At 51.9% G+C, this 136,902-nt stretch overlaps 4 protein-coding genes across 8 annotated transcripts; 1 reads left to right on the top strand and 3 right to left on the bottom strand.

Moving 5' to 3' along the window:
• Positions 1-8,383: 8,383 nt before the first annotated feature.
• RCAN3 (regulator of calcineurin 3) lies at positions 8,384-41,762 on the bottom strand. Its single transcript, XM_075908948.2, has 5 exons — positions 41,587-41,762; positions 33,075-33,319; positions 15,270-15,443; positions 14,435-14,606; positions 8,384-13,207 (listed from the first exon to the last, which is right to left on the bottom strand). Exons 2-5 carry the CDS (start codon positions 33,267-33,269, stop codon positions 12,999-13,001), a joined length of 750 nt encoding a protein of 249 aa, XP_075765063.1. The 5' UTR covers positions 33,270-33,319; positions 41,587-41,762; the 3' UTR covers positions 8,384-12,998.
• Positions 41,763-49,374: 7,612 nt separating this feature from the next.
• Positions 49,375-66,392, bottom strand: NIPAL3 (NIPA like domain containing 3). 2 transcript variants are annotated; one of them, XM_025188377.3, is made up of 12 exons: positions 66,131-66,392; positions 64,639-65,009; positions 62,279-62,347; positions 62,016-62,187; positions 61,867-61,926; positions 59,798-59,919; positions 59,237-59,333; positions 56,626-56,761; positions 55,771-55,859; positions 53,842-53,905; positions 51,673-51,767; positions 49,375-50,023 (listed from the first exon to the last, which is right to left on the bottom strand). In XM_025188377.3, the coding sequence occupies exons 2-12, from the start codon at positions 64,735-64,737 to the stop codon at positions 49,824-49,826; spliced, it is 1,203 nt and encodes a 400-aa protein (XP_025044162.1). In that variant the 5' UTR covers positions 64,738-65,009; positions 66,131-66,392; the 3' UTR covers positions 49,375-49,823. The 2 variants fall into 2 exon arrangements, with proteins under 2 accessions (XP_025044162.1, XP_006130539.1); XM_006130477.5 differs by having other exon boundaries at positions 49,377-50,023; positions 59,798-59,943; positions 66,131-66,391.
• A 6,121-nt stretch (positions 66,393-72,513) lies between these two features.
• Positions 72,514-93,179, top strand: STPG1 (sperm tail PG-rich repeat containing 1). 2 transcript variants are annotated; one of them, XM_014577185.4, is made up of 8 exons: positions 72,514-72,652; positions 73,709-73,812; positions 79,618-79,719; positions 80,710-80,883; positions 84,494-84,605; positions 85,314-85,479; positions 87,543-87,733; positions 92,597-93,179. In XM_014577185.4, the coding sequence occupies exons 1-8, from the start codon at positions 72,571-72,573 to the stop codon at positions 92,671-92,673; spliced, it is 1,008 nt and encodes a 335-aa protein (XP_014432671.1). In that variant the 5' UTR covers positions 72,514-72,570; the 3' UTR covers positions 92,674-93,179. The 2 variants fall into 2 exon arrangements, with proteins under 2 accessions (XP_014432671.1, XP_089629601.1); XM_089773475.1 differs by lacking the exon at positions 92,597-93,179 and adding an exon at positions 90,889-91,383.
• A 3,762-nt stretch (positions 93,180-96,941) lies between these two features.
• On the bottom strand, positions 96,942-134,834 carry GRHL3 (grainyhead like transcription factor 3). 3 transcript variants are annotated; one of them, XM_075908608.2, is made up of 17 exons: positions 134,468-134,830; positions 133,898-133,983; positions 121,207-121,393; positions 120,232-120,293; positions 117,925-118,261; positions 116,653-116,732; positions 115,481-115,637; positions 113,324-113,435; positions 112,538-112,632; positions 110,981-111,139; positions 110,059-110,134; positions 108,020-108,153; positions 106,891-106,928; positions 106,196-106,284; positions 105,843-105,928; positions 104,403-104,467; positions 96,944-98,382 (listed from the first exon to the last, which is right to left on the bottom strand). In XM_075908608.2, the coding sequence occupies exons 2-17, from the start codon at positions 133,912-133,914 to the stop codon at positions 98,268-98,270; spliced, it is 1,809 nt and encodes a 602-aa protein (XP_075764723.1). In that variant the 5' UTR covers positions 133,915-133,983; positions 134,468-134,830; the 3' UTR covers positions 96,944-98,267. The 3 variants fall into 3 exon arrangements, with proteins under 3 accessions (XP_075764727.1, XP_075764723.1, XP_075764722.1); XM_075908607.2 differs by lacking the exon at positions 134,468-134,830 and having other exon boundaries at positions 133,898-134,052; XM_075908612.2 differs by lacking the exons at positions 120,232-120,293; positions 121,207-121,393 and having other exon boundaries at positions 96,942-98,382; positions 134,468-134,834.
• Between the last annotated feature and the right edge of the window lie 2,068 nt (positions 134,835-136,902).

The raw sequence follows: 136,902 nt of genomic DNA, 5'->3' as shown, positions 1-136,902 counted from the left end.
CGGTTTACAAAGTCACCTCTTTTCCCAGTCTGGCAAGGGAGTTACTGTAAGTATCCGGCTTTATTCAGATTTAGTGCTGAGTAGGAAGCTCACTGTAACACTTTATCAAATGTAACCGGGGAACAAAACATGGAAGGTTTTACACTGGAGACAAAGGATTCCAGAGGGAATTGGAACTTCAAAACAGTCGTTTGCCACTTTTTTTTTTTTGGCAGAAGTTTAAAGATTCACCGTTGAAACATCCCATCTACTATATATTTTAGAGCACTTGCCCGTTTGATCAAGAACTCCTCCAAAACGGTAAGAGCGAGGACCGTCAAATTCACTATACAGCTGCTTAAAGCAATGTAAGGATTTGGTTGTACCAGAAAAATGGGATGCCTGGAATGGGGTTGCTGCCCATAAACCCAAACAGAAAAGAGACAATCACCAAAGCAAGGACACTCATCAAAATTGACATAACTGAGTGAAGGTTAAAAAAGATTGAACCAAGATGAGCCAGAAAAATAGGATGAACCTGGAACAGGATTGTCTCCACTTTCAACACTGCAAGTGTCGTTTTAACACGAGTCGGACCAGGTGTTAAAACCCTAAAATACAAATGGCCTTGAAGGGCCAAAATCCCAGTAATATGTATGCAAGCTCTTGACCACAGTTTCTGTTAAGAATCTTTCACATATGCCCAAACTTCATGGGCCTGGCCTGAGGCCTAGCTAACAATGAACAAAACATGGCTATCAGGGGAACAGAGATAAGCAAAGATGGGCCTTGTTTGTACCCTTGTTAGGGTTTTAACGAGTGCTGTGATGTGCCCAGTGTGGGTACTCCGGGCACTCCAAGCCAGGACTGCTTTGCAAGCGGGGCACCCCTGAGAACTGTCTGTCCGGGGTGGGGGTCGGGACCCTTTAAGCACAGCCCTCAGCTAGCCTGAGACAGCAGCTCCATGCTCTAAGTCCTCCTCTGATGCCCTGCCAGCACTGCTTCTGGCCATCCTTAACCCTGCTTCAGGGTCCACTTAATGTGGACATGCTAGTTCGAATTAGCAAAACACTAATTCGAACTAGTTTTTTAGTCTGGATCCGTTAGTTCGAATTAGCTTAGTTCGAATTAGCGCTGTAGTGTAGACGTACCCATAGAGCCTAACGGCAAAGTGCCACTCTGCCAGTGCTGTGTGTAATAAACCCTTGTGTTTGACTCTACACCCTGTCAAACTTCGGTTCCTTCAGGCCTCACTTCCACTAAGATTAAAACACACGTTAAAAGATGCATTTTTAACCTGGGATGACCTGGGCTACTGAACACAGATTATTGTTTAAAAAAGGAAAAGCCCCTTCACGTCCATCTGCAATATGGAGACGGCAACCCTGGCCTGCCTCACAGGGCTGCTAGTGAACAGGCTCGACGTCCGCAGAGCACTGAGAGATTCTTAGATGAATGTGCTGAGTAATGTGAACACTCGGAAACAAACCTGGACTAGCGCCCTCGGTGCAGCTACATTCCAGCGGCGTACGGACACCGGTCTACACAGCGAGGTACGGAGCATAATGCAGCAGAGAGCCTGAGAGCTAGTGGGCATCCCCTGCACGCTCAGGACATCCCTGCAGGGTCTCCCCCACCTTCACTGCTGTAACTAGCTCTGTAGCCTCTCTCCCTGCTGTGTCCCCTGCCACAGCTGTTGCCACTGCAATGACAGGCACCAGCAGCAGAGATTTGTTGTAGTCTTTTCCTACTGCCACAGCCTTTCACTCAGCGTGCGATGAGCATGGACACAGCTGGCCTTTCACTCAGCGTGTGATAGGAGTGGACACAGCCGGCCTTTCACTCAGCGTGCGATGAGCATGGACACAGCTGGCCTTTCACTCAGCGGCCGATAGGAGTGGACACAGCCGGCCTTTCACTCAGCGTGCGATAGGAGTGGACACAGCCGGCCTTTCACTCAGCGTGCGATAGGAGTGGACACAGCCGGCCTTTCACTCAGCGTGCGATAGGAGTGGACACAGCCGGCCTTTCACTCAGCGTGCGATAGGAGTGGACACAGCCGGCCTTTCACTCAGCGTGCGATAGGAGTGGACACAGCCGGCCTTTCACTCAGCGTGCGATAGGAGTGGACACAGCCGGCCTTTCACTCAGCGTGCGATAGGAGTGGACACAGCCGGCCTTTCACTCAGCGTGCGATAGGAGTGGACACAGCCGGCCTTTCACTCAGCGTGCGATAGGAGTGGACACAGCCGGCCTTTCACTCAGCGTGCGATAGGAGTGGACACAGCCGGCCTTTCACTCAGCGTGCGATAGGAGTGGACACAGCCGGCCTTTCACTCAGCGTGTGATAGGCGTGGACACAGCCGGCCTTTCACTCAGCGTGCGATAGGCGTGGACACAGCCGGCCTTTCACTCAGCGTGCGATAGGAGTGGACACAGCCGGCCTTTCACTCAGCGTGCGATAGGAGTGGACACAGCCGGCCTTTCACTGCGTTCAGCTATTCATAACCTATGCACTGCCATACATGTCGACAAAACCTCAGACTAATGCTCTGCCATTAGCTAATTGCAAAGCAGCCTACAGCACAGGAGAGGAAGGAAAACCATTTGGTCCTGCTGGAACAGAGCAGGTGAGTAGCTGTTTAAGAGTCCAACCCTATAAAGTCCTAGCGGCTCCTCAACTCCCTTGAATTCAATGTTCCTGCAAGCGTAGTTGCGGGTGCTCAGCTCCCCTCCAGTACTGGCCGGGAGAAGCGTAGAACAATATGCCGCAGGTGCTATGAAAACCCACGTAGGAGCAGAGTCACAGGCAGCGAGGTGTCCAGCTCTTGTCCAGATTAGCAAAGGCAAGTTTTTCTGCAAGTTCCCCAAAGGAGCGGGAGCTGTTTGCTTAGGTCCTTTCTACAACGACCTTCCTCCCCCTCCACACACAGGCGCACTAAACTCTCAAATGTATTTCTTTCAAAGTACTACCTGATCCCAGCAACAAAACCCAAATAAGCAGAAAAGAGTGAAAGACAACGTGTCTCCCCACCAGTGCACAGAGCCACTACCCCATTTAGAAGGTTTATGGAATAATTTATTCCCAGAGAAGGAAGGAATAAGTGGGAACATTTTATGCTTCAGGCCTTTTTGGAAGAGACTGCTCAGTGACAAGAAAGAAACTGAACACTAGCAGCAGCAACAGGCTTGTGAAGGCAGAATCCATGTTTAGAAGTTCTTAAAACAAACCGGCGCTTGGTGTTCCTTGAAGTCTCTCTTCCCAGGCCATATCCTTTGTTAACCTGGACAGACCTGGGTAAATATTTGTCAGTTATCTGTGAGGGAGACAATTCCTCGGGGGCATGGCTAGTTTTCTCACAGCACTGACATATGAAAAGACTGCACCCTTGGTGGTTCACTGCAGATCTACTCATTCCAAAAAACACCCATTTAAGTATGTTAGTATTGGCGTGAGTTGAGAGAGAAAATGAAGATCAAAAAGCAGGGGGCAGATTGGTACTCATTAATTAACTCTAGTTAATGTTTTGGTTCAGGACGTCTGCATTTCACTAAGCTACAAGGGAGGCAGCATGAGCTAGAGGCAATAGAATGGGACTAGAGGCAGAGACTTGAGTTCTGTTTCTCGCTCTGCTGCTGACCAGCTATGTGAACACGAATATGTCCCTTTCTTGCTTTGTGCATGTCACCCCTGGTCCATCAATGTTGATATTTTCAGAGGAGCCTGAATTTCCAGACACCCAACCCCCTTCAGTTCCTCTAACAAATGCATCTTCAGACTGTAAAATCTTTGGGGCCAGGATTTGTCTCCATCTGGTTATGCAGTAGCTAGCACAACAGGGCCCTTTGCAAAGCAAACCATGCTGACATTCACGTGGGCAAAAGGAATGCAATTTCTATAGAATTTAAAATAATAAACAAATTATTTCAATGTCCATTCACAACGGTTTACAGGCTTTTTCTGCTGGCTAATTTAATGCGGAAACGCTGCCTTACTTTCCAGTCTTTCCTTGACCCACTAAATAGTTAAATTAAGGCGGCAGCATGATCTAGTGGTTAGAACACATGGCAGTGCAAAATGGTTTCCAAAAGGGAATGGAATGCAGAATTCAGTCTCTCAGTACACTAACAGGGAGACATGTCTAGCTTGGTGTGTGTGGGAGGAGGGTGTGGGCTCAAATTCTGTTACAGGCTAATGTTACACTGCCCATTCTTCTCTGGAGCGATGTTGGTGCTGTGTTGATCCCAGGAGGGTGAAGCAGAATCTTTCACTGGGACAACTTCTGTTGGCAGAAGGAACAAACTTTTGCACTTGACAGAGCTCTTCCTCCTGCCTGGGGGAGATCAGGAACTCAGCATGTGCAAGCTAAAGACAAAATGGAATAGGCACAAGGCGTTTGCATTTATCTTGGACCACTTAAAATGAAGTGGGCAATGAATGCCTCTGCAGTTTTAGGACCAAGAAAGTTGTTAACTGCCCGCTTCATTTTAAGTGGTCTCCTATAACATACGTAAACTACTTATGCTTAAACATTTTGTCCATCTTGTATTTAGCATGGACATTTGTACATTCCTTAGATCGGAGGAAGAGCTCTCGGAAGCTTAAAAGCTTGTCACTTCCTCCAACAGAAGTTGGTGCAATAAAAAATTGACCCACCCATGTTGCCTCTCACGTGGACAGTTCTAGTAGTAACCACCATATTTTCCCAACCCGCCCTCCTGTCTGTGGACGATTACATTTTCATAATGGTTCCATCACAATTTATAAGCTGTAAACAAGTGACATTCTCAACGTGCTTTGCGGAGTGTGTAGTAACGCCTAGCTTTTATACCGAAATGTTACCGGGAGGTCTCAAAGTGCTTTTTTTTTCAGTGCCCACCCCATACGGAACCCAAACACTCCAGCGTCCTGGGGGTGTCTTTGGGGGAGATTTTCACGGACAATTTGTTATTTAACTGTACTATTGTAGCACTTCAGAGCCGACTGGAATCGGACCTGTGAATGAAGCACTGCACACTTGTTCAGTCACAAACCGCTTAATCTAAATGAGGTGCCACACTCCCAGTGAAAGTCAATGGGAGTTAGGAGCTTAGATGCCTTTTGTGCCTTTGACAGGCTTTTAACTGGTCACCTGAAGAGCCACAACAATAAAACATGTAACTCGAACTTTGCCTGGAGACGGATTCTTACCAGGACATCCCTGCAGGACCCTCCCAGTCCCTGGTTCCTCCTTCAGCGTCTGGAGCTGCCTCTGCTTAGCCTATCCTGACGGGGCCTTAGGAACATCACCCTGTTACAATAGCTAACCTGACATTTTACATCCTGGTTCTCAGTCTCCATTGAGATCCTCCCAGTCCTGATCTCACCCTTCCACGCAGCCACAGGAGAGCTGTTCCTGTTCCATGATTTTAACAGTACACTCAAAAGTGAGGCTGTTCCTTGAGGATGCTCTCCTCCCGCCCCCACTAGTAACAGGGCAGCATTCTCCCAGGTGTAGGACCTACTGTTATTCAGACTGACTGTCTCCTCGTCCATTGCGCCAATCTTTCCAGCTCCCTTTGCAGTTCACTTCCATCCTTTATGGTAGTTACCGCTCCAGATTTTGATGTTGCCCACAAAGCTGATCATGGATGAATTTACACTAAGGCTAGGTCTACACTGGCATGATTTTCTGAAAATGTTTTGAACGAAACATTTTTCTGTTAAAAGCATTTCCGCAAAAGCACGCCTAGATTGGCAGGATGCTTTTCCGCAAAAGCACTTTTTGCAGAAAAGCGTCCGTGGCCAATCTAGACGCGGTTTTCCGCAAAAAAGCCCCGATCGCCATTTTCGCGATCGGGGCTTTTTTGCGGAAAACAGTACTGTGCTGTTTACATTGGCCCTTTTGCGCAAAAGTCTTTCGGAAAAAGACTTTTGCTCAAACAGGAGCAGCATAGTATTTCCGGAAAAGCACTGACAATCTTACATGAGATCGTCAGTGCTTTTCCAGAAATTCAAGCGGCCAGTGTAGACAGCTGGCAAGTTTTTCCGCAAAAGCAGATGATTTTGTGGAAAAACTTGCCAGTCTAGACACAGCCTAAGTGTCTGAAAAAGGCAGACACAAAACCAGGTCAGCAAAACGTGTCTGTTCTGAAGTTAGTTGGTGAGAAAAAGCTCTGGAAAGTAGTCTCGGACTGTCAAGACTAACTATTCTAATACAAGAATAATTTTTTATTAGGAATTATTCAACAATCCCAATGTGAACAATGAAGGTGAAGTGCACAATTTTAATTGCCATATGTCTGCAATTCATTTGGCTTTGCTTGCTGTGAACATAGTAAACATGAAACCTAGGTCACACCTGTCGACTTTGACAGACTCGTTTCCTGGCTGCACTCTCACATTATGTGATGAGGGGCCGCGCTGAGTTCATAGAACCTTAGGACTGGAAGAGCGGCGCGGAGTCCTGTGGCACCTTATAGACTAACAGAAGTGCTGGAGCATACGCTTTCGTGGGCAAAGACCCACTTCGTCAGATTGGGGCTTATGCTCCAACACTTCGGTTAGTCTCTAAGATGCCACAGGACTCCTCGCCGCTTTTGCAGATTCAGACTAACACAGCTGCCTCTCGGACACTAGCACTGGAAGGGACCTCGAGAGGTCATGGAGTCCAGCCCCCTGCCCTCACGGCAGGACCCAGCACCATTATCCCTTTACGTGGCAGACTAAATCTCTTTTTGCTCTTGCGGCAAAGACCAGCCTAGTGGGATTTATTTGGCACCTTTTCTCAGCCCGCAAATGGAAGTCGGCACTGGGGGCATGAGTGGAGGTGGTGGTGGGGATCAAAGTTTTTATTTTCTAGTTTTTTCTGCACTAACAGCAGCAAGATTCCTCATGCCCCAAACTGGCCCAGCATGGAGGAACGTGCTGGTTTAGCCCTCATGAGAAAGACTGCTCAGGGGAAAGGTTTGCTCAATTTTCCACACATTCTTATCCTTGACCCCAAACCAAAGTCGTTACAGACGCCTCCCAGCCTCGGTCCACAAGCTTGTGCCGGCAGGGCTCGCTGTTAGTGCTGCGTCAATGCCATTTGGATGTTAAGAGTGTAAGAATGGACGTAGTGGTCAGGCCAATGGTCCATCTAGCCCAGTATCAGTCTTCCAACCATGTTTCATTTATCAAATTGTTCTAAACCCTCCCTTAAAAGCACCTCCACCTGGAACAGTTTCTCAGATTTGTCACCCTAAAAGAATGGCTCAAGCTGCAAGACGTCACAGTTGGGGCTCAGAAGCCTGGGATAGGGGGAGAGAGAGTACAGCCCTGGGAGAGGGGCAATTTTGCAAACAGGCAGCTTGAAGGCATTTAGAGATTTATGGATCAAAACCAACATTTTAATTCTAACTCAGCAGCCAATGTGTAGACCCTGGTGCACTGGCTTTGAGTGCATGGCGGGCTACTTCACACAAGCTGCTTCTGCCTAGAATTTTCACCAGCCCCTCACAATCTTTTCCTCCTAGGGTTAAAAAATAGGACATTTCCCATCCAATATCTCCCTCCTCACAGACCTCATAAGACAACAGTTTCCATCCCCCTTAAGAACAAAGACAATAACTCCCAGTTCTCCGTTCTCCTTGGAGTATCTCACATGCACCAAATGAGGGATGGCACCCGGCACCCACCCACCCCAGTTCTGATGTTACATGCTTTGGCTAAAGGGCATGGGCTAGCACAAAGACCAGAGGAAAGCCCACTGGCATCTCTCCTATCGACACACCTTCCTACATGACACCATCATCCCACTCCCTCAGCACGCGCCTGTGCCAGAGACAATCAGACCCAATCCCCTTTGCCACTTTAACTCAGCTGCTCAGTTAATAACCTCTCTGTCCCCTGCAATCTGAGAGCTGTTCTCTCTAACAGCGAGATCCGTGCATGTTTATTTGAGACATTAAAGGGCATCTATCCAACTTCTAGGTGCCTCTCCCATATATTAAAAGTTGACTGTCTCCACACACCATTCCAAATCTAAAGGGCAGTACTGTATCATATTTATATGGCCCACGTAACGTAGCATCTGAGCCCCATGTGAGTTTGAATGGATTTATCCTCGACATCCCTGTGAGGTGCTCTGATCCCTCTTTTACAGACAAGTCTATGGAAGGCTAAGTGCCATGCTCACGGTCATGCATGACCATTCAGGGACATCAACCCAGGTCTTTCACATTATAACTTAGTGCACGAACCACTGGACTGTCCTTCCTCTCTCAACAGCTAAAGCAGAGGTCAGCCATTCCCATTTGAACAGTCCAGGAGAGGCACCTATTTGGAACCACAATACTGAAACAGTAACATCAACCCCAGGGTAGTATGGCATGGGGAATGTCGACATCACACAGGCACACGGTAGAAAGAAGTCTCCTTCAGTGAGTTTAAAAAACAAAAATAAACGAATTTTATTTCTTAGTTTTGAAAAACAAAAAACTTACTAGGAATCACAAACGTTTCAAAAAACCCCAAACCACACATTCTGCTTTGCCATCTTTACAGAACATTGTAGACTTCGTTGTCAGAGCAACATAGCATGGTCATATTTAGCCAGTGTATGTGGACCACAGCTTGGATTGTCACATCAAATACAATACGGAGTGCATCTTATTGTAGTTTGTTTTGAGAACACAGACACACCACTCATCAACATGTGGACAAAAATGGCAACGTACACCTAAAATATAGGACACACGAGGCAAAAACTGCATCTAGGAAAAGTTGACCGTACTTTCAATTCATGAAGAATGTTATTGAATTAAATGGTCACACACTGACATGAAAGTGATGGAAGATTTAGGCAAAGACCAACCAGTACAGAAATCACGAGTGCAAGAAAAACATATGTCTAGAGAACAAAGTTCATATGATCAACAGCTGGAATTTACTTCAATACTTCCTGGAACTATAGCACTTCACACAAAGCAGCAGCAAGAGAATGAAGTAGGACAACAAAGATCAACTGTTCTAAACTGGTGTATTCTTCTTGCTTCTCAAATTAATCCTTTGTGTAATTTTTAGGTCTTAAAAGTAGTTGATTCATAAAAATTAATAGATCCAATCTCTTTGAAGTCTAGATCTGTTCAAAGTCAACATTTTAAACAGTGACAGACACAGAACCCTCCCATAAAAATGTCCATTACACAGAAGACATTACGAAGTCCAGGAGTTAGACAGGATATAGTGAGTTTCTTTGTAAAAGGATGCACATATTAGAAGTCATGCAAGTAGACTTTGTGATGACAACTGGCCGGCAGAATACATAAACAGTCACAAAAACCTTGTTTTTAGACACACAAAAGTGCTCTGATATACAAGTTTCCACACTTAAACCATTGCAATTTTCTTGTGTGTGAATATGTATTTGAGTTGTTCCGTTCCCAATCTGAGAAAAGAATTCAGCACATGTAAAATGAACTGCTGCTGCCAGGGAACTGAGTGGTGAGAAAGTGAAACCCATTTTAGTGATTAAATAAAGCAAAATATGGGCTGAAGGAAAGACCGGGAAGGTGAAATGAAAACTTCTATTGGATAAAGGGGAAACTGACATTGTTTACTCAATCTTCCCTGTGCCTCAGCTCTTCCATCCGTAAAATGGGAATAATGTTACTTTCCTACCTCACCAGGGGTGTTAGAGGGATAACATCCATTACTGAGTGTAAGATGCTCAGAAACAATGAAGAAGAAAACCATAAATACCAAGGCAGAGGACAGATGGACACTGTGAAACCTCATATGGACTCATACTTCCTACCTTGTGGTTAGATGATTTAAAAAAAGCACCATTTTGGGTGAGCTTGCTAATTGTGTAGCCTCAGTCCAATGCAAATGGGAGAACAGGTTAGTAAATACTGTCTGTCTATTCCTTTTGCATTGCCTCTTACAAATCATATGCGGTCTGTTTTAATTCCAAAGAGTATTCACAAATGGAGTCCCTTGAGGGAGTGAGAAAGAGCCTTCATTCGTTAAATGATTTACACAGGTTGCAATAGTTACTATTATCTGAGCCAGGGGACATATGAATGATCCAAACTGGGAAAAACTACAGCTCTTCTCAGCTCTTCAGTGAACCTTTCGCACAGCACTGCAGCACCAGCAATTAGCTTCAGTGCTTTCTAGTATTGTTTTTGTAATAGTTTGGAAAACTCCTTACATTTACAATCTGATCATTCAGTAGATGGTCCAGATGCTCAGCTAATGCCATAGCTCCACTGTCCTCAACCAAGCTGTGCTGAGTCTCTCATCTACCTGGTGTTCTCCAACCACGGTTCATTCGGAGAGACAGTGTTATCTCTGCAGCTAAGCAGTCAGTCTAGAGTAAGCCAATAGTCAACTGACAAGGACACTCTCCACATTTGCCTCACACCAGAGCCCGGGGGGCCCCAACCTAGTACACTTTGTGTACTGCAGCCCTATGGTGAGATAGAGGGGAGGGAGTGGAGCACTAGTGTGGGCTCCCCAATGCTGGGGGGAGGGGGCACGACCCTTGGGAGCCAGATTCAGGAAGCCAGGGGCTGCATCGAGCCCCCAGGCCTTAGGTTCCCCACCCATACCCTAGACACTGACAAGTCATTCAATTTGAAAGCTTACAGATTTGCTATGATCCCTAGCTTCCAAAAATGACAAATTACATATTCCATGTAGGGCCAAGTTTGATACAATTCATGCAAAACAGTGAATGGCACTATATTATTTTTATTCCATGTCTTTTTGTACACCATGGACCTTTTATGCTGGAATGCAAGTCATACATTGCACACAAGCAACTTCACAATAGCATTACTGACCTGATGATTTGCCTTATAAGACGGAATTCCTTCCACTTCACAACAATATTTGCTAGGGGGTAAATAAACAACCAACAAAAACATAACATTACAGAAAATTCCAAACTGATTCTGGTATTTTAAAATGCACAAGCCCCTCCTGATAACACAGGTTTGCAACTGGAAGTGGGGAATAGAGAAAAAGAGAATCTAGACTTTGAATGGCTTGATAAGAATACAAGAATGCCATACTGGGTCAGACCAAAGGTCCATCTAGCTCAGTATCCTGTCTGACGACAGTGGCCAATGCCAGATGCCTCAGAGGAAGTGAACAGAACAGGTAATCATCGCGTGATCCTTCTCCTATCATCCATTTCCAGCCTCTGATAAACAGAGATTAGGGACACTATTCCTACCCATCCTGGTGAATAGCCATTGGTGGACCTAACCTCCATGAATTTATCTAGTTCTTTTTTGAATCCTGTTTAAGTCCTGGTCTTCACAACATCCTCTGGCAAGGAGTTCCACAGGTTGACTGTGCGCTGCATGAAGAAAAACTTGGTTTTGTTTTAAACCTGATACCTATTAATTTCACTTGGTGACCCCCCCTAGTTCTTATATTATAATAAAGAGTTACATTAATGTCGTGCTAATACACACAAAACACATAAAAGGAAAGATTATTCTTGTTTCTCCCCTTTATAGGCATACCATTCCTGTCTCCAAAATGAGGACCTGCCTGCAGGATCCCATTTTGCAACTTTAAGTTGATGGCAGGAAAGAATTAATAGTTCACACAATATTGAGGTCTACCATGCCTGTTTGAAGTTATTTCCATTAATGCATTCTCTTGCTGTCAATCAAGTCAAATGTTTTGAGAATTCAATAAACACTTTATACATAATTTAAAAAAACAGTATCATGATGTGGGTAAAGGCCAATATCAGAGAGATTTATGTACAGAATCAAATATGAATCTAAACAGCCTAGTTTGTTCCCAAAGAATTTTTAAACTATTTTTATAGAAAAAAATCTGTGTAGGCTAAAAAAGGTTGCTTATAAAATAGCATAAAACCATAGGAGCATGTGCCACTATACTGAGGCATATTTCCTCCTTCTAAAACACTTAACACAGAACTTCACAAAACCATAGATGTATGTTTCAAAAGGTGCTTCCTATTTCAAAAGTTGCAGATGTGCCATCAAAACATACAGGGTGCCATGAAAAATACCATGTTTTTAATCAGAATACTACGCAAGAGTGCAACCTTAATAAGAACAGAGTGGAGACGGATTTAACCATCCTAGCAACATACTGTCTTTAAAAAAAGGAAGCAAACTGTAAAAGTTTAGGAGCAAAAGTTAAAAACTAACCCTGGACCTCTCATCCCCTAACATCACAATCAGACTTTCTGGTACAGAGGAACATTACAGTATTGTCCGAGAGGGCTGGAGGCTTAACATTCTATAGCTGAAACCATGTTTCACTCAACATACTATAAATCCGTTTTATTTTAATCAATTGTCAAAGCGAACAATTGTACTTATCAGTGTAAGACCACCACCCAACAGCAGTATAAGAGCTTTTGGGGGCAAACTCCATCTGCCTCCAAGTGCTCTATGGTTTCCCCTCTTTGTTTTTTCTAATTGCAGTTCTGTCAACTACAACTTATTTAATTCAGCACATGTATTTGTGCCTCATGTCAAATCATAAAGGTACCTTTAAAATAAAAAGCATTTGGCATTTCTGAGAAAACTAACTGGAACACTTTCACAAATGGGCCAATTTGTGGCGGAATTTTAGTGCATACTGTATTACACTTATATTTAAAATATTACAAGCTTTCGTACCAGTACAAAAAAAATACCATATTTGACCCTTATATAATAAACTATTTTTGTAACCAATATTGTAGATGGTATCAATAAGATACTGTTTTAGCATTTGGTACATCACGCTTTACAATATTAAGAAAATGTAACATATCTTCAAATAAATAACCTCTCCTGTTTTGCCATTATTTTCAATCTGGTGGATTTGCTATATTTCAGGTGTGGGGTGTTAGTGCTTAAAAATTCAAGTGCTGTTTAGAATATTGGCACCTAAGAACTTGAACATGAGAGACAATTACAAGGTCTCCTGCTACCATATATAATGCAGCAAAGACGATATCAATACATGTATTAATTTAATATCCCCAAATAGATAGTTTATAGTGTCACAAGACTTAACAGTGCATGGTACCCCCTATTTCCAGTGCACAATCAAATGGTTTAGATTCATTTAGTATTGTCGAAGGAGGCTCTGGGCGCCTCGTCTGTAGAATTTTCTGTTTGGGATTTTTAATTTCATCCTCCTCCTCTGTTTCACTTTCACAAATGTGAACAACTACGCTAGGAGTAGACTCCGTTCCCGCATGAAGCTCGTATTTCTCTCCTATAGAGCACAACACAAAGAAAAAGCAAGTTAAGAAGTTTGACAATTAAAGTCAAAGTAATCAACCTGTAAAAGCATACTACAAGAAATAAAAAGAATTCAGTGACTTTATTTCAAAACATGTTTCCATTATTATTCACAGTAAATGATGTACTAAAATTAAAAAAAAACAAAAACCCAAGGAGTCCAGTGGCACCTTAAAGACTAACAGATTTATTTGGGCACAAGCTTTTGTGGGCAAAGACCCATGAAAGCTCATGCCCAAATAAATCTGTTAGACTTTAAGGTGCCACAAGACTCCTTGGTTTTGCAGACACAGACTAACACGGTTACCCCTCTGACAAAAATCTAAAGAGGCTATTAATTCCTTTTTATCTTTAGTTTAGTCCATTTTCATTCATGATTTGACTGGTGCTGCTTATGTGTTCTGAAATTACACTGCCACCATATTTAGTAAATTGTGCTCTCTGCATACTAAATACTTAGCGACATTTTGGAGGGAAAAATGGAAACAAATTTACATGCAACATTAAAGGGTTTATAGCTATTTCTTAATGGGCATACAAAACTGAAGCAGTATCATTTACAGTATGCAGTTCTACCACACCTTTCATCAGAGGATCTAAAAAGGGCTTTGCAAACATTAAGGTTCATTTTCTCCACTCCCCAAAGTAAGTCATGTTATTACATTATGCATATTACAAATGAACAAATGGAGATAGCGGAAGGGAAAAGGATTTTTGACTGAAGTTACACTTCAAGTCAATAGCAAAGCACATAACTGGAGTTTCTGTTGTCAGGGAAAAGAAACAGCAAAATTCCCAGAAAGGTCAATTAAAAGGCTTGACAGTTAAATTTCATGGTGGCCATGTCTAAATATGGCACCGACTGGCACCCTAGAAAACAGCTACAGTAGATAACTAACTTACTAAATTGCTCTTCTCATTCAACTAAGTATACAATGAGATTTCAGTGGCAAAATTAAGTCAATATGTATCTCTAGCTGAAGAGCATCCAATCCAGCACATTGCTCAGCACTGATGCTCCCTCAATCAATTAAGAAATTGGCAGAAAAAGCATTGAACCATTTTGTCCCTACAAGTAGCCAGGCAGGAGTAACCAGGAGATCTGTGTCCACACTCCACTTTTTTCCTAGAGAGGTGAAGAAAGCTACTGAGCAGGCATTTCTAAAACTGACCAGCAACAAAAGCAAGAGAACATTTTTACCTGGACCCAATTTGGAAACAGCACAGAGTAAGTCATAGTTTATTCCAGGAGTTGCATCTTCACTCTGCTTCCACCCAACTGGTGGAGATGCAGGAGGCGATATCAGGAACTGTTTGACAGGCTCTGGGGGAAGGAGGTAGGACTTATCTCCTACTTCACTGGACACCTGGACCTGCAGAAACACCACCACCCAAACAGAATCACAGAAGTTAGACTAGAGAGGATCTAGTAGGGATAGAAGGAAGAGGTATTGCTCTCTTCCAATATAGGACTGCTCTTCACAACACTATTCTAGTGTTTTATTCAGCCTCACTTTAAACATCACAAGCAACAAAATTTGTAACATTTCCTCGGAAAAAACTATTCCGTATGAAGATTCCTCTCATTCCTCATAGCATTAGTAAAAATTTTGTGACCAAATATTTCCTGCCCCTCACCCCCAATTTCTTCCAACTGTTTCTAGTTATTTATTTTGTTAGATGCTGGCAGTGACCTTGGTACCATATAGAACACATGTTGAGGCAGTAATCCAACCAAATCTGTACACGGACCCAGTATCTTTGGAGAGGCGATTCTGGATTGCACTTAAGAAAAGGAGTGCATTTAGCTTGTGGACCAGGGAAGAGCTTTGTCACTCAAGAGTGACCCTTATGGCCAATTACAGAGCTGCATAATCTGCATGTGGAAAAAGAGTCCCTAGTGTGTAGATTCACTGAAGTGGAGAAAGGATGCATGTGTGTGTGGTCAGAATCCTGTCAGGAAGAGAGCCCATAAATACATACAGAATGGAGAGGAGATAAGGGTACATTTAGAGCATCTATATATTGCATCATACCTGTGCAAAATAGAGCTTCAGCTTTTTCCCACTAATGTCTGTCTCGTGCAATTCTATCCGTGCTCTTGCTGCTGCCTCTGGGTTGCTGAAATTTATCCTGACTCTTCTAAAGCTTTTGAACAACTGGAATGTAACTTGGTTATCATATATCGTGAAAAGTGCTTCAAATCTTTCCTAAAGGCGAAATAAAAAGATAAGTCAGCCACAAATTGAAGATTTTTATTTAGTGAAAATATACTTTTCTTTGACTTTTTCCACTCAGATTGAGTTGCTTCAACTACATTACTTCTTTAGAACCTGAATGTTCTTTAGTTCACTCATCCCCTTGTTTTTAAAAGTTTAGAATAGACCTGCTCAGTAACTGTATTAGACATCTCTTCTATTAGAAGCTTGTAAGAGAAAGTAACCAATCTAAAACTCCTGTCTATTCTATTTCCATTTTTAAAGTACAGTAATGTGGACACATGTAAACAAAGCCCTACAGATCTCAATGTATAGAGTGCCATCTAGTGACAGCTCAACAAAGAAATTTCCACTCTGATGTGCCTTTAACCTATGGGTCCTGAAAACACCATGAGATAGAGAATAGAAAAAATACCATAATGCAACTATATAAATCAGGGGTGGGCAATAATTTTTGATGGGGGCCACTCCAAAACTTTGGTAAGTGGTCAAGGAGTGCACTTTTCTGTGGAGGGGCTGTGGGGTGTGGGATGGAGGCTGGGTGAAGAAGGGAAGCTCAGGGTAGAGGACTGGGGTGCAGGAGCAGGAGTTTGGGTGAAGGAGGGAGTTGTGATCAGTGTTCTCTCTAAAGTGAGTGCTTGGGCAGCCACCCAGGAGATTTTAAAATGCCATCCACCCGATTAGCAGAACGCCCACCGCTGACAACAGCCGGCAGCAGGTGTTTCTACTGGCAGTGCACATCTGCACATGCCTCAGTACGCATAACATTTATTCCACACATGAATGGAAAAAATTAGAGGGAACACTGGTTGTGACCTGGGGCAGGAGTTTGGGGTGCAGGGTCTGATGGGGGTATGGGTGCAGGAGAGGATTCCAGCCTGGGGGAGGGATATAGGAGGGAAGCAGGGTCTGGAGAGGGGGAGTTGTGACCTGGGGCAGGAGGGAGGTGGATACAAAGGATTTGGGTTGTGACCTGGAGCAGGGGATTGGGGTTCAGGATCCAGGAGGCAATATGGGTACAGGAGAGGATTCTGACCTGGGGAAAAATTTAGGAGGGGGTTCAGGATCTGGGAGGGAGTTGGAGATGGGAGGGGTGGGGTGCCAGAGGCAGGCTCTGGCCAGGAGGTGCTTACCTAAGCAACTCCCGGTCAGCAGCACACTCAAGCAGGGTTCCCCCCCCACTCTCGCAGCAGCCCCAGACTGCTGGCTGGCTATGAATGTGGCTCTCAGCACTGCTGGAAGGGAGAGGCTTTCCACCCTGTCCCTGCCCCCAGCAAAATCTCAAAGCTCCTATTGGCTGGAAACTGGTTTCCAGTCAGTAAGAGTTGAGAGATTTTTGCTGGGGGTGGGAGGAGTGCATTGAAGCCTCTCTTTCCCCGCACCACAGAGCGCCACAGGAGGAAGCTAGCCGCATGGATTGGTGCTGCTCTCTGATGCAAGGGTGGGCGCAAGCCGGATCAAAATGCTTGGTGGGTCAGATCTGGCTCGCGGGCTGTATCTTGCCCACTCCTGATATAAATCCACAGTCTACCCTCACCTTGAATCATGCATATAGTTCTAGTCATCTCGATGTCTTAGAATTGGAGAAGTTACACAGAAGATCAACAGAAATGAGAAGGAGTATGGGATTATTTTCATATAAAATTAAAAAGACTGGGACTTTTTAGCTTGGAAAAGAAATGATTAAGGGAGATATGATCAGAGGTCTATAAAATGACAAATGATGTGGAAAACGTGAACTTGCAAGTATTATTTACTTCTTTACAACACGTGAACCAGGAATCACCCAATGAAACGGTAGCAAGTTTATCACAACTTCACATAAAGCACCTGTGGAACTCATTGCCAGAGGATGTTGTGAAGGCCAAAACACAACAGGGTTCAAAAAGAATTGGAAAAGTTCATGGTCAGGGAGGCAACCCAATGCTCTAGGTGTCCCTGGCCTCTTAACTGCCAGAAGCTGGGAGTGGATGACAGGGGATGGATCTCTGTGACCACCTGTTTTGTTCATTCTCTCTGAAGCACCTGGACTAACCACTGTTAGAAGACAGGATACTGGGGTTAGATGGACCACTGGCCTGACCCAGTATGGCCATTCGTATCATTTTATGGCACTACATAAGTCAGTTCTGTCTGAATTCTTCTGCCTTCTATTATTAAATGCAGCCCTCAAGATTAATTTCTTCCATTTATAGCAAAGAAAAAACAACAATCCAGAAAAGGAGTTTGTTATTGACAATCCTTTCTGTAAATGTATGTTTCATGTATTTGTCATTAAAAAGATTAAATAAAATAGTTCACTATATAGCTGACTACACATACACTGTAGTCAGTAAGTTTCATGTTTTGAGTAGGGATGTAATAGTGTAGTTGATTAACCGATAAGCAAAAGCTTGTAGGTTAATGCTATAGACACACACATTCCCCCTCTCTCCCCCACAAGTACATTTTTTATCAGGATGGCCAGCAACCTGGCTCAGTGCTGGCTTGCGATGGGTCAGGGACCTACCTCTGCATTTAAAGTGTATTAGGAGGCAGGCTAGCAAGCAGCCCAGCTCAGTTCTGGGTCATGCTGGGTCCAGGAGCGCAGACCCCTCCACCCCGGACAGGGTCTGCTGTCACCCCGTGCTACTGCCTCTTTTTATCAGACGCAGCAGCATGGGGTGACAGGCAGATGGTCCACGAGGGGAGCTGGTTTTTAAACTGGTTCCCCTCACAGTAAGGATATTAAAGACTAGTTGACTAGTCGATTCCCCCCCTTGCTGCCTATCAGATAAAGGCAGCAACGGGGGGGGGGGGGGAGAAGAAGGGGTACTTCAACGGGCAGTGCTGCATTGCGTTTCAAAGCTGCAGCGCCGCACTGCCCTTTTGAAATGCCACCTCAGCTGATCCCTGTACCCTATGTGCATTTACATGCCAATGAAGGCTGTAATGCTGTAAACACCTTATAGAATGATTTCATGTGGCAGCCAATTATCCAAGTGTCATTAGATAGAGAGCTAGCATGTCTCCCATACATTAACCTCATGTGCTCAGGTAAAGCTAGTTGAGTATTTTCAAAGAAAGAGCAAAACTGTGGCGACAAATCACCTTCTTGGAGACATGAATGAAACAAAGCCAACATCTCATGGTGCATGTTTTCAATACTCTCCACATAAAGAAGGAATGATAGGATATTGCCAGCGCTAAGGAGGAAGAACTCAAGCAGTGTAGGTGGCTTGTTTAAGAAAGTATTCCTACTTCACTTTTGTTTTTTATTGTTAGTTTTACTAACTTGCTGAACCACTGACGTCTTTACAGAGATGGATCTGTATGTATGTTTTTTTGTTTTTCTTTAGTTTTTGAGATGAATGCAGGGAAGAAAACATTTACAAGATGCTCTACCAAATACAGGAATATTTTAAAATTACTCTTTTTAAAAAGATTCACAACAGTGTCTCTTTACATAAGCTTTCGACACATGGATGACAATGTATTTCTGTCCACCGATGACTCAAATATATTTGGGCCTAATTTGATTCATTTTTAGAAGTAGTTTAGTGCGAATATATAGGACTGGAAGTTAATTTTTCCAGTGACCTATGCAGACCTAGCAATAATCCACACACTAGCTAAACTAAAGAGACGCAGGTAACACTGCGTATAATATTAACGGCTAATGAAGAAGAAGTTACTCACCCCTGTGCGGTAACAATGGTTCTCAGAGATGTGTCCCACTCAGGTCTCAGTGCAGCCTCACGCCAGTGATCAGAGATTTTTGCCAAACAGTGCCTCCCACACCGCACCTGCGCACTTGCCATCTTGCGCTGCTGTTGTCTGTTAGGTCCGTGTGCAGTGCGGGCTCCCTCTGTTCCTTTTCTACCTGAAATCCGATAAAGGACTCCAAGTAGAGGGAAAGAAAGGACAGTAGTGGAGCACCCACAGGGACACATATCTCAAAATACCATTTGTTTTGGTCTTCACCAAGAATTATGATGATGAAGGAATGCCTAATATAGTGAACGCTAGCAGGAAGGGGATAGGTTTAAAAGATAAAATAAAAAAAGAACTAGTTAAAAATCACTTTAAAAAGTGAGATGTCTGCAAGTCACCTGGGCCTGATGAAATGCATCCTAGAATACTCAAGGAGCTGATAGAGGCGGTATCTGAGCCTTAAACTATCATCTTTGAAAAATCATGGAAGTCGGGAGAGATTCCAGAAGACTGGAAAAGGGCAAATATAGTGCCCATCTATAAAAAGGGAAATAAGAACAATCCAGGAAACTACAGACCAGTCAGTTTAAGTTCTGTGCCAGGAAAGATAATGGAGCAAGTAATTAAGGAATTCATCTGCAAATACCTGGAAGATAATAAGGTAATAGGGAACAGCCAGCATGGATTTGTAAAGAACAAATCATGTCAAACTAATCTGATAGTTTTCTTTGATAGGATAACGAGTCTTGTGGATAGGGGAGAAGCGGTGGACATGGCATACCTAGACTTTAGTAAGACATTTGATATGGTCTCGCATGATATTCTTATCAATAAACTAGGCAAATACAACTTAAATGGGGCTACTATAAGGTGGGTGCATAACTGGCTGGATAACTGTTCTCAGAGAGTAGTTATAAATGGTTCACAATCCTGCTGGAAGGGCAGAACAAGTGGGGTTTGTTTTGGGACCGGTTCTGTACAGTGTCTTCATCAACGAAAGTAAGCTTATTAAGTTTGCAGATGATACAAAGCTGAGAAGGGTTGCGACTGCTTTTGAGGATAGCATCATAATTCAAAATGATCTGGACAAACTGGAGAAATGATCTGAGGTAAATAGGATGAAGTTTAATAAGGACAAATGCAAAATACTCCACTTAGGAAGGAACAATCAGTCTCTCAGATACAGAATGGGAAAAGACTGTCTAGGAAGGAGTCCTGCAGAAAGGGATCTAGGGGTCAGAGTGGATCACAAGCTAAATATGAGTCAACAGTGTGATGCTGTTGCAAAAAAAGCAAACATGATTCTGGGCTGCATTAACAGGAGTGTTGTGAGCAAGACACGAGAAGTCATTCTTCCGCTCTACTCTGCACTGATGAGGCCTCAGTTGGAATACTGTGTCCAGTTTTGGGCACCACATTTCAAGAAAGATGTGGAGAAATTGGAGAAGGTCCAGAGAAGAGCAACAAAAATGATCAAAGGTCTAAAGAACATGAGCTATGAAGGAAGACTGAAAGAATTGGGATTGTTTAGTTTGGAAAGAAGACTGAGAGGGGACAAGATAGCGATTTTCAGGTATCTAAAAGGGTGTCACGAGGAGGGAGAAAAATTGTTCTCCTTAACCTCTGAGGATAGAACAAGAAGCAATGGGCTTAAACTGCAGCAAGGGAGGTTTAGGTTGGACATTAGGAAAATCTTTCTAACTGTCAGGGTGGTTAAACACAGGAATAAGTTGCCTAGGGAGGTTGTGGAATCTCCATCTCTGGAGATATTTAAGAGCAGGTTAGACAGACATATCAGGAATGGTCTAGTGGTACTGGGTCCTGCCATGAGGGCAGGGGACTGGACTTGATGACCTCTCGAGGTCTCATCCAGTTCTAGTGTTCTATAATTCTACTGCACAGGGTGAGTAACTACTTCATCTCCCTCGAGTGGTGTCACTGTGGGTGCTCTACTCAGATGACTAAGTAGCAATACCTGCCATACGGTGGTGGGTATGTGAAGAAGCAAGGACCACATCTGCTAGAGTGGAGGTAGGTATGGGTCCTTCCTGTAGGGCATAACATTGTGCGAAAGTGTGATGGGAAGACTACGTCTCTGCTCTACAAATGTCCGCTAGTGGCACATTATGTAGGAAAGCCGTTGATGTGGCCATCGCACATGTGGAGTGCGCCCTTATAATCTGTGGTGGCTGTTTTCCACAAAGCTGGTAGACCATGTATATGCAGCTTGCAATCCATTTGGAAATTCGTTGCGCTGAGACTGCTGTTCCCTTATGGACCAAAACATGAAGAGTCTGTCTGCTTTTCTTGTCTCTTCAGTTCTAAGTAGAATGCGAGTGCTCATCTCAGATCTAGTGTGTGCAAGTTGGATTTTCTCAAAGAGATGTAAGGTTTAGAAAAATATGTGGGTAAGTATATGGGTTCATTTAGGTGGAAGCCCAATATAACTTTGGGGAGGAACTTGGGATGAGGCCCGAGCGTGACCCTTATTCTTAGTAAAGGTAGTGTACGGTGGGGTCAGCCATGAGGGCTACAATTTTGCCCACTCATCTTGCAGATGTTATTGCCATTATGAAAGCGACTTTCATGGATATGTATTGTGGTGGGGCCATGGCTAGTGGTTCAAAGGGTGGCCTGGTGAGCGTGTCAAGAATGAGATTTAGGTCCCAAGGTGGAACTGGGGACATAAGTTTGGATGTGGCGTAGAGGCTGGTGTATTGGTGACGGGAGTAGTGGGGACAATACGGATGCCATGGCTCCCAGAAAGGCCACTGAGGTTGAAGGTGTTGTGGTGGATACAGCCATGACTGGTTAAGCCATGGACGTTGTGGGGGTTGTTGAAAGGGATAGTTTCGGGTAGAGTGCAATGAAGCCACTGATCCTGTTGGAGATGAGTGACCAGATGAGAATCTACTCCCCTGCTTGCTGCCATGTTCAGTTTGCGGTGGTGTAGGAGAGTGAAAAGTTTTATCCACAGTTTGTCTGTACAGGCTAGCATGAGGTAAAGTTGGGGAGCATGGTGAACATACTCCCTGCACTGGTGGAGGTGGTGTGCCTGACTGTGGGGCTTTTTGTAAATGGTGCATGTTGCTAGCTGCTTTCTTATGTTCTGGTGCTGGAATGCACTTTAATTCAGTATGTCTGCGACTGGCTTGTTCAATTGGCCTTGGGATACCTGTGGGTGCCGGTGGCATGTCTGGTTTTGTTGGCACTGGTGGATTAGCTGCACCAGTAGGTGCAGAGCGTTGCAGTTCCAACTCAGTTCTCCTGGCTGAGGTCAATTTGTGCTTCTCCACGGTGCCAGAAGTTGACGACGCCAGGGAATGGGCAGCTTGGGACGTAGCAGGCAGTGATCATGCCGGGGAAGCTCATGATGCTTGCGAGCTTCTATGCAGTGATAAGCTAGCCCTGTCATGAGGTGCCGGTTGCACCTGTATCTCCTGGGACTTATCCCCCGATGGTTGGAGGGATTTCTGCCAGAGAAGATTCTTCAGCCGCATTTTGCAGTCTTTCCTCGCTCTGGCAGTCATGTAAGAGAATGCGGGCACTTTTATGCTACGTGACTTTCACCCAGGCATTTAATACAGGATGCGTGACCATCCGAAACCAGCACTGAATCCCGACACAAATCACATTTCTTAGAGCCAAAGGAAAAACTGTGGCGGCAGGCTGTTTTTTTAAACTGAAGAGATAGGTGAAACTTCTTATACACTGACTACACTTCACTACTGCTGAACCAACTGTGCTGTTTCTTTATTTCCTGTCAGAAAGGAGAGCACTGCTGTGACTCCGTCTTCAGCTGAGGATGGTAGAAAAGAAACAGAAGGAGGCTTGCACTGCGCGCACACCTGACAGACAACAACAGCGTGAGATGGCAAGTGTGCATGAGTGGGAGGCACTGCTAGGCAAAAATCTCCGATCAATGACACGAGGATGCACCAAGACCTCAGTGGATCACCCACAGAGACACCACTCGAAGGAGAACTAGGTATTCTGCAGGGGAAAAACAAAAAACAACAACAACAACAACAAAAAGAAAGCTCTGCAACTGAAAATAAGCATTTGACAAATTTAACAGCCAGCATCTTTCTACGGCACCACAGGAATTCGATTATAGCATGCTGACCAAGCAACAGCTATTATATAATGTCCCCTTCCCTATTCAAGTACAGATCTATAAGCGGCTTTAAAAGTTATCTCCATATCTGATTTATGATTCATTTCCAGTTTACCTCCACCCTCGATTTCCAGTTGCTCCTGTAGTACAGATGATTTTTTAGCAGTTGTTTAAAACTAATAATAAAACAGAACTCCAGAAGAGTTAAACTTAAAAGAGAGTAAACTAAATTAAAACAGAAAAGGACAAAAGGGGCTATGATTTCCTCTCACACTGGGTACTTCCTTGGTTAGCCTCTGTTCCAGGGTCCTAACAACCTCTCATTACACATGCCCTTGTTAGGATCAGTGAGGCACAGAAGTAAAATCATGACTGGTATGGAAAAAGTGAATAAGGAAAAGTTATTGACTTATTCCCACAATATAAGAACTAGGGGTCACCAAAAGAAATCAATAGGCAGCAGGTTTAAAACAAATAGAAGGACATTTTTCTTCACTCAGCGCACAGTCAACCAGTGGAACCCCTTGCCAGAGGATGTGGTGAAGGCTAGAACTTTAACAGGGTTCAAAAAAAGAACTTGATAGATTCATGGAGGTTAGGTCCATCAATGGCTATTAGCCAGGATGGGTAGGGATGTTTCTCTGTTTCTCTGGAGGCGGGTGATAGGGGAGGGATCAAGTGAGGGTTACCTGTTGTGATCCCTCCCTCTGGGGCATCTGGCATTGGCCACTGTCGTCAGACAGGATACTGGGCTAGAAGGACCTTTGGTCTGACCCAGTATGGCCATTCTTATGTTCTAAGAACTAGTGTGTGAATGCTTGAGGATATGCACTGCCAAAAATAGAAACTTACTTCCTTTGTAAACTCACTCTTTTGAGCCTTTAGCTCCAAAGCTGCTAGTATTAGAATCAAGAAACTCCAAGGTTGATAGCTGTGATATATTGTAATTAGAAAAGAGCAAGTAAAACGGGACTGCAAAGTGGCTTAGAGATAAGAAATTGAGACTATTGGTAAAAGAAAAATGTCAAGAACGGAGAGATGCAAACTAGTTTACTGTTATGCTCCTTCTGGTTGACCATGTATTTAAATGGCATTGAAAATAGCACAATTTCATGAGTTGTGATATATTTTCAGATGGTGTCAAATTAACATGCAGAGGCAACAAATACTATGGAACACAGCAAATAAATCTGAAATGATAGGAGCAGATCAGGCTAATAGGATAAAGTTCATGCAGCTAGTGGAGATTAGATAATGGGGACTGTAGTGAACAAAAATCATCAGATTGTAGGTGTTCAACAATGAAGGCCACAAGGCAGGTCCATGTAGCTATTGCAATATCTGCAGGAAACAAAGCACACTGCATAAGGAGGAATAACTGCAAAAGGAATAACTACCTGTAGAATGCAAAACGAGTTCCATACAGAATATAAACCAGAGTATACCAGTTAACACACTAGCTGCAGCTGCACAAGGCAATGGTTAAAGACAAATATGTTCTGTCAACAAGGGACAAAGAACATAATTACAAAGCACTGAAAGACCACAGCATACAATGGATAATGCAAAAAAGAAAAAAGGACAGCAGTCAGCATCCAAAATGTCTAGATTTTCTAAAAATATGGCATACTGGCTATCACTGACAGGGCACCAATTAAAGCTTATATATGATTTCACCTCTCCACACACACGCACCCCTCCCTATCCCCCACTGGAAGTGAAATCCCTACTCCCTGAAATTGCTATTTTATAGATTCCTATTTGGCAGAAGAGAACTTGGCCTACTAGTATATTTTGCAGGGATATACACGTTGTTCTGTGAATTATTTAATTGGGTTTATATCTAGCTGATGTATTCTGGGCAGTTCATCTTGAGCATAAGCTTCTCTTTTCGTAATTCCTTACATTTATTCTCCTTAGCTTACAGAGACCAGTCCATTTCAAATCAAGTCTTACCTCAATCATCTGGTATAATAATGTTTCCAGAAAGTTTTTAAAAATTGCTTTTAACAGACATTTTCCTAACAGGAAAAAATGTGGCAAAGAGAGAGCCAATGATGAGGGCCTCTGCAATGAAGGGCAATGAAGAAAAAGATCTCCAAGACTCTAAGATCAGAAATGTGTTTAAACACTTAACTGCAAAGAAAATTCTGGCATCGATTCCATGATCAGTGTGGACAGGATTTCTTTGAATCCGAAAACGATATTAAACCTGTATTATAAAACTGCATTCTAGATTATGGAGACTAGAGAGATGATAGCAGAGCCTCCTCCCTGGTTAAGGAAGCCACACTAGAATTCTGTTGGCAACAAACATATTTAAATGTGGTTTTCAGTATGATCTGTTAACAAGCAGGAAAGACTGATAAAACTGATGGACAGCTACCAATAAGTTATTTGTGGGGCAGTTATGAAATTATGAATACACGTTAAGAAGGAAACAAGCCTTAAAGCCACTAAGGTATATTAGCAATATTTCACTTTTATATTTAGTATCATTTGTATTACATAGGTCAGAAGATTAGAATACACTTTCCCATTCAAAGGCTCTTAAACACAGGCCATCTGTGGTTTTATCTGAATTGCAGTATAAGAGGAGAGATTATTAAGAGTTGATATTTCTAGAGTACTATAACTAGAAGCCTTTGCATGAGTCCTTATTCCTTGAAGCTCTTTTTCGGGATTTGCAAATTCTTATCCCATGGGCCAACACAGCTTACTACTACACATATTAAGAGCTGTCAAAACCACCAATGAAGCATTTTTGACAAGAGCATCCTTACTGAAGAGCGAGATACTTATTAAAATGGGCACTCTAGGCAGTCAGGTCTAAAATTAGATGTAGATTACCAGCCTTGTTTTTATCTAGGGGTCATGGGCATGCATAGAAAAGTGAGTGCATACACTGCATTGATGTCCTGTTGTACACTGTCCACCTCCATTGTGGGAATAGGAGGCTGAATCCCAACTCCAATGTCTAATATGCAGTACATGCTTGTTATTTAAGTTGTCCTACAGCAGGATACTGAAATACCGAGATTCCCTGGAAACAGGAATGAACACTTTACATTTATGAGGCAGATAAACTGAGCTCTATGCTGTTTGCTGTGTAGGTCTTTTCCCTAGGGCTGTGTCTAGACTGGCAAGATTTTGCGCAAAAGCAGTTGCTTTTGCAAAAAATCTTGCCGCCTGTCTACACTGGCCGTGAGTATTTGCGCAAGAACACTGACTTTGTACTGTACAAAATCAGTGGTTCTTGCACAAATACTCTGACGCTCCCCCTCACGGATAAGCCCTCTTGCACAAGTATTCTTGTACAAGAGGGCCAGTGTAGACAGCAAGTTGATTTCTTGCGCAAGAAAGCCCGATGGCTAAAATGGCCATCGGAGCTTTCTTACGCAAGAGAGCATCTATACTGGCACGGATGCTTTTGCGCAAAGGCACATGCCAGTATAGACGCTCTCTTGCGCAAATACTTTTAACGGAAAAACTTTTCCGTTAAAAGTATTTGCGGAAAATCATGCCAGTCTAGACGCAGCCTAGAGGTCTTGTCTGCCCCATGTGGACACAAGAAATCCCGAGACACTTAAGATCAGGAACTTGCCCCTTGTTTTGATTTCTCCCACTGCTGGGCAATGCCCAGCTGTTACCTTCAATCCCAGAGATAGCAGCATTTCTGTGGCATGTATGTTTATAAATTGCTTTGGAATGAACAGCAATACATATAGGCTGTGTCTATACTGGGCCACTTATTCCGCTTTTCCGGAATAAGCTGCGAGCTGTCTACACTGGCCCCTTGAATTTCCGGAAAAGCAGTGACGATTTACTGTAAGAAATCAGCTGCTTTTCGGGAAAAACTATGCTGCTCCCGCTCGGGCAAAAGTCCTTTTTCTGGAAAACTGTTCCGGAAAAGGGCCAGTGTAGACAGCACAGTAGTCTTTTCCGGAAAAAAGCCCCGATCTCGAAAATGACGATCGGGGTTTTTTCCGGAAAAACACGTCTACATTGGCCACAGACGCTTTTCCGGAAAAGCAGCCTGCCAGTGTAGACGCTCTTTTTCCGGAAATACTTATAACGGAAAACTATTCCGTTTTAAGCATTTCCGGAAATGCATGCCAGTGTAGATGTAGCCATAAAGTTTAAGGCTGGCGGAAATTTTTTTCATCAAAACCATTCTTTGATAGCAAACAGGGATTTTAATTAAACATTTTTCATTAAAATTATCTTCTTAATGTAGAAATTTTTTATTTTTTCAACAGAAAAAAATGTAAAAGCCCAAAAGATTTGAATTGTGGACCAAAAACAAACTATTTCAGCTGAATACTGAAATATTTCAATTTGGATAGGATGCCATGCTCTCTCACAGGCATATTATTTGGTTGCCTCATGTTCCCTTTCTTCTCTGCGAGCAAGCCTTCTTAGTCAGACAATCTCCCATGATGCACCAGGGTCACTGGACCAAAGCAGGCATGTAAAAGTGTAGTCAATTAACCGATAAGCAAAAGCTTATCGGTTAATGCTATAGACACACACATTCCTCTTCCACCCTCCACTTGCCAGTACATTTTTTAGCAGCCTGCCCGGCTCAGTTCCGGCTCATGCCAGATCCGGGAGCTCAGACCACCCCCTATAGAGGGGCTGCTGCCACCCCGCACCGCTGTCTCTTTATCAGAGGCAGCAGCACAGGGTGACAGCACAGGTCCACAAGGGGAGCTGGGTTTTAAACTGGATCCCCTCGCAGACCGGCTCCCACCTGGCACCCTGTGCTCTGATACAATGGCAGCATCACGGAGTGGCAGGGGGCTTCTCGGGAGTGGGGCTGGAGTGCACTGGTTGCTGGCCCTGCCCGCAGCGACAATAGAATACTCGACCAACCGATAAGAATTCATGAGGTTACTCGACTATTCAATTAACCAATATTTAACAGCCCTAGACCAAAGCCCACGATGCACTGGCTTCCCGCAACACAGAGGATAGCATGATGCATCACGGAAGATGTCATTTGACCAGAGAGCCTAGCTCAGGGGTGTCCAAACTTTTTTCAAAGAGGGCCAGATTTGATGAAGTGAACATGCGTGAGGGCCGACCATTTTGCCTGACATTCTTTGAACCATTAAAATTAAATGCAAATTAACTATTTTATGCAAAGTTTATTGCAAACGGCAAACGACATAACACCAACTATACATGTTGTGTCCAAATATATTTATAACTGATTTAGACCAACTGACATTAACTGAGATTTTACAATGTATTCATCTCAATTGAAAAAAAAACTTGCCTACACTAATGTGAAGGGTGAAACTGAGATCTGGACTGCAGTACATAGGCTAGGTCTGGTTCAAAGGCAGTCCCTGATCTCAGCAGCTGCGGAGTCCGTCCCTGCACTCTCAGCCCCAAGGTAGAGGGCTTGCAGGGTCAGAGGCGGGCGGAGAGCGCAGGGCACGCTGGCCTCACGGCGGCCCGGGGGCAGGGCGAACCCGTAGCCAAGCGGGGGAGCGGGGCTGCGGACGTGCCCTACACGGAGGACTTTAGGACCGCAGCGGCCGCCATGGACGGCGGTGGCGCGGCCGGAAGCGGCGCCAGTCAGAGGAGCGCCGGGGAGCCAGGGGAGAGGGAGGAAGCGGGGGCTGTCCCTGCACTCTCAGCCCCAAAGCGGAGTGCAGGGGCAGGGTTTGGGACCGCCGCGGCGGCGGCGGCCCGAAGCGGCGCGCTGAGCGCGCCAGTTAAAAAAAGCACCGGGGAGCCGGGAGAAGTGGGGGGCCGTATTAAATCCGACCGCGGGCCGCATTTGGCCCGCGGGCCGGACTTTGGACATGCCTGGCCTAGCTTATAGAGAATGGGAGCAGGAGGCATGTGAACTACAATTCCCATGAAATACCATAACAATACTGCAGAACCCCCTTTATGGAACCCTCCATTATTTGGCTCTCCTTATTGACTGAAAAACCAGTGTGCGGAGGTTCAGAAGCAGGTGATCTCTCCTGTGGCAGAGAGATAGCGAGGCAGCCATTCTCCAGATTATCCAATAACTGGATAATCCAATCTGGCCCCAGTCCCAATTAAATCAGATAAATGGAGTTCTGCTGTATTTCCAAATCAAACTACTTTGGGTTTTGGCCAAATTATTTCAGTTTTCAATTTTATGTGGAAAAATTGAAATTTTCTATGGAAAAAAAAAAGCTTTTATCTGACCAGCTCTAACAAAGGTTATTACCCAAAAACCAGAGCCCTTCATTGTGACTTTCATAAGCAGTTACAGAACCAAACCATATCAGCAAGAAAAGTAGCCTTGTTATCCACCCATATTCACAGGAGCCAGGAATATCTACATTCTAATCCTGCTTTAAGATTGGCTTGCTGTGTGGTTTTGAGCTACTTACCCTCTGTAACTCAATTTCCCTATCTAAATATGGGGGTAATATTGACTACTTATATCTCAGGGGTATGATGACATTTTTGTCTGGCATTCTGGAAATATTAAGTCATATATAACTCTTATCTGTAAAACTCGATTATCTAAATACCTTTGAAGCACTGACATTTTTGGATAATTAATTGTTTTAGACAAGTCAAATTTGTTTCAATATGAATTTCTGATTTGGGATACGACAGGATTGCTTCTCTCTAGAGTAGAGACAGTAAAGGGAAACTAGCACTTATCTGGCATATAACGAGCATGCAGTAGATGGGAAGGAAAGTGTTAGATAAAAACTGTGTATGAAACAGGCGGTTTAAAGAAAATATTTAATTTCTTCTGAGGTTTCTTTCAAACAAAAACAGGTAAAATTGATCTTCAGCCTACAGAACTTAAACAGGCCAGTGCTCCAGAGTTTGGCAAACACGTATGTTTTGGCAGCAATTTTAACTAAGGATGTTAAATATCAATTAATTGAATAATTAAGAAACATCATGAATTCTTATTCAATAGTCCCCGGGGGCAGGGCCGGCAGCCAGTGCAATCTGGCTCCACTCCTGAGGAGCCCCCTGTAACTCCGTGCTGCTGCCTCTGATACAAAGGCAGTAGCACAGGTGCCAGGTGTGAGCTGGTCTGTGAGGGGAGCCAGTTAAAAAACAGCTTCCCCCGCAGACTGGCTGCCTGGCACCCTGTGCTGCTGCCTTGGACACAGGTGTGGCATCAGCCCCTGTCCAGGGGCAGGGTGTCCTGAGCTCCAGGACCAGGCATGAGCTGGAACTGAGCTGGGCTGCCCACCCACTTACCTCCTAATACACTTTAAATTCAGAACTGCAGCAGGGGTAGGTCCTGGACCTGTCGCAAGCCAGGACTAGGACAGGTGGCTAGCAGGCCTGCTAAAAAAATTACTGGGGCGGGGGAGAAGGAGGCATGTAGTCTATAGCATTCACCTATAAGCTTTTGCTCATTGGTAAATCGACTACACCATTACATCCCTAATTTTAACATGGGTCACAAAGTCAGAATTTGAAGATCTCAAATCCAGCCATGCACAAAACTGTCCAAAAATACATCTGCCTCCCTCAAAAAGAGTCTACTTGTCTGCTGTTTGTCATGGTGATGGAAAAAATAATGATTTTTTTTTTTACTCTTCTGTGCCCCCTCCCAATACAAACCACCTTGTCATGGAGAAGCAGGTGAGTAGAATTTTTCAAAGCTGCCCTAATCGAATATGCTAATACTTAAGTGGCATTATAAATCATGGGCCAGATGCTGCAATCCTTACTCTGTAAGGCAGGGATGGAAACCTCTGGCCTGTGGGCCAGATGTAGCCGTCAGCTTACCTGATCAGGCATGTGAGGTTCAGGCCTCCCCTCTCCCTCCGCAGTGGGGAGCCAGCGCTGGCACTCTAGCCATGTTGGGGGAAATGGGGTGCCGAAGTTCAACACTCTACCGCATGGCTGGAGAGCCAGAACCAGCTCCCCATTGCTCGGGAAGGAGCCCTGAGCCTCGCTGGCCAGATCAATGCAAACAGCAGGCACATCTGGCCCACAGGCTCTGCCTGGTGGGGGAGGAGGTGGCTCTGCACTGAAACAGCAGTGCAGGGAAGATCTGCCCCCAGCGCTGACTTGTTGGCTCCCTCACTGTTGCTGCCACTGGCTGGGAATCCGGCAGCGTGAAGCCATCTGTGCCCTGCCTTCCACCCCGGAAGCTGCATCAGGTAGGTGCTCCCATTCCCTGCCCCCTCATGTACTCTTTCTCCCTCCCAGCCCAGGCCCCGCCCCACACGCTACCTCCTGCCCAGTCCCACCCTAGTCTACTCCTGCAATCTACCACCCACCCAGACCCTGCATCCCCTGCCAGCGCCCCAGCAGCTCTCTCTCACACACACTGAACCCTTCATTTTTTACCCCATCCCAGAGTCTTGGAGACCCCACAGAATCTGCTAACCCCAGACCCACCTCCTTCCCTCTCCCCACAGGGCTGATGCCTGAGTTGCATGTACCTAAGCAAGGGGAGTATCTTTTTTCTTTTTGTTTATCAGTTGGGGTCATGTCCATGGGGGATTTCCCCCAACTTTTCCTTTTCACTTGTGTGCAACCCTCAAGTAATTTTTTTTATGGTCAGTGGCTCCAATCCCAAAAAAAGTTTCCCACCCCTGCTGTAAAGGAAAGAATATCAGCATTACTGGCTGTTGTTCAAGCTGTTGCTCCAGCAATCCCTCACCTCAGGAAATGGAAACTACAAAGATCTCTAGGGAGAGCTGTCAGCATGACATTCTTAGTGCTGGGGTCCTAGAGCGTGAAACACCTGCTGGATGACAATAAGGGGGCTTAGTCTGCCCAGCTTCAGAGTCCAGTGCAAAGCCTGCATTTTGACAGAAGTTTCCTTGTAATGACAGAGAAGGGAAGATAAAGGAAGGGGAAGAAAAAGGAGGATAAGGGGAAGAAAAGATGGTCAAGTTTAAGCCAAACCCTAGGATGGCAAGAATGGAATTTAATTTGATTATCTTTATAATAATGTTTTGCAACTATGGCAATTAGCAGCCTATAAATATCTTTGGAAGGGTTTAAATAGCGTTGTTTGTTGCGATTAATAGTTTATGAATCCAGTTCACTGCCAATGCCTTTAGGAGCCTGATTTAAATTGAAGAATGCCACCTAGTATTACTGATTTACAGACCAATTTTTCCTAGCTGATACCACTCCTTCGCCCAGGTAGCATGTAGAATTTTAGACACCTCTATTACATAAAAGACTTACATTTCAGCCATAGCTTGCTTTCTAGAACTCATGTCGTAGAAGTTTCTTTCCAATGATAACCATTAGAGGCAAAAGATAACTATGGGCGTAACCAAATAAAAAATAAGATAATGGTCCAGAGAAGCCTTGTTTGGACTAGAAATTTCAAAACACTTTAAATTGTTATTTCTTATTCATTAGGTCTGATAAAGTATACCGTGAAATAAATATTAGTCTTATAACTAGTCTCAAGATCATCCCATGAAAACTCATGATACTAGATATATATTTTTGTTAGCCTCTAAGGTGCCACAGGACTACTCATTGTTTTTATAATCTTTTAATGGGTATGCCTGTCCTGGAAACAAAGTGCTTCCTGGACCATAAAAGTAATGTAGGAGAGAAGCATGCAGATGGGCTATGAAAAGTACTACAGCCATACTACCAAACTGATATGCTAGAAAGATTTTATATAACTAGCTGTTTTATAGTAGCAGAATGCAATTTGACTTTATTGGCAAGCAACACTGAAGTCAATTTGAACGTATAAGCAAATCTAGCTATTTTTTCACCCACTAGAGTAAATAACACTAAAAATCTAGACAAAATATGCTACAATTGCACCAATTTAGATCACCATACACTGCATATCCCACCTTTTCTTCTTGCACCTCAAACACTGCTTCTGGCACACTGCAAGCAAAGAGTGAGGTAGGCAAATCACTTAAATCCATCATCTCTTCTAAATCATCTTCATTTTCTCCAAAGATCATCTCTTCTTCCTCTTCTTGGTCACTGCTGTAAAGATCTGTCTGGCTGTCACTCCAAGACTTCATAGTGTCTCTGTGCATTGTCCATCCAAAACAACTCTTTTTTATGTGCCAGAGCTTCTATCAGGAATCTGTTAAGAAAGAAAATCAGAGGATTACAAGTACTGAATTTCCAGTAAATCAGATTCTCTTGCTACAATTATTCTTTGAGCTGAAACATTTTACACGGGAAAAGAGAAATCAGTGTCAAGGCTGCAATAACTTGCTGTACAGATCCACTTTATCTCATTCCTATAAACCTAAGACCCAACTGTTTGAGCTGTGAAAAGAAAGGTAAGGAACCTTCCATTCTCAACAATATAAACCATTTTTTTCAGAGTAATAGAAAATTAAAGTGTTTGGAAACTGTTCTACAAGCTTTCCTCAAGCCATAACACTTTGCATTTAGAAAGCAATTATGGCAAAGCATTTTGTAACCAAGCTTCACCCAGTCAGTTCAAGCTGTGCCATCTCCTCCTTTTACAGATGAAAAAATATGTACACCATAAAGCTAAGTGCCTTGCCCCAGGTTCTTCCAACTCAGTGGCAGAACCAGCAACAAACTCCAATGTTCCTGAATCCAAGCCCCCTTTTCTGATCACTACATCAACAATGTCTTCCACACCAGACAGTGTATGAATAGAAAAGAATCAGTCTAAGTTGTATGGGTAGCCTTTACTGCGCTATACAAGCGATCACAATAAATGTGAGATGGAAATAAAACACAATGAAAACAAGATGTCACACAGGTTACAAAACCAAAGAATATGAACTATTTTTGCATCAACTGCTGCATTTTATATAACACATTTTGTCAATTCTTGCTAAAACATAGGAGCACTTGTGAGAAAGAAGAAGTTATCACATTACTATACAGCAATGTGGAATCTCTAGAAGGGCTACCCGCCTGCACTACATTTGGATATTTGTTTGGCGATGGGGGAAAAGGGGTAAATTGTGCAGAATACTGGAAAACACTGGCACTCAATGTATTTATTTACCATCTGCAGTTGTTTGTTTTGAATATTTAAATTGCTTAACTAGCATATTGCTTTGAAGCAACCAGATAAAACTGCCATTAACTGTAACCCTGATGTGTTTACGGGGGGGGGGGGGGGGGGATTTCAATCCATGCTCACTCGTGTATCTATTTAAAACAACCATAATTGAGAACAACTAGATACCCTTATAAAAAAATTCTGGAAATGAAGAAAAAATGACTTGATACTCCCAGTTTCTGATCCATGCATTTATACAGTGCTGGGGCATTGCAGTACTGATGCTTCATCTTCATTTGATCATCACACTTGTACATTCACAAGGACATTTTTCAAACGTACATGGATGTTGGCACTGCAGTTTCCATCCAATGACCAGGGCTGTCCCAAGGGGGAGGTCACAGGGCCTTGGGCAACCCTCCCTCTCAGTGCTCCAGGTGCAGGACCCTGGGCAACCCTCCCTCCCCCCACACCACTGACACTGCCCCTCCCTCCATTCCACTCCACCCCTTGTTCAAGCTCGGCCCTAAGTTCGCGGCTATCCTGCCCCAAGCAATGAAGACTGAAAACCTGTTTTGTGAATACCAGACAGAGATATGACAGTCACGTAAGTTGCTCTTAATGAGGTGCCCCCTGCATTAAGTATGCTGGCCTATATCCACCCCCTTCCCAGTCCCCATAACACAATCAATAAAGGTATCATTTTTGAGAAATCATACATTTTTATTTAGGGAACCCAGGAAGCAGATGCAGAAAAATTCAGGGCATGGGCTCTGAGGCGGGTAGTGGGAGGAAGGGCAAGTGATGTATTATAATCCCCCTATTCGGCAATCACAGGTGTCAGAAGGAAAGCCTTCTGGTTCCAGGAGACATCACTGGAAGTTGAGTGGACGGCTGCCTTTGACACCCCCACACTTTCACATTCTAGGGCTCCTGAAACTTGATTAGAAGGGCAAGTGGTTCAGTATGGGGTGGAGGCGGACTCTATGCCCCATACGCTTCTCCTGTGCCTCTACCAGGCCCATCAGAAGATCTGTTTGCTACCCCACAAGCCTTAAGATCTCCTCCTGGGTTGGGTCCTTGAATGTTCTCCTCTCCCTCCATTAGCATCTCCTGCAGCATTGTTCTCCTCCACACATTTAATTGCTCTTTGCTGATGGAGGTGGATTGCTTTTGCTCATTAAATAGGTCACCCTGATTATGTTTTTTTCAACTTCAGACCTGTGCTAACCAAAGGGGGAGGAGCCAGAGGAGTGGGCAACAGACTCACTGTTGCACCCTCTAAAACATAAAAAGTGATGGGCAGACTTTACAGGAGACACATGGAAGAACGCAGGAAATGCCAAGGGCAAGCATTAGAGAAGATACATTGTAGAGCACAGAAGCTACTCTCTTACCATTTAGAAAGTCTGTCCAACACAATAGGCACATGTTAGTGCAGGGTCAAAGTTATGTTTTTAAGCACCTATTAGCCAGCAAGTACCACACACAGATCTTAAGGGAGCATCTGGACTCAGATTGGTGGAGGCATGGCAAGGAACAGGTTGGGGCTCTTACTCTTTTGCTTCTGCTTAGTAAGCACGTACAACACAACAGCTGCAAATTGCAGCTATCATACCTAGCAAGTGTCTGCATTTGCAAAAGAGGGGCCATGGTCGTAAGGGGCTATGGTGAGGTGAGGAGGCTGGTTATAGTGGGAATGGCTCATGCAGTCACTCTGTGTTCTGCACACACACACACCCCACTTGCCTGGAGAGTGTAACTTTCCCTTCCCCCAGAAGCCTGGCAGGGGAGCTGGATGTGGAGGCAGGGGCTCACGTGGTCAGCAAGCCAGGCTTTGCTGGTGATGAGCAAATGGAGGTGAACTGCCATGGTATCAGTTACAGAGCTTCCCCTGCTTCATTTAGACTGATGTGTGCATTATCAGTTTTCTCCGAATCACACAGAACGATAGGGAGCGGATGCTGACTGAATGTGGCCAGACACCTGGACCTTGTGCTTTGTGCTGCAAATAATCCAGACAACTCACTGCTACCTTGGCGCAAAAGTTACTGTGATCCTAGACTAAACCTAAATTAGTCTAGTGTAATTTACATATATAATAAATATCTTAACATGGACACAAGGACTCATTTGTAAATATTTTCATGTAAGATCATCATTTAGCATAGGGGTGGGTAACCTTTTTTGGGTTGGGAGCTGCTGACCCACAGAAAAATCAGTCAGGGGCCATTCACAAGTGAAAACCAAAAACTAAAAACAACCCCCCCACCACACAACCTGATGTGGCTACTGACTGAGGAGAAAGGCACTTCCCACATTCCACTAGCAGATTTTGTGTGCTCCAGCCCCGCAGTGGGGTAGGGGGTGGGGGGCTGAAGTGCCAGCACAGGCTTGTCAATGCTGAAGGGGGAGCCCTAAGTCTTGGGGGCCGTATCCAAGCAGATCCAGGGGCCGCATCTGGACACCGGGCCTGAGGTTCCCTATGCCTGATTCAGCACGAACATCTTCAAACACTCCACTATGAGGCAGACCATCATCCCTCTTGCAGATGGGGGAAAAAACCCACCAAACACATGAGTTGACCAAGGCCAATACTGCTCTGAATAGAGTGAGATTAGAGCCTGGAGTTCCTGATTAGTAGATGAGCACTCAACCTTCTACAACTACATAATAATCACATTACCCCATTCACAGCATAAACACCCTTAAACATGAGGAAAATGCTGACTTTTGCTGAACAGCAATTTAATTGAATAGTCGTGTAATCACAAGAAATCTTAGCTTAAACTATTTTCTATTTTTAAAAAAGAACACATCCCCTAATTCTAGTTATTAAATAACAAATCTATAACTCTGTTAATTTTGATAGGATCGTTATTATTTGAAAACTTGCCAAAAATATCAGTTCCCAAAAACCATAGCTGACATTGCAACCACCATTGAACTTGATGAATGGCTAATCACAGATTCATGCAATGCTCCACTAAAATTAGAGTGGGATAGCCAAATAAAGTAACTGATGTACATTTTTCCTTTCTTTCTTCTCCTACTCACCCCTCCTTTTCTGCTTTACATTTCAAACTCTGGGCCCCTTGCTTCATATTTGTCATCTGAAGAAGTAGGTTGTACCCATGATACTATTTATATATTTTTGTTAGTCTCTAAGATACTACAGGACTATTGTTGTTTTTTAAGTTTTCTGATGTACATATGTCATTTTAAAAGACCATATACATGTATTGTACAGTAGCTTTTTCAGAGACTAGTCAAGACAGGAAAGAAAAGCACTGTGTCATGAGTAGACTGAGCACTCTACTGGGACCATCAAATCTCTAATTCAGGCCCTGACCCTCATTCACTGAGAGACCTTGGGCAAATACCAACCTCTTTATCTCTATTTTTAATGTGCTCACCACTGTGATGCACAAACTCTCTGCCCCAGTTTCTCTTCTATAAAAAGGGAATTCTCTTACCTGTGATGGGTTAGGCACTTTATTTTTAGTTTTTAATGATTTCACCAAGTTCTTGGTTTTATAAAAGTTGTTATTTTGTTTTAACCAATTTTCACCCAAATTCTGGTCCACTCAAGTACGTGAAAATATTGCTTGTTACAAAAATCCTATCCATTAGGTCAAGAGTGGGGAAGCTTTTTTGGGTCGGGGGCTGTTGACCCACAGAAAAATCAGCTGGGGGCCACACACAAGTGAGACACTAAAACAAACCCTCATTGACATGGCCCCTGCCTGAGAAGGAAAAAGAAACTCCCCACATCCCCCTCACAACCAGAGCCTAGTGGGGCTCTGGCTAGTAGATTTTGTATGCTCCTCTCCTGCAATAGGTGCAGGCTCCCCTATGCTGAAGGGGGAGCTGTGAGCATCGGGGGCCAGATCCAGGAAAGCTGAGGGGCCGCATCCAGTTCCCAGGCCTGAGGTTCCACACCCCTGCATTAGGTAGACATGTTTATGTTAAATTATCTTTCATGTAAAGGAAAGACTGTATATTAAAGGAGGGCAGTATAACCCTGAAAATGACTGAAATGCATAACCAGAGATCAGAATTCAATTGTCTAGTTAGGCATCCCAAACATAATACAGTAAAAGTTCTGCTATCCAGCACTCAATTAACTAGAAAGCTCATTTAACTGGCATTTCTGGTATCTCCAAATACGAATCTTCAATCTAGTAACTGAGACTAGTATACTACCCAGCAATCTACTTCGGTGCAAAAGAGGCAGAAGACAAGCAAGCAAGCTGCAATCAGGGGTTTATTCAAAAAAGCAGCCTTTGGGATGTCTCATAGGCTCATTACAAATTCAACCCGATCTCTATACCGTCTAGGTCTACAATGATAACTGATGTTGATGATGAGCCTGAGGGACTGCAAAATCCTGAAGTGCCTTCTCAATTATCAAAGAAAGATTAAATGTTGGTGTTAAGTATGTTTGTAGTGATCTGGTTGTATGCCATGTGCTGTTATATGTACTGTCATAAGATAACCTACTGTAAAGAAAACTTTCCACACCTAAATGCTTCAAGAAACCAACCACTCTGAAATGCAGTACTACTGTGGGTTTGGTGTGTACCTGTATTAGGGATGTAGAATCCTAGTTAAACAGGATCCCGCTCCTGCCCCCTACACTGGCCTGCTGCTGCTGCCACCTCCCCCTCTCTCCTGCAGCAGGAGTCAGCATCTCAGCATGTGGGGAAGCCAGTTTCTGCTCCCAGTCCCCTTGTGTGCGGGAGTGGGAGGGAAGAGGGGAGAGGAGAGATGGGGCCAGCTCCCGACCCTCAGGGGGCTGGAGCAGCCTTCCGCAGGTGCAGGCAGGCGGCCTGGTAAGCAGCACTGTTAGCCAGTTACCCATTCACATCCCTAACCTGTATACTATTTTATACTTCATTAATTTTATTGTATTCTAATTCTTTGAAAATTGGTGTTCCATTGGTAAACATGTAATTCTCAGTTAACTAAAATATTCTTCCATTCTCCCAACATGCCAGATAACATGCATCCTCCTCTAATGTATGTTATTTGAATTCTCTGTCAAATTTTTAGATGTTTAAGTGATCTAATATACTAGGACTGCATTGATTCTGTGAACCAAAGCAGGAACCTTAGTCACTCAGTTGATCTGATCTCTTATTAATTCCTTTATTCCAACGAGCAATAATACGATCTGGTTAGCACACTTAGATACCAAGATAGTAGGCAGTTTTAGAAATACTGAACGCATATTTTAAAAAGTTGTATGCAGCATCATAAGGCCTCGTCAACAATGAGGATTTTTGGAATTCTTCCCCTATTGCTCAAGTATCAGAGAAATAACAGGAGCACCAGTGACAATATACGACCAATGCTTTTAACATTACTTTTTCTAGACCTGCTCTGAGCATTGGTAGGTGACAGAAGTAAAGAACACCAGCAGGTGATTACATTAGTATCTCCGTTGCCCTACCATTGCTAGCACAGTAGTCAGAAATTTTCCAACAGTCTTTAGTGATGACAAGTTCAAAACATGTATGTCATATCTGCTCCTAAAGTGTATAGTTTAAAAGCGAAATCCTGTCAACTCAAACATGCTTAACTTTACCTTCCTGAGTAAATAACCCCATATAAGTCAATGTTTGCAAGATCAGCAATGAAGTTTAGAAATAACATGTCCTGACAAAAATGGGGAAATGAAGGAACTAAGAATCAACTAAATGGTTAAATATGCTGCTTTGGTTCTTAGACCACAAGAGTATTTATGACCATTTTGAAAACATACAGAAACACAGGAAGCCAAACAATACACCTTAAAAAACAGAGCATACTGCACATGCAATGCCTAACCACTCTATGACTGCTGGTGCTAAGTTGTGTTATTTTACAGTGTACTGAAATAGAGGGGAAAATGTAACCCTAAAATAAAATGCCTATTTTTATGTCTCACATCATCCATTCTAGCTGCAAAGAGGAGCAAGTTGCTGCGCTGACAAAGCACAGTGCAGAAACTGCTCTGAATATGTTGCTCTGAAGCAAGAGCTTCTACACCCAAAAAAGCGATGATTATTTTAGTACTGTCACCAGGCAGGTTATTTGAGACTTTTAAATTCTCCACACGCACTCCTGCCCGGGGGTACCGGGGGGAGGGGCCGGGCTGGGGGGGCACTGCCCGGGAGTACCGGGGGGAGGGGCACTGCCCGGGGGTACCGGGGGGAAGGGCCGGATGGGGGGGCACTGCCCGAGGGTACGGGCACTGCCCGTGGAGGTACCGGGGGGAGGGGCCGGTTGGGGGGGGAACTGCCCGGGGGTACGGGGGGAGGGGCACTGCCCGGGGGTACCGGGGGGACGGGCCGGTTGGGGGGGGGCACTGCCCGGGAGTACCGGGGGAAGGGGCCGGTTGGGGGGGCACTGCCCGGGGTACGGGGGGAGGGGCACTGCCCGGGGAGGTACCGGGGGGAGAGGCCGGTTGGGGGGGGCACTGCCCGGGGGGTACGGGGGGAGGGGCACTGCCCGGGGGTACCGGGGGGAGGGGCCGGTTGGGGGGCACTGCCCGGGGGTACCGGGGGGAGGGGCCGGTTGGGGGGGGCACTGCCCGGGGGTACGGGGGAGGGGCCGGTTGGGGGGGCACTGCCCGGGGGTACCGGGGGGAGGGGCCGGTTGGGGGGGCACTGCCCGGGGGTACGGGGGGAGGGGCCGGTTGGGGGGGGCACTGCCCGGGGGTACCGGGGGGAGGGGCCGGTTGGGGGGCACTGCCCGGGGGTACGGGGGGAGGGGCCGGTTGGGGAGGCACTGCCCGGGGTACGGGGGGAGGGGCCGGTTGGGGGGGCACTGCCCGGGGGTACGGGGGGAGGGGCCGGTGCCCGGGGGTACGGGGGGAGGGGCACTGCCCGGGGGTACGGGGGAGGGGCCGGTTGGGGGGGCACTGCCCGGGGGTACGGGGGGAGGGGCCGGTTGGGGGGGCACTGCCCGGGGGTACGGGGGGAGGGGCCGGTTGGGGGGGCACTGCCCGGGGGTACCGGGGGGAGGGGCCGGTTGGGGGGGCACTGCCCGGGGGTACCGGGGGGAGGGGCCGGTTGGGGGGGCACTGCCCGGGGGTACCGGGGGGAGGGGCCGGTTGGGGGGCACTGCCCGGGGGTACGGGGGGAGGGGCCGGTTGGGGGGGCACTGCCCGGGGGTACCGGGGGGAGGGGCCGGTTGGGGGGGCACTGCCCGGGGGTACCGGGGGGAGGGGCCGGTTGGGGGGGCACTGCCCGGGGGTACCGGGGGGCAAGCGGCCCCTCCCCCCCGTCTGGCCGGGGCCCCGCGCCGCCTGGGGGGGCTGCGAGAGGCGCCGCGGGGGGGCCTGGGCCTGAGGGGGCGGGGCTCTCGCGACTCACCGTCCCCGCCCGGGTCCCGCGGGCCGGCGCCCCTCGCAGGCGGGCGGTGGCTGAGCGAAGCGCCCCCCCGGCCAGGCGCGCGCACTGTCACTCTCCCGGGGGACGCGCAAGCGCGCGCGCTCCCGTCCCCGCCTCGCAAGGGACCGGGGGGGAGTGACCCGGATGGAAAGGGAGCGAGCGCGGAGCAGCTCCTGCGCATGCGCCGGCCCCGGCCCGGCCCGCTGCCGATCGATTGTCGCCTGACTGCGCGGAGGGGAAGCCCCGCCCCCTGGGCGTCCTCGCGGGGCTAAAATCGGGAGGGGCCATTGCGTGGGGAGTATATCTGGGGGGAGGGGCCTGGGGGGAGGGGTGGAGGTTGGGGCGGGGGGGGGGTTGCCTGGGGGGAGGGGTGGGGGGGTTGCTGGGGGAGGGGTGGGGTGGGGGGGGGGTTGCCTGGGGGGGGGGGGAGGGGTTAGGTTGGGCGGGGGGGGGGGGGTTGCCTGGGGGGAGGGGTTAGGTTGGAGGCGTTGCCTGGGGGCATTGCGGGGGAGTGGGGGAGGAGCTGGACACCTAGTGGTTAGATCAGAGCCCTGCCTAGACTGATGGATGAAGCTGGGACAAGCTGAAGTTGCAGCAGCTCCCTCCCTCCCTCCCTCCCAGGACTGGGGGTGCGCAGGGTGAGCCTGGGCCAGCGCTAACACTGTTACTCGTAAAGACGGGATACCCTGAGCTAGAAAACTCTTATAAATGACTTGAAAATGCTCGTTGCAGTTAGTGCAGCCTTTGGGGCGCTCACAAGGTGTGTACAATCACGGGAGACTTCTCGACCCCTTACCATTGTGTCTGTGTAAACACCCTCCCCTCATATTGTGTTCATATTCATACAGTTTCTGTCTCCTATCCTGCTGATCCATTCTCTCTTTGCCCCAAGTTTTTCTATTTTGTTTTTTTTTTAATAGTACTATAGAGACTTACATTAAAAACAGCTCACATGTACATACATTGTTGGAAGGCCAGTTCTCTCCCTGTAGGGACTTAATTTATATATCAGAAACTTCCTTCTCCCATTCATTCTTTTTAAAATTACGATACAAATTGCAAGAAGCGGAGACTACTACAAAAGTCTTGAAAATTTCTAAAAAGTAGTGCTTTTTTGTAACAAAATCAAATTTTCCTTTGTTGCATGTGTAACAGTTAACCTAACTTTTAGTTGGAAATTGACAAAACTAAGAGAATTTTATCAAATGGGGCCCCACAATGTTTATATAACATGCTAGCATTGCATTAATTATGAATGTTAATCCACACTAGCACAGCTAAAAGATCAAAATAAAATTTTTACATATTCTAGGTAGGGATTGGGAACAAATGGCAGAATAAGAGATGGACCTGTAGGAATCCATATTCCTTCTATCACAAAGTAAAAACAATTCATCCAGTGATGAGATTCTTTGCCTAACCCATGGCTACCCAAACTTTTTTATATATTTGCATAAGATTAAGTTTATATCCAAATCAAGTGCATCCAAACATTTGCCTGTACTTGTATCTTCCATGAGAAGCAAATAAAAATTGCTGTTTGATTTCACCAGTGCTCAAAACCTTTTGTTGATCATTTTCGTCCTCACACTGCAGCTATGGGGAAAGGTCTGCTGCAGACCAGGATTTAATTTCATGGTCTGAATTACCCTGGTTTAAATGTTTTCTATTAAAGTTTACCTGTGACTAAGGGCAGAAAAGAATGTTAGTCTGATCTCTCCTATTAGCTTTCCCATTTATGTCTTTTCAAAGAAAGGCTCTTTGTGATAGCAAGAAGGGAGATAAGCAAAGCATTCTCAGAAAGGCATTCTTAATTTCACTTCTGTAGGCAAGGAATTCTGCCATTTAAATGCTGCATCAACAGAATCAATATGCAGTTATCCTTTATTATTGTTGTGTTTATGGTTGTGATCAAATGCAGTATCAATGTATGTGATGCTTCTCTCTAAGGGCCAATAATATATTTCCCCTTTATATAGGGACTGTAATAAATCTAATAGTTCTTTCCCATCTCTATCACCTGATCCTGCAGGGACAGATTTACATAGATCCTTTGATCCTAAAACACGGATTGACCATCTCTATAAAACAGTTTCATCCAGTGACGAAATGCAGCCACTTCAGAAGGTAATGCAGTAATCATTTATCAATGTACTACAGCAAAATTCTACTGAACAATGGAAGATTCTGTTTCCAGTTGAAACTGGGGGAAATGTGGCCAGTGCCCCTGTACTGTGTTTTAATATTTCACTTTCATACTTTATATTGTATGTAGGAACAACTATCAAAAGCCTTTTCAATACCTGGACATATGGCTTCTAGTGCTTTTTACACTTAAGTGTATGCTCTTAAATAAGTGTAGTCTCAGAGTTATCTTTTGCTTCTCTCTCTGGAATATCGTCCCCATATGGTCTGTATGAATTAGGTTTGCAAGCATTCAACTGAGATGTATTTCCAGTATTCTAACATTAGCTCTATTTCACTAGAGGCAGTGATAGAAAATGCTGATACATTTTCGAATCCCTCTGGACTCAAGAGCAAAAACGAGATATTACACAAAGAAGGCATTTCCAGTGCTTTCAATCATCACAGCAGGGTAACCAAAGAGTGCCAATTCCTTAATCCCAGTAATGCCAACCCCAAGCACTCAAAAAAATCACGAGATTTCTTGTGTCAAGAACCAGAAGTAGAAAAGAACTCTTACGATGCACCTGAGTCACATTTTCAAGCTTTTTTTCTGAAAGCATGAGAGCTAGATATTTTAAAAATGTAAACTAACTTTCTTACATAATTACATGAATCCAGGGGATGGGGCTTTCCTGCTAAATATTCCAGCCAGTACCAAATATTGTGAGTCTTGGCAACACTGCAATTCCCAACCTCGTCCCATTGCTACGGATGTCCCAATAAGTCTCCCATCCAAAAGCAGATTTTGTTCTGTTTGAAAGTACATTGCTTAGAATGCCCCATTGTCATGACTTCTCTTGTAATAGGAGCATAACAATTATGACAGATTTTCTCTACTAATAACACAGAGTTCCAAAGATTTTATCAGAAACTTTTATTAAGTCTCATTTTGAAGAGCTCACTGAAGGATAATTAAATAAACATGCAACACTGCTTATGAAAAATTAAGTTATTATAGTTCATGATATAAAGCTGTTTATTTACATGTTTTAAGGTGAACAAAACTTTCATAGGCAAATCATTTTGTATAGTAGCCAACATCAGGCCTGTATTCCACAATATAAAGTTATATGTGAGAGTCATTTAGAATATATTTAAGCACCTGGTACATTGAAAAGCCATGCAGTTTCTACTGTGGAGAGAATAAATTTCCATCTCACATTCTGTAAAGCTTCTTTTAATTCTAAGAGTAAAGGAAGGCATAAAGGAATAAGTAGAGTAGCAGTATTCCCATACTCTGCCATTTCAGTAAGAGTGGGAACAATCCAATGGTTTGTGTGCACTTTAGGGGCTTGATTCTGAGAAACTGTGCATATATAATGACTATAATGGATATAGTCAGTGGGTTCCGAAAGTGTTTGCTACATCTCAGAATCAAGCCCCAAATAAACAAGCTGAGACACAAATATACTGCATGAACTAGAACAGACGATTTTAGACGTTACAAGGAGGATTTGGATATGTAGAAGGTAAAAGTGAGATGGAGACATATTCCTTTTAAATTAGAATAGGTTAATGATAAATACTTACTGCAACCTGAATTATAATCTATGGCATTTCAGCCCTAAGAGTATTTTGTATGGAAAGTATAAACTGAAATAAAAACCAGTCCACAGGACCTACCCTTTAAGCATGCTCTAGGCTGGTAAGTGGGTGGGAAAAGTGTAGTTTGATGCCTCACTGTGCCCTGTAAATGCTGGGGCTGGAAGACTACTTAAACAGAGAGCAGGGTTTTTGCACAATGCATGTGGCTTCTGGGGAGAACCATGAGCTCCTACTTGGTTAGCAAGGATGGGAGCTGCACCGCAGCATCGAGGAATAAAATGGGAAAGGAGTGGGGAAGATAGGAACATCAAGGGAGGCGATTTGAGGACATTTTAAATATCAAGCATTGAACATGTACAGTAAGTACTAATAAAGTACAATCTATTGGCCATGTTGTGTGGTAGTAGGACCAACGTAAAAAGGTCACTGGTGAAGGTGCTGCTGCTCCTATGTTAGTGTGTTTGGTCACAAATCTGCTTACATAGAGCATCCAATGGTGCCTTAACATGGCATATTGAAGCAGTCCAAGATATTATTTTTAATATCAATTATATACACACACACACACAGAACACCTTTGCTAGAACCATGTTAGAAAGTTTTAAAAGTGAATTTTATTGAAAGCAAATCCTATAACTATAATGCCCACTAACCCTTGAAATAAGGCTGAACTGCTTAACATTTCTTTGGGGCAAGACGTATTGCCTGTGCTGCGTACTCTCTATATTAGTAAAAAGATCAGAGCTATGGAAAAGTCTAAAAGCCCCCGGGAGCTGGCCAGGGAAGGATTTCCTCAGTGCGCAATCTGTAGAAGACAGCCATATGTTGTGCCAAGAGAGTTGGGGGCAGGAGGGGTCTGTCAGGGCCTGGGTGCAGCATTGTAGAGATCTATGGAAAGCTACCATAACTATTATGCCCAGGGACAGCACAAAAGGTGTCTGTTACCACAGCCCCTTTCCTTTGGGCTGAGAGTTCTGTGCCTCTCAGAGGCTTGGTAGAGAATCTCTTCCATGATATTAGGGATAAACACAAACTTACTAAAGAGCCTAAATATTCACTGTTCAGGAATCCTGCATTTTTAAAAATACCAGAGGCAGCTAATGAAACCACAGAGGCAGCTACGCAATAATATTTGTGAAGCACAAAGGGTTGCAGCCTATGGCAGGATCAATAACCCAAACCCTGAAGGCAATTGGTGGCTGAGTTACATTATTATTGTATCAGAGGGGTAGCTGTGTTAGTCTGAATCTGCAAAAGCGGCGAGGAGTCCTGTGGCACCTTATAGACAAACTGAAGTGTAGGAGCATAAGCTTTCGTGGGCACAGACCCACTTCGTCACATGCATCTGACGAAGTGGGTCTTTGCCCACGAAAGCTTATGCTCCTACACTTCAGTTAGTCTATAAGGTGCCACAGGACTCCTCGCCGCTTTTGCATTATTATTGTAGGATCAAGTACTAGTTTATGTCTATTTACTGCAGAAGACTCCAAGATATAGTGACAGTTTTAGAATGCTAAACACTGAATTTGCATGCAGTTGTGGTTTAGTGCAGATCTGTACTGAAGTAATATGTTTTTGTGGTTTTATAGCCACAAGGTCAAAATGCCTACTGCCTCAGCGATTATATGAGAAGCGAGCATTCTTTCTTCGTTCCATACACCTCCCTTTTACCATTCTGCATTGTATCTTTTAATGAATAAAAACCACACATACATCTACAGTTGACTACAGGATTGAAAGCCAGTGGCACTAAATCAATGTCATAGGGAAATCCAGTAAGTTTATTGTTCTGGCAATACTAGTCCATTAACTTTTGTTATCTTGCTTAAGTGCAAAAAGCATGATGGGCAAAAGGCAGATTGTTCTCTTGAATGTACAGTATGCCATTGATAAGCTTTGAACGGTTGGAGGTGCCAAGATAGTGAAGCAGTTTTTGTGTAAAGTCAGAGTTCAGAAAATAGCCATTCACCCTTTGAGATCTTTTATACTTTTTAAAGCTGATAACAAGGTACCAAAGCAGTGTTAAGTATTTATAGCCAACTATACAAAGCAAACTTTGTACGCAGAAGGAACAATTCTGTTCTCACATACAATATATTTCATCCAAATCAGTGGAATTCTTGTGGATTTTTGCCAGGGTTGCCAATGGTATTGATTCCATTCAGTACGGAAAGTTGGCAACCCTAATTTTGGCTGGTGAGAGCAGAATTTCCCATTATAAATAAGCACTAATTCACTTTTGCAAATCCTAGGTCCTCTCAAACCAGTTTGTGTAGGAGTAACCTTGTGCAGTGCACAGAAAGCAATTGTTATTAACTTCAAAAAAGTTTGTTTGTTTGTTCAGTCACACTGCCATGAAGATAATGCATTTCAGCCTGAGCAGACTTAAAATTCCATTCTTTAGCAAGACAGGTATAGTTAGGAAGGGGACCAAAAAAGAAAGCCAAAGTGCAACTGTCTGAAAAGTAGATTTAACTTACATGCAGATTAAGCATTATACTCTTAAAACAGATATTTTGACCATGTCTCTTTAATCTGACAAAATTCCTCCCTATCTGCTTCTAACCTCTTTTTAGCTGATAGCAAGTTAAATATATTTCCCTTTTATCATGAATGCCCACTGCTGAGTTATTGTACTTTGCTCACAAGTGATGAGCTATGTATGTTCATTTATTTCTGTTGGATTGCTCATGAGTAATCTGCTGCTGCCTTTTTACTTTTGAAGAAAACAAAACCTTACAAACACTGAGCCTGATATTTTCAAATCTGCCCAAAGGATTTGGACACCATCAAGCATTCAAATCTTTAAGGCAACTTTGAAAAAAAAAATCTCAGTTTGAATCTTTTTTTCAGGAAACAAAAGTGAATTTAGACCTTACAAAGAAATACAAGAAAACCAAGAAGTTGGAAAATCTAAAGTTGTGACCATCATCCTAAATACACTGGTGCTACAAAAAACATTTAACATGCACATCTCACTCAACATATGGAGAGAGAGGAGCTGTTACTGAGAAATGCAACACATTTGTGGTCTGAAAAAAGGGGGATCAGTTAATTTACTTCCTTATTCCAGTGTTTTATACCATTTCTAAAACACAGTACTGGTCAACATTTTTTTTACTTTAGTTCAGTGACATTTTAATGCCATGTTAAAGAAGTGTTAATGAGGTAATCAACACATCAGGATCCAACTTTTTAAAATTCCTTCATAATTGATACATGGTAAACCAAATTTTGTCCCGAAGTCCTGTTGACTTCATGTAGAATAGTGATAGAAATGTAGCCGTGTTAGTCTGGTGTAGCTGAAACAAAATACAGGACTATGTAGCACTTTAAAGACTAACAAGATGGTTTATTAGATGATGAGCTTTCGTGGGCCAGACCCACTTCCTCAGATCAAATAGTGGAAGAAAATAGTCACAACCATATAAACCAAAGGATACAATTTAAAAAAATGAACACATATGAAAAGGACAAATCACATTTCAGAACAGAAGGGAGATGGGGGGGGTGGGGGGGGGGAGGAAGGTGAATACCAGTGAGTTAATGATATTAGAGGTGGGGAAGGGTAGATGTCTGTGAGTTAATAGTATTAGAGGTGATAATTGGGGAAGCTATCTTTGTAATGGCTAAGATAGTTGGAGTCTTTGTTAAGTCCCCTGCGGAGAGTGTCGAATTTTAGCATGAATGCCAGTTCAGAGGATTCCCTTTCAAGTGCAGATTTGAATGTCTTCTGAAGTAGGATGCAGGTTAACTATTCATGCTAAAATTCGACACTCTCCGCAGGGGACTTAACAAAGACTCCAACTATCTTAGCCATTACAAAGATAGCTTCCCCAATTATCACCTCTAATACTATTAACTCACAGACATCTACCTCTAATATCATTAACTCACTAGCATTCACCTTCCTTCCCCCCCCCCCCCCCGTATCCCCCTTCTGTTCTGAAATGTGATTTGTCCTTTTCATATGTGTTCATTTTTTAAAATTGTATCCTTTGGTTTATATGGTTGTGACTATTTTCTTCCACTATTTGATCTGAGGAAGTGGGTCTGGCCCACGAAAGCTCATCATCTAATAAACCATCTTGTTAATCTTTAAAGTGCTACATAGTCCTGTATTCTGTTGACTTCAGTTTGTGTTGTACCTACTGTTGGCAGAGCTGAAAAGCGGCTTAGTTACTGTACTTCACAGTGCCAGCTGTGTGGTCAATATCAGATGGCCACAATACTGCCTGTCATTGCATGTTCACAATTAGCAACCTTAAAAGAAGGACCATGATTTACTGCTAACTTAGAACAAATGCTTCCAAGTTCACAACTCCACGGAGTCCTTTCTTCAAATAACCAGTCTTGAAAAGTAAGTTTGAGACTAATTTTAAACCCTACTGAGTTCAGCTTTAACATATTTATATTTTAATGGATCTAAAACCCAAAGCAATAAACACCAGATGCTTGTTGCCTTAAGTCAGCTTCTTAAAAAACACTCACTCCTTTTTACTGTGCTCCAGCACACGGTAAGGCAGCGCAGAAACTCCTTTGGAGCCATGCTCCTCCTGCACGATTGGCAGCGTGGCTGGCGTGTAGATCTCTGCCAGGTTATCATTGTTCTCCAGGGCACCATAGGAAAAGGAAGCTTTGAGCTCAGGCTGAACTGCAATTCCTTTGTCATGCACAGTCTGCATGCCTGCAGCGGGGGAGGAAAGACAGGGATTAAAAGGATAGGAACAGAATCCTTCACTGCAGAAAGGGATCCAGGGGTCAGAGTGGAGCACAAGCTAAATACGAGTCAACAGTGTGACGCTGCTGCAAAAAAGCAAATATCATTCTAGGATGCATTAGTGGGATTATTGTAAGCAAGACACAAATAATAATTCTTCTGCTCTATTCTGCACTGGTTAGGCTTCAGTTGGAGTATTGGGTCCAGTTCTGGGCACCACATTTCAAGAAAGATTTAGAGAAGGTCCAGAGAAGAGCAACAAAAACGATGAAAGGTCTAGAACACATGGCCTCTGAGGGAAGACTGAAAGAACTAAGTTTGTTTAGTCTGGAAAAGAGAAGACTGAGAGGGGACATAATAGCTTTCAAATACCTAAAAGGGTGTTCGAAGGAGAAGTGAGGGGGAAAACCATTCTCCTTAACTTCTGAGGACAGGACAAGAACAATGGGCTTAAATTGCAGCAAGGGAACTTTAGGTTGGACATTAGGAAAAACTTCCTGCCTGTCAGGGTGGTTAAACACTGGAATAAACTGCATAGGGAGGTTGTGGAATCTCCATCATTGGAGATTTTTAAGAACAGGTTAGTCAGACATTTGTCAGGGATGGTCGAGATGATGCTTGGTCCTGCCACGAGTGCAGGGGACTGGACTTTGATGACCTCTTGAAGTCCCTTCAAGTGCTTCTTCCTGTGCCCTGTTATTAACAAATTATACAATTTGAGGGCTAGCAATTTGCCCTGTCAGTTGTATGTGTGTAATCAGAAAGACATAAATAACCATGGAAAAATCAGTGGCTAACCTCCGTAGGGGCAGGGTGTGGCCGTCAGCTCTTATTCATTTAAACGCCATTTAGTCACAATTCCCTGCGTGCCCGCCCCAACATATTTTCAATGTTTTGAGTTTGTGGAGCACCTTTCACGAGACAGGCATTGAGAGCTTGGCGCAATTAATATTCAAGACCTACGAATTGATTACTTCACCCTGGGACACAGAATTCTGTCCATTTGTCACTGTACATGTTGTCTTAGTGGCCTGATTTTTCAGCGGTATGAAGCACTCAACTCCCCGTGTGGTTAGCAGGAGTTTAGCGTACACGACATTGCTACTTACCCTCTCTGCTTCACCCACGTGAGGGCAGAACGTCTCCCTACGTGGCATTTGTAAAGTGATTTATAGATTCAAAGGTCTAGTTTTTATTAAGATTGCTTCAGCTTCTAGGCCCAATTTTTACTGACAGTAAGGCCAGGTCACACCCCATTGGCATGGGTCTACTCCCTCTTTGAGGTCCCTTTACCAACTGAAACAGTGTAAAGCATCCTTAGTGGAAATGAGAACCAGGCCCTGTGTTTCTTTTGAAAATATTGTGACACCAGAACCACATTCATCATAACCTCACAGTTATCATTTGCACTGCTGAGCTAGCAAAGAGAGAGAAGCAACCCACCACGAAGAGAAAAGGTTGTGGGCGCAGAAACAGTTTAATAAAAAATAGACAAAAATACCACAACAGGTTGAACAAATATTAAAATAAAATGGAGAGAGAAAACACAAAACTTTTTATTCTGATAATTGATGTTTAAGAGGCAGGATGGCAAAATATCAGATTTTTCCTGTTACCTGGCATGGCGTCCATTGAGATGTAAGGTTCAAATGATATGGATTTCTTCTTGTTTCTTGTGATTAAGAAGACACCTAAAAATGCAATGAGGCACCTGAGAGAGAAGAGGAGAAAACAGCTAATTAAGTGAGCGGAGGGGAAAAACCCACAATCAACACAGCAAGGCTGTTGCTTTTCTGAACATCCATCCTGCACCGGCAGAACAGAAGACAGATCTGGAAGAGACAGAAGCTGCAGAGCAGAGTCACAGCCACACTCACCAGGCAGCAGATTCTCTTAGTTGAATAATGACTGTGTTCACAGTCGAGATCCATGCTGTGTGCAATTAGTGATCAGAGCGAGCGAACCTTTCCCTGGGCAAAATGCTCCGTTTTTAATTTGCACTTACAGGAAGCTCTGAAGTCTTCACAAATTACAGGGGAATGGTAACAGACCAAAGTTTGATTCGCTCTTACTAAATAGCAAGATTCAACAGTATGACCTTTTAGACATTTCTGTAGGTAAATGTACTGACAGTTGTCAGCGCTATTTTCCACAGAGTGCTAATGAGAAGAGACAAGGTTAATTAGTACTTTCAGTGGGTTAGTGTTTTGTATTCATTTGTGAGATCGCTTTAAGCAGGGGACCACAGTGAGAGAGCTGCTTTAAACATAAATGCATTGCAACGAGACTCGGTACTGAGATATCTAACTAGTTGCAGGCTATTTTAGTCAATTTCACAGTCAGAGGATTTTAAAAATAGTAAATTTCATTATTTCAGCCCATTTAAATCTGAAATTTTACAGTATTGTAATTGTAGGGGTCTTGACCCAAAAGGGGTTGTGTGTGAGGTCGCAAGATTATTGGGGGAAGGGCTACAGCATTGCTACCCTTACTTCTGCAGGGCTATTGGCAGTGGTGGTGCCTTCAGACCTGGGCAGCTGAAGAGCAGTGGCTGCGGGCTGGGACCCCAGCTCTGGAAGCAGAGCTACCAGCAGCAGCAGCAGCACACACGTGAAGGATGGCCTGGTGAGCTATGGCCACCCTTATTTCTGCACTGCTGCCTGCAGAGCTGGGACCTGTCAGCAGCTGCCACTCTCAGGGTGCCACGGCTGAAAACAGTAATGCACAAGTAAGGGTGACATGGGCATGGTATTGCCACCCTTACTTCTGCACGGCTGCAGGCAGGTCGCTGCCTTCAGAGCTGGGTGCCTGGCCAGTATGACAACCACAGCTCTCCATCTGCCCAGCTCTGAAGGCAGTGCCAAAACCAGGGTGGCAACACCAGTTCCGTCCTAAGATAACTTAGTGATTCCCTGCAACTCCCTTTTGGGTCAGGACCCCCAATTTGAGAAATGCTGGTCTCCCCCATAAAATCGGTCTAGTCTAGAGAAAAAGCACACAAAAGGTCAGTTTCACCAGATGACACCATATTTCATGATCCATGATGAGATAGATTTTTTTATTTTATATGAGCTTTAACAATCTTGTCCGCACTGCATGAGTATCTATGCAGTACTTGATTGGATTCCCAAAACCCTGTCCCCAGTACAACATAGGTTCAGATAAAACGTGGGATGGATTCTCTGAGAATGATCAATTATTTGTTTGTTCTAGTCCTGCTTGGAAATCAGTAAGGTACAAAGATGTTCCTCTTCTAAATGTTAAAGGGGATGAAGTTAACTGGTATCAAGATTCATGCTTCAGGGTATAAGCTGATCTCCATTTCGGGTGAGGAAGACGTATCCCCACTTGGCATAGCTGTTGCACAATTCTGTGCACAATGAAGCTTTTAAACCCTTCCGGAAACACCAATCTTTGGCCAATTTCAGAGACAAGATATGGACATCATGGTCTATTTTACATTCTAACAGGACAGTTTTCAAAGAGAATGTATGCTATTGTACACATCAGTGGAGGCTAGCAGACAAAGCAGTAGTATGATGAGTCCCAGGTATGTCTCAATAAAATAATTCATGCCACGGAGGACAATAAACTCTCCTTCTCTCTCCTTTCCTGCCCCCACTTTTTATGTTTAGCCATATAGACAAATAATTTCAATTTGCTAATATGGTAAGGGGGGAAGCAGAGTCTCATCAGCTGTAAATCTGCAAAGTTCCATTCCCTTCAGTAGCATCATGCCAATTTATACCAGCAGAGGATCTGACCTGATAATTTTAAAAACATACCCTAGTGCAAACATGCATATGTGGAGAACATCTTCACCGGTGAAGTCCAAGTAGAAGGTTGCTCCTAAGACAAGAGTAGCATGAACAGACTTTAGCTTATATTAGCTTCCCTCCCCACTGAGCAAGTATAGTTACATCTTAAATCAACGCTCCCCAGTAATCCAATCATTTGTAGAAAAAAAAATAATGATACACACCAAAATTGAAAATTAGGCTCTTTGTTTTTATTTCCGCCTCCAAAGAAGCCCTTAAAAAGGGGGAGAGGCCAAAAGGAATGCCTGCTCTACACTTAAAAGTTGTGCTAGAGTAACTGTTTTGGTAAAATACCCCATCCCTAACCAACCTCATTTCACCAGCACCCTGGTGTGGCTGCAGTTTTACTGTTGTAAAGGGGCCTTATGCAGATATAGCCTGTTCTCCTTCCTGTATGGGAACAGTATCAGAGGGGTCACCATGTTAGTCTGAATCTGCAGAAGCGGCGAGGAGTCCGGTGGCACCTTAGAGACACACTGAAGTGTTGGAGCATCAGCTTTCCTGGGCAAAGACCCACTTCGTCACATGCATCTGACGAGGTGGGTCTTTGCTCACGAAAGCTTATGCTCCAACACTTCGGTTAGTCTCTAAGGTGCCACAGGACTCCTCGCCGCTTCTGTATGGGAACAGGTGCACTGGTACACATGCCTTTGGACATCAGCATAACTATCTGCACTAGGGGAGCTATATCACCAGTATCATTAAATAACACAATTGTTATGTTTACTCAGGTTCTGCACTCCCACAAGAAAAGCCGTAACTAGGCCGTTTATTCATCGGGGGTAAATCTTTCCCTTATTGGAGGCACGACGCTCCTTGTGAAGTTTCCTTTGGACAAGTTCTATTCTAGGATGGAACATACTGAGCCTGCGTTTGCCACAGCCAACGACTGACTGTATGAACTGCCATCAAACACACTTCACAGCCACCTCTGAGGCTGCTGTGCCCGCGATTAGGAGGAAGCTGTAACTCGTTAGCATGAAGAGCAGAACCATGTAAGTCACACCGAGCCCAGCCTTGAATGGCAAGAGAGGTTGAGCGTCTTTAATTGCGACAGGAAGTCACTTCCCATCCTGCCAAGTGACCTCTGCTCCCACAGATACCAACAGGAGTCGAGGGGACAGAGCACCATTCAGGACCGGGCTCAAAATATCCTGGGTCCTAGTTTACAAGGGCATCAAAGCCATTGCAAAGACTGGGGCCCCGTCTACACGGGAGAGTTTAACCAGCTACACAGGAATAACATTCAGCGTTACACAAGTATAATCCACTTCTTTGGACCCCAGCATAAAAGTGGCTTTTTCATGTTAGCTTAATTCCCTTCCCATCTGACAAACATTCAACCATTCAAGTCAATTAAAAAAAGGGCCATTCTTGGACTAAAAACGCCCACACAGAGCTACAGCTGCATAGCTCTATGGGAATCCATTTATACCTTAGGTTATGCTGATACAACTTTCCCATATAGACAAGGCCTGAAACAGGAATATACACAGCCTGTGAGGATGGGAGCTGCAGCATCCTCAATACACTGTGAACAAGGGAAGAAAACAAAAGCACTTCTCAATAGCATCAGCCCCCTCTACAAAGTGCTGGTGGGAGGTCACAAAGAGCAGCGGGGTTTTAGCCAGGGACCTATGCTACACATCTAACAAGCATTCCGGTCACAAGACACCCACTGGTCTTATACTTTCGGACAGAGGAGTAATCCAGCCTCAGACATAAGCACCAAACCAGCTGTCACATCTTGAGAGAGTTTTATCAACAGCCTAGTGGGAGAATTCACACACAGAATGAAGCCATCTTCCGCAGCTAGAAATCAGGAGTTTTCTCCACAGTCTTTTGCTCTTATTTTAAAAGAACAACAAACCTGTTAACCTTGCACAAGTGTGTTACCTGCTGTAATTGCTGTTGCTGTGGAGAGGATGTAGCCGATGCTAGCAATCTGAGATGAGTCGTACAGCTGCGAGGCTTGAGTTAAAAACCTGCAATACAATGGCAAACAATGCAAGTTGGGTTTTTAAGCACATTTTGAGAATTCTTCTATTGAAAATTGCTTCTGGAGGAGATCTCTCTCTCCCAGTTTGAAGACTCCTCTCAAAAAAACGCTCTCGAGATAAAGATTCTAGATTCTCTTCTTCCATACACTTTCAGTGGAGTCGCTCCTTATTTACTGCTATTCAAGAGGAGAGTCAGACCCAAAGGGAAATCCTGGACCACTGAAACCAGTGAGAGTTTTAGGATGGATGTCAATGGAGCCAGATGTCACCCCAGAGTTTTAAGAAGTTCATATCCATGCTGCTAATACCAAGCTAAGGGAGGGCTAATAACTCTTCTCTCTGTAGGGCAGGGGTGGGGAACCTTTTCCTGTCTCTGGCCACTGACCCACCCAAAAAACAAACAAAAAAATCAGTCGCAGGCCACTCACCCACTGGGGAGGTACATGGAGGCTCAGGGGTTTCCTCCCGCAGTGGGGCGAGCAGGCACTCGCCGCTCCAGCCCCCCAGGAGAACGTGAGGGCATTACGCTTTCAGAGAAATGACCGCTCTTCTATTAGTAATTACAACCTGGTGCCTTTCTTTATGCGGTGTTTACACAGCAAAGAGATGAAGAACTTCCCTCTGTCGGGACCGGCACCCCCATGACCAATGTAATCACCTATTGCTCATGTGGGTTGATTTCTAAACAGTTAAACAACATTACACTGCACAGCTGCCGGCTCCAGTGGGGAAAGAGACCACAGCGACTTACGTTGCTTGAAAGGCGGCTGTGGCAACCATGCAGACCAACATGATATAGAATATAGGGTAGCCAAGTTGGAGGCGTCCTTGTATCGAGACAACAATCATGCCTGCTACAGCCTTCACGGTCACTGCAGTCATAGACCCTGTGAATATTTAGCAAAGCTCGGTCGCACCAGAAGAGCACATGTCCCGGGCGAGTCCCCAGAAGTGCCAGCACCAGGTGGCTGCTAACAGAGCAAAAGGTGACGAGAGCCTGAGCCTTCTTTTAGCAAAGGTCAGAATGGGAAGCACAATGCCTGACTTTCAGTCCCAGTTCTGCCACTGGTTCACCATGTGACTTTGGGTGAGTCACTTAACCGCTGCATGTGGCCGCTTCCCCACCTGCAGAACACAGGTATTTACCCAATCTCCATTAATGTTTAACAGCGCCTTTGGATCAAGCAAAGGGACTCGACGCTCTTACAGCCCTTACTTCTGTGGGTGAACCAACTTTGCTACTAAAATGGAGGAACTTTCTAAACTCAGGAATTAGATGGGGAAGAGCCAGTGTCTTCCCCATTTCTGCAAGCACAAGTCAAGGCAGTTCAGAAGGAAGGTGGTCGCTCTAGCCAGGGCTGGTTGTCTGGTTAGACTCCCAGAGCAATCCAGTACCTGTCAGCTCCTTCAGCTGGAGACCATAGTGCTGGCTGCTACCTGTACGGTAAAGCTGCAGAGAGAACTGCACGCACTGAATGCTGCTCTCAAAGCTCTGGATCACAGAGCTAGTTACAAACCAAGTGGAAGCTTCAACTCCAAATTCTCGAGCACGTCAGTTTGCGTCTCTGTCTTTCTATTATTTGGGTCACTTGGTGTTTCTTAAGCCGACAGCTCAACAGGAAGGAAAATGCAAAGGGTGAAATCCTGGCCTCACGGAAGTCAATGGCAAGAATCCATTTACATCCATGGAGTCAGGATTTGCCCCCTCTGCAAGGCTGCGCATGAATCGGCTCGCCTAGTCCCGAACGTTTGGCTTCTTGAGGCTCCAAGACAACTGCCGTGAAAGTGTCGCAGGTTTTCCTCTAAAACTATAATGGCTCATGCAACAGTCACAGGAACCGTCTTCCATCCTTCTCTAGCAGCTCACAGCCGCACATCTCCAGCATCAGCTTCTCCAACATCCAGGCCTCCCATTTTACAGACAGGGAATTTTTCTGGCTCTGATACTGACTCCCTGTGTGACCTGGACTAAGGCATTTGAACTCTCTGGGTCTCCATATCCCTAGCTACAAATTTTAGCCACAAGCAGGGCCGGATTATGACATTTTGAGACCCTGAGCCATGTCAAGTTTAAGAGACTCTGTAGCCAAAAAAATGTGTATTACTCTAACAGAAAAGACAATGAAAATGGAAACAATCAAGTTTTCAATTTGCACAGACACCAGTACGTAGGCGAGGATGGAACTTAAAAACAATCATGGTTTTTTGTATTTAGAGGCCACTTATAATCAGAGGCCCTAAGATGTAACTTACGTCGTTTGGGCCACAAAGTCACCCTTATGCCACAGCTGAAGTCATGAGACACTGCACTGGGTTCTGCTCCCAGCACGTTGCCACGAGCAGCAAAATCTGACTTCCCTCTCTCTGGGTGACTGGCTCCTGACGAGGGATGTGACTGTGCAGCCACGGCAGCCTCGTCAGTCAACCCTCACGGTTACACACAGGCTCCCGGTACGTGCAGGCAGCCGGCTTTTCTGCCCCCACCCCTCCTGCACATGCAACCACCAACATTTTCGGCAGCTACACGTTAATTAATTACACACGTGAACATCTCTGACCCGTGGGGAGTGGTCCTGATGGTCTAAGACAGGGGTGGGCAATAATTTTGGAAGTGGCCCCAGGCCACCCCAGAAAGGGCAGGGCCTCTAGCAGAAGGGGCGGGGCCAGGACACTTCCATGCTTCCCCACCCACTGACCCTGATTGGTCTGGGGGTGGGGGGTCTTTGCCCCCTCCCTCCCGGACAGAACCACAAGCTGGCGGCTCCCTCTAGGTGCCTGTGCCCCTGGCACTGGGAGGAGACTTCACGTGCTCCCCCCCTGCTGCCCCCAGCTCAATCAGGGCCTGGGGAGGGGGAGCACGTGAGTCTCACTCCCTGCCCCCACCCTGCAAGGGAGCCTCATCCTTAGAGTCAACCGGGAGGACGGGAGGAGACTTTGCGCATTCCCCTCCCCCCCAGGCCAATCAGGGCTTGGGGGCTAGGGGAGCACGAGAAGTCTCCTCCTGCCCCCAGGAGAACATGGTGCTTCTAAGCGCTGCGCACTCCTTGCAGGGCGGGGGCAGGGCAGGAGGAGACTTTGCACGCTTCCCCCCCAGGCCCCAATTGGCCTGGGGGCGGGGGAGCCTCCGCGGGCCGGATCAACTTGCTTGGTGGGCCGGATCCGGCCCCAGAGGCCCTTTTGCCCACCCCGCTCTAGCAGGTCTTGTCCAGTTACTAGAGCAAGATGCAGGCTTCATTTGCTTTTCACCAGCAGTTCTGGAGTTAATGGTTTGGTGTCACCAGCCACAGTAACACCGCAGGGGCACTTCACCCTTGCGGTAGAATACGCCAGACAGACTAGTCTAAGCATGCACTTGAACTTACCCAGCAACGCTACGAGCAGAAGAATAACGACTATGTAATTTGCATTTTTCCTCTTGTAAAAATAAAGCAGCAGGCAGAAGAGAATGATTTCCAGCAGCTAGGAGAAAAAGCAGAAATAAGTGAGGGATGGGCCGGAGAACCCTTTCTCTTGTGGTGTACGTGGCTTTGACACTCATGCTGGCAACGGTAAAACTCCTGAGTTCTCAACGGCAGATCTCAAAGCTTTACAAAGGAGAGGCAGGAAGCGGCGTGGGCCGGGCCGCTGGTTCCCGCGACTCCCCTTGGCTGCAAACGGCGAAACGGAGCCAATAGGAGCCACGAGGCTCCGTGGCTGCGGCGCCGGTAAGTCAACAAACCGGCGCGGCCAGTTAGCAGGTTTCTCAAAGTGGTTTCGTGCACCACGCTGAGAAAGGCTGCACTAGAGAACTGCAATGCTGCCTTCCGACCTTGGAGTCTACGAAAATACAGCAAGTAGCCATGGGCACCCATTGTAAGTGAAAGCCCCAACCGGGTCCATTTCAGAGAGCATGGATCCATCCCACATTTGACAGGCCACCTTACCATATATAAAAGGAATGGCCAGCTGACCAAATGCTTAGTGATATTGTCTCCTGTCATCATCTCATGACTATTGGGTCCGAATGTAACCAGCAGGTAAGTCCCAACGATTGCCAAACCACAGCCTAGGAAGCACAAAACATAGCGTCCTTTGGCCAGCCAAGGACGAGAGAGACAACATGTTAGTGGGTTAGTCCAGATGCCTGGGTTACACACTGCACATGCACAGTGTTCATTACAGCCACAGAGCGTTTGCTCCTGGAAATGGTTCATTCCTCCTCCCGCCATGCCCCACATTCAAATATTAGAAAAACCAAGCACCGGTTCTGCTGGGAGCTGAGAACCAAGAGTTAACTCCAGGGAAAAGACTTCGAAACAAAGAGGCGAGAGCGAGCGCTGGGCTCTGGGCCTGGCAATGCCCCTGAACCTCGCAGTGTTCATTCTGTCAGCCTTGCACACCTATGTCCCTCCACTGAACCCAAGACTGGGCTTGCCACAGACTGACCACTTCCAGCAGGGTCCTGAATTAGGTTTAATCCCCTTTGGAGTCCATCACCCTAAAGAGGCAAAGCTGTGTTATTCTGGAATTGTCGGCAGCTTCTCTAGGAGCCGACCGCGCTCTCTGGGCGGTCTGAGGAGCTTCAAAGGGATTTTGGAACAATTCATCCAAGGTGGATTTCCTACAAAAGGCCAGGAGTCAGGGGGATGCGAGTGACCCACGTCAAATCCACCTTGTTGAAACTGCGCCTGGGGAAGGAAAATCCACTGTCCATTAACTACCCGGTCCTGCAAACTCCAGATCAAAGACCCCTGCGCTGTAGGAAAGGGTGGGCTGGCCACACTGTGAGCATGCTCGGCCGGAGCTGAAGCTGTGATGAACTTGGAATTGCAAGGAAACCCCTTGGGTGGAGTGCAGAAGGGCTGCTCCAGCCAGAGCCCATGTTAGGGGCGGGGTGATCTCCGGTAGACTCACAGCATCCGAATAGGTTTTCAGAGGTTTTCTCGGTTATGCTCGGAATGAACCAGGCTTGCTCAGAAAATCCGTGTGGTCCCTTCTACTGTGGGTGGCCAAACTGCCGGCCACCTCGGAAGAGAAAGCAGCAGGCCTGCCTGGGCAGCCCGTCTCTGCTAGGAACAGCAGAGAGACACGGGTCTCCACCCGAGGCAGGCGATGGCCAGGGGAGCTGGAAACCGGAGAGCGGGAGCCCTTGCTGGACCAGACCAGGGGGAAGCAGAGGTGCAGTGAATCTGAACTGAGACAGTATTTAAGGCAGGGTCTCCAGCTCCCAGCCCACGGCCATCCCCAGCTGGAGTGACTGCTCAATCAGCGGGGTGGGGAGGGCCTGTCCATTGCCAGCCCCCAAACCCCACTGCTTCCTGCCACTGCCCTGTCCTTACCCCTCATGGGACCCCGTCCCCCAGGACATGGCTTCGGGGCACAGCAACAGTGGTCACCCCCCTGCCCAGCACTCCCCCAGTGTGATCCACTTCCCTGCGGCTCTGGGTGGGGGTGGGGGTGAGGGTGGTGGTGGTGGTGGGGGACTGAATGCTACTGCCACGTGACATGAGGCCACCCCAGTGATCTCTGAAGCCACGCTCTGGAGGACAGGGTTGCCGAGGGGGGACAGAGGGCAGGAAGGGGCAGAGCTTGGGGGCCAGTAACAGACAACTCCTCCCGCCCACTGGGAGGCCTGGGCCGGTCTGTGCAATCCCTCTGGCTGGGAATGGCTCACGGGCCAGGAGTTTGAGGCCTCTGATAGAAGGGATTGTCAGGGTCAAGGCCCAAGGAAACCAGCGCTGCCAGATGCCTCCAGCAAACCCGCCATCAAGCTCTTGCTAAGATCCGCAAACAAGGAGGGGACCTAACAGCTGCATTTTCAACAATCAACGCCAGATTTGGAAAATCCAGTTGTAAAAACAGCAGATACATTTTTCTAGTGGAAACATGTCCATGTGGGACGTAGCCTCCCTTTGGGAACGGTCATGCCATATAGTACAGGGTTAATGGAGGAAAAACTAAGCAGCATTCAAAGCAGAAATGCAGAATACAGAATAGTCAAAGTGAAACTTACTCAGAAAGTCTTTGGGCTTCCATTTTTCTTTAATGAATATAATTCCTATGATTGCGCTAGCTATTAAAAAAGACAAGCAAAGTTACGTGCATGGCATTTTCATAGGCAAGCTCACACCGGTCTGTAAACAAGGAACCCTTTTCCTTTACCTATAACAGACACCGCACTGAGGGGTACAATCAGCGAAAGAGGTGCAAAGGCATAGGATGAAAACACACCCACTTCTCCCAGCAGCAGCAAAAACAGACCACACCACCACGTCTTGGTCCTAAAATACGCCCGCGGGTCTTTGGAACCTGCCAGCCGGATGTGGCTATACTTCTAGAAAGGAAAAAAAAAATTAAAAAGCAGATGTGTAGGGCTCCTCACAGCTCTTTAAGTACAGGGTCAAGATTTGGTCCGTGATACTCACCTGGAGGTTGAGTGCAATACTGATAACCAGATGGCCAAATATAGCTAGTAATGCACCAATCAAGTTTTCCTGTAAAGCAAAGCAAAGATGCAGATAGAACATTTCTCCTGTAAAGTCAGCGGAAGTTGGTGGGGGAGGGAGGAGCAGTCCCGATTCAAGAATTCAAAACCCTGCCCTGTCTCTGAATCCTGTCTTCAGCTCTCAACCCTATTCTTATATGATCTCAAGCAAGTCAATTAGCTTCCCAGTGCCTCAGCTACCCGGCTGTGGAATGGAGTTACTACTCTCCTGCCTGGCAGGGGCTTTGAGAGGTTTCATGCTGACGGAGCTCTCGGAGATCCCAGCAGGAAGGCGAGGTAGCCCCGTGCCATATTCTTTTTCACTAAGCAAAACCCCTAAAATCCATTTTCACCAAGGACCCGAGAATTTGATGTTCACCGGAGCGTGGCCTAGGCAGGTTCTTCAGCATTTTTCTTCAATTCCAGGTTCAGCCTCTAATAAATATCTTCCCAACCCTCCATCGGCCAGGACGAGGCTCAGCCTGCGCCTTTGAAATGACCCAGTTCGTCATTCCAGAGACCAGCGCAGGGCGGAAAGCACCGAAGGCCACACGTTCTGCTGGCAGCCCAGCGCTTGCCAAACAGCAACACGCTGAGCAAGCGAGAGGCAGAACTCAAAGCAGCAAGGGATGAAAGGCAAGAGGAGCCACACAAAGGCTCCATCAGAAACGCCTGGAGTGATCAGTCACCATTTGGATTCCTCTGGCAATGGGCTCCATGAACAGGCTGTTTCAAACACAGCGGCCCGGGGGAGAGGGATAGAGATGCAGCCGTGTTAGTCTGGTGTAGCTGAAACAAAACCCAGGGCTAGGTAGCATGTTAGAGACTAACAAGAAAGCTCATCACCTAATAAACCATCTTGTTAGTCTTTAAAGTGCTGCGCGGTCCTGGCTTTCGTTTCAGGGGCAGAGGGTCCTTGAGAGGGATTCATTTGGGCCGCTGGGCCCTTCTGGGTTTCTCTCTTCCCCTCCCAACTATTGATATCAAAGACATCGCGTTGATTTCCCACGCGCAGCCAGGCAATGGCTTTAAAGCAGGGATGTGCAGGAGTAGCCGGTTAAGCAGTAAAAATCCCATTAAGTCTCCCCGAGTACCCAAGGGTAGGTCTCCACTGCAGCTGGCCCCTGCCGGCTGACTCAGGGCTTGGGCTAAGGGGCTAGGTCCTGTGTAGACATCGTGAGCCAGGGCCCTGAGGCTGGGCTCCAGCCTAACCTCAATAGCGCCCCTGCAATGAGAGAGGCCGTAGCCCGAGCCAGCTGGCGGGGCAGTGACGGGCCGCAAGAGAACATGCTCCCGCAGACAGCAGGCGGAGACCAATAGCACAACCCTCCCGGACGCCTTGCTGAGAAGCGCAGCAGGTTCTACAGGTTCATCCACCAAGCCTCAGCCTCCACCCCGCAGCCCCTGCAGGGCAGCTCAAAGCCAGCCCACACCACCTCCCTGAGTGCCATGGCCCCAGATCCACAGCTCCGGAGACACGCCCTGGCCAGCGTTCAGCGGCATTCGACCTGGGATCTTCCCGGGGCCTGGAGTCCCAGCCCGAACGCGCCCCTCTGACCATCGCAGCCTCAGGCCCACTGCAGAGGAAGCCGGGCTTGAGGCGAAAGCATCGGGCCCACTCCCCAGCTCCCTGTCTGGCCATGGCTCAGTCACTCAGCTCTTAGCCCAGCTCCCCAAGGTTAGTCCGGCTCCTCGCGCCCAACTAAGTGATTGAAAGTGAGGCGCCTAAATCCCTTTGGATCTAGTAGGGATGGAAAATCCCATTTAACTGCTTAACCAATTAAAGGGGGCACGGGAGGGGTTCCTGCAGCCCAGGGCCTGCCAAGGCTGGGCAGGAGCAGCGCCCCCCACTGCAGGTAGGAGGTACTGCAGCCTGGCTGTAGCTGGCTTTGCCGGGAGAGCAGCCCTGATCCGCAGCGGCCCCTGTGGCAGGCAGAGAGCAGCTCCAGCCCCCCCGGTTACCGGAACCAGTAAGCAGCATCCATTAAGGGTAAGCCAGTTAACCTTTCACATCCCAAATCTGGGCCTCCGTCCCTCAGCTCCCTCGTCACAAGAGGGGAGTTAACCCTTCCCGTCTCCCTTCCACTCGATCTCCACTGTTTGTGCAGTCGGGCGTTCAGGGCAGGGGCGGGGCCTCCACTGCCTGTACGGGGCACTGGGCCCACGCAGGCCTCCGGGCGCTGCCGTAATACAAACCCCCGGAGCCAGGCCAGCTCACTCCAGGGAATATTTCTGTTTCCGAGCCGCAAGTGAAGGTGGCCGTAAATCCCAGGCCACGTTTTACAGCTACGGGCACCTCACCCTGTACGAAAAGGGGTCCTCATGGGGCAGCACTGATACAGCCGCCGTGGCAAATGGAAGCTGCTGCAGCTGCAGATCGGGGCCCTTCCCTCCTTCCATTCTGGTTTATTTACGCATCTCCCCTGCGGCTTCCTCGACAGCTGCAGCTGCTCTTCAGAGGAGAGACTCAGGCACAGCCGCTGCCTCCTGGACCATCCCTTTACACCACTTCTTCCTCTCCATCGTGCTGCACAGAGCGAAGAACGGCTGGACGGGAACCCGAGCACGCCCACAGTGGCGGTTCTGCTGCCTCCTTTGCCACCCAGCAAGGCAGGGCCGAGGCAATCACTGCAGGAGGGGTGGATCAATCACATCCCAGAGACTGGTATTGCCTGAGATTTTAAAGACATGAAGAAAGATTTAAAAATAAAAGTCAGATAAATAAACGCTCAATAATCACAAAACTTGCCACCTGCGTGCGGCGCATTTACAGTGACGAATACACACGCACGCCAGGCAGCCAGGTGGTAAACTAGGGGAGGATGGGATGAGACATTCTGGCCAAGGTCACCAAGCAACTGGCCGCTGGCGAGGCACGTGCAGCCCACTGGAGTTCAGCGTGTGGCCCCGAGACATTTCATTTACCGTTACCCACGCGCCGGGCTGCCGGATTACGCTGGTTTCTGTCCACGTTCGTTTTTCTCCTACCGGGGTTACTAAAGTGACACACACACAAAGCCAGGGCTGCAGTGGCAAGACCCACTGTGGTTGTCTGGGACACACCACGCACACCTGAGGGGCCAAGCAGCAGGAAGCACTCAGATAGCATCTTTCAAAGCGCTTGGCAAGCCGCCAGGGACTGAGACTCACACGGTGATCCCTTCCTAGAGGGGAAGCTGAAGCACAGAGCAGCGTACGAGCTGCTTTTCAGAGGCGCTGAGCACTTACAAGTCCCACTGGAACCGCACGGTCTTGAAGCCAATCTGAGCAACGGAAGCTAAGCGCCCCCCAAAGCCAGACCGCAAGTGCGTCGCCCAAGGTCACAGGATGAGTGAGTGGCAAAAATGGGACGAGGAGCCAGTCCCGTGCTGTGGCTACAAACCCCAATCCCTCTGTCCCAGTGCTAGGCCTAGTCAGGGTTTACCTGGCCCAGCCCCGTAAAACAAATGCAGCAAATGCAGCAAATGCCCTTCCCGCGTCCAGCACAGGCAGACACACGCCACCCAGGGAACCGGTCGTCCCCATCGGCCCAGAGGAGAGCAAGCGACCCCTGTGGAACTGCTCCCCAGCCACAGTCCAGATCCGGAGCTATGCTGTCCAAACAAAAAAGGTTCCCCGTCACTTCCTGGTCTAGGCACCCACCTCCCTGGACCTGCTCCCAACACTCACCCCGGCTGGCCTTCCTAGCGCCAGGCCCAGCAGGGCAGACACACCAGCCTGGACACATAAGGAAGTTCCCAGACGGGCAGATGCCCAGAAGTGACAGACAACCCTCCAGTTTCCTGTCACTCACCCCAGCTGGGCTCCAGACACAGCGCCCCGGTTCCCACTCCAGATCAGCTGGGAAGGGCTCTGCTTTGCTGAGCCTTCCCCCCAGGGACTGCTCCTAATGCCTTACCCAGCTCAGGCCTCCCAGCCTGGTGCCATGGTTTGCTCCTAGCCAAGGCACTGTGATTTGTTGCTGGACATGCCAGTCAGCTGGCAGGCCTGACCCTGATTCAGCTGCCGGGCTGCAGGCGGGTGTGGGTGGCAGAGCCAGGCTATTGGCTGGGCACGGGGAAGGGCAAGACGCTAACGAGGCAGAGCAGGAAAGCGGAGGAGAGGAGCTGCGCTTTTGTACCATTTTGTGGGGTGGCCTCTAGTGGCCACAAGCGTGGCTGCCGAGAGGGAGCCTGTGTCTGCACAAACACGAGTCCCCTGGCACTAACGGATTTATCCGGGCATCAGCTTTGGTGCAGCGAGCTGCAGCCAGGGCTCCCTGCAAGCTGTGCACTCGGGCGGCCACCCAGGAGAGATTCAAATGCTGCCCCGCCAGTTAGCAGTGCGCCCACAGCCGCCAGCGTGTCTGCTGGTGATGCCCCCTAACAAAATGTATTCTGCACATGGATGAAAAACGTAGCTGGCACATTGGCTGCAGCGCAGGAAAGCTATTAGCCAGGGGATAAAATGGTGCCCCTGGCCTCTGTCTGTCAGAGGCTGGAGAGGGATGGCAGGAGACAAGTCACTTGATCGTGTCTTCGGTCCACCCTCTCTGGGGCACCTGGTGCTGGCCACTGTCGGCAGACAGGCTACTGGGCTAGACAGACCTTGGTCTGACCCCGCACGGCCGTTCTTATGAATATGTTTGCTAGTCGTTACGATGCCAGGCCTCCTTGCTGTTAATTCTGTATGGAGCGAGTTCATCAGCATAACGGGATGTCATGGTCCAAATGCGCGAGACCCCAGAGGTGCCGAGTACCCTCCTCTCCTGTCCGTAGCCCCGAGAGTGGAGGGGGCAGATTTCATCGTTAGAGGCCTGGTCCTGGGAGACGATGAGCACAAGCGACTCCCCAGGAAATCACTGAGCATTGCAGGTGCTCAGCTTGCCTGGCGGCACAGCCCCCAGAGCCCTGGCTAACGGGGTGGGCTTTGGATGCTGCTGCCAGACCATCGGTTTCTGTCCTGCAGAATAGTCCTGATGCTAGTTAAAGCTTGTTCACTGATTTGATCATACAGGTACTGGGGATGTACAACCCTAGTTCCCCGGTTAAAGGCAGGGTTTAACAGTAACCGATTGAAGGGGGAGGCAGAATCGCTGTTGCAGTGGGGCTGGAGGGACCCCCTTCCCCCTCCACACACACACCTTGCCTCAGGCAGGGGCTGCTCTCTCCAGTGGCCTGGTGGGGCAGGAGCAGCCCTCCACAGGGGACTACTCCTGGGTACCAGGTAAGCGGTTACCCCTTCACATCCCTAAAAGGTGTCTTACGCGTGCTGATCAGATCACTTAAGGTTAGATGTGACGGGCCAGATTTCCAAACTACCTCACTGGCCCCTAAAGCACCTAATAAGGGCCAGAGGTTTTGAAGGGGGCCCACTGGCAGCTGCTGGGTGCTGAGCACTGTAAAGAATCAGAGGCCTATTGAGGTGTCTACCGGGGAGTGAGCAGCTGTGACAATCTGAGGAGCACGAGGGTTTATTTACGGTCCAGGAGCCCTTGGAGGCTCCAGCCGAGCACAGGGCCCTTCCGCTGGGTGCGGGCAAGAGGCAGCTCCCGCAAGGACGAGCAGGAGAGGGATCACGCAGCGGGGCTCAAACCCTCGTCCTTGGGTTTCTAGGCCGTGCCTGGCAGTGGGTGGGGACAGGCTCAGGCCCTCTCCCCAGCACGGGAGCGGGGGTCCCGCCTCGAGGGGCCAATGTGTGCATCGTGTGACGTGACAGGAGCGGGGTCCCGCCTCAAGGGGCCAATGTGTGCATCGTGTGACGTGACGGGAGGGGGGGTCCCGCCTCGAGGGGCCAATGTGTGCATCGTGTGACGTGACGGGAGGGGGGTCCCGCCTCGAGGGGCCAATGTGTGCATCGTGTGACGTGACGGGAGGGGGGTCCCGCCTCGAGGGGCCAATGTGTGCATCGTGTGACGTGACGGGAGGGGGGTCCCGCCTCGAGGGGCCAATGTGTGCATCGTGTGACGTGACGGGAGGGGGGGTCCCGCCTCGAGGGGCCAATGTGTGCATCGTGTGACGTGACGGGAGCGGGGGGTCCCGCCTCGAGGGGCCAATGTGTGCATCGTGTGACGTGACGGAAGGGGGGGGTCCCGCCTCGAGGGGCCAATGTGTGCATCGTGTGATGTGACGGGGGGGGGGTCCCGCCTCGAGGGGCCAATGTGTGCATCGTGTGACGTGACGGGAGCGGGGGTCCTGCCTCGAGGGGCCAATGTGTGCATCGTGTGACGTGACGGAAGGGGGGGGTCCCGCCTCGAGGGGCCAATGTGTGCATCGTGTGACGTGACGGGAGGGGGGGTCCCGCCTCGAGGGGCCAATGTGTGCATCGTGTGACGTGACGGGGGGGGGGTCCCGCCTCGAGGGGCCAATGTGTGCATCGTGTGACGTGACGGGAGCGGGGGGTCCCGCCTCGAGGGGCCAATGTGTGCATCGTGTGACGTGACGGGGGGGGGTCCCGCCTCGAGGGGCCAATGTGTGCATCGTGTGACGTGACGGGAGGGGGGGTCCCGCCTCGAGGGGCCAATGTGTGCATCGTGTGACGTGACGGGAGGGGGGGTCCCGCCTCGAGGGGCCAATGTGTGCATCGTGTGACGTGACGGGAGCGGGGGTCCCGCCTCGAGGGGCCAATGTGTGCATCGTGTGACGTGACGGGAGCGGGGGTCCCGCCTCGAGGGGCCAATGTGTGCATCGTGTGACGTGACGGGAGCGGGGGGTCCCGCCTCGAGGGGCCAATGTGTGCATCGTGTGACATGACGGGAGCGGGGGTCCCGCCTCGAGGGGCCAATGTGTGCATCGTGTGACGTGACGGGAGCGGGGGTCCCGCCTCGAGGGGCCAATGTGTGCATCGTGTGACGTGACGGGAGCGGGGGGTCCCGCCTCGAGGGGCCAATGTGTGCATCGTGTGACATGACGGGGGGGGGTCCCGCCTCGAGGGGCCAATGTGTGCATCGTGTGACGTGACGGGAGCGGGGGGTCCCGCCTCGAGGGGCCAATGTGTGCATCGTGTGACGTGACGGGAGCGGGGGGTCCCGCCTCGAGGGGCCAATGTGTGCATCGTGTGACGTGACGGGGGGGGTCCCGCCTCGAGGGGCCAATGTGTGCATCGTGTGACGTTACGGGGGGGGGTCCCGCCTCGAGGGGCCAATGTGTGCATCGTGTGACGTGACGGAAGGGGGGTCCCGCCTCGAGGGGCCAATGTGTGCATCATGTGACGTGACGGGGGGGGTCCCGCCTCGAGGGGCCAATGTGTGCATCGTGTGACGTTACGGGGGGGGGTCCCGCCTCGAGGGGCCAATGTGTGCATCGTGTGACGTGACGGGAGGGGGGTCCCGCCTCGAGGGGCCAATGTGTGCATCGTGTGACGTGACGGGAGGGGGTCCCGCCTCGAGGGGCCAATGTGTGCATCGTGTGACATGACGGGAGCGGGGGTCCCGCCTCGAGGGGCCAATGTGTGCATCGTGTGACGTGACGGGAGCGGGGGTCCCGCCTCGAGGGGCCAATGTGTGCATCGTGTGACGTGACGGGAGCGGGGGGTCCCGCCTCGAGGGGCCAATGTGTGCATCGTGTGACATGACGGGGGGGGGTCCCGCCTCGAGGGGCCAATGTGTGCATCGTGTGACGTGACGGGAGCGGGGGGTCCCGCCTCGAGGGGCCAATGTGTGCATCGTGTGACGTGACGGGAGCGGGGGGTCCCGCCTCGAGGGGCCAATGTGTGCATCGTGTGACGTGACGGGGGGGGTCCCGCCTCGAGGGGCCAATGTGTGCATCGTGTGACGTTACGGGGGGGGGTCCCGCCTCGAGGGGCCAATGTGTGCATCGTGTGACGTGACGGAAGGGGGGTCCCGCCTCGAGGGGCCAATGTGTGCATCATGTGACGTGACGGGGGGGGTCCCGCCTCGAGGGGCCAATGTGTGCATCGTGTGACGTTACGGGGGGGGGTCCCGCCTCGAGGGGCCAATGTGTGCATCGTGTGACGTGACGGGGGGGGGTCCCGCCTCGAGGGGCCAATGTGTGCATCGTGTGACGTGACGGGAGGGGGTCCCGCCTCGAGGGGCCAATGTGTGCATCGTGTGACGTGACGGGAGGGGGTCCCGCCTCGAGGGGCCAATGTGTGCATCGTGTGACGTGACGGGGGGGGGTCCCGCCTCGAGGGGCCAATGTGTGCATCGTGTGACGTTACGGGGGGGGGTCCCGCCTCGAGGGGCCAATGTGTGCATCGTGTGACGTGACGGGGGGGGGTCCCGCCTCGAGGGGCCAATGTGTGCATCGTGTGACGTGACGGGAGGGGGTCCCGCCTCGAGGGGCCAATGTGTGCATCGTGTGACGTGACGGGGGGGGGTCCCGCCTCGAGGGGCCAATGTGTGCATCGTGTGACGTGACGGGGGGGGTCCCGCCTCGAGGGGCCAATGTGTGCATCGTGTGACGTTACGGGAGGGGGTCCCGCCTCGAGGGGCCAATGTGTGCATCGTGTGACGTTACGGGAGCGGGGGGTCCCGCCTCGAGGGGCCAATGTGTGCATCGTGTGACGTGACGGGAGGGGGTCCCGCCTCGAGGGGCCAATGTGTGCATCGTGTGACGTGACGGGAGCGGGCCTGGCCGGGCTGCAGGGCAGGGGCAAGGGGCTGCCCAGTGGCCCGTAGTCGCAGGGCCGGTGGGGGGGCTGCCTGGGACGGCTCGGCCCCAGCTTAACACTGGGCTGGGGGGGTAAGGCAGCCAGGCGACGCCTTGAAAAGCTTCCAGTGATTGGTGCCCGACAAGCTCGTCCAAAGTAACACGCAAAATGATTGGTGAACAGCTGGCTCCACTGTTGTCTAGGCAACCAATGTCAACTTTCTCAGAGTCCTCCAGAGCAGCCTGGCAGCCAGGTAGGCAGGGGCGCCTGGGGGGGGGGGGGGGGCAGGGCCCAGCATGCAATAAATCCCCCCCCCCGCCCCCGCAGGGACCAGACCCACAGCATGCAATAAATCCCCCCCCCCCGCCCCCCGACCGCCCACCCCCCCCCCGCCCCCTCAGGGACCAGACCCACAGCATGCAATAAATACCCCCCCCCTACCCCGCAGGGACCAGACCCCCAGCATGCAATAAATACCCCCCCCCTACCCCGCAGGGACCGGACCCCCAGCATGCAATAAAACATACACCCCCCCCTACCCCGCAGGGACCGGACCCCCAGCATGCAATAAATACACCCCCCTACCCCGCAGGGACCGGACCCCCAGCATGCAATAAATACACCCCCCTACCCCGCAGGGACCGGACCCCCAGCATGCAATAAATACACCCCCCCCCCCCGCCCCTGCAAGGACCAGACCCACAGCATGCAACGCTTCCTCCCCCAGGGACCAGACCCCCAGCATGCAACGCTTCCTCCCCCTGGACTCCACAGGGACCAGAGTCCCAACATGCAACGCTTCCTCTCCTCTGGCTTAGCAGAGACGAGAGTCCTACACAGCGAATTGTGGTCCATCACATACACACACAGACCCCCCCCCCCCCCCCCCCCCCCCCCCCACGCGCGCACACACCCTGGAAAGGGTCCACGAAAGACTTAGACTGAAAACTGACTGAATAGAATTCATCTCTATAGACAGGCGGCAGGTTCCCAAGGGGTCTGCCCCACCATTTTTAATTTTTTAGGGGTCCACAAATGGGAAAAGGTTGAGAATTGCTGTCCTAGCAGGGGATGCTTCCTCTCCCTTGGCCTAGCAGAGTCTCTTAGCACAAGTCCTGGGCTTCATACTCTGGCTCCAGTGTCACCTTTAAAATAACCTTCAAACCAGAGGCTCAGCGCACTCCTTGTAGAGGTTCCAGGTCCCCACCGCTTTTGGCACAAGAGCAGGGCTTTGCCTCACTCTTTTCTGGTCTAATCCTTTCCCTCCCTCCCACGCAGCCGAGAAGCTCGGTTGTCACCATGTCACTCCTCCCCAGAGAGGGCAGACGGGTTGCTGTCAATGTGTAGGTGCCGCACCTGCACCCTTCATTCCCCCAGCAGGCCCACTGAAGTCAGGGTTGCAGGGATCTTGGGACTTCTTGGTGACCGATTCTGTAGGACGTAAAACACAGTATTCATTGTAATCGGAACAGGAAATTCCCTTGTTTATTACAGCTTTGCCATTCCAGCCTGGTTTAGAAACGCTGGCTAGTTTTTCCTTCTCATTTTCATAACATTTCTGATATTTCCAATTGATGGTTTAGAAACAAAATGGTGAGTCTGCGAGGAAGAGTTTCTCCAGCCAGTGTGCAGTAGCTGCGTGGCATGGCTGCCTGCTCTGAGAACTTGGCTGTAGCTGCGAGGGTCAAAGGAACCCATGCTGTGCAGATCGGGAAAGCATCCAGGGGTACGGTATTGTGAGCGCGTTCACATGCAGTCATCACTTGGTGGCAGAGAATGGGAAAACACAGCTCCAGGCAGAGCCCTCCCGTCCAGTCCAAAGGATGATTCAGGAACTCGGCGGATTACGGGGCCTGGTGCAGGGCGGCAGCAGGGGTCGCTCCCCTCCCACTGACCGGGCAGGGCCAAAGTGGCCCAGCAGCCTGCTTCTGTGGATTTAAATCATAGCCCGTGTCTCGCAGCTCCCCTCTGATTTAGCACTTGCCACCTCGCTCTCCGTACAGGCAGAGCATTCTCTCCTCTGCCGTTTCTCCCTCACCTCGTCCCTGGTTTGCCTTTCCCACTAATATCAAAGATCCTCTCGCCCCCGGTTCCTCCCTGGGCAGCAGCATGGCCATGTTCACACAGAGCCTTTGTTTAAACCCTCTGGCTGTGGCACAGCTACTGGCCCCGCTCCACTGCCAACAGCAGCAGAGGGAGCTCCAGAGTAGGGAAGAGCAGGCGATTTGCACAGTGTCAACCAGCGTTACTCCAATGACACAGTGGTAAAAACACAGTGCGCCGGCCCCGCGACCTCCCACCTTTGTCACCACGCTGCACGAGTGGGAAATGGCAAGGAAGTCTCAGTGTGGGCAAGGCCTTTGAGCCCAATGCTGCACAGCACAGAGGCCCGGAGCTTGTTGCTATCAATTCAATGGAAGTGAGTTGCCTCCTGCCTTGGAGGATCAGGGCGGCAGTGTCCTCTGGGAGAGTGACTGACCTAAACGGTCTCTGTGGCCATTACGGTCTAAGTAAGGACACGGGTTGAAAAGGAGTCAGCAGTATCTGAGTCATCCCTAAGGCCCTTTGTGATCACTGAAGCACCTTTAAAGCTCCACAGCAATAAATAAAACAGAAAAATTCAGAGCCAAACCAGATGGTGATTTTGTGACCCGAGCATGGCATTAATGCGAGCTTTGCATTTAATGTACGTTTCCTAGTTAAAATGAAGTTTGGTGCTACAGTTACATATTTCCTGGATCGTTACCTTCAGGATCTTGTTTTTATCGCCTTTACCTTTTAGATTACAAGGTCTCCTCCATTCCTTATAAATACGAGACAAGAGTGATCCCAAACACTGAAAAAAAGGGATTTAATTCTCAAGCAAAGAGATTTCAGTATAACCAGGTAGGTAACAGACATATTTGAGATTTAAGACATTTGCTTAAATCTTATGTTCCTATTACGTGACACTTGCAAAAAATAGCAAACATCATTCTGGGATGCATTAATAAGTGTGTTGTGAGCAAGACACGAGAAGTCATTCTTCCCCTCTATTCTGCGCTGGTTAGGCCTCAGCTGGAGTGTTGTGTCCAGGAAAAATGTGGAGCAATTGGAGAAGATCCAGAGAAGGGCAACAAAAATGATTAAAGGTCTAGAAAACGTGACTTTTGAGGGAATACTGAAAGAATTGGGTTTGTTTAGTTTGGAAAGGAGAAGACTAAGAGGGGACATGATAGCAGCTTTCAAGTACCTAAAAGGGTGTTTGAAGGAGGAAGGAGAAAAATTGTTCTCATTAACTGCTAAGGATAGGACAAGAAGCAATGGGCTGAAATTGCAGCAAGGAAGGTTTAGGTTGGACATTAGGAAAAACTTCCTGTCAAGATGTTTAAGCACTGGAATAAATTGCTTAGAGAGGTTGTGGAATCTCCATCATTGGAGACATTTCAGAACAGCTTAGACAAACACCTGTTAGGGATGGTCTAGACCATGGGTTCCCAAACTGGGGGGCGAGAAGAAATTCCGGGGGGGGGGGGGCGTGAGACAACCCAGCCCCCCCCATCAATTCCCCCTCCCCCCACAAGTTGTGCTGCTATTTTTGTGGTTTGTCCCCAGTCAGTTCCCTTTTTTTTTTCCTCAACAAGTTTTGCTGCTATTTGGGGGAGGCGTGAGGGTTTCTCGAAAATCAAAAAGAGGGACGTGATGCCGAAAGGTCTGGGAACCACTGGTCTAGACGGTACTGGGTCCTGTCATGAGGGCAGGGGACTGTACTTGATGATCTGACAAGGTCCCTTCTAGTTCTAGTATTTTATGAGTCTATGATTCTATTATCTCTAGGGATCTCATCGTATAACAATGGTTGGGTGAGCTGAACTGGACACATGGCTTGCATACATGTTTTGTATAATATTCCATGGATCAGGCTTTGGGGAAAAACCCACTAACATCGAGGCAGAAGAGAAGTGTTATTGAAAATCACTGAGGAAAATACTGAGATAGTTTGATGAAAGAGTCATGTGACTTTGTTGATAAAGAACTGTAGGAAACTTCCGTTTTAACACTCAAGACCCTGGTCCACCACTGAGTTATGCTGTACAACACCAGTGGAACAGCACTGAATTTTAGTAGGTTTTAGGTACCTAATTCTCTTAGGCTCCTTTGAAAAATAGAGACGATGCTGCCTACTCCTCTTGGGCCAGAAGGGGGAAGCAGAAAGATACTGTAGCACAGTACAAGTCAACCAGACATCTATACTAATTCTTCCTCTCTAGCTGGTACAGATGACACATCCTCTATAGACAAGGGGTCTTCGGGGTTCCAGCTTTCTAACTACTGCCTCTTCTGAGGGAAGGAGGATTCTCTGTGCCTCCTGCAGAAAGTTTCCTGCTCTCCATCTGGTGACTAACCCTGCTTGGCTCCCAAGAATGCCATGGACATTTAGTCAGCTGAGGATTTCCGTAGCTCCATGCACCCTTTTCCAAGTGGGAGATCAGAGAGTTATTTGGTACCGTCTCTTTCTCTAAGTCTCCCTTTGATCTCTTCCCTCTTGCTTGTCTCTCCATCTCAGCAATATCAAGAGTTCATTAACTCCGGCTGGAGTATCACTAATATCCATGGACATCATCATGAGGGGAAGTGATCAAGGTGGGGAAGTTGCTTAACTGCCTCATGCAGGCGCCATCTGTCTGCCTGGTCAGCTTCCAAGAGTTCCAGGTGACCTGATGCAAAGTTCTGGCTGAAAGAGAAGAGGTAGAATTTTAAGGTAGCTCCACAAAACACTCTGTTCTACTCGGAGAATGTCCTGCCTGGAGGATGGAGCAGCCAGCGGGCCAAACCACACATGACACAAGACCTAAGTGGCTTTTTGCTTAGGCATTATCCCTAGGGAAAGGTCACTGCATCGAATACTAGGGCTGCTTTCTGAGCTTCTCCTTGCGAAGGTACCTGGTCATGTCTCCATGGAACATAATGGCACAGCTACAGCAGGGTTCCCTGTAAGCTGAACCCTTGGGTGGCTGCTCAGGAGAGATTCAAATGTTACCCAGCTGATTAGCTGAGTGACCACGGCCAGCAGCAGGTGTTTCTACAGTTGGTGCACGTCCACACATGCCTCAGTGCACAAAACATTTATTCTGCACATGGATGGAAAAAATTAGCAGGAACATTGGCCACAGGTGCAGGGATTCACTCTCTACTAGAACTTCAATGTATATTATTGGGTGTTGTATGCAACATATTTCTGACCAACGAATACCATGACCTAATGGCCTTCCACCTCGACAGAATGCAATCTCAAGGAGCTGAAAGGATTTACGGGCAAGTAGTCAGCTCAAGGTGGAGTAGATTTTCAAAGGTACAAATAGCAAGTAGGTGCCTAACTCCGTACACGTCCTCCAGCCAGGAAGTGTTAGTCCCATTGTGGCCAAGTAAAGTCTAATGTAAGTAGGGGCATCTCTAATGAAATCCATGGAGTTGCACCACTTACATGAGTCCTCGGTGCATCTTATAGTTCCTCTCTGCAGGGTCTGCAGAATATTTATTGACGTGGCTCTCTGCACTGTAGCTCCCAAGAGCTTTTTTATAAAGGAGGTGAACTTGGAAGGCTCAGGGCCTGATTCCGATGGGGTGGCTCCAGTTTTTACTGGTGCAGTTGTGTGATTAGCATTAGAGTGGTGCCTACTGATACGTGGTAGGTACTGACACTGTATGTACACACAGGAAGAGGCAGCTACATAGCATGGGAGGGGACATGGATGCCCAGAGAGGTGACATTACTTGCCCACAATCAGGCAGCAAGTCAACATCAGAACCAGCCGTAGAATCCGGGTCGTGGCCTCCTGCCACAGCCAGCAGATAAGAGTGTCAGTCACTGAATGCAATGGGGAGTAATGTGGAGGTGAACCAGGATTCCCCCTCAGCCTCTTTAACGAAAATGGAATGAAGCGAATACAGAATCTCTGCTGGGACAAGGACGTGACCCGTTCTCACGAGGGCTTTCATCATGCGGACACTCCCCATTAGTGACTGTTCGTATCCCCCAGCTCGCAGCCAGCAGCTGGCCAGTCATGCCTTTCCTTCGTTGCTCTCCGGGTCGGGATTGGACCTGGCGTCCTCACACAGCTCTTCATGGCCCGTGCTCCGATCTGTCCTGCCTCATCGGTATCTGAGTTCTAACTCGTCCTCCGCCTGGTACCTCTCTCTCAGCTCTTTCCTTGACTCCTCTCCTCCGCAAGCCTGTGTACCGAGCTGCCTGCCCGTCCAGGTGACGAGACACTGCCAAGTCCATTCCTACGCCCGCCACAAAGGTTTAGGGTTAGGCTCTTCCTCCCCTCTGGCCACTCAGGCCTGCAGAGCTCCTGGCTATGCCGCCAAGGACCTAGAGCCGGTCCCAGAATGTGATGTCCTGGTTGGTAGCCACTCGGGTGCCAGTCTGGCCAGTCGGGTTGGTAGCCTCTTAAGGAGGTAGCGAGGTCATTCCTTACGTGCCCGGGGCTTGTGGCCAATGCAAACTCTTCTCGGAAGCTCGTTTTTATTATTCATGTATTCCTCCTACACCCTCTCCCACTGCCTGTGCCTCCCTGAGTCACTCCTCTGTGTCCTCTCCCCACTGCCAGCTTTGTTCGTTCTTTCCTGCTGTCCCTGGCCTGCATGGGGGGGTCAGATGCCTGCCCGCAGATGTCACTCCTTGCAGGACTGGGTGTACAGCTGGAATTGCTCCTGGTGTCCTCTCTACCAACTACTGTTTCTCCCCTTCAGACCCATCTCTTGTATGTTATTCCCACACTGTGTTGTGTATCTCTGTCTGGATCTGAGCATACACTCCTCAGGAGAGGAACCGGACAGGACAAGACAGAACCTCCTTCTGTGTTTGTACAATCTCCTCTGCTTGTCCAGCGCTCCATCCAAAATATTTTCCACTGGTAATTGACAAGGTCACATGATGCTGATATGCCCTCCAGGCTCAGGAGACTCAGATATTTCCATTCCTACATACCTGCGTCCTCCAACATGTGTGTTGACAGCAGGCTATATTTCTCATCCCACACAGTCCTGAGCCTCTACAAATCCGGCTGGTGTCCCTTGGGTTAGCGGGAGCACAGGACTTTACAGATCTTTAGTTCCTTGCAGAACTGAGCCTCAAATGCTTATAGGGTCATTGCCTTGAACTGAGGCTAGTTTGGGTTTATTTTGCTCTCTAAACAGAATCCCACCCAGTTCTCTCTCAGGCAGAGAGCTGAGTCAGGGAGGGTGCGGTAACTGCAAATAATGCATTCTGTCCACACACTGAATTAATTCAGTCAAGTCAGATGTACAAGAGAGATTTCAGACTCACTCCGAAACTCCCAAGCTGTATAAATTGCCTTGCAGACACGAAGGAAACATAATCTCCCATTTCATATTAATTTTTCTGTGCAATTTGAGACTGGCATTAAAATAAGATTATTATTTTGAAACAATGAAAACCATCTGCTCATTGCACAATGACAGCTACTACAAAATGATCAGGTGCCCATGGAATGGAATGGAAAATGATACTGAAAATATTATAATGCCATTATTTATATCCAGGGTACGCCTTCACCTGGAATGTTCTGTGCATTTCTGGTCACCCTGACTCAAAATTAAAGCTGCAGCACAAATAGGAGGGTTTCAGAAATAGATGACAATTATGAGTCCTGGAGAGAGACTGGGGTTTGGTTTTGAGAGGAGACAAATGAGATTTGATCTGAGAGAGGAGAGGGGAATAGGGAGCTCCTGGTTACTCTCTCTCATTGTGTGAAAACAAGGCTTGTTCACATCAAACTGAAAACCAACCAAAGGAAATAATTGTGCACACAGCGTAGCTTCTTTGTGCAGCACCTAGCAAGATGGGATCCGGGTACATAATCGGAACTCCTATGCATTGTGGTAATAACAAATAATAAAGGTAACCTCTGGAACTCACTGCCACTGGGTATAATCAAGGCCAAGAGTTCGTAGGATTTTAAAGTGTTTAGCTTCTGTTACTGATCACGAAAGTATCAATAGTTACATTGTGGAGGAGGCCACACTGTTGATAAGGCATGCTTCGCTCTACAAGACTCAGGGACACTAAAGCTGATGGCATCCACCTCCTCTCCAGCATCTACTGCCACTGTCCCTCCCCTCGCCCCCAGGTCAGCAGGCCTGCTGTGAGCACATCCCCGGCATAGCAGTAACAGTCCTTTTCGGTTATCCCATACCCGTCCATTAAGGCATTCTTGCACCTTCCATTGATGCATCTGCCCCTAGCCACTGAGACAGGATAATGGACAGTCCGGATCTCTCATCTGACCCAGCCTGGCAATTCCTAGGTTTTGCCGTCACAGCATGGGCAGAAGGTAATGCAGGCCAGGAAAGGCATTGCCTTCCCAAAAGTGCTACACTGTCCAGCAGCTCAGGAGGGGCTAGGGCCCTGCTGCATGGCAGCCTGGTGGCTGGGGAAGGCTGGGGCCATGCCACGTGGGAGCCCTAGCCCTCATCTGGGGTTGGGCGGGGCTCGGGCGGGAGGTGATGTAGCATGGTCTCGGGGAAAGGGGTGTGGCTTTGAGGAGAGGGGGCGGGGCTTTGGCTGCCTTCCCCAGCTGGGCCTTCACCCACCCCCATGCGTCACAGCTCCGAAACTTGCCAAGTCGTTTTTGGAGTGTGTTCGGGAGGGCGACGGCTGGGAACTGTTCTCTGGTTCCTTTTTAGAATGAAATTCCAGGCCCGGGATTCTACAATGTCGTTCACCAGCCTGCAGAGATGAACAGCACCTCCCTGTCGACGAAAGGAACGGGCTACTTCCCGTCCATGGTAAGGGGAAGGGCTCGCATTGTTCAGGGCCTGAGCCACCGCCCAGGAGGTGTGAGTGTCCAACTCCGACTGAAATTAAAGGGAGTTAGTCACTTAATTACCTTAGAAGATCCAGGCCGAAGGGATTTTCAGTTGATTTCAATAGGCCTTTAATGATCATGTCTCATTTTTCATCCCTTGCTGCATACATTTAGAGTGCCTTACCAAATGCCGGGAGGGTCTGGGCCTGAGATACAATAGTGCTAGAGAAGAACAGTAATGGAGAACCTTCCCAGCCCCTGCGACAGATAATCCCTGGACCAGCCACGGGCAGACGCCACTGGATTCCATTCTCCAGCTGACCTGCTTTTTCAATTGCGCCTATTGCTTAGGAAACAAATTCCTCTGGGGCTAAATGTTCTGCGCTTGGTCTCACCCCTTAGGTGATTTTTCCCCCCTTTTGAATAGAAAACTGGAGCAGGATTGGCGGAGCTGAGCTGGAGTTACGGAAGTGAAGGGGGGAGGGACAAACATTCCCCCTCCTCCCCCACACACGGGCTAGCTGCAGGTGTTGCACTCAACCAGCTTGAAAATGGCTAAAACCAGTGACAAGAAAGATCTTCTGTACATTTCAGTTGGATTCACAAAGCATGAGCCAAGCTAGAGACTCGGCTTGGTCCTTTCGATGCTCCGAGCACTGAGCGCCCGTAACTTTGCCCCGTCCGTTAGAATCTGCAGCCCAGCCCAAAGGAAGATCATTGAATCACTGCCCAAGTGAAGCGGCTGAGCCAAAGGGAACGAGTGGCGCTCGGCACCATCCCGGCAGGATTAGACTCCTTCGGAGCTGCAATGGAAAGTCTCCCCACCATTCGTTCTTGCTGAGGACGTTCCCTCCCCAGCGATAGCCATATGTAAAGGGCCAGAGGCCACAGCCTGGTCCAAGCACTTCGCCCCTCTCCCTCCAGCACCGCTATTCAGCTCTACTGAGTCCTTTCGTTTCTCTCTTTCCAGGATGCTCGTCTCCCCTGCAACAGAAAACCCAGCTACCCGGCTGCGAACGCCTACGACCTTTCCCTGGCCTTCCAGTCCAAGCAAGATTTCAGCACCGGAAACTCCAGCATGTTTCAGCAGCCCATTGCTAAGAAGCGAGTGCAAAAGACCACCCCAGCGCCCAATCAGTACAAAGTAAGGGGCAAACCCCAGGGGGTCAACGCCAAAGTACAGTTCCCTTTCAGTGATATGGGGGATTATAGGGTGACCACCCGACTGCGTTTAACCCTGCGTGGGCCACAGCATGGCTTGCCCAGTAAGGGTGTGCGACAGGGGAAGGATAGCACAGTGGTTTGAGCATTGGCCTGCTAAACCCAGGGTTGAGAGCTCAATCCTTGAGGGGACCATTTAGGGATCTGGGGCACATCTGGCAGAGATGGTACTTGGTCCTGCCGTGAGGGCAGGGGACTGGACTTGATGACTCGAGGTCCCTTCCAGCTCTAGGAGATAGGAGTAGGTGTATCTCCTGTGCACCTCTGGCTTCCTCCTGGCCCAGTGAAGTCAGTGGGATTTGTGCCATTGACTTCACTGGAAACAGGTCAGAGCCCGGCAGTCCCGGTCGCCCAGGCAGCCCAGATGTGCCACTGCAGCAACGCGCCGCCTGCACCACAGCGTAACCCGAGGGGTTGAAGGACCCCACAGCCCGGAGGAGCCTTTGGGAGTGTCACAGTTGGGCTGTCACCTCGTAGGTGTGTTCCTAGCAGGCGGGTGGTCTAATGCTTGAAACAAGGGCCGGATCCCCCACTGCCTTGCATGGACTTATGCTAGTTTACACCAGCTGTGGATCTGGTCCTGGCCCCGAGTTCTGTTCCTGATTCTGCCCGTGACTCTGTGTGATGTTGAATAACACGTTAACCTCTCTGTGCCTCCGCATCCCTCTGTGACATGGGGACGATACTACAGGACTCCCTGGGGTGTCGCAAGCCTTCTCCATGATGGCTTGGAGCATCTTGCGAGGGAGTTCTTAACGAAATGCAGAGGGTTACGAATCTCAGTGCACCTCTTGGTCCTGGATTTCAGTGTGCCCTCGGCAGTCCTCGGCCGGGCTGACTGGTCAGCTGTCAGATCCGTTACTCTAACTCTGCTGGAGCCCCAGCTCCCTGAGTGTCTGTCCCTTAGAACAAGAATCTTGTGTGGCCACCCTGCTCTGTTTTCACTCTACTCGCTTCGAGTGTGACACCCCAGGGGACTGCTCGGGCGGATGCGCCTGCTGGCTCCTCACGCGCCGGCGTTGTACAACTGTGCAGGCAGCGAGAGAAGGAGAAAACTGCAGCCCACTGGACCTGCACAGGAGTTTGCGATTATTCATATTACGTATCGGGCCTACAGGCTCCAACCAGCCTGAGTTCCCATTTTGCCAAATGTCCCTACACACAAGACTGAGTCCTTGCACCAGAGTTTGCCATCGAAGTAGACAAGACAGAGTGAAGGAGAGTGGAGCATTAATGATCAGCGAAGCAGAGACCATAACTGATTTTCCTACGTCCACGGCAGACCTGGGAACCTAGCTCTCTCGAGTCCCAATCCAGTGCCTTATCCACACATCACACTCCTTGGAACAACAGCCTTCCGCAGCCCAGCCCCCCAGCCGAGGCATTGGCTCCGAAGTTTCGCCAAGAGACGAGTGCTGCTAGGGATAGAATCACACGTGTCCCCGGTTGTCCCCCACACAAACAGTGACCACGCTTGATCCTCCCACATCCGTGGGGCCTGACTAACTCTCACGTACGGTGGCATGGCTGCGAGGTAGAGAGGGATTCCCATTTATAGGCTTGGTCAGACTCAAGGATCATGTGTCTTCATTGTTTATAAAAGGATCAGATCCTCGTCTGGTGTAAACCTGCCTCGCCCCATTGGCGGAGCGGGATTTGGGGGATGTTGTGCGCCCCGAGGGGATTCTCAAGCAGCGCCCCGGGGACCTGCTTTGGTGGAAAGGCCGGCTTTCCCAGAGACACCCTGCGAGGAAGACACTGGCCTTTGCCACGGTGCCTTCCAGCTACAAGGGGCTGTTTCAACAAGTTTTCTGTTGTTTGAGCTAGTTTGTGGGAGGCGATTATTTCACATCTCGTAGTCACATGAGTGTGGAGAATGTTATTTCTAACACTGTAAGAATTTGCTTCTGGGAATACTCTTCCTGGGTTAATGACAGTCTTGTGCTTTACTGGACGAGATGGTGTCTAGCCTTCAAGCAGCACAACAGGAAACAATCAATTGACGAGGTGGCCAGACCTGATAATTTATGGCCATAGGCAAAGAGACAGTCTGGGAAAAAACAGAGGCCCAGTCCCCGACACATGCACAACTCCCACTGAAGTCAACAGGTGGTTCTCCCCTAGAGCTGCAAATCAGGCCCTAGGGTATAATCTCATACACTGTCAGGGCCCACCAGGAGCTCACCCTGGTGAGCTGCCGCTGCCCTATTGCCCACCCCTGGTCTAGGGACACCATCCCTGCCCATTAGCCATGGATGGGCCTATCCTCCATGAATTTGTCTAGCTCTTTTTTGAATCCTGTTATAGCCTGGGCCTTCACAGCATCCTATGTCAAGGAGTTCCACAGGTGTGAAGAAATATTTCCTTTCATTTGTTTTAAATCTGCTACCCATTCATTTCATTTGGGGTGTGTATTCACAGCAAAGTTATTTCGGCCATTATTCCAAAATAACTATGCGAGCGTCTACACAGTAATTCTGTTATTTTGAAATAACGGGCAGCTTATTCCGACTTCTGTAAACCTCGTTCTACGAGGAATAGGGCCTGTTCCCAAATAGCTCTTTTGAAATACGGCCTGTGTGGATGCTCCGCTGCTGCCATTTCGGCCTGTGTGGAGGTTCCGCTGCTGCCATTTCAAAATAGCCCCTCCCCACTGCCTCCCGGGGCTCTCAATCGAGGTAGCGCGTCTCCCTTAGGGGAGCCAGCCTTGGACTCGTTTTGAGGCTTCCCTGCGGTGTAGGCGCGCTGTTTCGAAAGGAGCTATTCCAGAGTAACTAGTCCAGAATAGCTTGTTCCAAACTAACTGTGCAGTGTAGACGTAGCCGTGGTGACCCCTGTTCCTGTGTTATGGGAACAAGGAAATAACGTTTGCTTATTCCCCTTCTCCACCTTGGCATGATTTATGGGCCTCTGTCCCATCCCCCCTTTCCTTAGTTGTCTCTTTTCCAAGCTAATTCCAACATGTGGCACACTCCATCCAGTGCGTTCAATGCCCCAGTGACATCGGTGTCGGTGAAAGCAGATAATCCCCAACCTCTCGCACGAACTCACACAGGAAACAGGAGAGACAAACACGGAGCCTCTTGTGGGCAAACACGCTTCACAAAGGCTCACTCTGGCCGACCTCTCAGGAATCTGTTCAACACGAGGCTCAGTGCTTAAATTCACGAATTTGCCAGACACTAAAAATCATGGACCGAAGAGAGATTCTGTATAACCCACTCCCGACCCTGCCCCCGCTCCCTCCCCCGCCCGATGAGCCTTGCGTGGCTAGCCAAACCTGTAGCCGATCCGCAGGCCGCCCATTTGCAGGTCCCGCCCAGCTCCATGCCACCCCCTGCATCTCCCCGTCCCCCCGCCTCCATGCCCCGTGTCCCTGCCCCCAGCGCCCCCCCGCCTCCATGCCCCGTGTCCTTGCCCCTCAATCTCCCCGCCTCCTCCCCCAGCTTCCCCCCAGCATTTTTTGTGACATTAGTAGTTACCCAAGAGGAAAGTCAATTCAAAGCAATTCATGGAGACTTCCTTTTGCCCAGGCCTCTCTAGATTTCTGCAAGCAAAGCAACAACGTGTGCGCCCGGGCGGTGTTTGTGTCCAGAACGCCGAGGGGCTTGAGCCTTGACAAAGCGGACAAATGGCCCTCTCCGTGTAAGTGAGCTGCTGTGATGGGCAGAGCAGCATCGCCTGGAATCTGACTCTACGAGGGCCTTACCGCCCTGGCTGGAACCAAGGCTAGCCGGGCACCCAGCGTGTCCCAGGGAACACGCGCCACCTTGCGGGTTTGTGTCCCTTCTGGTATCGGTAGGTGGCACGTCCGGGTTCTCCAGGACGGCCCCTTGGAAGTGTTGGTGCTGACCAGCCAGAGGGAGTCACGCTCCAGAAAGATTATTGGAATGGGGAGGGGGCTCCCCAGAGTGCCAGGGGCTCAGGGAGTGGTGTGACCTAGCGCCCCATAATACACCTCCGTCTGTCATGCTGCCATAGAAGGAAACTTCTTCCTGGCCCTTCTGCCTCGTGAAGTTTACACCCTGGAGCCGGAGGCTGGCTGGCTCTGGCCACTTGACAGTCGGTGGTGTAACGGCAGGGGATAGTCAGTCAGCATCTCACCTGTCCGTGTCATTGCTAGTTTTCCTGCCTGCACATCCTCCTGGGAAGTCCAGGACCCCGTTGCTAGAGCAGGCTCTTATTTTCTGCGCCCCGGGGTAAGCTGCTCCAGGTAGCAATTTATATCATCTCCAGCAATGCTTTACCCCCAAACACCCTCTTGTGCTGCTCCCTGTTACGTCGGGTGTTTTCACTGAGCCGTGCCGGCCCCAGTGCAGTTGACGGGACATCCCTGCCCTTGTGTGTTATTAGGCCACTACAGAATCAACGAATCCCTGGTCCAGAAGTCACCCAGGATCCCCGTGTCTTGCTTCAGATCGAATACCCATCGGGGAGCAAAGGTGCACAACACAAGTCCCGGGCCGGCTGCCTATCAGCTAGACAAGCCCACAGCCGCCGCAAAGAAGCCCCCTTCCACGTGAGTCCCAGCCTGTCTGCTTTCTCACTGCCAGTCCTCGCTAGCCAAGCCTGCAGGCTCCACCCGGCTCTCCGCACCGTTCTCCCACCATCTCCCAGCAAGCCCCGACTTGGCTGCTTCTGGTGTAGGGGATGGGCAAAAAATGGCTCCCGTGGGAAGCAGAAGTCCCAGGGTGTTCTGCCTCAAAGGGGAGATGGGCTGATAACACTGAAAAGCAAAATATACAAACTGTCGCCACACACACTACACAATGGCTGTGCTGTAGGTAGGATAGACAATCCCCGGTTTACAGATGCGACCCAATGGAAGAACAGGGAACAGATCCCACAGCTCCCGGCCAGTCAGAGGTTTTAACCATGGCCTTGTCTACACTTACTGGGAGATCGGCGCTGCAGGAATTGAGCGCCCAGGGGTTGATTTAGAGGGTCTAGAAAAGACCTGCTAAATCAACCACCGATTGCACGTTCATCGACTCCGGTACTCCACTGGATCAAGAAGAGCAAGGGGAATCGATGGACAAGTTTCTCCCGTAGACCCCCGCGGTCGAGACGCTGCGTCCCTCCAACTCCAGGTATGCCCTTCACGTAGCGGGAGTTGCGTACCTTAGTTCGACATTGCCCCCTAGTGTAGACCTCGCCCATTTGACCCAATTTTCCCCCCTTACGAAAACCAATGCGTGATCTCACCCCGAGGTAATGCCTTGTGGCTAAGGAACCTCGCCCGGGCACTGTGGCGTGCGAGTGAGAGGGGAGGGGTTCACAGCCGTCTGAATGACTAACGTGGGGTGCACCCCGCGCTGGGCCAAGAGTCAGTTGGGTTGGGCTAACGCTTAGACGCGCCTCTGAATGGCACCGAGTCTGCGAAACAGGCGGACGACGGCCTCCCCGCGAGGCTTCACGCACTTCTTCAGGCCAGCCCAGCCAGCCTCTCCCACCCCCAGCCGATGGGCAGGGAGAAGAGGAAAAGCCCCTTTCTTCCCCCTTGGCAGCGTGGAGGAAAGGCAGAGAAGTCTGCTCAGCAGCAGGTTATTCCAGTAGGTTTATGGGAGCACCGCCCACTGACAGTGACATGGCTTTGCCTGAGATAAGATTAAGATCAACAATAAATTCTTGGCCAGGGAAAGGTCTGAGGAGTCTCCGGGCAGGTCGGCAGCTCTGCACGGAGGCGGCTGGAGCTCACTGCAGGGGGTGGGCAGCTGTTGGGCAGCGAGGGGGCTGCGAGCTTGTCATCACCGAGTGGCTCTCCCGGGACGGGGGCTGTGCTCGCTGCGCTTGCACCCCTAGAACTGGTGGCACGTGTCGACTGCACCGCAGCAGCGCTGTGATTGGCTGCAGAGGGAGCGCAGCCAGCACCCACCTCTTCCCGCGGGGGGTGTTCAGTAACACTGGTAGGAAGAGTCCAACACGCATGGAAACCAGCAGGATCTGGCAACCCTGCACATGGCAACGGAAATCTCTGGCAGACCACACAGAGCCCCAGTGGGCAGCACGCGGCCCTCGGGGGCAGGCTGCCCATTGCTGCGAGAGAGGCAACGCCAGAGAGCGCGTGCTAGACACAGAGCACTAGGGCAAGGCCAATGAGATTTCAGGGAGCTGGACGGTCTCACATCGTCAGCAAATATCAGCCCCATGAGCATCCAGGCGCCCGAGTCAGGCTGTCTCCGTCCTACACGCCAGGGGCAAGCGGCTGTGTCCACACAAGGGTGGAGGCCCAGCAGCAGCGAGCTAGAGGGGCCGTTCCCTGCTGCCTGCCCCTGGCCACAACCTTTCCTCACTGCCAGAGCGTGTCCCTTGCGCTGCACGGCAGCAGGGCCAGGTCGAGGGGGCCGATGGGTGACTGGTACAGGGGCCCGCACTGGCCAAGCACCGGGGCCGAGGGGCCGACAGCTCTTGTCTAGGCCATTCTCTCAAGCTTTTAGCTGGGCTTTCCGAAGGAGCCCATGGGGTGCAAGCGCCCAGTGAAACATCAGCACCTCCCTCCACTGAACCTCAGAGCTTTTAGTCTCAAGCTTAAACCTCCCTCCCGTCCGACTGTAGCTTGAGTATTCGCTTTTCTTCCAATAGGCGCAAGCAAAACTTGAATTTCTCCGCCGCAGCCGTACCACCTCCTAAAAACCCACCTCTGCCGGGGCCGGGGCAGTACGAAATAGTGGACTACGAAGGCCCACCGAAGCATTACATCTCTAGTGCTGTATTTGTTTCCAGTACGGGACGGTGGACAGGGAACACATCTCGACAAGGGCTCCCTGGGCCAGGTAAAGTAAATATATTGATAAATGCTTTGTATTTACAGAGGTGCTGGAGCTGCAGCACTCAGCACTTTCCGTAGCTGATTTAGCAGGGTGACCCTCCTTTCTACGGCTAGGGAAACAGAGGCACAGAAAGGCTAAGGGTCAGACATACAACGGTGTATAGGATACAGACAAGTGCCTTAGGGTATGTCTACACTACAGCACTAATTCGAACTAACTTAGTTTGAATTACTTAATTCGAACTAAGCTAATTCGAACTAACGCAGCTAGAACTAAAAACTAGTTCAAATTAGCGTTTTGCTAATTCGAACTAGCGCGTCCACATTAAGTGGACCCTGAAGCGGGGTAAAGGATGGCCGGAAGCAGTGCCGGCAGGGCATCAGAGGAGGACTTAGAGCATGGAGCTGCTGTCTCAGGCTAGCCGAGGGCTGTGCTTAAAGGGACCCGACCCCCACCCCAGACAGACAGTTCTCAGGGGTGCCCCGCGTGCAAAGCAGTCCTGGCTTGGAGTGCCCTGAGTGCCCACACTGGGCACATCACAGCACTCAGCCATCAGCCCGGCTGCACTTGCCGCAGGCTGCCATCTGGGGAGAGGGGGTATTGGGGGGCTGCAGGAGAGCTTCCACCCCCAGAAGCCCGCAGAGCCAGCCCAGTCCTCCCCATCGGGGGCTCGTACCCCATTCCTCCCTCACCTCCTTCCACTTACCCTTCCCTAGTCCCCCTTCTTATTGATGTACAAAATAAAGGACAATTGTGTTCAAAAATGGAATCTGTCTTTATTGAACAAAACTGGGGGAGACTGGGAAAAGGAGGTGGGAGAGGGGAAGAGAGAGGCTGGGAGAGAGGAGGGCAACTAAAATGATCAGGGGTTGGGAACAGGTCCCATATGAAGAGAGGCTAAAGAGACTGGGACTTTTCAGCTTAGAAAAGAGGAGACGGAGGGGGGACAGGATAGAGGTCTCTAGAAGCAGGAGTTGGGTGGAGACGGTGCATACAGAAAAGTTCTTCATTAGTTCCCATAAAGAAGGACTAGAGGACACCAAAGGAAAGGAATGGGTAGCAGGCTTCAAACTAGTAAGAGAAAGTTGTTCTTCACAAAGCAAAGAGTCAACCTGTGGAACTCCTTGCTGCAGGAGGCTGTGAAGGCTAGAACTGGAACAGAGTTTAAAGGGAAGTGAGATCAAGTCATGGAGGTTGGGTCCATGGAGTGGTATTAGCCAGGGGGTAGGAGTGGTGTCCCTGCCCAAGGTTTGTAGAAGGCTGGAGAGGGATGGCACGAGACAAATGGCTTGGTCACTGTCTTCGGTCCATCCCCTCCAGGGTTCCTAGGGTTGGACGCTGTCGGCAGACAGGCTACTGGGCTAGATGGACCTTTGGTCTGACCCAGGACGGCCATTGTAAGCTCAGGGCTCAGGGTCGGGGGTCTCAGTGGACCCCCTTGATTCTCTTGCACACCTGCTCCTGGGTGGCCAGGCTGGCAGCTCTCCTGCCCTAGCCAGCCACTTTCCTGTGCCTAGTGTGGAGATCGTGGACGAGGTCCACAATATCCACACTAGACCAGGCGGGTGCCCGCCTCTTGCGGTCCCGGTCAAGCTCCCGGGAGCCACCAGCCTGGTCCCGGGAAGAGGGGGAGGGCTGGGTGGCAGCGGGTGGGTGGCTCGATCCATGCCAGGTGCAGGGTCTGCTGGCTGGGTGCTGGCAGGCTTGCACCTGGCACAGGCACCGTAGCCAGCCCGTGCCCCTTTAAGGGGTCCGGGGCCGGGAGGGGGGCAGACGAGTTTCCCTGGTGTTGGCCAGAGTGGCCACCAGGGAAAGCTGGGGAGGGCTAGCCTCCCACTAGTTTGAATTAAGGGGCTACAGAGCCCTTAATTCGAACTAGTAAGTTCGAACTAGGCTTAATCCTTGTGGAATGAGGATTACCTAGTTCGAACTAAGCGCTCCATTAGTTCGAATTAAATTCGAACTAACGGAGCGCTAGTGTAGCGCCTATGAAAGTTAGTTCGAACTAACTTTGTAGTGTAGACATACCCTTAGTTAGATTTATGGGAGCTGTTATTAAATCCCATTAGGTGCCTCTCTGCACCATTAGGCACCTAAATACTTTTGTAAATGTGAGGCTAAATGACTTGTCCACGGTTACACAGAGATTCAGTGTCAGAGCTGGGATTGGCCCTTGCGTCTCCTGACTCCTAGCCCTGCATTCGGGTCACTGTACCCTTTGTTTAAAATATCTTGAGACGCACACACACACTCCGAGCGCCATTCAGCTATTGCCAACTGTCGGCAAGTTTGATAAACAGCTTCTGGGAGCTGCGGTGTGTTTGGAAAACTCCCATTCGACTCTTGTTGTTGCAACCAAAGTCTTCCCTGGGCTGCCTTAGTGCCCTGTGTGGGCGAGGGGGAGGAAGCAGTGAAAGAAGGAAGACAGTGACTCATGAAGAAGCCAAGTGTTTGCATTGCAGGCCCTCCCAGCCGCGCTCCTCTGCCTTCTGCCACTTTGACGCTGGTGTAACATTGGTGCGACTCCCTTGAGTCCAGGGCAGTTGCTCCTGATTGACATCAGCACACGTGGGAGACAAACCAGGGCCCGTAACTGCGTCCAGAAAAGCTCAGGAAGGGGCCTGCTCAGAGAGACGATGGGGGAAGCGTATGAAGGGTTCCGTGGGCATCATGTCCTTGGCTCCCATGACCAGCCAGTGCTTCCAGGGGACATGCAGAGGGCTAGAGCTTGGAGCCTTTACTCCATCGTAGCCCAAGGGCCATCTGACCTCCCAGCGATGCAGGGGATCCACCTCCAGCCCCGTCAATGCTAACACCTAGGGGACAAGCTAAGGCCGGATTCAGTCTCTGGTTGTGGCCGCTGAGTTGCTCCTCGCACTGCAAGCCTGCGGGTGCCTGTGCAGCAGGGCACAGCGGAGCCTGAGGAAGGCTGGTGGCAGTTGGCCCTGGGTGCGTGTTGTGCAATCAGGAATCGCCATGAGTAACAGTATTTTCCTGCGGTGAGTAAGTGAGGTGTATTCGAGGAAGTAAACAATGCAAGACACGTGACCCTGCGTCCCTGTGGCAGGCTGATGCCGGATTTGGAGCGCAGACAATACCAAGTTTGCTATTGTTTACAGTCTCTGAGTTTAGTCATCTGTCGAATCTCCCATCCACAGCGTGCTGGCGCATGTCAGACCCGGCTCACATGGTGCTGTTGGTTTCCCCCTGCCTCGTGGCCGCAGAAACAAAGGGAGAGATTTTACTAGAGGGCTGCACAATACCCGTCCGCCCTGCTACATCTCACATGCTGAGCATGCCAAGCGCTTGGGCAGAAAGGCGCAGCGTCTGCTTGGTAGATGCCGGGTCCCCAGCAGGGTAAATTGAAGCAAATGAAGCTGTGCCCATTTACACCAGCCAAGGATCCAGCCCAGAGTCTTTCAAACATGTGAGAAAATCAAATTCAAGATGAAGCAGAGGAAGTAAGCAGGGCTAGAAACACTTTGAACCGACGGCAGTAAAAGCAGCTCAAGAATTAAACTGGAAATCATGCCCATGCATTGTTAATGTGTGATACATCAGGACATCCGTCACACAAACCCAGCTGCCAGCACCGGCTTTGGGAAATAGCAAAATCCCCTTCGTTTTACCTTTTACCTCTAGACAAGAGACTTCCACTGGGGCAAAGCACCCTGTGACGACATCTTACCAGAGTTAGCCCATGTGCACTATTCATATCCAATGCACAATGGCTCAGGCCTGTAAGAATCGCATGCAATGCAGAGCTGCAGTGTTACGTCAATGTCATTGCCCCCAACCACCGAAATAGCACCCGATTCAATGAATAGGCTCGTATTAGCGATAGGAAGGGATGATTGGGCACCAAGTATTCGGTGCCCGGATTTTAGGATGCCAGAAATTTAATATTAAGTCCAGGGTTTCTGATTGATCATGTAACTTAAAAAGCCACCGATAGAGAGATAGTCAGTCAACACCAAATACAATCAAGGTGAATTTTGGATCAGAGTCGAGATTAAAAGAAGGTCCAAACAAAGGATCTGTGCCAACCTTTGGAACTAGCTTGCTGTGTCTTGGCTCGGGCCCTTCTCTCATGACAATGAATGTTAATGAGGATATTAACAAAAGCATGGTTTGCCCAGACCGCTGTAATTTAACAGCATATACAAGCGTTTTATCTCAAAGGCCGAGGAGGCTCGGAAGCTGACTTTACTTCCATTTGTATAACAGGTCAGCTCAGTGCGATTAGATACTCAAGGTGGAGAAGAGTCTTTCTGCCTTCACAAAACCTTTGGCCCCTGTTGGTGATCTCCACTATCTAGCTTGTATGGCCCCCATTTCCGTAGTAGCTGAGCCCGTCCCGGCCTTCCATGGATTTATCCTCACAGCACCTCTCCTGGTAGGGAAGTGCTGTTATCCCCATTGCATAGATGGGAAATGAAGGCAGAGAGAGCTTCAAACTTACCGTGATTGATTTCAGTAGGAGTTAGGCACCTAAACACTAATCTGGCCCAGGTGACATGACCAAGACCATGAAAAGCGCTGTGGCAAAGCAGAGAATTTCACCTGGAAAACTAGACTAGCATTCCCTGCTTTCATCTTCTTTATGCATGTTGAATTTGTCCTTATGCCTCATGTAGCACCACTGACTTCAGTGCCAGCGTGAGGGACCTGGTCAGTAAAGGTGCAGGAATCTTGCCATTATTCATTACAAATTGAAGCTGCTCCATGCAGCCCATCAAAAATACAGCCAAGGATTTACAGCCCTTTCTTTAGCCTCTCCCCACCCTGCAAACAAGACACCCTAGTTCTTATATTTGTCAATAGTCTGCTCTTTGCATTAGCTCTTTTCCGCATCTCTCGTGATAGGTACGTATCTTCCAGAAGTACCAGGGAAGCAGTCCTTTCTCTACAACGTTGATAACAAGTGGATTCCAGTACTGTAGGCAGGAGCGTCCTCACACTTCGGAGAAATTCTGCAAAGACTGGACTCACCCTAAACCAGCCGTGCACCCGCAAATACATGAACAAGCTACAGTATCCCCAGCACCTATGTCTTAACTGGCCTTGTAGTCTGGCAGCTGACCATGGTAATTTGCACAGATTGCAGACTGAAAGCTGATCATCAGGCTGAAACTGACGTAAAAGCTTCCAATTAAGTTGACTTTGAACAAGTCAAGCAAATACTGTTTGATTCTTTTTAACCCTCTGTAATTAGTGGGAATGTATCTGTGGGGCTAATCAATTCTGGTCACATATCGGCCAATCACGTACAACACTTGTGATAATCTATTGCTTGATTTTTATCCCTGGTTGAAATTGTGGTTCTCTTGACCCTCCAGTTGAACCTCTGGCTTTTAGAATCCAGGTGTGCTTCTGGCTCCCTCCCTCCAAGCACAAAATAAATCTGTCCTAGTCATGGTGATAGTACAAGTAAATATTAATAATACTGGCACGCGTGCTGCAGTCTCAGCTAATCACCAGTGAGAGGAGACGGGAGTAGGAGAAGCTGTTGAGGACTGAGCATTTGACTGGTGGTTTGGCAATTCACTTGCCTGTCTGCCCCCATATCTCCCCTCACTGGCACTTCAGGAAAAACTCCTCTAAGTCGAAGATCTGCAGACTGACCAGAGGCTGGTCCCAAAAGGGCACCATTGACGACCCACTTTGCACTGACATAAGTGACTGCCAGCCTGGCCACGAGATGGTGAATCAGCCCCACACAGCACGCACCCTCTTGGTGTGTCGTGTAAATTTCATCTCTCCAGTAAAGCCCTGGGGAGTTTGGGATTTCAGGAGATCCCATTTCTCATTGCAACAGACCAATTTCCTGTTTGTAAACTAATCCACAGTGACATAAAGGTAGGGTGGGGAGGTAGATAAAAGATACATGAAACTGAAATAATTAGCTACCTGGGCAAGCAGTGAACGTTACAACACGCTTATTCATCTGATGAAGTGGGTTTTACCCACGGGAGCTCGTGCACTAAGAGATCTGTTAGTCCGAGGTGCCACGAGACTCCTTGTTGTTTTGCAGATACAGACTAACACAGCTCCGCTCTGAACTTAACCCTGCAGAATAGGGGTGGCTGGTTTTGGAGCACACTGGGAGGGCGATACAGGAGACAGTTTTCATTTCTGCGAGGTTCCTGCTCTGGTGGTGTCAGTTTGCCAGGCATAGTCAGGTCCTGGCATGTGTTTGGGATGCATGTGCAGAATTTGTGCAGTGCAAGCGGCAAGCTTTCCAGGTGTGCACCCAGCTGCGGGTGCTTTTCTCAGAGCTGCAAGTGAGCAGAAGTCAAACACTTTTGAATCGGTTTTTCCCCAAGTCAGTACAAACCAGCCATCAACTGGACCTAGCCAAATATTGCTTCAGTGGAAGCTTCCCCCATTTGTCATCATGGGCTCCTTACAAACACAAGTGGGCTCATACTTTCACACGACCTTTACCCACCCTCAGGACTTGCTGCCCCGGAGCCTCTCCGCTCACCCTTTCATCTTCCAAAGGGGTTGGTGGGCTGGGGTGAAGAGTCAAGAATGCTCTCGCATACTTGTGAGCTGTGCTTTCCACCAGCTGTATGGCAACTCGCCTTTGCTGGAAGGGATGAACCGATACTGAAGCCAGCAACGTCAGCGAAACACCCACCTTAGGCAGGGCGCGGGGGCAGGGCAGAGTCTGCTCTCACACTGATGTGAATCAGCTCTTTCCTTGATGTAAGGTGGGTGTGAGAGCCAGGGCAGGCTGGCATCAAACTAGGCTCTTGATCCTCCATTGCCCTATGCCACTTAGGCCAGTGCAACGTGAGTGTAAAACGCTACCTGCTCGGAATGGTGGAGCATCCTGCTGCACTAGTGCAAAGGCTGCAGAGGGAACAACGCCCACCTTGCACAACTCCAGGCCAGATTCTCAACTGGCGCAAAGTGGCACAACACTATCCGTGCTGCCTTTCGTTGTAGAGAATCTCAGCTTGCTTGTGACCTTATTCTGCTCTCACTGGTGACAAGCACAAGGAACGCCACCAATGTTCCCGCTAATATTGTCCAGCCATGTGTGGAATACATTTTGTTATGTGCACCAATGCATGTGTGGATGTGCACCACCAGGAGAAGCACAGGCTGCCAGCTGCAGGTGCTCTGCTACTCAGCGGGCAGCACCTGTATCTCTCCTGGGGCCGCCCAAGTGCTCACCGAACCATGTGGAATTACACTGGTGTGCAGAGGAGAATAAACCGCCAACGTTATTCATGTCGGATGCAACCAAGGATACATTGGGCACCGAATCTCAGCCCACCTGCCCAAGCCCTGGACACAGCCATGTTACGGACGAACCACTGCCCTCCATGTTCAGCCCCCAACTGCACAAGGGGGCAGCCTTTCCCCTGGGTCCTGGACTGCTGGGTACAAGCCAGATGCCCATTCCGAGGCACAGCTGTGTGCAGGCGTCAGGCTAGCGGCTACACAGAAACACGGGGCACACCAAGGGTGGGCAAAACTGGCTTTTCCAGCAGAGCAACTCACTGACTGAGGGGGTTGTGGTAATTACAGGAACCTCCCTGTATTACGGGAGGGAAACAGAACCAGGCGTTTTCTTGCAGCTCCGGAAACCTTTACCCCCCTCCAGCCCTGAGCCTCACCTGAGCCCTGCAGCCTCTGCAAACCCTGCCTCCCCTTCCACAGCCTGTTCCCCTGATGCAGCCCCCGCCCCAGCTGTATCCTGGCCCCACCCGCCCCATGGGGGACGGCTGTTACTCAGCAGCACCTGCACTGCCTGGGAGAGGGGACGCTGGAGGAATTGCTGAGCAGGAGTCAGGCCGGAGGAGACACTGAACCACGGTTACCACGGCGGCCGCGCTTGGCAGCCTGGTGCACTAGGCTCCGGGCAGTGCGTTCCCCTGGCTCTCTGTCTAGAGTCTGGGACCACCCACCACGTGCAAGGCCCAGCCCCCTAGTCCGAGTCCCATGGCCCAGAGAACCCTTCCACGGCCTCCCTGGGCCTTTGTGTCTGCCCAGGCCTCACCTCCCCAAACTTCCAGCAGCTGAGTGGAGACCAATTGGGCATTTACTTTCGTCTCAGTGCTTAGCTCCTCTATGGCTGGGGGCCCCCGGGCATTTCCCAATGGGGGCGTCATGCTCAGCCCTGCTTTCCCGAAAGGGAAACTGAGGCACCTAAGCCAGGGGGTGATGTGATGAGTTATGGGCAGAGCCAGGCACAGAACTGAGGGTCGGACTCCCTGTGCGGTAACCGGGGATCTGCACAAAGCCCCAGCAGTGCTTTAGAAACCTGGCGGGGATGCGGGTGGGGACTTGTTCTTGACTCCTCAGCACCCCCATTCCCAGCACAAACCGGCTTCCCCGCTGCCCCTTTTGGGCTCCAGCCCAAACCCCCCCGGGGGGGTAGGAGGGGCTGGCAAAGACCAAGAAGCTGACCCAGCACCTCCCCCGCCACCAGCTCACCCTCTTCTCCAGCTGGGCCGCACCCAGGGCCCCACCCTTGGGGGCCCACTTGGAGCAGCCAGGGCCTCCCCACCAGCAGGGGATCCCTCCCCCCAACTGGCAGGCGCCCCTCAGGATTTACCTCAGCAGCTGGCGAGCAGGCAGACTGGGTCTGCTCCACACCGAGCCCTAGGGACCTGCTGGCAGCCCCCCGCTGCTTGATCAGCCGGTGCACACAGCCCCGGGCTGCCGGGCTGATTAAGCAGCTGTGGGCTGCGGGGCGGGGCTGACAGGGCATCAGGGAGGTGCAGGCCGGCTCAGGCTCCGGGCTCAAACCAACATTGCTGCCCACATTACACGGGGGTCGCTGTGCCCCGGTCCTGCCCAGGCTCGGGGCTGGATGTTTACGGGGGTTAAGCGAACGCTGAGTCGTCATGGGCCGGTGACGCCACCTGGGACCAGAGGAGCCGATGGAGGGGGGTCGTTGGCTGAGGACAGGATCGTGGAGCCTTGTGAGGTGCCTGCAGAAGACTGACCAGGCCTCCCAACGTAGCCAGCCCCCGATTTAACCGAACGTTGCACAGTCTGATGCATGGAACAACCCCCTGGAATTTCTCTCCTCGTCCAGCCACCCCCCAAGTCACTCGCAGATGCTCCTTCCTGGTACAGTTGCCTTTCCCGGGAGCAGGAGGACAGGCTGGGGGGATTCTCCCTGCGGGGAGTGCCCGGGAAGGGGCTGCTGGGTCCTCACCGCCTAGACAGGAAGGGAGTAGGAAGCCTTCCCGCTCCCAGTGGTCCAGGGATGGATGAGAAGTTGCTTGGAGCAGGCAGGTGTCAGAGCAAGAGGCCACTGGGGAAGCAGTAGCCAGGAGAGCAGCTGTGGGGGATTCAGGAACTGGGAAGGGGCGGGACTGACTCAGAGGAGGTAGAGAAGCTCCAGGCCTAAGGGTGGCAAAGTACAGCAGCGTCGGGGGGGGAGAAGATAGAATTATCCCTGGCAGGAAACCAGGAAGTCTGATGCCTCAGTTTCCCAATACAGAGACTGGAAATAATCCTGCCCGTTGCACCCCCAGGCATGTGAGGGTACCTGTGTGGTTCTAAGTGTTATTTCTGCAACACGGACTGGGAGGGAGGCCCCCAGAAGTCAGTCTGTGTGCATATGGCTGGAACGTTGGCAGCAGCCGCTCTACAAACTGCCCTCTGACGAAAGAGCCAGTGTAGCTTTGCAAGCCAGGAGTTCTCATGTTATTACTGAGCGTGCAGAACACAAAACAGCCTCCAAGCCTCCCTCTACCTCCCTCCCCCTTGCCAGCCGGGTCCTGCCCATCGCTCCCACCGAGTCTGACACACACACGTCTGCTTTCCACCTCTGTCACTTTATTACTAGGGAATATATAAAAAACCAAGCCCACAGTTATAACAACGCAGTCACGGGGCAAGTGAAGCAGCCCGGTTTTGAAATGCTCTCGAGGTCACTGTGCGGGGTCAAATATAAAACGAGGCCTATTTATACATGTACAAAACAGAAGGACGCGCACATCAGCAGTGTAGAAAAGAATGGCTGAGAAGGGGTATTTCCATCCGGGCGAGGTGGAGGGGCTGTGCTCAGAGCCGCAGCGTCTGGGTAGCAGCCACGTGTAAATGCATCTGAGAAAGTCTCTGTGGACAGCGGAGCTGCCGGCTGGGGTAGGGCTGCTTGAAGGTTCCGCGTGGCTGACGGCTTAGTAGGAAGCTGCTGCCTAGTGGAGGAGTCAGCAACCGGCCAAGACAAAAGGAGAACAAAAGCCGTTGCTTGTCTATGTGTCGGCAGCTGCTGGGCGGCCGCATGAGCGGATCTGCCATCCCGGCTGTGAACCACCTTGGGGAGGGGGAGAAAACACAAAATACAAATAATAATAATAATAATAATTAATAATAATAAATTCAACAGAGAGAAGTTCCACGTTCACATTGATCCTGGACTGTCCAAGCACTTCTCCGAAGCAGCGTCCCAGCGCTGAGCCTCTGCCCCCGAGGGGGCCCTGGTCAAGTACAGGCAACCAGGCTTTGCTCGCTTTGGGTCCAGCTTCCGGAGAGAAGTCCCAACCTAAGTGCAGCCCTGGGCTCTTCAGAGCTCCTTGAGGGTGATCTGGATTTTCTCCTCTGCTTCCACCATGTCCAGCAGGAAAGCCGCGTGGTTGCTGTAGTGCTGGATGATGTTATTGTCCATGTTCACCAAGATGCTAGGAGAGAAGAGAGACCGGATTAGGGGCACAGCCTGCCGCGGAGTGGTGGGAACTGGGGCGTCCTGGATTCTCATCCCGCCCTGTCCCACTCCCTTCCCATGGGGCCTTGCGCAAGTCCTGGCATCTCCCTGGGCCTCAGTTTCCTCACACTGACCCCCTGGGCCTCGCAGGCTGGGGGGTCGCACGGTCCTTTGTCAGGCGCTTTGAGCTCTGTGCAAACACTGCCTGTTCTTGCCCCGGCCGGTTTGTAACCAGGCCCTTTTCGGGACAAGGCGGTTCCTTCGTGGGGCTCAGCGGGAAGGGGAGGCCATCGCCCCGTGGGAAAGCAGCTAGCCTGTTTCACGCCAGCAGCCGGCAAGCTGGGACCCCCACCCCTCTGAACAATGCCTGGCCCGCTATACCCCGCCCCAGGCGGCATGCATGGCCAAGCGGAGCCAGCGCGACTGGGAGCGTCTGTCCCACGCAGAGGCCCCAGACGTCTGGGCAGAGCGGGAGCACTGGGCGCCTGTGCATCCGGAAACGCTTTTGTGGGGCCTTGAGCCAAAGCAAGTGAGGCGCCCTCCCCACCTCTTCCGCCTGCCTGCTCCCGCCTCCCCCGTGCTCCTGCCGAGGAAAAGGGGTCGGGCTGCAGGGGCTCCCGAGCAGGGTTGGGGCGCTTCCCTCTGCTCCCCAGCAGAAGCACCGCGCAGGCAAAGCAGGGCAAGCTCAGCAATAAAGGGGCTTCCGTGTCGAGCCACTCTGGTCATGTGCCAGGCCCGGCGCGCAGGCCAGATCCCCACCAGGCTCTGGGCAGTGAAGGGAGATGCCCCGAGCGACAGCCCTGCGGCACGTGGCCCATCCGTTCTGAGGCAGGCAGCGTCCAGCCTCCGAAACAGGACGTGTCTCACGCCGGCGAAGGGACGAGTGTCGCCTTTCCATTCCGATTTGTTCATTCCGCGCGGTAGAATCGTCGCCACTGCTCAGGAATTTGCTCTTCTCTGCACTTTTCAGAAGATCTCAAAATGCTGCATAAGCAGGTTGATTTCACATATCTTGGGCCTTTCACTGCTGGGCATCACACGCGACACATGGGTAAACCGAGGCACGGAGCTGATACACAAGCACAGCAAGGAGGCCTTGGCCTCTCTGGCGATGAAGGGGGGAGAGGACAGAGATCCAGAGGTGATGGGGGTAGGTCGAAAGATGCGTGGACGGGCAGAGGCAGACCCGGAAGCAAAAGAGCCCTGTGATAGAAGGACAATCCGCCCAGCTGCCAAAGCCGCCCCACCCTCCTCTTAGATTCTTCCATCACTTTTGTACTGGCAGCTCTGCTCCGCAAGCCGGCTCCAGCCATCCCCCATGTGCACAGCCGGGTGCTGCTCCACACACTGCGTGGAAGCGTGGGGCTGTGTCCTGTGGTGCTGCCTTACCCAACTCAAGATCAAGATGACGTTAAATGACAAATGAGGCCTCTCCAGAAAGTCCTTCATCCACCTACAGCTGGGAAAGGTGCCGGGCTGGAGGCGACTTGTCCCACCCAGCCTCGCTTCAGCTTTGAAAAATGCCGCCCAGGGATAAGAAGGGGTGAACATGTCAGTTTAGGGTAAAAAATGGGGTCAAGTGTGTCCAGTTGTTAGAGCAGGGGCCACCAACTTCTGGTGTGACACTGGCCAATCACCACATTACCTCAGTTTTCCCATCTGTAGAATGGGGATGCTACGTGCCCCTGGCAGGCACTTAGCAATCCTCTGGTGAAAAGCCCACTGTAGATGCAAAGTGACATTCAAAATATTTACTGAATCAAACCTTCATCTAGGCCTGAATCAGACACAAGCTTTATGGGAGACTAGGGAAAGTTGGGTCAACTTTCATCCCCAGGCGTTTGATGCTGTTGCACTAGTGACCAGCAGGGAAGGAAAATCTTTGCACCCAAAGTGACATGAGTCACTCCAACCTCCCTAAAGTACGAGCCACTGGGAGTCACACAAACCCTGCTACTAGGCTTCCGGTCCAATATCCTACCCAAAGATACAGGTGGGAGAAAGTCAGACCGTGGATCACAGAGCCACTGAAGCCCATAACTGTAAGAAGCTTGCCCCTCGCTGCTATTGAGTCATCTTCCAATTCACTTCCTCTGCCTGTGGGGGCCAGGCAAGGAGATCAATGAGCTGACAAGGGTCACGCAGGAGTCCGTGTCCTACGGCGCAAACACGGTGGCTCCACTGAGCCACAAAGCAGCCACCCAGGAGAGAGAATGGCTTCAGGTGGAGCGCCGGGATGAATTAGGGCCAGGAGAGCACGAAGCATTTCTCAGTCTCCCGAGCGCTCGCAGACGCAGGGTCCGACCGGGGGCCCGGCGTTCCAGGGTCAGTTACCCGCTGGATGGGACGGTGTTCCACCTGCTCTGCTTTACTTGTGGCACCTTTGAAATGGCACAAAATGCTTCCTTGTTCCTCCGTGAGGGGCAGGGATAAGAACCCTGGGCTGATTCCACCGTTCCTGCGGCGCGTGAACCTCATGTCAGACACCGTAACAACACTCACAGTGTGGGTGGCTCCCTCAAGCAGTTTCCCTGGCACAAAGGAGCTCAGCTGTGTAGGGGACTCGGTGGCCGAGCACCCAGCCGGGCGCTGCAGTCAGCTCCAACCCGCGTTAGTAGGAACTGGACGCTGGGCGCCCACCTCACCAGCGCCCGCTGCAGCGTCGGTCTCAGCAGAGGCCGCTGGCGGTAGGAACAGCAGCCTGAGCTACTCCACAAGGGTCCCCTCTGGCCTGGGCTGAGGGACGTTCCTGGGCGGGAGTCAGGGGAGCATGCGCTGCTGCCGCCCGCGCTGGCCTTGGTCTTCGGGTAGCAGCTGCCAGTCTCCAGGGCTGTCGAGCTGGCGCTTAGGCCTTGGTTCAGGACCCAGCTCCGGTTCCTACCTCACTCTAAGCATGTGACCCGTCCCAGGGAAGCCCCGTTCCCTGTGTGCCTACAGCTTCCCACGCAGCTGAGTCCGGGCCGTGAGACGGGCCTTTCAGGCGCTCTCGGGCGGCGGGTGGCTCCGTGCCCACTGGCGTCGGGATTGAACGCCCCCACGGACGCCAGCACAGCGGCCATTTGAAGAGCCCGCCTGGGATGCGCATTTCGCTCAGACGCTCGCGTTGCTGTCAGGCAGAGTCGCTTGACACGAAGCCGGGCGCACCCGGTGGGGTTCTGCGACCGCTTCTCCCACCTCGTTAGACACAGGGCTCGTTGGGAAGCCGAACGCACAGCCCGGCACGGCGGGAATTCTCTCTGCCTCGTGCTGCGCTAACAGCCTGGGCCCGAGCCGGTGCGACCAGCGTGTTCGTTTTCCAGGCAGCCACTGGGGCTTGCGCAGCACGATCCTGTCTGGGCGTGGAGGAGCCTGCGTCGAGATTTATGGAAAGGCAGCATCCGAGTCCCTCCCCAGCCATCGGCCCAAGGGAGGGCACGCTCGCGGGGAGCAGGGCGGCTCCGTTATCTAGTCCAGGGCGCACTCTGGAAAGCGGCAATTGGCAGGCACCAGCCGCTCACGTCAATGGGCCAGATCCCCCCAGGGCTCCACTGAAGCCAACGGCGATGCCAGTAGAGGATCTTGCCTGTTGATTCAATGGGGATCAAGCCTGACGGGTGTTTCGCGTGACTAGCCCGTCCGAGAGGCCAGCTGAGGAGCACGCGGCACCGGGCTGGCGGGGTCTGCGCAGAGCTCAGCGTGCGGAGGGACGTCGTCTGCGCGGGCTCCCCTAAGGAGCGAGGCTCAGAGCGAGGCCCCGCAGACTCTGCCCTCAGCCCCAGAGGAGAGGTGTGCATGGCCAGAAGCCGCCGCGGTGGGGCTGCCCTGGGAGCAGGAAGGAGAGCAGCAGCGGGCATGCCCCGGCACATCCCCGAGGTGGGGTGGAGTCACCTGCGTGGGGCCCTTCCAGGATCGCTTGCACTGTGAACCAAGCGAAGGCGGATTCCCGCAGGCTCCCTGCTGCCTGCGCTCCCGGTGCGGGGAGAGGGTCCGTCCCGGGAGGGCCGATTACACCTCGAAATGGGGCGAGTTACAGAACGACCCAACCTCCCACCTGCGGCGCCCGGGGCATTTCTCTGGGGCTACTTAGCTCTGCACGATGCCCTCGGGGGAAACTCGTGGGCTCTTTCCAGGCACGGGACCCCTCGTGGGTAGGAGGGACCCTTCCGGTCCAACCAGCAACGCCTCCCTTTCAGAAAGCTCCCTCCGCCCCGAGGAGGGCGCCGCTCCCGAGTTAGGGACAAACCTCCCGTCACTCCACAAGCAGGTCGGGGGGCTCGGCAGCGGGTTTCCTGACACACGCGCCTCCGCGGGGGCAGGGCACAATGGACGTGCGCTCTGCGGAGTCTCTCTCTGGCAACGCGAGCCCTTTGGCAGAAGATTGGCGAGAGGCCCGCGGCCCAAACTACAGTATCAAACGATCCGCTGGGCGCGAACTCACCCTGCGCCTGTTCCCTTAAGAGCTGCCATGGCGGGTGCGCATTGTCCATCTTGTCCAGTGGCCTGCCTCCCCCAATGGCCTGCAGCGGAGCTGAACAGGCTAGTCATGGAGTGAGTCGCCCCTCTCTTACACTCCCAATTTCTGGGGGTCAGGGTTAGGGACACCAGAGAATGGGGTTGAACCCCTGAGCGTCTTGGCTAATAGCCGCTGATGGCTCTGTCCACCATGAATTTATCCAATTCGTCTTTCAACCCCATTATGCTTTCGGCCTTGACAACATCCCATGGCAAGGAGTTCCACAGGTGAGGAGTGCATTGTGGGGAAAAGCACTGTCGGACGGGGGAGGGGGGATAAGGCTGTCTGAAGTTACTCTCGCACGGCAAGGGCAGGCGGTACAGGCAGATTTACTGTTCTGGAGTCAATGGAGGAAACTCTTAGACAATCAGACCTGCCGATGTGGGGGCGGGGAGTCAGAGGGTATGTCTACACTACCCCCCTAGTTCAAGCTAGGGGGGTAGTGTAGACATACCCAGAGAGGGCAACTGCCCTGGAGCCTGGCAATTCTGAAGGGCCTCGCAGCCTCTCGGGTCAGGGTTGCTGGGGGAGTGTGCCACGCTCTGGGCCGCATGGAGGGTTGGGGGCGTGGCATGCTCGCTGCCTTGGCCCCGCCCCTTCAGAGAGCCCAGAGCCGGGCGTGGCTGCCAGCTCCCCTGCCAGCAGATGATCTAGCCCAGTGCGCTCAGTCTATGGGTCAGTCAGTCCGGGGGGCAGCCAATCACTGGAGCCGGCTGGTACCTAGAGGTGGGGCTTTGTGATGGAGTGAGAGTCCCTCCCTGCCCCGGCTCATTTCGCACGAGCCACCAAGCAGCCCACAGACGGTACCAACGCTCATCACCACTGGCCTGGCTCAGACCTGGACGCCTGCTCGCTGCAGAGCCCGGTGCCCCAGTGCATCACACCACTGCAACCGAGAACAGCGCAATCCCATATCCCTTCCCTGCGTCTGGCTCCCCAGCGAGGTTCCTTGTGTCCAGGGCCCCCTTGCCGCCAGGCTGCCCCACGTATGCTTGTGTAAGGCCTCGTGTGGCCGTCCCTGGGCTGGGGTCCGGCGCTCAGTCTGTGATGGCTGATGAGTTGGCAACTCTGCATGGAGCAGCCCGTGTGTAGCGAGTCAGCAGAACAGAACCCAGCACTTCCTAACCCTGCTCCCTTTTCTCTGCAGCTCGTGCTCAGGGCCAGCCCTGACGCCAGCTCTGCACACTGCCCACTGTACCTCGCAGATCGAGATAAGATCAATTCACTCTCAGCTCAGGCTCTCTCGGTCCATCAAACCACCCACCCAGCTCCGTTAGGAGACTTCACCACTCAGCATCAAGCGAGTGCAAACAAGCGTTATCCCAAATCTCCAGGGGCACAAAGGGTTCTGTGTCTCATCTGCTCCCCGTGGCACAGTCCTCACATCGCTCTGGTATTTATTGTCTTGTTAAAGTTCAGTCTCATCCCGGGTAGGGTGGGGGCGTGTGAAGATCCTGCAAAGATTCTGGGGCCCTGGCGCAAAGGCAGATGGGAGATTTGCTTACCCTCGTTTGCATTTTTTATAGACTTTGTAGATGCTTTCTTCAGGCAGCCCGTATTTTTCTGAAATCTGCAGGAGAAAACACGACCCTTCAGTCTCCGCACGTGCACAAGGAAATTCCAGCAGATAAAGCGAAAGGGATCTTTGCCTTTGAGTCTCTGCCCACTGGAAGATTTTTTCCCCACCTCCTTATAAAAATACCCCTGAGCTATGACTGGGTTTACAACGGGGGCCTGGCCTTCTGCTGGGGCAGGAGCAGGAGACCGGGGGCTACTCTTGGTTCCACCATTAATGTGGCACGTGACTGTGGAAGCCACTTCTGTGGTTCCTTGCACCATCCGCTCTATTTAGGCTGCAGCCCTGACCCCCACATGCCAGGAGAGAGATGCTTGTACCTTAGTGCTTGGTTTGCTGCTGCCCCTTGCCAACAGAACGCGCCTGCGTCTGGCTCTGCCTGCCCTGACTCCCTGGCAAGCGTGACAAGGCTTCCCGTGGGGGCCTCAGAAGCCCCTGGATGGGCTCTGAGATGGTTTGGGAGGAGAGGGAGCGTTTTAGGCTCGTCCGGCAGCATTTTCCTGAAGGTTCCTTGTCTGCCTGGCTGCTCTGCCATGGGGGGAATCTCCGACCTGACATTCTGCATCCTGCCTCCGCTCTGTTTTAAAAAGCAGCTCCCCTCCCCCCGCCGCGGCACTGCCACCAAGGGACCCCTGCACCAGTGAGGTGTGTGGTTTGTTGGAGCCACCCCCCAAGAGGCGCTCGGGTTATCAGGGATTCCTCAGATAGTCATCACAGAAACGCGCCCTGGCTGCAGATCGCCCGCAGGTAGAGCCAGGGAGCGGGGCGGGACGCTTTACAGCCGAGAAGCCGAGCAGGCGGCGACGAAAGGAGACTCCTAGGCCTCGCGCGCTGCCCTCTGAACAAGTCTGCGCTGCTAAGGAGCGTGCTCGGGAGAGACCCCGCCTTGCACGCCAGGGCCCCCCCCCCCGCCGGCAGCTCACTCCCTGCGGAGGAATTCTCAGCACCAGCCCCCGCCCCGGGTGAGGCTGGCAGGAGAGAAGCCGTGCACGGTCCCTGTGGGGAGCCCCCGACGGGAAGTGAACGCCGCACCCGAGCCCGCATTTCCTAGAACCCTGCGGGGGGGGGGGGTTAAATAAAGTCTGGGGGTCCTGGTTGCTGCCTTCGCTGCTACCGTGGCAATGGCCAGAGCCCTGGGCCCTTTAAATCGCTGTGGCACGTGGACCTACAAACTCCAGCGTGACCTGCACGGGCCAGGCAGCGCGGAAGGCTGGCTGGGGAAACCTGCCCCTTTCTGGGAGCTTGGAGCCAGACCCCCACGCACACACCTTGCCCAGCGGCCTGGCAAGTCTGTGGCAGCCCTGCCCCGCTGCCCAACGCTGGTTAATTGCAGTTCGTCTACAGGGCACAGTTGCAGCAGGAAACTTACAGCGTTTCGCAGTCCCTGGAGGTCTGGCGTCTTCAGCATGAGAGCGTCGAACACTTCCTCGCACTCCCGCCGCACGTACAGCAAGACTGGGACAGACAATGGGCAGCGTTTAAACCACTGGCGGCGGGTGTCGGCAGCGCGTAGCCAAAGCTCGCGGGAGCCCAGCTCTATGCAGACCCTGAGCGAGCTGGGCCAAGCGACAAGCCCCTTGCAATAGGGACGGAATCCCCCTGGGGTTATGGGCGGTGGCTCGGGGAGTCCCAGGCTAGGGACGGGTGTGAGGCCGGGTCTGTTTGCACAGGGCCTAGCCCCATGGGCTGCGGGGCGCTGAGCCCTCTCAGTAACAAGAATACCTCTCTTGGCATCTTCCTCTTTGGCCAGCTTGGAAGGCGACGGCGCGAACTCATCTGAGAACGAGGGGCAGCTCCGTTTTAACGGCATCCTGAGGAAACACGACCGGGGCCGTCAGGCAGACGTGTGACGGGAGCACACGGTCCAGCCACTAAAGCTGACGACAGAACCCATCCTGGCACTGGACTGGGCCAGGACCCGCCCGCTTTGAGTGCCAGAGGATCGCAGGCAGTGGGGGGCTAGGTTTGACATCCCAGGCAACAGCCACGTCCCAGAATGACTGGACCTGGGGCAAGAGCCGTGGATGTTAACCAGGGTCTTTCCACCGACACCAGTGGGCTCTGGACCAGGCCAGGGTGGGCGTCTGAACTAACCACCGCAGGGATTTGGAAGCAGGGGTCTGGCCAGTTCAGCTTCCTTTGGCTACTGGGGCCCACCCAGGGATCGTTCTCGTTTTTAAAACGTTGCCTTCCCGAATCGGCCACGATAGCCACAATGCCCCCGAGCCGGGGGCTCTTGGTGGTGAAGGAGAGGTGCCAGCAGCCTGCGTGTGGAAGCAGCGTCCCTTTCGCGCCGGCACTCATTCCTTCCCGCACAGGGCTGCAGGCAGCTGGCTCGTGGGCAGCCGGGTCAGAACAGCGACTGGCCCAGCGAGGCGAGAAGGAGAAATTCCCCCTCGCCGGGGGGCTTTTCCTACCTGTTTACGTCGGTCGGAACAGCAGCAGCAGGAAGCACCTTGAAACAAACAGAGAAGAGTTTTATTGAGCCCTGCTCGCCTTCGCTATCCCGGCCCGATCCTGTCCTTGGCCTCTGCTGTGGCGGGCCCAGGGGAGGGCGCTGCGCAGGGCATGCCATCCTGGCTCCATCTGAATCCAGGCCATTGTCTTCAGTGGAGCCCGGATTTCAGCCTTCGGTTCTTAGCTTGGCCCCTGCTGTGTGGGCTGGCGCGGAGCCTGGCACCACTTGGCATTCGCCTGTTTCCATGGAAGGAGCCTGCCCGGCCGCAGGGCGTTCAGCAGTCTGGGGGCCACGCCAGGCCTTGCTGGGCCGGGCCCTGGGGGATGCAGGCCCTGAGAAGGGTGCCCTGCGGGGGGCACGGCCCCGCTGGAACGGATTCATTCGCGGGGGCTGCTCTCAACCCAGCTGGGCTTTTCAAAGGCTGGAGCTTTGCGAGATGATTTTCCCCCTTAGACCCTCGTTTTCCTCGGGAACGCCCAACTGAAGAGCTGAGGAAGCGAGAGCCTGAGGGGGCCTCGTCCAGCCAACAGCCCAGCATCCGTGTCTTGTCACGACCCCCGGGAGCTTAAATCCTTATGGATCCTGAGCCCCCCACCCTCGGTTTCTCAGCAGGTTGCTGCGCGGCAGCCCACGTTCTCCTGTGCTCCCGCCTCCACACCGCCGCCCCAAATGTCATCTGGTAGCAAGACGACAAACTGTCGGGGCTGAATGCGCTCGTTTTGGACAAGCGATGGCCTCCCAGAGCGGGACGGATCTGTCCTGACCTCCAGCTCTTCTCAGCGGGGGGAGGGCCGAGTGAAGGGGGGGATATCCCGGGAGGGCGGTGTGCCGAATGGATTACTTGCTAGGGGTCATTTTCTGCAAATGCTTTTGCTCATTCCAGCTATTCAAGCCACTGGGCAAGTTGCAGGAAATACTCAAATTAAATCTCCCTTGACCCTGAAATTGCTCATTAATAAAGCTGATGCTGTGGGATTTTTGCTGCTGTACAAGATTCAGTTAGCGCCTGTCTCTAGGGCCTGCTCCACTGAGCCAGCTTTCCAGCGGTAGGTCTGGGTGTAGCGGGGGATGTTTTCACAAGGACTCACCACACCACATCGCTGCAGATTTGAAAAATGCACATTTGGAATAAACAAGACGGGCTGGGTTTCTAAATCCATCTCCGGCCTGAGGAATGTGATTTCGTTCCCTCGGAAGCCCGTCAGCAAACAGCCTTTCACACCTGCGGGTACAACGGGAAATCTCGTGTCAGGGAAGCTTTGCTAGTCCGCAGCACCACACCCGGGGGACCCGCCGTGCTATGACAGAGATTCGGGTGCCTTCCAAGAGCCCAAAGCTTGAAGAGTTATCGTGTGTCAGACACAAGGACAGAGCCCGAAGTCTGACCTGCAGATCCACGGGGTCACCCTGTGCAAGGCTTGGGTGCGTCATGGCCTTTACTCTGAAGGGTTCTAAAAGGAGCTTTTGGGGGGCTAGCACGGGAATACATTGCCTAGGGCAGCGTTTCCCAGGGGTGCTCCGGGGAACCCCAGAGTTCCGCGAAGCGAAAGTAAGGGTTCAGCAAGAACGCGGCACAGCCTCGCCCCCTCTTAAAGAGACAGAGTCTATTTTGCAGCTTTTGTTGTTGTTGTTCGACCAATTCTGGTGGGTCTTTTATTATTATTTATTTATTTATTTTTGTTTTGCTTAACAAATTCTACCCTGGCATTCCTCGGGGTTCCTTGAAATTCTTTTACGCTGAAAAGGGTTCCGTGGCCAAATAACATCGGGAAACACAGGCCAGGGGGTTGTGGAATCCCCATCCCTGGAGATATTGAAGAGCAGGCTGGACAGACACCTGCCAGGGATGGTCTAAGGTGCTGGGTCCTGCTGCGAGGGCAGGGGACAGGACTCGATGCCTCCCGAGGTCCCTGCCACTCCTAGGATTCGATTTGTCCTTGGAAGGGCCATTTGTGCTGCAGAGAGGCGCTCGCCTGCCTGGTGGGGAGGAGCGGAGGGTGGAGCCTGCCAGACCAAAGCCCTCGGCCACAGGGATGAGCGAGGGACCAGCGAACCCAGACACCAAATGAACACAGGCAACAAAACTAAACCAGGAAGGGCGCAGGCCTCAATGCGTGACCCGGGAGGAGACCCGGAGCAGCGAAGCCGACAGCGCCCACTGCCCCAGGCCAACTCCAGAGCCAGAGGAACTGTGCTGGGACACAGCCATGGACACGAGGCCTGAAACGAGTCCCCCGGGGGCAGAGAGCCCCCCTGCTCACCCAGCTCCCTCCTCCGGGCTGGTGGATGGCTGAGGTGGCGCCTGCCAGGAGCAGGCTAACAGTCCTGGGGAGACCACAGAGCAGGCCAGCAGGGCCCGTCTCCCCGCTGCGCTCGCAGGCCTCGCTCAAGACTTGAAGGAACCGGCTGCCGGGGCCCGTTCCCCAGCCCCACGGCGCATGTGACCACGAGGGGCTTTAACGTTTTACGTCCCTAGTACAGAGCCTGAGCCGCCCGCCCGCCCCGCGTTCCTGACAGAACAAGCCCCCGGAACAGCCCTGCGCAAGCACAAAGCCGCACTGGCAGAATATTGCGCTGGGGGAGGAAGGGCGCGGCTGTGGGAACGAGCGTAACAAACCCTGTTCTGCACTCACATTGCGAGGGCAGCCCTGGGCTTGCCCCTTCCTCCACGGTGCCCAGCAGGGCTAGCGGCCTCTCGCCCCCCGGCACAGGCGCAGCGAGCCAGGGTCTATTTGGCCATCTCGGCACATCGCTCCAGGCCGCCCCATCTCCCTGCTGGGCACTCGCTGCCCTCCGGCTCGGATGCCCGTGTCACGTGGCTTGGGCAGAGCTCTTCCTGGCGTGACCCGAACCTGGGCCCTTGGGAGACTGAGGCACAAGGCCTCTCCCATGGGAGCTCCAAGGCAGCTGGCTCTCAGCTCAGGCTGCAGAGCAAACTCCCCTCTCTGTACGTGGTCTCAGTGCCACTCCTGGGACAGTGCGCCACCCGAGCGGGGGGGAGGGGGACGGGCACTAGCTGTGCTTAGCCACTCACGTGGGGCCTGACCAGAGCCCAGACTCCTATGGATTTCAGTGGGCTTTGGATCAGGCCCCTCCTTCCCGCCCGGCCCTCAGTCCTTGTACTAACCGTTACCGGAGTCCAGGCATTTCCCTTTCCTTCTGAACTGCTTGCGCTCGTCATCTCGCATTTTCCTCTCTGCTCCCTGCAGGGAAGGCCAGGCAGCAGTTAGCCACTTCACACCAAACACCCTGGGAAACTGAGGCCCAGAGGACTCAGAGACTCACCCAAGGCCAAGGGAAGACCCGGTGTCAGAGCTGGGATCAGCGCGGGGGTGTCCAGATGCCCAGGTCTGGGCCCAGACACGTCTCCCCTTTACTTTTTAACACGCTAAGATCAGGCTGAACCCCCTGCAGGTGTCGGCAGAACGGGGCCTCAGCAGAGAATCTGGCCGTTGGGGGTTTATTGGACGCTTCCCTCTTGAATGGGGAGCCACAAGCGGCGGCCGACCCGGTCAGGCCTGTGTCTGGATGGAAGCGCTGGGCTGGCACAGGAGCCAGGCTCTGTGTGTGCGGCCATGGCAAGATTTGCCAAGGTCCAGTCAGACCCTGGCCGGACGGGTCAGACCAAAGGAACCTCGCCCAGGAACCTGTCGCCCCAGAGGGAATGAACAGAACCGGGAATCAGAGGCTGAATCTCAGGAAAAGCCTTTAAGGACTGAACTACCAGGGGGCACATCAGGGCTCCAAGGGGGGAGACGCCTCAGACCCGAGTCTAAACATTTGGTAGGACGAGCGGATACGTCCCAGGGCAGAATCCTGCGGAGGCCAGCGATGCCGACAGGAGCTTTGTTCAACTCTATCTCCTGCGAGCCAGACTCACTGGCCAGCTCAGTCTCCTCCCACGCACACGGCTGAGCCGGTCTATTCAGTCCTGCTGTCCCCTCTGGGCTGGGCTGGGCTGGGCTGGGCTCCCATCGCCCTCCAGCTGCAGGCCCCTTGCTCTCGTGGGGCGCAGTGTCACAGTCCCGGGAAGCAGGGAGACGCGCTACCTTATCGCAGAAGATCTTGATCTGGCAGACGGCTCGGTGCACCAGCCGGGCTGTGCCAGCGCCGCAGTCGTAGGTGTCGATCTGGAGGTTTAGAGGGACGCCTTTCACCCCTTTCTGGGAGGAGAAGTCTGTACTCAGGCAATTCACCCCAATAAACACCTGCCAACAGGAAGGGAGAATGTCACAGCCTGGACGGAACCTGCCACGACAGAGGGAGGGACGCAAGCAGAGGGCAGTGGACTCTTGTGAGAGTCATCCGGCCGCCTTCCCAATTTTCATCCCGCACACACCCAGCCACGCCTCGCCCATCTCGGTCCAGCAGATTCTCTGCTGCCTGCACCGCCTGCCTGCAGCCGTTCCCACCAGCCACTCCCACTCCCGCCGCGCCTCATCCCCACGCTGCTCGGGTGCACACGGCGGCCCCCGGCGCAGGCGGGGCAACTGGGCCCCGTACGCACAGACTGAAAAGAAGCCGTTTCTCTGTTGCATGAAGTGTCGTGGGACCAGAGGAAAGCTGAGCGGCACTTGGCGTGAGAAATGCAGCTGCCAGCCCTGTGCCGCTGGCAGCTCCCGGGCCAGTGTGCCGACAAAGTTTCTGGTAACAACTAAATTGTGTTTGGCTGCTGCATCCCGGGCATGTTTCCATCTTCGCCAACTGTGCCTTGGAGACGTTTGCTAACCTCTTGGCTTGTAAAAGAGGAAGATTGCCCCTGGGCTGCCAGCAAGGGCTACTGAGATCCCCGAGCAACGCAGAGTTCGCCCAAGCGGCTAACCCGAGAGACCCACTTTTATTTTGCTTTCAGGCTTGTTTTACCCAGCTTGTGTGTTTGCAAATGCTCCTTTCACCCTCCGCCTGGACACAAAGTCCGCAAGGAGGCCTGCTCTGAGCAGACGGATGGGAGACCAGAACTTCCCGCGGTGCGTCTGGCCAAGACGTCAAATAGATTCTAAGGCCAAAGGCAACCGCTGCAACCATTCAGCTGAGGGCCGGGCCAGGGACTACCACCCGGCTATTCCGGCATCCAACTGGAGGAGGGTTCTTGTTCCTTAATCTTTGGGGTGGGAGGGTTGTTTCCTTTAAAACCGTGGTGGCCAACACGCTAGCCGCTAGCCACGTGTGGCTACTTGGCGGGTTAGGTGTGGCTAGTTGGCTTTACGTTATTTACGCTTCCAGAATAATGTGGCTAGTTCGCTATAGCAATAGCCACTCTAGCAGAACTGGTTGGACACTGCGGCTTTACAAAATAACCCCTGCCTTGCCTGAGTGCCCGGCCCGCTCTCTGCGGAAAAAGGCTTTCTTCAGCCTCAGTCCCATCGCACTAGTGAAACGGGCTTGTCTGAGCGGGACGTGGACCGTTTGGAAGCCCATGGTGAGGCGTAAGGGCCAGAGAAGCAGGGGCCTGGTAAATAAACCGGGCCAGGGACAAGAACTCGTTTTGGATTTGAAGCGCCGTTTGTCTCAGCCGAAGGGGAAAGGACGCGCCCCGCTCAGAGGCTGCTGGGCCGTGACCGAGCCTCAGGAAAGCCCTCTCCGTTCCCACCGCCCTCGGGCCGTACCTTGGCTTCCTCGTTGGCGTTCCACACGAAGGACAAGGCATTGTAGGCCAGCTCCTCGACGTGCTGCACCGTGTTGAAGTTTTCCTTGCAGTCGGCTGAAATGCATCGAACGGGCGATTGAGTCTTTGATGGCAAAACTAGAGTCACTTCGGGGTCCGCCAGGAGGTTTTTGGCCCGGTGTGCATTGGACACGTGCACACAAGATGGGACGTGGGGCGTGACCGTGCCTGTGCAGCGCACGGGAGGTCCCACTGGCTGGAGGACGCCCTTGTGTGCTAGAAAAGGACACCTGCATACGTGCTCAGGGGGCCAGACAGAGCAGGGCACAGCCCGTCCTGGGGTACACTGGCTGTGGTTCCCTGTCCCATCTGGGGGCACTGAGACCACAGCCTGAGCTGAGAGCCAGCTGGCTTCTAGCCCGTGCTGTGGAGGCTCATGCACTAGGCCCAGTTCGGGGAGAAGGTCGTTCCCATCCCAGGCTTGTACAACTGAACAGGAAAAGGGGAGGGTTTTTCAAAGGGGCCTGAGTAACGGAGGAGTCCAAATCTCAGTGACTTGGCTTCTGCGTGAGATTGGAAAATGGAATTTAGGCTCCTATGTTGTTTAGATGCATTTGAAAATTTCAACGTAACCCTTTAAAAGTAGCCAGGCAGAAGGGCATCGAAGCCAGCAGCTCGTTCTGCACGTTGCATCTCTGCGCATTACAACGGGCAGGGAACACGTGCTAAAAATAGCCCAGAGCGCCCACATATTCAGCGGTCGCCCCGGGAAGGCCCCGCTGCGTACCAACGTCAATGACTCGCTGCTTGGCCGTCGGCTGGCGCGAGTGCCAGTGCTTCCAGAACTTCAGCTGCTCCGTTGGATTCTTTTCATTGTCAAAAACGATCATCACAGTGCTCTGAAAAATAAGCAGACCAGCCCCACGTGAGAACACGCCAGGGGCCAAGCATACTGAGCTCAGAGACAGCCCTCATCATCCACAGGCCTCAGCACACGTTGTATCCTTCTCCCCGTTTTACTGCTGGGGAAACTGAGGCCAGGGCATGGGACAGGACATGACCAAGGCCACATGGTGAGTCAGTGGCAGATCTGGGGAGTAAACTCTTCTGACTCCCAGCTACTGGCTGTAAACACAAAATCACGCTGGGCCCTACTCATTCATTGATGAGGTGAGCTGTAGAGTCCTCCCCCTGTTCTACTGTGTGCATGGTGCTGGAATGGCTACGGGGTACGATAGTTACAGGGTCATTTACTGCTACTAATGCTCTGCTCTTAACCACAATGTTTCCCCCAGAACCTCCCGGCACTTCACACCCATTCCTTGGTGCACTGGCCCATCATGCTGGGGGGAGGAGATGCAGCTTCTAGCCAGGGACATCCTGGAGAACAGCCGGCCCAGCTGCACCCCAGTGGTCATCCAGCTCCTACCTCCGTGGAGCACTGGGCCGTGCTATGGGCGTGGAAGTCGGCTGATTCACCCCTGTGCTGGGGAGGTGGTTTACACTTCCCCCTTCACGGCGCCATGGTGGCGTGAGCAGAGCACCCGATGGCTGCTCTCACTTGCTGTAATGGCCACAATGGGCCGTTGTGGAGGAGCAGGGTTCCCAGGGTGCAGCTCTTGCTTTGGCTACAGACTCGCTGCCCTCCGGTCTCCTCTGGAACGCCCCCGCCCCCAGGACTCCGCTCGCCCCGTGCCAGGCAGAGGGGCCAGTGTTCCCTGGCAGCCACCCAGGGGAGAGTCAGCTGTTGCCCAGCTGATTGGCGAAGTGCCCACAGCTGGCAGCATGGGTCTCTGCCGGTGGTACATGGCGGGGAGCGCCCGGTTCCGGGGTATCCCCCTGCGTGAGCAGCGCTAACCCCGGCTCGCCCGTCCTTTCAAACGAGCGGCGTGAAGGGGCCGCGTGGCACTGACGCTCAGGACCCATCTTAGCCCCCCGAGCATTTTCCAGGCCGCCTTTTGGAAGGTCTGGCTCATCCATTCAGCCTGGGCGCCCGGTGTCAGGGCCCAAGAGTTCGGGTGCTCTGCGGAGAACCCCAGCCCAGGGGCTAACTGGCTTATTGGCGCAGTGGCCTTCAGGTGCGGACACGCTAGAGACCAGGCCGAGACCATCCCCTGCCTGGAGCGTGTGCGTGTGCTCACGCGCACACACACACAGATGCACAGACGTGCGCACACACACGCACACACACAGATGCACAGATGCGCACGCACACACGCACACACACAGATGCACAGATGCGCGCGCGCGCACACGCACACACACAGATGCACAGACGCACACGCACACGCACACGCACACACACACGCACACACACACACGGATGCACAGACACGCGCGCACACACGCACACACACAGATGCACAGACGTGCGCGCACACACACACACAGATGCACAGACGCGTGCACACACATGCACAGATGCAGACGCGCGCGCGCACACACACGCACACACGCAGATGCGCGCGCACACACACAGATGCACAGGCGCGCGCGCACACACACACACACAGATGCACAGACGCACGCACACACATGCACAGATGCAGACGCGCGCACACACACACACACACACGCAGATGCACAGACGCGCGCACACACATGCACAGATGCAGACGCGCGCACACACACACACGCAGATGCACAGATGCGCGCACACACACACAGATGCACAGACGCGCGCACACACGCACACACACACACACAGATGCACAGACGCGCACACACACATGCACAGATGCAGACGCGCGCGCGCGCGCACACACACACACACAGCGCCCACGGGAGTGTCTCTTGGGCCCCTCCCCCAACTGAGCAAGCCAGCGGCCAAGCATCTGGGTTCCGAGTTCCGAGTCCCTAGCCCGTCCCTTGCACCAGGGCCACCCCGCCCGTTTCTCGCCAGGCTCCAGTCCGTGCCCAGGGCAGCCAAGCACCAGCGTCCTACCTTCACTCTGCGGGAGGACAAGTGTGAACATTTGCCGTCTCCGGCCGCCCTCAGGGTGACGGGGTAGAACTGCCCTTTGTTGAGGTACGCCATGGGCGAGTCCCCAGATTTGATGTGGACGGCTTTGGGGGAGCCCAGGGAGTATTCGAAGTCACTCCTATGGAACAAAGGAAGAATGAGGCACAACCTCACCCACGGGGCAGCGTGTGGGCTGGGACCTGCAGCGAGGAGCCAAGCTAGTGCCCTAACCACTGTACCGTGCTGCCTCTCCAGCCCCGCTGCGTGCCGACGAGGCAGGGCTGTTGCAACGGGTACTTTGCTGCAGGGTGGTACGAAAGCTCGTGTGGGACGTGTGCTGCAATGCCTCGCCAGCACCCGCGCCAGAGGCAGGAGCGAGGCTTTCGGATGCCGGAAGCCAGGGCCCATCAGTGTCCCCGCGGGGAGGTCACAGCGGCCTCCGGTGTGATGGAGTGCAAGCTGGGCGCGGCGTGGCCGTGCTGCCTGGTGGCTCAGGTCACTGACAGAGGGGAGGCGTTTGCTCTCAGCCTTAGTGGCGCGCCTGCCCACGTGGGGGAGGCTCATGTGCTATACTCCAGAGTTCACAGGTTCAGTGCTGCCCACAGACAACCGGGCTCTGCCGCCATCACACAAGGCTCTGAACTGGGCCAGCGTCCAGTCTGGCGGACGACCCCCGGTGAGCCCAGCTCACGTTTCAGGTGCTAAGGCTTTTCTGTTCCCTTCAGCTTCACCCCTCCACTAGCAGCACCGCAGCCCGTTCTGGGGGCAGCAGCTCTTAGCTAGCAAAGGGCTATTCTGGCTAATGCCACTCATTAAAATGCCAGGGTCTCCAGCAATCAGAAACCCTCTCGCCTATGATGCTGACCGGTTGTCTGGGAGCGACCCGTCAGCAGCTGCATCCCAGGAAGTGGAGGGGAATGAAACCCTCCTGGGATCTAGTCCCAGACGGCCCACAGAACAGGAACGATCGCCTGGAGGGCGTCAGGCGGAAGGGCCAGGCGTTGGCTTCCCCAGCTGAGCCTTCACCTGCCGCCCATGAAGGGCTGCGGCCGAGCCCAGCTCACCCTGCTGTGTGGTGGCCAAGGCCAGTCCCTTGGGGATGGGAAGGCTGCTGGGAAAGCGGGGGGCGGGGAGATTACGGGACTGTTCAGTACCGCTTGGCGCCGTCGGCAGGGTCGCTCTCGGCGCAGGGCTGGTCCAGCTGGGGCTTGAGGAGATCGCCGAAGAGCAGCGACTGGGGAAAGGAAATCGGGGTGAGTGAACGTGGGCTCTTTCCCCGCTGCCCCGGATTAATGCCAGCACCACGGCATGCCAAGCAGCCAGTGCAGGAGCCACAGGTCGATCCGCCTCCCACGGCCAACGCAAAGGGAGTTGGACGAGGTCTCATGCCGGGCGCCAGTGGCTGCGTATTGCACGAGCAGCCCCCGAATGAGACACGCTGCACGGAAGCCACTTCCCAGGCGGGACTTTTTCCGAGGCAGGCAAGCCGGGGTGGCTGGTGCTTTTCCCTGAGAGGAGGGCACGTCCCTTCCTGGTGTGTCAGCCACCGGGGGTGGAACATTTCCTGGGCAAATCCTGCGCCACCGCGAGTCACATGCGGCTGACGACGGGCAGGGCAGCGTCAACAGAGATGCACATGGGGGAGGGGACGCACGAGGGAAGTTGCTAGGGCGATGGGTGTGAAGCGCTTGCACAATGCAGCTTGCTGGGATCGGGCCTGCTGCACACCATGAGTAACCTACACGCCCCGGGCAGAAGGGTGTAGCAGGGCAAGCAGGCAGGCGGAAGATTAAGAAGCCCCTTCACCCATCCATCTTATCACACCCACCTGGCTGTTGCTCCACAACCCAGTGTGTCAATCACACTTGTTTCCTACACCCCACGCACGCCAGCGCTGGGCACGTCACATTCCCGTATGCGACAGGCGTGCTGCTTACTTCACCCCGGAAGTCACCGCTGCATTTGACACACAGACTCCCATGGGATCCGTTCCCACTTGGCCCTTGGCCTAACCAGGAACCTCATCCCACCCCACGGCATGGGACCTGTTCCAGGTGGAAGCATGTTGCAGCAGAGGGGTGTCTGACTCTGGCAAGCTGCCTCCAGAGAAGCTTTCCAATGGAAGATCTCCAAGGGATTTACAAAGCAGGTCAGGATCCCCACTTTACAGAAGGGGAAACTGAGGCACAGCGAGAGGACGGTCTCCCCAGTGGTGCTGGAACATGGGATGTTGAGGGTGTGGCAGCAGCCCTTGACTTCAAGCAGTTTCTGTCCTACGCAGGGTTTACAAGTGTGTTCAGTGGCTCTCCGCCCCCCTCTAGCACATTGTTCCAATGCGGCTGGGTCACCCAAAAGGCCAGGGGCCCAGTCCACTATGCTAACCACTAGGCCCCACTGCCCGCAGCTAACCCATAGCAGCCCCTGACCTCCTGCGGGTCGTCTTTGAAAGTGCTGTCTGGCTGCCATCTCTGCTGCGGCGGCACCACATGGATGGTCTCAAAGAGGGAGCTCAGCAAGCCATTGTCATACACGTCTCCAGAGGCCATGGGGTAGCTTTCGGGGGGGCTCTCCAGCTTGCTGGTGCTGGGGAGGAGGATGGCCGGCTTGAGAGGGGCTGGGACGCCCTCTAGACTCAAGGCGTTTTTCTTGTGCAGGTCAGAGTATTCGTGGGCCATGGACACATTGTCAGCCAGCAGCTTCATGAGGTGGGCAGAGCCCTCGAAGGACGCGCTCTCGGGGTCATACTCCATCCCGTGGCAGCTCCTAGGGAGAAAGAGGGGCAGCTCCCATCAGACACGGGGCAGGAGTCCCTGAGCCAGGGGCTCCCAGGCAACAGAGGCCTAGGTGCCAGCTGTACGTGGGCGGTGGCCCAGCACAGCCAGCCCTGAGCCAGGGGATCTCTTGCCTCATCTCTTCTCCTCTCGCTGCAGCCCGTGAGAAGCTCAAAGCCAGAATGCCCGGCCCCCGCCCACGAGCCACGGCAGGCCCAGAGCGTGGCACCACAGGGGCTGTGCTTATCCGAGGGGCTACAACTACCCACGCATCCCAGCGTGGCCAGCACGCTCACCAAGCTGGGCTCACCTTGCGGGGCCCAGGCCTGCAAGGCGCCGAGTCCCCCTCCAGTCCCAACGGCCACTGGGGACGCTCCGCACCTTGCAGGGGAGAGAGCGGGGCGCCAGGCCTAAGCAGCCGCTGGGGCTGGGCCGCGGGGTCAGGGTTTGGTTCAGCTCCGCTCTGTCCACAGCCGGGCAGCACGGCCAGCCCCACGGATCCAGAGACCCTGGGTCAGCCCCCAGCCAAGGGAACGGCTTTAAACTCCCCAGGGGCTTTGTTTGATTTCTGGGGGTTCGCGTCTCGAGGCGCTTCCCAGGCTGGGGGCGGACGTCACGTCTGAGAGAGGAAGCCGAGATTCCCGCGCACCGGCATACCCCATGGGGAGAGCTGGCAACATGCCGGGGCAGACCCCAAAGCAGGGGCAGGGGGGCAGAGCCTGGGGATGAAAGAAGCCGAAGGCGCCGTGGATCCCCCCCATTCTCCTGGCAGAAGCCCGGCCCGTCTCCCGGACAGAATCTGTCCCCAGCCTCCAAGGCTTGTTCTGCGCCAGCCGATGGATTTGGCGGCAGGGCCGCTCTCGGGCTTTCAGAACCGTGGGCTGCTTGGGCGTTTGTTCTGCAGCCACAGAGGATTTATCGCTCCGGTGTCCCTACAGGGAAGAATCCCCCACCCCCATGCTGGCAACCCGCTCGGCTCTCGGCAGCCCTGGCTGGCCCCAGGGGAGAAGCAGCAGTTCTCATCTGCCTTGCGTCATGCGCTCCAGTTTCAGGGATCCTCACACCTGTGTTGATGGCATCAGTGCTCAGCGAGCTGGTGATTGCCCCTGACACTAGCTCTGGGGCAGGAGGGGAGGGGAGGGGAGTGTTAACTCCTCTCCAGCAGGGAGGCCGAGCCCCAGCCGGAGAACAGACACCCAAACATCCAGCTGTTCTGGAAGCCCAAGAGCGGCCCTGCCACCAAATCCATCAGCTCGTCAGCTGGCGCAGAACAAGCCGGAGGAGCCTAATGGCTCGTCCAGCCCGGCCGGCAGTAGGAGCTGCACCGATTTACTGCCTGGGCCTCACGCTGCATTAGCTCTGCTGCCACTACTAACCAGGCACATTCCCAGTCCCTAGCAGTGGAAATAGTGCACAGAGAGCCCGTCCGCCGGGCTCGGGGAAAGACACGGAGCCAGGACGGAGCCTCCCGGAGTAAAGGGCTGTTCCAGGCCCGCTCTAGCGCGAGCGGTTCAAAGATAGTTCTGCAGAGCGGCTTGCCAGGGTACACAGAGTCCAGGAAGGGCACTGACCTCTGCAGCCTAACGGGCCGTTACTTTCTCAGTGCGTGCTCTGCCCACCCGCGGCCCCAGGGCACTGGCGGAGAATGCCGGGCACGCGGGAGGCAGTTGCAAAGGAAAACTCTTATCAGGTCAGTGAGCCCACGATCCCATCCCCGTGACACAGAAACAGCCCTCTGCCCTGGCCCGGCGTCACAGGAGAACGGCCCCTCCGCTGGTGCAGGTCCATTGAGCGCGGCGGGGGCAGGTCCCAGTGCAGGGGGCAGATCCCCGCGGGGGTGAATCAGCAAAGCTCTCTGCACAGAAGGAGGCCCTGGGCAGAAGCAGACCCCGCTGCTGGGGTCAGTGCTGTGCTCTGGAGTCGGCTGGACGCCATCGTGCGGCAGACAGGGGTCGGTCTCACCTCTTCCCGAGTTCACTGCGCCCCATCACACCCGGCGGAAGGACCCTCTTCTCCTTCGGGACCTGCGAAAGGGCAAGGAAAGAGTAACCCTGACTGTAATAAGTGTGGTCCAGCGGCTAAGGTCCTGGAAGGGGACTCAGGTTCACTCCCCTCTCTCCCAAATTCCATGTGCATCGTGCCTCAGTTTCCCCTCTATACACTAATTCCAGCGCCCGGCCTCCCAAGGGACTTGTGTAGCTCCTGACGGCCACGACTGAGGTTCTCAGGGACCGTTGCAATGGGGAGCCAGGCAAAGTCCCTAAGGGCTTTATCTACATCGACACTTCTGTCACTTAGGGGTGTGAAACCCCTCCCCCCACACCCGGTGCAATGATGAAAAGCGCCCTTCACCGGCAGGGTGGCCTGCCCGGCCGTGCGCTGGTTTGCTTGGCGGGAGAGCGGCTGAGCAGCACCTCTTAGCGCAGTGTGGACACGGCTTAGCACACACCCCTGGGCACAGCCGCAGCCTCCCCCATGCGCAGGGCCAGGCTAACCCGACGCACCGGCCCCCTGAGCACTCGTGGCGAAAATACCTGGTGCCCAGCCATAGCGCCTCAGCGAATCGGAGCCACCACCAAGCATCTAACTGAGGCCTTGGGGAGGGGGCGGCACGAGGGCGGGGCCATGGGGAAGGGGTGGAGCTTGGGCGGGGCCATGGGGAAGGGGGTGGAGCTTGGGCAGGGCCTCGGGGCAGAAAAGGGGTGGAGCTTGGGCAGGGCCTCGGGGCAGAAAAGGGGTGGAGCTTGGGCGGGGCCATGGGGAAGGGGTGGAGCTTGGGCGGGGCCATGGGGAAGGGGGTGGAGCATGGGCAGGGCCATGGGAAGGGCGTGGAGCATGGGCAGGGCCTCGGGGCAGAAAAGGGGTGGAACACCCCCAGGGAAAACGAAAGGCAGCACCTGGGAGGCTGAGGCCAGCCGGCGCGCGCTCGGAACGTACCATGTAGTAGTCGTAGAGAAGGCTGAGGGCAGCCACGCCGTCGTCGTCTCCGTTCACTCTCATCATGGCCTTGGTGGCTGCTGTCAGGGGGTTCTCCAGGTAGCTCTTCCAGGCCTCGTCTTCGCTGGTGTAGGCGACTTTCTGGAAGTTCATGCCGTCGTTCTTCAGGAAGCACACGGACCTGAAACTGAGCCGGCAGGGGGGTCATGGCGAGGGCATTCCCCAGGGCTCAGGATGGACGTGGGCTGGGATTCCCGAGGAGCCGGGGAGACATGGTCCATGGGGCTGCCTCGCTCCCAGCGGGGGTGGGGGGGAGGCTCCCTTCGGCACTGCTCTGCAGACGAGTGGTGCACGGGGTTACTGAAAGGCTATTCTGCTGGCCCCGTGGCGCCCAACACGCCAGCCACTAGCCACGTGCGGCTCTCTGGCCGGCTGAGTGTGGCGAGCTGGCTGGAGCAGGGGGTTGCTGGAGGGAGCTGCTCCCCACAGCTGCAGGCTTATGGAGACACTTTCTCAAGCGCTCTGGGAACAGCCCTAGGCGGGACCCACCGGCCGGACCACAGAGGCCACGGACTCTGCAGCTCGCTCCGATTCACAGCAACAGGCGCTGCCGGGGCCACGCAGGTGTCTGGCGAGGACGCTGCCCCTTCGGGCCAGGTGCAGAGTTGCTGCTGGGAGGAGGCGCCCGGCCCCGTGTGTTCCCAGCCATGGGCAGCCTCTGGCCGCCTGGCAGCCCAGCCCTGGTCTCGGAGGCCGGGCCGGCACTAGCCTCCCCCGCAGCAGCGGGAGCAACCCCGGAGCCTGAGCCCCACAGGCATGTCGGCCCCTCGTTGCCCATGAGGAGAACCAGGGACAGGAAGAGGTGGGGGGGGGCTGGTGCTTGGGGGAAGGGTGGAGCAGGGACAGGAAGGGGGGGTACCAAGCACCCCCCAGCTAGAGGGGAAGTCCGCATTGCTGCTCTGTGGACGTGGGCCTAGCTTTCCCCAGTGGAGCGCCAGCCTGACGGTGCCGGGTCCCCCCAGAACAGCACCGTGGCGGGAGACGCTGGCCAGTCTCTCTCGACTCAAGCACCAGGCTGGCCCCGGGCGTTTCCTGCCTTTCCAGCCCCCACCTGCCCAGCTGCCTGGAGTAACGGAGAAGCGGAGGCTACGTCTACACTACGGGTCCAGGGACCGCGGCCGCTCCTGCGGGTCAGCCCGGCATGGGAAGACGCGCTCTTCCGAAAGAGGAGGCTCTTCCCGCTTCGGCCCCGTGTAGAGGGGCCAAACGTCGGAAAAGCCTCTTCCGAGAAAGAACGGGGAAACGGTTTGCAATGCGGGTCACCATTTGCGTCCCTTTTGCCGAAAACAACCTGCAGCGCAGACGCGGCCTGAGTTTGCCCTTCACCGTTCTGGCTGGGCCGATGCGCTGGCCCCGGTTTCACTCGGCACGGGAAGCCGCGCCAGGCGCATGGCGAGTTTCGCCGTCGCTGGAGGTTCTCACCCCGCCCTCCCTCCCCTTCCGTGCCGCTCGGCCTGTCTCTAAGGAGAGGAGCCGGGGATGAGTCAGATTTCACGGCTGTCGACAGAGCTGTTCAGTCCTGTCTGGGCAGGAATCCTCCCCGGCCACTCCCCCGTCTGCTCAAGGAAGAGCCGTCTGCAGCTCGGCCTACTCGGGGGGGGGACACCGTGGGAAGGGGCAGAAGGGGTTGGAAAAGCACCTCTGCTAAAATGAGAGCTGGGTCCGATGGGAACCGGCCGCCCAGATCCCAGCGTTCTCGTCTGGCGCTGACATCTGCCCGGGGCCACCGTTAACGCCCGTGCGAAGGGATTTCACGACACAGCTTTTAGCGCCAAGGCGGCGTCGCGACACGTCACCTTGTGCCACCGTTAACGCCCGTGCAAAGGGATTTCACGACACAGCTTTTAGCGCCAAGGCGGCGTCGCGACACGTCACCTTGTGCCACCGTTAACGCCCGTGCGAAGGGATTTCACGACGCAGCTTTTAGCGCCAAGGCAGCATCGCGACACGTCACCTTGTGCCACCGTTAACGCCCGTGCGAAGGGATTTCACAACGCAGCTTTTAGCGCCAAGGTGGCATCGCAACACGTCACCTTGTGCCAACGTGGTTTGTCGGCACCTTGGCCAACAGAATTCTCCCCCCGAGGGGATTTTGACAAAGCAGCGTTCACACTTCCATTTGCGGCAGCAAAACCTGTCCTTCGTGGGGGGAGGGGTTTAAGCACCCGTGAATGACAGAGGTTTTTGTCCAACCAGTACAAATGTAGACACCCCCTCAGATTGGTATCCGACCCCCCCATCTTCCCACGTGTGCCCAGCACTACTGAAGGAGAGGTCGAGGCTCCCACGCTGCCTTAGGACCCGAAGGCTCAGTTTTAAAGAGCCGGGTATTTCAGGGGAAAGTCACTTTTGATTTTTTTCACTTTCTGTGAGGGGCAAGTCACACTAACCCATCACCACCCGACACGTATTCGGGGTCAGCCTTCCACACACACACCCCCCGCAGTGGCACAAGCAGCAGGACAGGCCGAGGGCGCGTCTGCAGGTCAGGATCCCCAGGCCAGACAGACGTACACACGCTCACGCTGCTAAAGACACCGGTGTGGCCACCGCAGCCCAGGCCAGCTGCCCGAGGGCCCTTGGAAAATCACAACGGAGGTCGTGCTCAGGCAGCTGAGCCACGCTACCACCACTGCTCTGCTATTGGTAGGTCACTCGCTTGAGTACAGCTACCCCGGGCTCGTCTACCCGCATGGTCTCTCAATGGCGGGCAGCAGTGTAAACGGGCCCTGAGCAAGGAGCAGCTAAGAAAGCCAAGAATACAGCCCGGACTAGCAGGCCCCATGAAAACCTAGAGACAAAGCACTCGGGGGTAAGTGCTGGCTGGAAAGGGCTTGGAACTGTGAACAAACTCTCCAGTGGTTTGTTCCTCCTGTGTCCAGAGAAGCGGGACTTTGTACATTCTTTGTGTAAAGCCAACGGACCTAGTCGCTGGCAGCAGAGAGCGAACATGCGATCGTAGGGGAAGCCATGTGCTTCCACGGCACCAGCTAAAAGCCAACTGGCTCCCAGCCACGGCTGTAGTAGGCTTTGCTCGGGGGTCTCAGCGTCTCTGGGTTATAACAAGAATGAACAAGGATTGCTTCAAAGACATCGGACTCCTTCACTAATTGCTCCTCCTCGTGGACACAACCCACCGGATGCCGCCTGTTGGCCAAACACTCAGGCCACAAGAAGCGACAGGATAATCCAAAGCTGATTTTTCTAACAGTCACTGATACAACATCAGCTCTGGCTGTGAAACAGCCTAGACCCTTCCGGCTCTCACCTTCAGTGCAAAGACTCTGGCGTCAGCACTCGCCCGACTGTTGTGGAGGATGCGTCTGACAGACCAGAAGCCAGCTCACTCTCCCGGCTGTGCGGGGTCAGCAGGGTTAACGGGAGTCTTGGCTACTCTTTGCAGATCCAGCTACACCAGCAGAGACCCCTCGTGTGCACCAAGTGGGAGCTTTCCAGCGGGCTTAAGGCAGCACTCGTCTGTCAGCACAGCTGTTACACAAGGGAGTAGCCGGCATCACTGTTTGGGTAGGGGCTGCACGTCCCCACACTCCTCTTGGCCACTGGCTATGCTGAGCCAACTCAGCCACGGAGAGGTGGCCTCCTCTATAAAAACACGGGTTGGGCTGGGAGAGAAGCAGATGGGGCATCCGGGCACCAGTGGCCATTTTCAGGGTCACTCTTCTGCCTTTTGGAGCATGTGGCTGTCCCATTCCATCATGCTGCGGTTCTCTATGGCAGTGGTGGGCAGCTGTCAGGGCTCTCCGTGTGGCCCGCGAGACTTTCTGCTCCCGTCGCCCAGGCGCAGGGTTGCCAGATTCCCCTGGTTTCCAGCCGCATGGTTATTTTCCTGTCGCTACTGCTCAGGTGCCGCGCAGGCAAAGCCAGGACACGTGACGTGAGGTGAGCGCTGGCTGTACCCAGCGCTGCCCACGAGAGCCGTGCCCTCCGCCTGCAGCCAATCACAACACTGCGATGGTGCAGTCGGTACAGCCGGCAAATTCTAGGTGCACAAGCCCCGTTGAAAAGCAGCCTGTGCCGGGAGACCATCTTGGTTCCGAGTATCTCAACCCAGTGAGAGGTAGGAGGGCTGCTCGTTGCCCACCGCGGCTCTGGGGCGTTCTGCAGCCCTGCCTCACGAGCTCTGGAAATCTGGGGGCCGGAAAGAGACGAGCCTGATCCAACACCCAGGAGCTTTGCATCCAGGTCCGCTCCAACCGCCCCCTCCCAGGCTCAGCCTCCCTGCGGCGTTTGCAAACTCGCGCCGGGCCCGGTGCAAACCGCCTGCTCGCTGGTGGGTAAAACAAACTTGCCTCTGACTGGCAGCTGCCTTCATGTCGCCTCCGCCCACAAGGGCTCCGCTATTGAAACCAGCTCACGGGACGAGGGCAGAGCCGTGCGGCTGAGCCACGGCCTCCCGTGCAGCGCAGAGCCTGGATTTAGGGCTTTGTTTCCCAACCGTTCTGCATGGACCTCCTGCCCCATCTCACTCCGTGGCAGCTCCATCGCCCTCCATCTCTCCCCTGCCACGGATCAGCCCTGGGGGCTGTGCGGAGACGGAGGATGTGCCCGAAGGGGCAGAAATGGAACCAGCCCTTTGGCTGAGTTAGAGGTTCGTTGGGCCTGCCTTGCTCCTCCCTGGCGTCTGCTTTTCTGTCCGCACCCTGGGAGAGCTGCTGCCTCACCGCGGGTCGCATCGGTGCTCATGGCTGCCCAGCGATGCACCTCGCTGTACAGGAGCCAACACGCCGGCGGTGAGCACCCCCAGCCAGCACAGGGATCTGGGTCGTTCCAAGAGGTCTGCCCTCCTGTCCAGAATCGCCTGGTTCTTCCCTTTCCAAGGCCCAGGGCCAGAGCAGCCCCCCGCCCACAGAGCCTGGGGCAGGATGGGCCCCCAAGCGGGCAGGAGGTGGGCACGAGGCAGGGAGGTTCCCCAGAGGTGAGCAAGCTGGGCTACCTCCCAGGGCACAGCAGCACCCCCAACCTGACAACCCTCCACTCGGGTCCGGCCCAGCTGGGGAGCGTCTTGACAAGACAACACCAAGTCACAAGCACAACCAGAGGCAAAGCGCCAGGCCAGGCTGCCAGCTCGCACACAGCCACAAACACCTACACACGCCCAGGCGCCAGCCACACACACTGGTACCAGGTGCCAGCGCTGCCAGGGCGTGTTCGGTTGGCTCACGCGTGCCCCCGCAGTCTGCTCACAGCAGGTTCCCAACAGGGGCAGTTTGCGATTAGCCCCTCGGGGAGTCCCAGGGAAGGCAGCCCTGGCAAGGGGCAGTAAGGAGAGCTGCCCCCAGGGATGCCCTGCCTGGACACAGGGGCAGGCAGAAAGGAAAGGGGCCGGGAGCCAGGGAAGTAGCATGCACTGAGTCAGTAGGACGGGCCGGCGCTCAGCGCCCCACAGGATTGGCCTGCAGCCGAGCCGGATGGAACGAAAGGGAACCCTGGCACACCCAGCCCGTGGGAGGGAAGAGGGCAGGGCCCCGCTGCGGAGGAGGCCAAAGGGAATAAACAGGCTAGTGGGACGTGCTCCGGGTCATCCCAGGCCTCTGTCACTGTGACGTCACAACTGCAGGTGGGCCTGACCCAAGGCCCCTGTAGCCTGTCCTCTGGGCTTTCCCCACCTGTGTAATCCAACAGGGCATCCCCGGCCCTTGTGTGTGTGTGTGTGTGTGTGGGGGGGGGTGTTTATAGCTCAGAATCCTTTTGTCTGTTGCCCTTCTCCAGTCTACTCTGCCTTCACCTCTAGGAGCATCACAAGTAGGGAAACCGAGTCATGGGGAATTCAATTAAGTGACTTTCCTGAGATCACCTGGATAAATCAGTGGCAGAGCTGGGGCTAAAACCCAGGAGACCTGACTCCTCGTCTTCCCAGACATTTCCTCCTTTTGTTGTGTGACAGGAGTCCAACAGGGTGACTCCGAGCCTAGTGGGGGATCTGCAGACACATCTTCCTTGCTAACACCGTCACTGAGTATCCACACACACCACCAGAAGCCAGCAAGCAGATGACCAAGTCTCTGATCCTACCTAGCACAACAAAAGCACCCCTGACCCAGGGCTGTTAAATGGGGGTAATCAGCCAGTTGAATAGTCGATGGACTTTCCGTCGACTACTCGATAAAGGGGGAACCACAGAGCCGCAGCAGGGTTAGCACCCAGCCCGGGAGCCTGGTGGCTCTTAATACGTCTCAAAGGCGGAGCCGCAGCAGGGTGACCAGGTGCAAGGCGGGAATCAGTGGATCCCCGGCTAGTGCCCCATCCACCCGCTGCGCGTCTGCTTTTATTAGTTTATTAAGAGCCACTGGGTCCTTAATAGCAGAGGAGCAGGGAGTGGGACGGGGATTTCCAGCTCGTGCGTGGTGCCCCACCTGCGCCTCTGCCTCCCCTGACCCCCGGAGACAGTGCTAGGGGGAACCAGCTTTTAAGCCGGCTCCCTCCAGCACCGGCTCCAGCTCCTTTCCCCCCCCCCCCCCCCCCATGTGCTTATAGGGTAGTCGACTCATCGGCTTGTCGCCTACACCCCTGACATGCTCTTAAATCCCTTTCGGAAAGATCTAATCTTAGTCCACAGAACAAGTTCTCTGATTTGGTAACATTTCTGCTAAATGCCCGTGTAACATTTGTATTAATTCATTATAACACGTTACTGGGTCTCATTGTCCCGCCTGAAGTTTGGCTTTCAGAGGGCGATGAGCACCCAACCTTTGAAAATACAGGGCCTCTAACTGGGCACCCCAAATCTTGGGCTGAACCTCTGCTGGCTGTCTCTCTCACTCCGATTCATTAGCGACGAAGATGCAACCTGAAGGATTGATTGAGAGAAAGAGACTCATGTTAATCGTCTCTCTCTCTCTCTCTCTCTCTCTCTAAAAGTCACAAGAACCATCCTTCCCAAATCACAGGATTGGCTTAAAAATCATGAGATTTTAAAAATACGGAGTCCTGGGTGGCTTTTTATTGGCCTCCTGACTGGGGAGCGTTTAGGTGTCATGTTCTCACACTTGTCTCTGCCACCAGGAGGGCTAGATGCTTCCTTCTTTTAAAACTGAGATTCTCACCTAGTCACCTGAGTCCAGGAACTGGAGCTTTAAGGGGAAAAACCCTCCAAATACATCTAGACACAATAACCCTCCTGAGAGCTGGCCCAAGGGGATTCACAATCTCCCACACAAAAGTCAGCGCTGCGAGCAGCCCGCTTTTCACCAGGTCATTTATTTACGTGGTGACCCTGGCTGAGGCCAAGCCCCCATTCCGGTCTGGTCAGGCTCCTAGCCCAGCTTCACCCCCACAGCATCCAAGGACTCTGAGTGACCCAGTGGAACTGAGGAGCTCGCCGGACCCGTGGGCAATGCGAGTGGGGGCTCTCTGCTCCGGGAAGGGGCGGGACCTCAGGTGGGGGGGCAGCTGGTGCACTTTCCCCTCTTTCCTGTATTTCCCCTTTCCTCCCCCACCTTCAGGCCTCTCCCCAGTCAGGGTGTGTCTAGACTACAGGCAGTTTTTGGCCCTTTTTCACAAACCCTTTATTTGCGTCTAGACTGCTGCCGCGTTCTTTCAAAGATAAATCGAAAGAACGCCGCAATTTTTTCGACGGCAGAAACCCTCGTTTTCCGAGGAAGAACGCCTCTTTTCCAAGGCGCTCTTTCGACAGAAGGCGCTAGGGAATGCAAACGGCGCTCTTTCGACGGAAGGCGCTAGGGAATGCAAACGGCGCTCTTTCGACGGAAGGCGCTACGGAATGCAAACGGCGCTCTTTCGACAGACGGCGCTACGGAATGCAAACGGCGCTCTTTCGACAGAAGGCGCTACGGAATGCAAACGGCGCTCTTTCAACAGAAGGCGCTAGGGAATGCAAACGGCGCTCTTTCGACGGACGGCGCTACGGAATGCAAACGGCGCTCTTTCGACAGAAGGCGCTATGGAATGCAAACGGCGCTCTTTCGACAGAAGACGCTAGGGAATGCAAACGGCGCTCTTTCGACAGAAGGCGCTACGGAATGCAAACGGCGCTCTTTCGACGGAAGGCGCTACGGAATGCAAACGGCGCTCTTTCGACAGAAGGCGCTACGGAATGCAAACGGCGCTCTTTCGACGGAAGGCGCTAGGGAATGCAAACGGCGCTTTTTCGACAGACGGCGCTAGGGAATGCAAACGGCGCTCTTTCGACGGAAGGCGCTAGGGAATGCAAACGGCGCTCTTTCGACGGAAGGCGCTACGGAATGCAAACGGCGCTCTTTCAACAGAAGGCGCTAGGGAATGCAAACGGCGCTCTTTCGACGGACGGCGCTACGGAATGCAAACGGCGCTCTTTCGACGGAAGGCGCTAGGGAATGCAAACGGCGCTTTTTCGACAGACGGAGCTAGGGAATGCAAACGGCGCTCTTTCGACGGAAGGCGCTAGGGAATGCAAACGGCGCTCTTTCGACGGAAGGCGCTAGGGAATGCAAACGGCGCTCTTTCGACGGAAGGCGCTAGGGAATGCAAACGGCGCTCTTTCGACGGAAGGCGCTAGGGAATGCAAACGGCGCTCTTTCGACGGAAGGCGCTAGGGAATGCAAACGGCGCTCTTTCGACGGAAGGCGCTAGGGAATGCAAACGGCGCTCTTTCGACAGACGGTGCTACGGAATGCAAACGGCGCTCTTTCGACAGAAGGCGCTAGGGAATGCAAACGGCGCTCTTTCGAAAGAGCATCCAGCCTGCATGGGCGCCCTCTTTCAAAAGAGCCGCTTGCTTTTTCAAAGGTCCTGGCTGTGGTCTAGGCGCTCTGCTTCGAAAGAGGCTTGCAGTCTAGACCTAGCCTCGCCCCCCAGAGGTAAGTGATGCTCAGCCTGGCAGGGCTCAGGCCCTCTGGAACGGCCTTTCCCAGAAGCCCAGCTAGCAGCCGGCGCGGTTTCCCGAAGAGGCTCACGCAGCACCAGGGTTTCCTGGGATCACGTCTCCCCCAGGCTGGGAAAACCCTTTGTCTCTCATTGAACGGCATCGTGCTCTCTGTCAAATACTTTCCGTGCCGAACAAATCATGGGCACCAGAGACAAAACAAGGGCAATAAACAAGAACTAGGCAACTATTGGCCACTACCACTGTCAGCCAGGCTTATCTCTTTGTTTCCTTTTGCTCCCCGGCTGGTCTGTCCCCCACTGTGGTCCCTTGTCTTTGAGTGAGATCAGTGTTCCCTGTAAGCCAGGCGCTTGGGCAGCCACCGAGGAGAGATTCAGATGCCGCCCCGCTGATTAGCACAGTGCCCACGGCCACCGGCGTATATTTTTACTGATGGTGCACATCCTCACCGTGTGCACATAACAAAATTTATTCCACACATGGATGGGAAAAATTAGAGGGTACATTGACTGAGATTGTACAAGAGACTGTCCATCTGCTCTGTGTTTGTACAGCATCTAGCTCAGTGATGTCCTGATTGATACCTGAAGCTCGTAGGCACTCGTATGATAAAAATAAATGATCATCATCATCAATTGAGCTTAACCTACGAGACCGAGGAGAATCAAGCACTGGAGATGGAGTTTTGTCCTGGGTTTAACCCTTGGCTAATTAAGTCAAATTGGGTAATATTTCTTCAGTTCTTTACCATGAGCACACTCATCCTTGAGTGTTCAAATGTGAGGGCTTAGGGCTCTGATCCTGAAACGCGCACCATGCCAATCCACAGCCGTTAAGCACCTGCCTACGTGCTGCGCTGAGTCAAGTCCAAGAGCCGAATAGACACTGCGGCACTTTTCAGATGATCGGTTTCTGATGATCAAAATTCTAAAGAGTGGCCCTAACAACACAGAGCCAGACCCTCAGTGGGTGTAAATTGGCTGCACTTGGTTGACTGCACTGGAGCGATGCAGATTTATGCCAGCTGGGGCCCTGATCCAGAATAGAGAGCAATCCTGTACAAATGCTGGTTGACCGTTGCTCTGAGTGGGTCTATTTTTCTTACCATCGATTGGGCTGCAGTTACTTGGGGTTTTAATTGACCAGGCTCTGTCTACATAATTCAATAAAAACAAAACCCACGGTTTGCTCGAAAACATACGTTGCTGGCGGTACAGTTAGCCCTTCTATGCTTTACAGCCAGGATTTAATAAAGGGCTTTAACTTTTCATTCACCACGAGCATAACTCAAGTTTTAATAACACACCTTGTGCATGACAAAAATTTGCTTCTGGCAATCATGGTTTCGACCACAAAACCACAGCTGGGAATAGCTCTTGTTAACTCTTTCCAGGCCACCTGCTGCAGTGGTGCCGTTTTATGCACCCGCAGCTGGGAAGGTTAAGTGTCTGTATTTCAATCGTATGCGAAACACTCTCCTGCCATCTTCTTTGTCATGAAAACTGCTGTGAGGGAAGAGGGATCCTTGTCATTTTGGGCCAGATCATCAACGGGAGCCAATAGGCAACCCCCCCTCCTAGGCCATTCTCCACCGCATCTGAAGAAGTGGGGTTTGCCCACGAAAGCCCATGATCCTACATAGACTTTTTGTTAGTCTCTAAGGACCTCTCATGTTTAAAGTCACAGACTAACCCGGCTACTCTTCTGAGAATTTTCCACTGCAGGGGCACACAGGTCATTCCAGGGTTAAACTAGTGCAAATGGTGGATTCTCTGGGACTTGGCATCTTTCATATGAAGATCTGGGGAGTCAGTAATGCAGCCCGAGGTCTGTTAGAGCAGGGGGAGGGCTTGGGGGGCGCAGGTTAAGAGCAGATGGTTTTGACAGACCCTTCCGGGTTTAGTCTCTGAGCTAACAGAGCTGCGCGGATTTATCCCACTTGAGGACGTGGCCGTTCTTCTCTGTGTCTGTGGAACCACTGTCCTCTTGCCACCCTTTAAATGCGCCAAGAGCCCCCCTCTCCCTGACCTCCATGGAGTTACCCAAGGGATTAACCCACCCTTAAGAAGAACTGCTCCGGCTAACAAAGCGTGTAGCTGGGACCGGGAGCTTTCGTGGGAACAGCCCACGGCACCCTCTGTGGTTCCTCGCCTCCAGGGACACAGCTCTCTCCTGGGGCTGACAGAGCCAGAAGCCAAAGGCTGCTCATGTCCTGCTGTTCCCATCTCCCTTATCTCCCAGCCTTGCTCCCCCTGCATGGCCCCGGGGGTTCTGAGCTCCAAGTATTCCAGGCCCATTGTCCTCTTAAATGGTTTCCCTGCAGTTCCTGGCTCCCCCTGCCCACATGCACCACAGGCATCCCCGCGTGGAGCTGTCAGCTGTCTGAGCTCCCGAGCCAAATGCTGCAGCCCCGCTGGGCTAATCCATGGAGTTTCCCAGGATCTGAAAACTCCCCACAAGCTGCAGCAGAAGAAACGTTTCCAGTTCCATAGATTCCCAGAGCTGCAAGGGGCCTTTGAGCTACAAAGCAGCAGACCAAGCGCTTCCAGAGATGGAGACCAGATAGCAACCTCTGCATTTTATCAGTGCAAGGGAGGCAGGGCTCTCGCCCAATTCCCTTTGGACAAGGGGGAGGGAGAAACTGGAACAGCCCCTTGGGAAAAGAGGGGTCAAGCAACCATGTAATTCGCTAAGTAAAATAATCCCATCGCTCCACAAGCAGCAGAGAAATCTAATTCTGTGCACACACAGTATAGTATTTAGAGACTAACCCTGAGTCCCAGGTAAAGAAAAATCAAAACAACTTTTAAACTATCCAAGGAGTTCAAAAGGGGAAAAATTAAGACACTTCGATTCCTTTCTTAGGCCTGTAACATCATGGCCTAATCATCTAATCATCGCACTTTCACTGGCCTTTACAATCATTTTTAAATGCACCTTTCCAAAGCGTCAGTGTCTCTAAAAACATTTCATTCTATACACACAAATGTGCATCTCTCTACATTGACACTTATGCAAATCAGCGTCAGCTGGACTATTCATCTGATAAAAGGAAGCAGAATTTGGTCCGCTATTGATCCCATTCCCCTAGATCCATCCTAGCACCAATTATCATTTCATATCAACGGGCCCATTCGTTATAAAACTCATACTTTGCCTACAGCACCATGCTCTCTGGGCTGCTGTCCATGGCTACCCAAATGTGTATAAACAGTACAAAATATTTTCAAATCCAAACATTCAGGAGATCCCAAGTTTTGGAGGAATTGCTATTTGCCTCTGAAAAACTGCTCAACAATATATTGGTCTGAATACTCCCCCCCAAAAAAAAGATCTAAACAAATGGGGTACATTCTTTTTTAAGGCCTGGATAAACCCAGAAACTCTTGCCGGATTTATTATTGATTTATTTGCAGTCCCTTCTAATACAAAATAGCTGATCAATTGTGCCATATGTGGGACTTTGTTCTGGGGGCAGGAGATGCAGTATTGGAGCACTGAGGTGAATCCCTAGATGTCAAATTTCAGTCTAGGGGGAAAGTTTACCAGCACCCTTTTAAGCCGAGATGAGGGGGATTTTCAATGGCACTTAGGACTGATTGGTAACAGGAGCAGCACTAGGTTACTGCCCAACTGAGAAGTTTCCACGTTTGGGGCGTCATTGTGAATAGCTAGACTGGCAGAGTAAACCCACAGAGCCTACTGCAGCCCGCTGAGGGGTGTTTAAATCCTGCCACAGATGAAATACTCAGAGGGTTAGTTAAATAAAACAAAACACAAGCTACTTACTCAAGGTCATTGGACATGGCTCCCCAGGTTCCCAAATCTTTGCCGACAGCAAATGCAGATGACTTCTCTCCTCTAGTACCTGCTAACTACAGACATAGCCTGTGAAGTGAAGGCTTTGATTTATGGTGAGGTTTTTGTGTACAGGTATTTTGCTGACAGGTAGGTTCCCTAGAGTTCAGCCACTGATTGGCTGATGAGACAGGTGCCATAAGACAGGTACACCTTCAACAGGTGCAGCTGTTAACCCTTGGTGGGCTGAACCTGGTGGAAAGGTGGTGCCTGGCAGAGATGAGGCGGGGGAAGGAAGAAGGAAAAAGCCTCCAGGGAAAAGCTCTGACAAAAGGAGGAGTGGAGTCATGTACTCATTTATGGGATCATTAGTTTCACATTCACATTCAGTATGGGGAATGCATTTCGTGCACAGCAAAGCCACCCCAGAGCATCTGCCTGTGTCGTGGAGCAAGGGGCCGGTTTGCCCCATTTGGAAGCACTGAGACTCGCCCACACACATGGAGCAAATTGCGCCTCCATTTCCCTTCAGCTTTTGCGAGACACGGTCGCTTTACTTACAGATTAAGCCCTGGCGCCCCTGCCCTCCTCTCCTCCAGTCCAATACGTCACTGGCTGGTTTTCCCTCCTCGATGAACCCTTTAAAAACGTTATTTTACTAGGGTCAGCAACCCTCTGTGGCACGTTGCCTCCCACTTGAGAACACACAGGATCCAGGGTTCCTTCCATCTGCTAGGGAACAAGAGAGCCAGATCAGCCTGCCCATGCACCGGCCCTGTTCTCCGGTACAGCATGCCCAGGGCAGCCTGGCACAAGGCCGCTTTCCCCCAATCTCAGAGGAGCCAGGCCGGGCTTCCCTGGCAATAGCACTGTGGCAACTTGGCGGTAAACACCCAACAGTTTACGCAATGAACGAAAACTCATTGTGGATCCGAGTGCTCCCCTCCGCGCTGGGGAGTTTCTGTCGGCCGTGTCGCAAGAAGCAGGCGAAGGGTGGGCCCGGCGTGAGTCATGTTGGCGGGGCATGGCAGGCGGGCGAGGATTCCAGGAGACATGTCGGTGCAAGCCTCAAGAAAAAAAAGAAAGAAAGAAAGAAGGAAGGAAGGAAAAAGCGTTTCACCTCTCCCGTTCTCACTCCTGCCTGCCTGTGTATCCGCCTGCACCCACAGGTGACTCAAGCACGGGGCACTACTGGTAGCCAGATGTGCGTGTGGCATGTGCACAGGTGCGTGCGAGTGCACCTTGAGGACAGTGGGGAATGAGCTTAGGAGCAGGAGGCCCGATGGTGCCGCAGCGCAAGGTGTGGTGCATGCAGGGGAGCCGGAGCCTGTGTAAACGGGTTGGGAAGAGGCTCCTTGAGGGGCTTACGCCCCTCTCACCGCACACTCCTTTGACGCTCCGTGCTGTGCAGAGACGGCCAGGGACTCGGCTCGCTCCTGCTGGCTGCAGAGGACTATGCCTGGCCTGGCCTGACCAGCTCCCGGGCGCGGCCTTGGCTCACACTTGCCCAAGTCAGCAGGCTCCGGGTGGCACGGGAGTCGCGGGGCCCGGCCTGATGTGGCCACGGCCGCTCGTCTCCCATTCTGCTGCAAAGGCGCCTTCCTGTCCCGGCTCTGGGGCTGCCCCAAGCTCCAAGCGCCAGCGCGCCAGGCTGGGGTTTGGAGAAGCCCAAGCTCCACAGGGACCGTCCTCAGAGGGGCGTGGCCGCAGGACAGACACCGGAGCCTGGAGCACCAGCTGCCAGAGTACGTGTGTGGGCCTGAGCTTGGGACCCACCGTAGCAGAGGACAAGCCACCATTCAGCCAGCACGATGCTCCTTAGGGGGGCGAGCAGGTGGGGGAGCGTCTGGGTGTCCCCTGGCTCCCGAACACACTGTGGCCACTGCCCCACCGAGGAAGAGGCGCGCTGGCCAAGGGGGACCCCTCCTCCAAGCAGTCTTGACTGAGTATCCTGTGCGTCTGGGGAGGGTGAGAGGAGCCGGAAAAGAAAAGTGCTGAGCCGGGCTGATCCGAGGTCTCCTGGTCGCGCAGTGGTCCCTGGGCTTTTCCCTTCATCCAGACCCACGTGCGGCCCGCGATGGCCAGGCCAGAAGAGATGCGGCTGGGGCGTTTCTCGGCTTATGGGGAACCCCGACTCATCCGAGGGTTTTTCAAGGTCTGTCTGGCCCCTTCGATGCTGGAGCTGCAGTGACAGAGCAGATGCGGAAGGTCTGGGTGCTCTGGCCGAGCTTTGTGCCAGAGACTGGCCAGGCACAGAGAGCACAGAGGAAGGCAGGAGGGTGTGGTGGTGACTCTCCGTCGGCAGGACAACGGGTTCACTTAGGTCAGGCCCATGCCTGGACGTCGGGCCCTGGGGCACTTGCCGCCCATTCGTTATGGCCAAGGTGGCATTTTATAGTTAGGGAAACCGAGCAGGGACATGACTTGCCCCGTGCCACCCACCTGCAGAGCTAGGGCTGGAACTAAGTTCTCCGGAGCAACCTCCAGTGCACTAGCCACTAGGCAGCACTATCCATGGAAGAGGGATGCAGTCAGCACCAGGTAGCCATTGCCCTGCGCTGCTCCAAGGCGCACACACTAACGGTTGGCAGACGTGAGAGCCCCCCACCTCCTTTCTCCGTGATTTTGGGCATTATGCCCTATCCGTGCTGGTGGGTGTTTTAAGGCACCCAGAGGCCTCCAGGCCTGGGTGCCCAGACGTTCCCCTTCAACGATGATTTCAGCTCTTTTAATTCTTATTTTCTCTCTTTTTTCCATTCCCGCTCCGCCCTCCAGGAGCATCGGGCAGCAGGGTGGGTTAGAGAAAGAGCCTGAGACACATTCCCTAAGCCCCTTTGTGGCGCATGCAGCCGCCAGGAGAAACGGCCAAACCCCCCGCCCAGATGCCCGGGAGCTCGAACGCAAGAGGGGACATTCCCCTCACAGCTGTAGCCCCTCACGAAAAGCGGGTGCACTTCGCTGTGCTCTGCTCAGGCCTCTGGCACGCTCTGGGGTGG

Source organism: Pelodiscus sinensis, chromosome 26 (genome assembly GCF_052426305.1).
Source record: "Pelodiscus sinensis isolate ZL-2025 chromosome 26, ASM5242630v1, whole genome shotgun sequence".
NCBI lineage: Eukaryota > Metazoa > Chordata > Testudines > Trionychidae > Pelodiscus > Pelodiscus sinensis.
The sequence above is the reverse complement of the archived record's forward strand: the minus strand, read 5'-3'. Positions and strand labels throughout refer to the sequence as shown.

Excerpts from the sequence above, each read along its gene's own strand:
- RCAN3 (XM_075908948.2), bottom strand. The coding sequence starts at position 33,269 with ATGCACAGAGACACTATGAAGTCTTGGAGTGACAGCCAGACAGATCTT. Across the intron at positions 15,444-33,074 it reads TTGAGGTGCAAGAAGAAAAG|GAAAGATTTGAAGCACTTTT; the intron begins GTGGGATATGCA and ends TTTCGCCTTTAG. Across the intron at positions 14,607-15,269 it reads TGAAGCTCTATTTTGCACAG|GTCCAGGTGTCCAGTGAAGT; the intron begins GTATGATGCAAT and ends GTGTTTCTGCAG.
- NIPAL3 (XM_006130477.5), bottom strand. The coding sequence starts at position 64,737 with ATGGAAGGAGGGAAGGGCCCCGATCTGCAGCTGCAGCAGCTTCCATTT. Across the intron at positions 59,334-59,797 it reads GGCCATTCCTTTTATATATG|CTGCTGGAAATCATTCTCTT; the intron begins GTAAGGTGGCCT and ends TTTTTCTCCTAG. Across the intron at positions 53,906-55,770 it reads AGCAACAGCAATTACAGCAG|GAGCAACCTTCTACTTGGAC; the intron begins GTAACACACTTG and ends CTCTTGTCTTAG.
- STPG1 (XM_089773475.1), top strand. The coding sequence starts at position 72,571 with ATGGCTGCCTGCTCTGAGAACTTGGCTGTAGCTGCGAGGGTCAAAGGA. Across the intron at positions 73,813-79,617 it reads AGAGATTTCAGTATAACCAG|AATGAAATTCCAGGCCCGGG; the intron begins GTAGGTAACAGA and ends GTTCCTTTTTAG. Across the intron at positions 79,720-80,709 it reads CGGGCTACTTCCCGTCCATG|GATGCTCGTCTCCCCTGCAA; the intron begins GTAAGGGGAAGG and ends CTCTCTTTCCAG.
- GRHL3 (XM_075908608.2), bottom strand. Across the intron at positions 111,140-112,537 it reads ACGCCAACGAGGAAGCCAAG|GTGTTTATTGGGGTGAATTG; the intron begins GTACGGCCCGAG and ends TCCTGTTGGCAG. Across the intron at positions 106,285-106,890 it reads GTTCCGACCGACGTAAACAG|GATGCCGTTAAAACGGAGCT; the intron begins GTAGGAAAAGCC and ends GTGTTTCCTCAG.